Source organism: Stegostoma tigrinum, chromosome 6, assembly GCF_030684315.1.
Source record: "Stegostoma tigrinum isolate sSteTig4 chromosome 6, sSteTig4.hap1, whole genome shotgun sequence".
NCBI lineage: Eukaryota > Metazoa > Chordata > Chondrichthyes > Orectolobiformes > Stegostomatidae > Stegostoma > Stegostoma tigrinum.
The window spans coordinates 87,241,570-87,367,459 of record NC_081359.1 but is presented as its reverse complement, the minus strand read 5'-3'; the positions used below and the strand labels follow the sequence as shown (position 1 = coordinate 87,367,459).

Here is a 125,890-nt window from a genome sequence, read left to right as displayed (position 1 = left end):
TATCAAGGGAATTGTGAAATAATAAGGTTAGCAATATCGAAAGGTGAAGTGGGTGGGATGCTTGGCTTATAATCTTTTTCATAATAATTTATTTCAGACCAGCAGCTACAAGCATATTTTTGAACACACAAGATAAAACAAAAGGTCACGATGATAATATTAGAGTTTGATGAATGTGGTCAGAGAACAGTGAAGACGTGTTTGAAATTCAGAAATGGTAATTTAAAGTGCTCCAGAATTCATTTGAAAGCATTTCCACTTTTTAACAGTGATAAAATAAATAGAACGTCTCATTAGTTGTATCATTGAGTTCCAGATTTCCCTTCACTCAAGCACCCTGAAGCACTCATATGTTAAGAGACAGCATACTTTTTCAAATAGCTGCTGTAAATCATTGTTGTCATTGCTGTGATATTCAATATGAATTCTAAAGAAAGATATGAATAAATCCAATGGTTTTTGAATGAAGTTTCAAAGCCAAAATTTAACATGTCAAATGATTCAGTTTGAGGGAAGGGATTTTTGGGTGAATGATGAAGTTAAATACTTATAACATTGTGAATGCAATCCAGTTTCCAAATTCCCATTTTGCACAATATTGGAGGTAGTTTAGATCATGCATTGCAAGTAAATCACTTGTCACAGATGGGACCTTAATTATACCAGATGGGTTGATACTTATCACTACAATTAACATTATCATGAGCTGTTAATGAGGTTGCACAGTGTGGAGCTGGAGGACCACAGCAGGCCAAGCAGCATCAGAGGAGCAGGAAAGTTGACATTTTGGGTCAGGGCCCTTCTTCAGAAAAAAACAGGCTCTTACTATCTCTGTTAATGAGTTTGTTTTGCATTGAATTTAATTCACATTTAAATTCACTATCTCCAACAAAGGTTTCGAGGTACACAGGATATCCAGCAGCGGAAATTACAGATGGGTTCAAGTCCTGTTTTACCAACATTCCTTATGGAACTGGGGGAGCTCAATTGCTCCCCCTCTCCCACACCTCAAGGAAACAATCATCCCTTCCTGCTACCAGCCTTCAGCTTCCTTGCAATCAGATTGTTCCCTGGATTTGTTTGTTGAAGATTTCTCTCATCACATCCTTCATTTATAACATTACCAAAAACACTATTCACAATTTTGCCCAATTTTCCATCCACATTCTCTTCAAACCTCTACCCACAATCCCTATGTTCCATCATTCCACAAAACCCCAAACTTCAGTCCATGAATTCAACCCTCTATCCAAGTTCTCCTTAATCTCCCATCCATAATCTCTTTGACCTTTCATCATCAATCTCCTCTCTTCTTTCTATTGCTTCTTTGACCTTCCATGCAAAATCTTGATGACTATTTGTCCATAATCTCCTCCTACATTGTAATCTCCACCTCACTTATTCCTCTTTCTCCACCCTCCAGCTCTGCTCTACAAATCTCAAGTCTTCTACCTGTAAGGACAGTTGGCCTCTTGAACTGCCTGGCCGTGATTTGGAAAATGGGAGAAAATAGAATGAATGAGACTGCACCATTAATTTGGCCAGAACTTCTGTGGTCACAGGCATCTTGCCCCGAGGATACACCACAATTCTTTCTCGCTCCCCCCATAAAAAGTAGAACATAACCTTTCCCTAGAGACAACATACAGAAGATTGAGAATGGCTTTTGCAATGACTTTTTCCCCAAGGTATTGCAATTGTCTGTGAAATTCCAATATGCAATGACTTAAAAAAGAAAATCTCCTAAACATGTTCTCCCTTCCTTTTATGCTGATGATTCTAATGGCAAGCAATGGGCCCCTCTTCCCCTCACTAAAGCATGGAAATCTCAAACAGAAACTCAAATGAGCCAACCATGTAAATTGTGTATCTACAACAAATAGCATGGCCATGTCCCTCTGATTGATTTCAGAGTGATGTTAGTGGAGGTTTGTCTCAGCATTGCCTCAGGGGAAATAAAACCCCAGAACGGGCATGCTCCTGGCCCAGTTATAGGATACAGTCAGAAAATGTCATATTTCAAACCCTTGGAGTCTCAATTATAAATGGCAACAATGGATCACAAACAAAAACATTCTGTTCTCATTGGAATGCAATTATTAAACACAACATTTATTAAACAAAAGCCTTCAGGCCATGAGTCTTTAATATTTAGCAGGACACTAAATAGCAAACTGAATCTCATTTAAAATCCTAATGATCAGAATGTCATTCCCTATGGAATGAAATAAATGTGTTCTACATAAAGTATCTGGCCAGAAGCAAATTGTGCTCCAAATTGCACAAGTTTTAAAAGTTTTGTTACTGCAAAAGTTTTGGCTCAAACTCATTTGCATATGACTAAACATAAAATCTCCTAAGAGTCACTGCCAAAATGATATTTGAGAACATAATTTTAAAGTTGTACCTTTTTCATTAAAAAAGCCTTGATATATTTGATATAATAAACTTTTACATATAAAGGTAAAAAATGGGTTCATCTCAAAAACCGAAACTTACAATCACAGAATCACAGAATTATTACAGTACAGAAGGATACTATTCAGCCCATCAGTCTACACTGCCAAATCATCATGTTGTCTCCGACTCATACTCAACAAATCATAGCTGACAGTCAGTATCACAGAATCCATCATCCCTATCCCTGGGTATGTCCTTTCTCACCATCAGGACAGACTGAACACAGCACAGTAGTATATAGTCGGGAAACGGGGGATCAGATTGCCCTCAAAGCTGACTAATGAACTCATGAAGTTTCATGGCATTACTGCTCCAAGCATAGACGTAGAAATCTGCTGGTTTACCATCTGCCATCTCCGTCCCTCTCACCACTTTGAATCCATTTCCTTTTCTTCTTGTCTACCCCTTGCTACTATTGCCTTTTCCCTTTTCTTTCCTCGTCACCAACTTCACATCTTGCCCAGCAGACTTTCGCCCCACAAAGGTCTTGGACTGTACACTTACTCCCCACCCAATCCTCCATATACAGAGCTGTTCACTCATTCTTCCAATAGTCACATCCCTAGCTAAGCTGTTTCTGTACAGCTACAATACTGGCACAGAGGCATGACTGAACAGGTTGATTAAAAATATCTATCCTCTCAAAAATGAGGATATTGCCCAAGTAAGCTCAGTCCACAAAAGGCAAAAAAAATCCAATCTAACCACTTACTGCCTCATCTGTCTACTCTTGATCATCAGTAAAGTGGTGGAAGGGGTCATCAGTGGTGCGATCTATTGGCACTGACACAGCAATAACTTGCCCATTGACACTCAGTTTGTGTTTTTTGTAATTCAGTCATGGGCCGTGGGCGGGACTGGCTGCACCAGCATTTATTGCCATTCCACAGATTCCCTTGAGAAGACAGTAGTGAGCTGCCTTCTTGAACCTGGCAGACCAAATACTGGAAGTTAACACATAATGCCTTCAAGGAGGGACATCTAATATTTCGACCCAGAAACAGTGATATATCTTGAAGTCAGGATGGTGAGCAGCTTGGAGGGGAAATTGCAGGTAATGGCATTCTCATGTATTCGCAGCCCTTGTCCTTCAAGATGAAAGTGGTTATGAGTTTGGAAGGTTTTGTCTAAGGATCTTTAGTGAATTCTTGTAGTGCATCTGTTAGGTGACACACTTTCCTGCTGCAACTGAGCATTGTGGTGGAGAGAGACAATGTTAGTGGATGTGGTGACAACCAAGCAGACCACTTTGTCTTGGATGGTGTTAAACTTCTTGACTGTTTAGAAGCTGTAACAATCCAGGCAAGTGGGGAGTATTCTATCACAGTCCTGACTTGTGCCTTGTTGATAATGGACAGACTCTGGGAGTCGGGAGGTGGAGTTACTAGACAGGGCTCAGCTCCTGGCCTCATTACAGCCTTAGTCCAGACATGGACAAAAGAGCTGAATTCCAGATGTGAGATGCAAGTGATAGCCTTTGACATCAAGGCTGCATTTGAACAAGTGTGGCATCAAGGAGCAGTAGCAGAACTGGAGTCGATGAGAATCAGGAGGTAAAAATCTCTGGCTGGTGGAGCCATACTTGGAAGATGATTGTGATTGATAGTGGTCAATGATATCAGCCACAGGGCTATATTTGCCCAGAGTTTATTGCTTCATCCAACCTGCTATGGAGCAGGTGGGACTTGAACCCAAGCCTTCTGTCTCAGTGGTAGGGACATTACAACTGTACCATTCAATTTCTATTGCCAACCACTTACAGCTGCTTCAGTGACCTTCCTTCTGCATAAGGTCAGAAGTGGGAATGGTTGCTGATGATTGCACAGTGTTCATTACCATTCGCAACATGTAAGGAACAGAAACAGTCTGTGTAGCAGTTACAGAAGAAGTCTCACCAACTCCTTTTCATGGGCAAAAGTGTTAGATAATAAATTATGGCCTTGATAGCAATGCTCTCAATGAGTAAAAAATAGCTCAGTATACCCATTTTAAATGAGTGAAAATGACTCTTAAAGAACTTGTCAGAGCTGTTTATTAGTTTTGTTGATGAACCATAATTAGTTTCCTTGTATGTCAAAGCAAAAAGTTTTTAAAAGCTTTTAAACCATGTCTATTATTGCACTTGTGCCTAAAAAAAGTACTTAATTTTAAGGGCCTTCTTATACCCCTGAAAGCCACTACAGTGAATGGAAACTTGCAATGGTGTTTGGTTCAGTCAGGGATGAGGAACATAGGACATAAAAGCAGGGCGTGGCCACTTGGCCCTTTGATACTGCTCTACTATTCAACAAGATCGTGGCCAATTTAGTTGTGGTTGTAACTCCAAGTTCCTGTCTGCTTCCCAAAACCCTTGACTCACATGTTGATCACAAATATTCCTAACACTGCCTCGAATAAAAGCAGTAACCCAGACTCTTCTGTTTTCCGGGCTAGAGCGATCCAGAGTCTTATGACTTTCCAAGAGAGAAAAAAATCCTAAATTTCAACCTTAAAATACTGATGTCTTACTCTTAAGTTGTACCCCCTAGTTTTTGTCTCCTTCATCCGTAATCAACCCTACCAATTCTCATAGAATCTTATATACCAGTAAGATCTCATTCTTCTAAACTCCAATGAGTGCATGCTCAACGTTTAAACTTTTTTTTAAAGTTCATTTATACGATGTATGTGTTGCTGGCTGGGCCAACACTTATTGCCTAGCTGCTCTTGAGAAAGTAGTACTGAGTTGCCATCTTGAATTGCTGCCATCCATGTGCTATAGGTAGATTCACATTGCCATTAGGGAGGGAGTTCCAGGATTATGACCAAATGACACTGAAGGAATGACAACATATTTGCAAGTCAGGATGGTGAATGGCTTGCTAAGAAATGTGCAGCTGGAGGTGTTCTGATGTATCTGCTGTCTTTGTCCTTGTAGTGGTAGTGATTGCAGGTTTAGAAGGTACTGTCTAAGGATATTTGGCAAATTTCTGCAGTCCATCTTGTTGATAATACACACTGCTGCTACTGAGCATTGGAGATGGAGGGATTCAATCTTTGTGGACGTAGTGCCAATCAAGCAGGCTTTGTAGCATTCAGTCAAAAACTGCCTTAATGTCCAGCTTTGCCCTGGATAGTGTCAATCTTCTTGAGTGCACCCATCCAGGCAACAGGGGACTATTCCATCATACTCCTGACTTGTGCCTTGTAGATGGTGGGCAGGCTCTGATGATACAACAGGTGAATTACTCACTGCATTATTCCTAGACACTGAACTGCTTCTGTAGCCACTGTATGAATATGGATATTCCAATTCATTTTCTGATCAATGGTAATTCCCAGGATGTTAATAGTGAGGGATTAAGTGATGGCAGTTGTTACATTGTCTCTTATTGGAGATAGCCATTGTCTGGCATTTGTCTGGTACAAACCTTAATTGCTATTTTTCTGTTCAAACCTGAAGATTGTCCAGGTCTTGTTTGAACATGGACTTCTTCAGGATCTGAGGAGACATGAATGGTGCTGAACATTGGGCAATCATTGGCGATCATCCCCAATTCTGATCTTATGGTGTAGGGAAGGCAGTTGATGAAGCAGTTGAAGATGATTGAGCCAAGGACACTACCCAAGGAAGCCTGGCAGAGATGTCCTGGATCCAAGGCGACTGACCTCCAACAACCTGTGTACCAGGTATGACATCAACCAGTAGAACGCTCTTCCCTGACTGCCATTGACTGCAGTTTTGCGGAGGCTCTTTGAAGCCACACTCAGTCAAATGCAGCCTTGATGTCAAGTCACTTCCGCTGTGGACTTCAGCTGCTTTGTCCATTTTTCAACCAAGGCTGTAATGAGGTTGTAATGAGATGAGGAACTGAGTGGCACTGGTGGAAATTGAACTGGGCATTCATGAGTTGGTTATCGCTTAAAAATATATTGCTACAAGAGTTTGGCAGCCTTGAAGTCCGTGCGAAGTGAGTGGTAAGAAAGTAAACTAAGAGGTATAAAAGGCATCCAATATAGATCCCTGAGATGCATGTGTCCATGCATGCAATGTGACCTGGCAAAAGCATGCCGGGCATAATTGTCCCTGAGCTTCAAAGTGAAGTTCTGAAGGCTGAAGTGATTTGTGAGGTAACCATGACGATGTGGTGAGACTGATGGTTTGGGTACACCCACTTGCATGGAGCAAGGCTGTATGCTAATGGAAATGATGAAGCCCCAAGGAAGCAAGTGGTGTGTTGTTGACTCTGATTTACATGTTGGGCGTTGGAGCAATCTAGTGTGGTGTTGCCTGGAAGAAGGGGAGAATGGGGGAGCTACAAAGAAATGATTAGCTATTAATGAGATTAGCTATCAATGAGATGTGACGATGAGAAAACAAAGTAGCTACTATTCATGAGTGAGATTCAGAACTTACCACTTACGCTGAGCTACATAAAAACACAGTGGGGTTATCTACAGTTTGATGAAAGGAGTAGGCTTTAAGGACAGTCTTAAAAGAGGGGTGGAAGGTAGACAAGTGGAGAGCTGCCTTTAATTTTTCATGCTACTGCATGGACATTTGAGATCTGTGCACTGTAACAACTTCCAGAACATGAAGTCAATGCATCTGCAAGTCAATTGGTGCGCGCCTGTGCAGCCACTGTGGGAACATTGGTAGTGAGGTCGTATTCTCATTTCTTTATTGTTTCATCATTCAACATACTTGTCTTGTGTTATAAATAGTGAGAATCCCCCCAAAAAATTTACATTGAAAGGAATCATCTCTGACAGCAAACATTGACTTCAGAGTGAATTTAGGATAACAAAGTGTGAAGCTGGATGAACACAGCAGGCCAAGCAGCATTTCAGGAGCACAAAAGCTGACGTTTCGGGCCCAGACCCTTCATGAAGGGTCTGGGCCCAAAATGTCAACTTTTGTGCTCCTGAGATGCTGCTTGGCCTGCTGTGTTCATCCAGCTTCACATTTTGTATTCTTGGATTCTCCAGCATCTGCAGTTCCCATTATCACTGAATTTAGGACAAACTGCTTTAACTCTCAAATGTTACCAGAGTATATGCAGCGCAAAGGAGTTGATTTATGGAACAACCAGAGAGCTACAGGATGATCTGCTGAATTTCTACCTGGCACTTACAGATATATCCTAACAGGTTAGCTACATTTGGATGCCAGGCTGAGAGTGACAGTTGGTTGATTAATCTGTCGCAATATTTCTTCTAACAGTGAAGTTTGCCACTGAAAGGTAAGTCACAATTTTGTATCTTTGTTCTCCACATGGCAAGGGGCTCAACTAGATAGAGGAGCTGCCAGATAGGTTTGACAAGTTTACATAGAGGAAGAATGTGACTGCTAATCACCCTGGGCCTCTCAATGGCTCCCCAGCAGTGAGCAAGCCTAACATTAGCTGAGGCCTGAAAGGAGGTCATAACTGCATCAAAGGAAAGGGAATAGTGCCAGATATTTGGAAGGAGAAATACTGAAATAAAAAGTACAGGAAGAGAAAAGTCAATTCTGAGCTTTGGCCAGATCCAACCGCACAGGTGGAGAGCAAACAAAAAAAAAATGCATTGACGCCAATCCTGAAGCATCTGACATTTCCTGTAGCCTGAAGCCATGTGGAGGCAGCAGCTGCTCACACAGCTATTTCACTATATTTGTGTATTCCACTGCCACACAAACACACGAGAGGTTTAGATTGCAGGCAAAAGCCAATATTGAAGGAGGGTGGGAAACAATGGAGCTTAAACACCCTCAGATATTTCAACCCAAATCTATCAGGGCTAGCTCCAGTTTGTGTGAATCACCAAATGGAACTGTCAAGAAATGTTTTTAAAATGGAAAATATTTGCTACCAAAACAGGCCTTGTAAAGCTTTAGTTCTGAGCTAGTTATTTTCTTCATTGTTTTGTAACTGAGAATGTTACACAGGTGGGAATGAGCTGAAGGTAATTATCTTTACTTCAGGAAGAAATGTCATGATACCCACATTGTCATATCTGTCTTCACTTAAACATTTCAATTCGAGGGAAATGAGGATTGCTCATGAGTTGAAGAAAGCATGAAGAGATAGGAAATTAGCTAAAGTTTGAGAACAAAAGTGTAAAATGCAAGCATTCATCCCAGATCTGCGCCACTTCTACAGTTACAGTAAATGAGCCAAAGTAATCTACTTGCTACTTTCTACATCAGAAACACTGCAATTCCCTTGCATTAAAAACATTTGGAAAATGCTTTGAAGATATAACAAAAGATTACATTATCTCCAGGGCCAAGGAATGGTTATAAATGCCACATGATTTGGTATCTGAGCATATTTACATTGTTGTTAAAGACAAGTCAACACAAAATCCATTTTCACGGGCTCCAATATCCAACTAACCATCTGGTATTTTAATGAGAGCTCCAAAGTGCACTGATTATCATAACTGCAGCACTGAACTCCAATAATTGCTCCATTAGTGTAATTATAAAGACTAACCCTTATGAATAAACTAGCTTCAGGAAAAAGTATATATTCATGTTCCTTAGTTGGGCCATCTGGTGATATGAAATCTTGCTAAATAAAAAAAAATCAGTCGATTCACTGTTCAGTAAGCTGCATTAAATTTAGATTTTTAAGTTCTCTGGTATTTTTTTCTCTGTCCAAGGGAATTAATGGCAAGGGTGGGGAAGATTTAGAGTTGTCTCAGATTTCATCTAAATAATAGTTGCAGATAAACCCCACCAGTGACTTAGGAACCACAAAATATACCATATTTTCTCTCTGGGCTATTGAGCTGGTATTGAACTGGTATTATATTGTCAGCTTACAGGAATATTTTGGACAAATATTGCATTAATCGAGATCCGTAAGAGACAATATGCTTTGACAGTGAAATGGAAACTTCCATAATGTTAGGTGATAGTGACCTATACAGAACAGGAAATACCTAGTGCCAGCTGGTGGAACCGTCCACTCCTGCTGGTGGCAAGTTTGGCACTGGCACTTAATTAGACAGGGTAGTGTTGTCCTTGATCCCCACTGCTTACTTGCCCCCAAGTAATTAAATTCTGGATGGAAAGGCCTATATTTGGCTCTCTTTCCCTGACTCCCCTGCCTTCTTAAAGACGATGAATGCTGGCACATCCCATGAATGACAAATTAAGACCACAAGTGACTAACTACTGGTCACTTAAAGTCTTCATTCCATCAAAATTAGGACAAGCCTAGCTGTAGTTGGCCAGTCACCATGTCGCATGCTTAACAGGTCAGACTGTGCTGACCATTTGTCACCTCAGGCTGACAGGGGGAAGGTGGAGGCAGTACATAGTGGTAATATGACTGGGTTAGTAATCAAACTCATGTTTTACTGACATGGGTTTGAATCCTACCGTGGCAGATGGTGAAATTTGAATTCAATAAATATCTGGAATTAAAAGCTGGTTCAATCATACTACATTCAGTTCATTACATTCCAGCTATTCCCTTGTAGTGCAGGATAGTTAGAGAAGTTCAAAGCACATCTCCCTTTTCACAGCAGTAAATGTTATATTCTGATAAATTTAAATATCCCAAGGTTGCATGTCCGTGATGATTCATTGTCCCACTGTTGTCATTCCTTCAGTCAGTGTGAACATCCTTCCAACAGTCATTCCTACAGTGTGGAAGCATGCCATTTGGCCCATTGAGTCCACACTGACCCTCTGAAGACCATCCCGCCCAGACCCACACCCCTTCCTGATATTTCCCATGACTAATCCATCTAGAATGCTCACCCTGGACATTATAGACGGAAATTTAGCATGACAAATCCACCTAACTTGTACATCTTTGGACTGTAGGAAGAAACCAGATCACCCAAAGGAAACACATACAGACAAAAGGAGAATATGCAAACTCCACACAGACAGTCAACCAAGGCTGGAATTGAACCCAGGTCCCTGGTGCTGTGAGGCAGCTCTGAACTAAAATGCCACTCAATGGCAAATATGAAACTATTGTTAATTGTTGTAAAAGCCCATCAGGTTCACTAATGTCCTTTAGGGAAGGAAATCTGCCATCATTACCTACATACAGTACCAGCCCACAGCAATATGGTTCACTATTAGTTGCCCTCTGAAAGACTTTAGTAAGCAGCTGAAATCAAGGGGCAACTCGGGATGGGAAATGACCAACCAGTGACGCCCATGCCCCATAAATGAGTTTTAAAGAAGAATATTGATGCAAGACAAGTCACAGACTGGGTGACCCCTTCACGTGGTACCACCATGCTGTCTGAAGAAAGGACCCCAACCTTGTAGCTTCTTTCAATTTCTATAAAGCACCTTGTTTCCCACACTCACATTTCTAACTTGGGCTTGCCACAGTGCTCCAAGGTAGTTCAGTGCAGACTAGAGGAACAATACCTCCTTTTCCAGTGAGGCACTTTATAGCCTCTAGGACTCAATATTGATTTCCACAGTTTCCGACTATGACCTCTGTCCTCCATGTTTCTTGTAGCCACCACCTTCCTCTCACTATATCTTGTGTGTGTGTTGTTGACTTTGTTCGCAGAAAGGCAGCCTTATCTTCATCTTTTCATACATTAATTTACACTCAATTTGGATTTCTATCTCCAATTAATCACCCTTATCATCTCTTTCCCTTTTGGTCTGAGGACCTTCACACGCCTTCCCCTCTGTCAACAACATGAAATACACAATACTCCAGTTCCTTTCACTTCTGAAAAAGAGTCATTATTAGTTCAAAATGTTATCTCTGTTTCTCTCCTTGACTACAGGTGCTGCCAGATAACAAAGTGTGAAGCTGGTTGAACACAGCAGGCCTAGCAGCATCTCAGGAGCACAAAAGCTGATGTTTCGGGACTAGACCCTTCATCAGAGAGGGGGATGGGGAGAGGGTTCTGAAAGAAAAAGGGAAAGAGGGGGAGGTGGACTGAAGATGGATAGAGGAGAAGATAGGTGGAGAGGTGATTATAGGTGGGGAGATAGGGAGGGGATAGGTCAGTACGGGGAGGACGGACAGGTTAAGGGGGTGGGATGATGTTAGTAGGTGGGAAATGGAGGTGCTGCTTGAGGTGGGTGGAGGGGATAGGTGGGAGGAAGAACAGTTTAGGGAGGCGGGGACGAGCTGGGCTGGTTTTGGGATGCAGTGGGGGAAGAACAGATTTTGAAGCTTGTGAAGTCCACATTGATACCATTGGGCTGCAGGGTTCCCAAGTGGAATATGAGTTGCTGTTCCTGCAACCTTCGGGTGGCATCATTGTGGCACTGCAGGAGGCCCAGGATGGACATGTCATCTAAGGAATGGGAGGTGAAGTTAAAATGGTTCGCGACTGGGAGGTGTAGTTGTTAATTGTGAACCAAGCGGAGGTGTTCTGCAAAGAGGTCCCCAAGCCTCAGCTTAGTTTCCCCAATGTAGAAGAAGCCAGAATGGATACAGTGGATACAGTATACCACATTGGCAGATGTGCAGGTGAACATCTGCTTGATATGGAAAGTCACCTTGGAGCCTGGGATGGGGATGAGGGAGGAGGTGTGGGGGCAAGTGTAGCACTTCTTGCGGTTGCAGGGGAAGGTGCCGGGTGTGGTGGGGTTGGAGGGGAGTGTGGAGCGGACAAGGGAGTCACGTAGGGAGTGGTCTCTCCAGAAGGCAGACAAGGGTGGAGATGGAAAAAATGTCTTGGGTGGTGGGGTCAGATTGTAGATGGTGGAAGTGTCGGAGGATGATGCGTTGTATCCGGAGTTTGGTAGGGTGGTATGTGAGGATTAGGGGAATTCTCTTTGGATGGTTATTGCGGGGGCTGGGTGTGAGGGATGTGTTGCGGGAAACGCAGGAGACACAGTCGAGAAATGTACGCGAGTGGAATGCCTCATCCTGGGAGCAGATGCGGTAGAGGCGAAGGAATTGGGAATAGGGGATGGAATTACAGACAAAGGGGGTGGCCATGGGTACCCGCATGGGTCCAAGCTATGCCTGCCTCTTTGTAGGTTATGTGGAACAGTCCCTCTTCCGTACCTACTCTGGCCCCAAACCCCACCTCTTCCTCCGTTACATTGATGACTGTATCGGCACTGCCTTGTGCTCCCGAGATGATCTCAAACAGTTCATCCATTTCAGCAACACCTTCCACCCCAACCTCAAGTTCACCTGGGCCATCTCCAACACATCCCTCACCTTCCTGGACCTCTGTCTCCATCTCAGGCAACCAGCTAGAAATTGATGTTCATTTCAAGTCCACCGACTCCCACAGCTACCTAGAATACACCTCCTCCCACCCACCCTTCTTCAAAAATTCCATCCCCTTTTCCCAATTCCTTCGCCTCCACCACATCTGCACCCAGGATGAGGCATTCCACTCCGGCACATCCCAGATGTGCGCTTCCTTCAAGGACCGCAACATCCCGCCTGCAGTGGTCGAGAACGCCCTCGACCGGTGTCTCCCACATTTCCCACAACACATCCCTCACACCCCGTCCCCGCAATAACCACGCAAAGAGAATCCTAGTCCTCACATACCACCCCACCAACCTCCGGATACAATGCATCATCCTCCGACACTTCCGCCATCTACAATCCGACCCCACCACCCAAGACATTTTTCCATCCCCACCTTTGTTTGCCTTCCGGAGAGACCACTCTCTCCGTGACTCCCTTGTCCGCTCAACACTCCCCTCCAACCCCACCACACCCAGCACCTTCCCCTGCAACCGCAGGAAGTGCTACACTTGCCTTCACACCTCCTCCCTCATCCCCATCCCAGGCTCCAAGGCGACTTTCCATATCAAGTAGATGTTCACATGCACATCTGCCAACGTGGTATACTGCATCCATTGTACCCCTTCTGGCTTCCACTACATTGGGGAAACCAAGCTGAGGCTTGCAGACCGCTTTGTAGAACACCTACGCTTGGTTTACAATAAACAACTACACCTCCCAGTCGTGAACCATTTTAACTCCCCCTCCCATTCCTCAGACGACATGTCCATCCTGGGTCTCCTGCAGTGCCACAATGATGCCACCCGAAGGTTGCAGGAACAGCAACTCATATTCCACTTGGGAACCCTGCAGCCCAATGGTATCAATGTGGACTTCACAAGCTTCAAAATCTGTCCTTCCCCCACTGCATCCCAAAACCATCCCAGCTCGTCCCTGCCTCCCTAAACTGTTCGTCCTCTCACCTATCCCCTCCTCCCAACTCAAGCCGCACCTCCATTTCCCACCTACTAACCTCAACCCGCCTCCTTGACCTGTCCGTCCTCCCCAGACTGACCTATCCCCACCTATACTCTCCTTTCCACCTATCTTCTTTTCTCTCCATCTTCGGTCTGCCTCCCCCTCTCTCCCTATTTATTTCAGAACCCTCTCCCCATCCCCTTCTCTGATGAAGGGTCTAGTCCCGAAACGTCAGCTTTTGTGCTCCTATGATGCTGCTTGGCCTGCTGTGTTCATCCAGCTTCACACTTTGTTATCTTGGATTCTCCAGCATCTGCAGTTCCCATTATCACAGATGCTGCCAGCTCTGCTGAGTTCCCAAAGCACTTTCTATTTTCATTTCAGATTTCCAGGATCCATGACATTTTCCTTTTATTAGGGAGTTATACTAGATCAGGTATTGTGCAACAGGATTAATGAATGACCTTATAGTTCAGACACCCCTAGGTAACAGCAACCGTAACATCGATAACACAGAAATTTCTGAAGAAGGGTCCCAACTCGAAACATCAACTTGCCTGCTCCTCTCATGCTGTCTGGCTTGCTGTGCTCTTTCAGCTCCACACTGGGTTAACTCCAACTCCAGCATCTGCAGCTCTTACTATCTCTGAGCAACCATTACATGATTGAATTTTATATTTATTTTGAGATGGAGAGGTGACGTTCTAAGATTAATACTTTAAACTTGAATATATATGGACAAGGATAGATTGCATCAAACCAAAACTGGCCAAAGTAAACTGGCAAATAATATTAAGAACAAAAACAAAGTGCTTGGTCCTTGACAGTTTTAGATGAAAGGACCGGTAAATGGAACAGGTTACTAAATTTGCTGACGACACCAAGCTACGTCAGAAAGTAAATTATTAAGAGGACATAAGGAAACTACAAAGTGTACAACTGGGTTAAGACAAAGATCTGAAAAATTCAGTATAATCTGGGAAAAAATGAAATTGCCCATTTTGGGAGGAAGATTGAAGTAGTAGCATATTATCAAAATATTGCAGAACTCTGAGATGCAGAAGGATCTGGGTGCCGACTGCATGAATCGCAAAAGATTTAGTATGCAGATACAGCAAGAAATTAGGAAAACTAATGGAATGGTATCATTTATTGTGTGGTGAATTGAATATACAGGTAGGGCCAAAGACTTGAGATATAAAGCACATTGATGAGACAATATTGGTTATATTATGTACAGTATTAATCCCCTTTAGGAAGAAATTAAATGACATGGAATCAGCTCACAAAATCCTGAATAGACTGATTCTTTTATGGTGGGTTGTCCTGTGAGAAAAAGTTAGACAGGCAAGGCTTATATCGGCTAATATTTATGGTATTCACTTTGTCTAACATAGTCAGATTGCCACTCTGTCCTACTGTTTTATGTTAGGAATGAGCTCTGCATTTATTGCCAGCAATTCTGATCCCAGTTTATTTAGGATAGCGTCATACAGAGTTTACAGCATGGAAAGAGGCCTTCTGTATATCACGTCCACACCTGTAATTAAACATTCTCTATTCTCTATTCTCAGAGATAATAGGAACTGCAGATGCTGGAGAATCTGAGATAACAAGGTGTCAAGCTGGATGAACACAGCGGGCCATGCAGCATCAGATGGGCAATACGGCTGATGTTTCAGGCCCGGACCCTTCTTCTCTAGGCCCAAAACGTCAGCTTTCCTGCTCCTGAGATGCTGCTTGGCCTGCTGTGTTCATCCAGCTCCATACTTTGTTGTCTCGGATTCTCCAGCGTCTGCAGTTCCTATTATCTCTGAAACAATAATCAATGATCATAGTTTTAAAGTAAAGAGCGAGAAGTTTAGAAGGTATTAAAGGAAAACGTTTTCTCTCAGAGGGTTATAGGTATCTGAAGCTCACTGCCTAAAAGGTAGAGCTGAAAATCCTCAAGACATTTAAGAGCTGCTTAGACAAACTCTTTAAATGCTATAACGTACAAGGCTACAGATTAAGTGCTAGAAAATGGGATGAGAATAGGAGGGTAACTTCTTCAGTGTAGGCATCCTTAGAAGAAGCTTCACAGTGGAGTTAAAATCTAAAGAAAGAAAATTGTGAAGGATTGAGAAAATACAATAGAAGAGTTGACAGCAGTCATATAAAGCTAATATTTCAAGAAATACTACATTGTCTACAACATTTAAACATTTCCGTAAGGCACAAATCCATAAAGGGAAAGGTGAATCAATTGTGATCAGTGAAAGAAGTATGCTAAATTAGAGGAAAGGGCCTAGGCCGAAACGCCAGCTTTCCTGCTCTTAAGATGCTGCTTGACATGCTGTATTCATCCAGCTCTGCATCTTGTTACCCTTGGTTATTGAACCTTTTACTAAGGGGAAATGTTTTTTCCTATCTATGCCCCTCAATTAGATTGCCCCTCAGTCTTTGATCTAAGGAAAACAATCTAAGCCTATCTAGTCTCTTTCATAGATGAATCTCTCCAGTCGAGGCAACATCCTGTGTGAATCTCCTCTACTTCGACTTTCTCAACTGCAATCAAATCCTTCCTATAGCTTAGTGACCAGAAGTGCTCACTGTACTCCAGCTGAGGCCTAACTAAACTTATATACAGCTCCATCATAATCTCCTTGCTCTTGTATTCAATACCTTGACCAATAAAGGCAACTATCCTGTATGTCTTCTTAACCACTTCATCTGACTGTCCTACTACATTCAAGGGTCTATGGACATGCACATCAAAGTCCCTCTGATCCAGCGTAACTCCTGGGGTCCTACCATTTAATGTGTACTCCCTTGTCTCTTTAGTCCTCCCACATACATTACCTTGCACATCTTATGGTTAAAATCCATTTTACCACCTGACCAGCCCCTCTATATCATCCTGTAGTCTAAGGCTTTCCTCCTTCCCATTTACCACATCAGTCATTTATGTCCATCATCTTTGAATTTACAGATCATACCTATTACATTTCAACTATTCCCTTGTGGTGCAGGATTGTTAGAGAAAGTCAAAGCACACCTTTGTTTTTACAGCAGTAATGCTATATTCTGATAAATTTAAATATCCCAAGGTTGCACATGTATGATGATTCATTGTCCCACTGTTAACATTTCTTTGGACAGTATGGACATCCTTCCAACAGTGATCACTCAATCACTCCCAAACTCCTTGAGCAATGGTCTCCTCCCTCCCTCATGCCATTGAAAATGTTTACCTTGCACATCTCCGTCTCACACATCACCTCACTCTTGACAATGGCTGACCTCTTGAACATCAGCTGAACAAGTCAGGATTTCCAGAAGGTGAGGTGATGGGTTAGGTGTGGGATTGGATGGGGGCACTGGGCAGTCAGGCCGGACACCAGGTCTGGGGTTTCTGAGAGTTTCAGTTCTCGGATGGTCTGGGGTGGGGCATAGGACGGTCATAAGATGAGGCAGTGTTGGAAATCAACCAATGGAAGGGGTATGTGTCAGCTCCAGGGAGGAGTCAGACTCTCAGCTGGGGAGTGGGCAGCGTTGGTGTGTCAGGTCCATTAGGATTGGGTTGGATGTGGTGGGGGGTGCAGGGGTGTGGAATCTGGTCAGATCACGGGTGAGTGGATTTGGGCAGAGGGTGGTTGTCAAGGGTTTTGGGTGTGTCAAGGCCAGTTAGGAGTCTGGGGTGAAGTTCAATATTATTCAGGAGTTAGATATAGTTTTTACATTTTTAAAATTTGCCTGGGTAATTACTAAATTAAGTGAAGTGGAACCCTCCTAGTTCTCTAACAACAATGAACTCTGAAGGGTTCCAGGTCTAGGGGAATTGCCAATCAGAAAATTTAATTTCATATACAAAGTCCACGCAATCAGGTGTGTCAGAAATACCTAGTGGACTTAACGTACAATTCCACTGTATGACCTTGAATGACTCCTTGGTCATTGGAATATCTGAGCTGTGAGATCTACCACAGGTAAATTAGAACTAACTGAATGAGCACCATGGTCAGCATGGACTAGTTTGGACTGAAGGGCCTGTTTACATCCTGTCTTACTCTATGACTCTATGGCTCTATAATAGGCTTTAGCAAAGTGGAAAGGCAGTTCCCTCCAATGCAAGAATTGGAACCAAGCGTCATTGTTCAAAAAAATAAGGGACTGTCCATTTAAGACAGAGATAAGTCATAATTATTTTTGTCATTAAGAGTCATGAGTCTGTGAAGTTACCTTCCTCAAAGTATTGTGGAAGCAGTGTCTTTAGATATGTTTAAGGCTGAGATAGATTCTTGAGAAACAAGGAGATGAAATGTTGCCAGAAATGGACAGGAATGGGGTGTAATCTCTTCATCTATGATGTTATTGAAAGGTACAGCAGGACCAAGGGGTCTCATTGCCATATATCTGCTCTTCGTTCATATGTGCGCTGGCTGCAAACAATATTATTTCAAGCCCAGAATGGGCCACCAGTTAAAACAATGTGGTGAGTATTTTGTAAAATTATCCAGTTGAAATGGATTGGGCTTTGAGTGAAATGGACAGATTTTGCAATGGCCTGTGGCAGTTGCACAGACACAGATTGGGAGCAGTGAGTTGGAAAATTGGATGAAGAAGCCTTAGATAAGTTATTCACCCAATTCCGAATAGCAGCGAGCTATTCTGAGCACATTTCATATAGTGGTCTTATTTGGGATCCAGAATTTAAATACACCTATTTAGTTATAACCTTCAATCTTTTTTGAATTCTAAATAGGTTGAAATGAGCTCTTTCTACTGTAGCCACAGAACATGTAAGAATTGTGGAATTTGTACTGAATGTTTTGGAAATATCTAATCCACGTGAATTGTCTATATGCAGGCCTATTCCAATATTCCTAAAAAGCTTCTGATTCATATTAGGTATGAACTTACCAATGAGAGGAAAATTGAGAAACTTCAGAGTAGCCTTCAAATTATTGCTACAAAGACTTAAGTCATGCAGCATTAAGTTATAACTGACAGCCCTTAAGAAGACCCTCATTGGGTTGAAATTACATTTTCAGCTTTACAAGGCAAATGAGGAAGTGCAAAACCATAGAGACAGCCAAAATGAATGCAGATTCAGGAGAACAGTTTGCAACCCTTTTGTTAAGAATGGTTCTGTAGCTGAATACCCTGCCAGATGACGGGCAAAATAAAGGTGTTGCTGCACAGCAAGAATACAAATAGAGTTCTCTTTGTTTGCCTTCTCCCATTGCAGAATGTCTCGCATGTGCTAGTGTAACAGATTCCAAGACAAGTATAGAAAATGACGGTATATTTCAAGTAAGCTGCAATGCAGATCTTTAAAATATCAGGTTAGGAATGTTCTGGCAATGATGTAGCATCTTTCATAACTTCAGAATATCCTGAAGTACTTCAATGAAATCGAGGTACTTCAGAAATGTTGTAGCATTGATAGTTGTATAGCCGCTCCATCACTGACTTCGCATTCCTTAACTAAGCACATGCAAGTTGCAACTTAGAGTTGTAAGCTTTGGCATAATTATGCCTTCAAAGGGCTTCCCACATGAAAGCACTGGAGTATAACTTGGCTAAATAATAGATAGTTAGTCACCGAAGTACAGGAGGTGTTGAAGGTTGAGAACATCCGCTATCAGGTGACTTTGCTTTCAACTTGCAACATCTGAAGATTTATTCTCTGATTGCCTGGCAGCTTGGCAAATAATACAGAAGAACAGAAGTGAATTGGGAATGGGCTTAAATGATAAACTTTGCTTCGATTGCAAAAATGGCAGGCAAGCATAGAAATCTTGAGTCCAGCCACCAAACAAGGGACTTCACAACCTCGCAGGGTTAGAGGTTGGGTTAGTTTTGCGTATGCACAGTTCATAGACGCAACTTGTCATTTAAGTCATCAGATGTCTCCCCTGAAGGGGGCATTAGGTAGCCTTAGGATATGGAACCTGAAAAGTAAAACCTGAAGCAGCAGATCCAAACTTTGTACATTCTTTGGACAGTCAGGATACCCATTTGAAAAGGTAAGGGATCTCTTGAGATCTCCCTGGAACACTTTTAGGGAAGGGAATATGCCCTTTGGGAGGGCTCAGGTGCCCTTTAATGGAAGGAAGATGCCCTTTGGAATTGATTAAAGTAGACATAAATATACATAATAAAGTGTGAAGCAGGATGAACACAGCAGGCCAAGCAGCATCTCAGGAGCACAAAAGCTGATGTTTCGGGCCTAGATCCTTCTAGACCCGAAACGTCAGCTTTTGTGCTCCTGAGATGCTGCTGGGCCTGCTGTGTTCATCCAGCTTCATACTTTATTATCTTGGATTCTCCAGCATCTGCAGTTCCCATTATCACTCATAAATATACATAACTGTGCAAGAAAAACACATTAATGCCTACTTCATTGGATCTATCAATGCATCTAACAAATTCAAAAATCAAAACTGCCTGAAGCACTTGTCAAAGGCATCTGTTAAAGAAATCTGACAAAGAGGCCTGTCACTAGGCAGTTCTTAAGAAGGCCTGTGAAGAGAGCTGTTAAGTTGTCAAGGTATTTAAAAACCTTGCCCTGTAAATAAATCTTTGGGAAAAAAATATATTTACTGAATGTTAATAAAATATTGCTTGCCACTTCTCTTTGTCAGTTGACATAAGTCTGAAAGTTTCTTTCACAACATGACCAACAACTATTGATTATCACAGTAGGGTACCTGCCATTTCAAAATTTTATTAACAATTACAAAAGGTTATAGGCATTTTTTTGTGGGACTTGTTATTAAAGGGGATTTTGCACAAATTTAATGCTTTTCGTTATAAGGTCTTATTTAGTTGAAGGAATGTTATATACAAAAATATCAACAATGAGAAGGAATAGACTAATTAATAACTATGATTTTATGAATGAGGTTTTGTTAATATAGTGAGGTCAGCAATAAACACTTAGGAATTTATTTATAAAATTAAACTTCCTCTTATCTTTGCATTAATCTATAACCCGATTGAGCTCTGCTCATGGCAGATACTAGTTAATTTGTGATGTTATGTCTCGGGCAAGAGATGGTGTATGCGAGGATGTGTGGGCGTTAGTTTGATATACAGTCCATAGAGGCCTATGGACATTGGTCAAGGGGATCACCCACACTGACTGCAAGTCCTGTTTGCCCCATTCCCCCGATTGAGCAGTGCTGTTGCAATGTGGGGATTTCTCCCATCTCACCTCACCGAAGTGCGAAAGTCCAGGACTTACGAGGAATTAGTTCCTGATGTCCTTACAGATGAATAAATGGAGATGAGGGAACATAAATGACTGGCCTTCCCAAACTCATTTCAATTTGTTTTCCTCTTTCTTCATTTGTACATAAGAACAAAATACAAAAATCACAATGTTTAAGTCGTGAATGTGGCCATCACCAGTTGAGTCAGCATTTATTGCCCATCCATAATTGCCACTTGAATTGGCAAGTTGCCAGGGCTATTGTTGTGGGCTAGACCAGGTAAGGATGGCAGATCTCCTTCCCCGAAGGACATTAGTGAACCAGGTGGGTTTTTACAACAATTAACAGTGGTTTCATAGTCACCATTAGGATAGTTATTTTTAAATTACAAATTTCATTAATTCAGATTTCACTATCTGACATGGATCTGTCATTTTGCTGGAGAATTAGCCTGGGTAGCTAGATTACTCCCCACTACCTCATCATCAGCATAAATACTACCCTTTTCCCAGCTACTTATGAAATGTATCTTCCTCTTCTGGAGCACTAAGTGCAGTTCTGGTTGCTCTGTTATAGGACAGATATTATTAAACTGGAGGGTTCAGAAAAGATTTATAAGAATGTTGGCTGGAATGGAGAGTGTGAGATATAAAAAGGAAAGGCTGGGATGTCTTTCACTGGAGTGTGGGAGGTTAAGGGGTGACCTTCTGGAAGTCTATAAAATTATGAGTGGTATAGAAAAGGTGAATGAAAAGGGTCTTTTCTCTAGGGTGAGAAGTTCAAACCAGGGTGCATATTTTTAAGGTGAGAGGAGAAGGATTTGAAAAGGACATGAGAGGCAATGTTTTTAAACAGAGAGTGATTCATGTGTAGAATGTACCGCCAGAGGAAGTGATGGATACAGGTGCAGTTACATTTCAAAGTCATTTGGATAAGCTCATGAATAGGAAAGGTTTGGAGGGATGTGTACCAAGCACAGGCAGGTTGGACTAGTTTAGTTTGGGAACATGGTCGGTGTGGGCTGGTTGGACTGAAGGGTATCTTACTATGCTGCAATACTCTATAACTCTAATTCTACCCAATCAGTTCTGAAGAAGGATCAGTGGAGCTGCTTTCTCTCCACAGATGCTGCCAGACCTCCTGAGTTTTTCCGGTAATTTCTGTTTTTGTTGCTGGATTACTCATCCTGTGATGATATCACTAGTCTCCTGCCTCCACTTAAATTGTTCTGAAATCTGAGCATGGTTAGAAGATGTGACTTGGAGCCAATATTTTAACGAAATACTTGTTACAGGAGAATGCTAATCATACCTGGAAAACAACATTGCAATTCGTAGCTCGCTGTTTCTCTTTTGCCAAAAAATCAGCAAAAGTTACTCATTTGTCAGAGGAAGTGATTAGTGACAGTGCAGAGGCAACACTGGATGACTGACAGGAAAAAGGCCCAGGAAACCTGTGGTAAAGACAGACTGGGCAAAAGAAATGTGGTTATGTCAGATGTGGAGATTGTTGCTTTCAGAGACCCTGGGAAATAATGCAATATAGACACATTTCCCACTCTTGTTTTATTCATTGGAAAGGGTGATGAAGGTTCTGGTCATAATATTTGATATAGTGTGGCTATATTTATTACACTGACAAGGAATTTAGGATTTACTCGGCTCACAGTGCAATGTGTTTGCATGTATTGGAAGCTACACATCATAAAACACAAGGCCCTGTCCTTTGTCAAAGGAAAGAAAATGTACATGCCCAATGCCTATTCCAACTCATCAAAGTAGGAGACAGCTATTGACTGGTTCATTTCTTGGAGCAATGTCTTGGCCAAATGTCAATTGGCCAATTTAGTTTTCGGAAAAAGCTTGGCCTTTAACTGTCAGTCATCATTTACTTGTGCATTTCCATTTTAGTGCCTCTACCAATCAATTGCGAACAAATTAGTACTTTCCTCTCCAATAGTATAAATGTTATTTCCACTTCAATTGGGTATTATAGCAAGTTTTTCTGTTGAGCGCTAGTCAAAAAGTGGCTTTTTGCAGAAAGATTTATAAAGATTTTCTAATTAAATTATTCTGAGATTTTATTACACACCTTTGGAGCAGGTGGGATTGGAACCTGGCCAGGCCACTAGATGTCCTGTTCACTTTGGTTTTATAGAGGTCCAAACATTGCTATTCTTTCTAATCAGCTTCCATGGCAGAAGACGCTGAAGATACAGTGTCTCTTCTGACAAGATTCTATTTGATGTTTTAGATTTAGAATTTATTGTCACATGCATTCAGGTACAAAAGTACAGGGGTAGGGTGAGAGGTTTTCAATGTCACCACATCTCGTGTCATTTGTGGTAGAAGAACCTATTAACAATAACTTAAGAACAAGATAGAAAGGAATAAAGAACAAAGTTAAAACATTACAGTCACTCTTAGTATGGCATTAAAAAAAAGAAATAAAGTTAAAAGTTCAACTACTGCAGTCTTTCGTAGCCATGCTGGGACCGCACTTCCTACAAGGGCTCTATGGCAGTGTATCCTCTATCACTAATCATTAGATAGACCCTGGACAATAGTTTCAACAAAGAAGAATTTGTCTCAGTGGATTACCTCAAATAAGTCTTACACTTAACCATGCACTCACAGAGATGGCAAGTCCCATTAGGTGTCAGTAGTGGCATTCAGGTAGCATCACGACATTGACCCATGCCTTCTTTGCTCATCCGCACGGCCTCAAAAGTCCCCATGAGACATCACTAAAAAAAGACATGCGTATATAGCAAGAACTGCAGATGCTGGAGTCAGAAACAACACAGTATGGAGGTGGAGGGACTGAGCAGGCCAGGCAGCATTCAAGGAGCAGAAACTTTCCTGTGTTGTCTCTGTATGTGTATGTATACTCCTTTCTGTCAATTTGGTCGATCCTGCTGTCAACCCTAGAGTGCATTAAATTTAATTTTGTAAAGTCTCTTCAAATACAGGAGTTGAAATTGAATCATGTGAGTTATCACCATACCCTGCTCAAGAGAAATGGTTGGGGATCCTGGATATGATATGGTAATATAATAGCTACTTTGTGCTTCCTGTATGCTGCTACAACCACATGACCCCACAAGATCTTTCCCACAATATACCAGCTCTGAGCAGATCATCAGATTCCTTGCATTGCACAGGCATCAGTTATCATAATAACTGCTTTGGCACTGCAGTTTCCCTACCTCCTGTCCATTCCATCCTGTATCCCTGCACTGCCATGTCCCTCATTGGAGGCTGTTATCTTGGCAGAGACCTAAAATCCCCTGCCATTTTCAAACCACTGAGTCTCCTCATTTGTCTCACTCATGTACTACCTCTGATTGGCTGGCAGCTCTGTGAAGTGCGATTCCTGTTGTTAAAGGATGGAAATCCAACCTCAAGTCAATAGTGGCTAATTGAGCATTTAATTCCTGCAAAGAAGCTGTCCACAGAGAGGAATTGTCGCTCTGACTCCATCTTTTTGTTTTTGGGAGATGGAAACTACAACGTCCCATTAAATCTGCCCCAATATTTTCTTAAATTCAAAACATTGTAACATTTCCTGGAAGGTTTATTTCAGTGCAAGTTCCAAAATACTTCTTTTCTAATCTTTAGTTGTACTTGTATTTTTTTAATTTCACTACATGTTACTTAAACATATCCTTTCTCCTTAAAATCATGTTTCTTTGACCAGGCTTTTGGTCATCTGCTGTAATGTATGGGGGTCAGCGTTGAATTTTAAGTGATACATGCCTGAACAATCTGTGTTGTTATGGTTTGTATGAAGTAACAATGGCTGGGATTGTCTGGGCACACTCAGAGCTTTCAAACGGAATGGGAACTTAATTGGGTGGGAGGCAAAAATGTAGTTTCCGGATGGTGGGTTGAACTCTTGCTATTTAGTCCTCGGATCCTTGCAGGCAGGTCAGCTTTCCTGATCTTTCATCGTCAGGAACGTATCCTGCATTCACTTACATGTCATGAGTAGTAATATATATGCCAGCCTGTTGGAATTACTGTTATGGACACAATTTTGTTCACAAAAAGAGGGAAATATATTAATATGTACCTTTTCCTCAAAGCTTCAGCGAGTACAAACATCTTCGGGTTATCATCACATTCATAACCAAACCGTATCTTTGCCCAAATGCTTGCAGTGTTTCCTTTCCACTTTGATCAGCTCATGAGAAGCCTCAATCATATACAGTCTGGGCTACTTTTTGCTCAACACTTGAGGTGTTAGGGGCAGCACGGTGGCTCATTGGTTAGCACTGCGGCCTTGCAGTAAGGAACCCGGGTTCGATTCCACCCTCAGGTGACTGTCTGTGTGGAGTCTGCACATTCTCCCTGTGTCTGTGTGGGTGTCCTCCGGGTGCTCCAGTTTCCTCCCACAGTCCAAAGATGTGCAGGCTAGGTGGATTGGCCATGCTAAGTTGCCCATAGTGTTCAGGGGTGTGTGGGTTATAGGGGGATGGGTCTGGGTGGGATGCTTCAAGGGGCGGTGTAACTTGTTGGGCCAAAGGGCCTGTTTCCACACTGTAGGGAATCCAATCTAAAAGGGCAAAGTATGGACACCTCAGTACACCTGCCCAAGCAAGAGAGCCACAGGCATCACAGGGGCAAGCAATTAGAAAAGGGCTCAACCCAGAAGACCATCTTTTGTGGTTGTGTCCTTCTCACCACACATTTGGTGAAAAGCTGTCGATGTGTTCAAATAAAAACAAGAAAGTTCTGATGAAGAGTCATACAGACTTGAAATATGAACTCTGATTCTCTCCCCTGGGAGTTAATGCTACTGGAGTTTCTTCAGTATTTTCTGCGTTTGCTTCAGATGTTCTCCCGGTTGTAAAGAAAAGTTAGTGACCTGATGTTGCATGATATGCTGGTTATTGGAGCTCTTTTTATGTTTTACGGACGAATCCTGGAAATTGTGTGGGAGACAGTCCCACTGTGTTGCCAGCACTGCCACATCTTACGGAGTTGCCTGGCACCTAACCACCCGCATGACTGTTCTCTCCAATAGCAACATTACAGTGCTAACTCACACTCATAGGGGCATGAAGCATTGAGTAGAGAGTACCACATATCCTGGCAGAGCACAGCAGCTCATTCATCTACTTGTAGCACTAGAGCCAGGTACTTGTGAGCCATCCATAGAAATTGACCTCTGTAGTCACCTCTGTCCAAGTTGCCTTTGTTGCCATTGACATGAAAAGAATTTCTCTTTCTGAACAAACCTCAGGAGAACACCCCAGGAAAACATAACTAAAGCAGTCTCTTATACCTCTAGGCTGGAACTGATGAACTGAGACTGAGTAATGTTTCTGGGGTGTTCTTTCAGTCATGGGACATGGTTGTTGCTGGCTGGGCCAGCATTTATAGCTCATCCCGAGGTGCCCTTGAGAAGGTGATAGTGAGCTGCCTTCCTAAACCTCTGTAGTCGAAGTGCTGTAGGTAGATCCACAACTCCCAAGGAAGGATTTGACCCAATGACAGTGAAGAAATGGTGATATATTTCCAAATCATGATGGCGAATGGCTTAGAGGGGAATTTGCAGATAGTGGTGTTTCCATTTATTTGCTGCCTCCATCCTTCTGGATGGGAGTGGTCATGGGTTTGGAAGGGGCTGTCAAAAGATCTTTGGTGAATTTCTACAGTTCTTCTTGTAGAGGATAAAGTGTACAGGTGCCTTTTAAATATGGTGCCCAGATGCTAGAACTTGGAAGGGCCTGGTGGCGACAGAACATCTTGTCCATAAAATTTGACCTTTAGCTAATACATATGTGATGACTTGAGTAGAACTTACTTCACAAGAAAACCCAAAATGCCACCATGTGGAGTCTCTCCTGTTTTTACACCTATCTCCACACCTAGTCTCTAAAGAGGAAAATTAGATGTGTTGATTTTAAAATCCTGAAGAGGACTTCTAAATCTTTTTTGAAATATCTGTTACTCTGCAGTGTTGCTGCTAAATACAACAATGTAAAAATGAATGTTTTAGGAAAAAATTTCCTCTGCTTTCAGATTTCCACATGCAGCATTTAAACCAAGGTTGGTTAAACTCTATTCCTTAGTTTTATACCAGTGATTTATTTTTAAATAGAGCAAATGAATTTCTGTAGATGCAAAATGGAGTTTTTGTTAGGTTTGGGGAAGGGATACCACATATGGTTTCAAGTTTCTGGATGAAACAAAGAATAGCTTTGTGCCTTATGTTTCCTCTTTATAAAGGAATTGCCTGTAATTTTTAATCACTGCTCAGCATTTAACTCCAGAAAAATGGTGGCTATAGTTAAAGACAGTTGGGTGGAGTTAAATATAAACTTTAGTCATAAAATTTTACCAGGTTTGGGATTGGCAGTTTTAATGCACTCAAGTGTCTCTGGTTTTCCAACCTTTCTGTGATCTCCAAAAATCTTCTACAAAGTTAGTATCGGAAGCATTTCTTTTACTCGACAGATTGTTTAATTTTTCTGAAGCCCCAAATGGTAGATTTGAGTGAGCTTTTTGCATTGTGATCACTATAGTAGATTTCACATGAAAGCCAATTGCTTGACCTTGTCACGATCTATTTGTGCAAGGCCATTTGTTTTAGAGATTGCAAATTACGTGTGCCTTTATCAAAAGACATAGCTTACATGGAGTCCGCTTCTGGTGTGAAAGGAAATATTTTGTAGCATCTTATATCCTCCTTTTGTAGGAAATCAGGAGACAAGACAAGCCCATGCAGTCTCTCTATCATCCAATTAGATTGTGACTGATCATTCACCTGAATTGAAATTTCCCACAATTTTCTCCATATCCCTTGATGTCATTTGGCTCCAAAAATCTAAGTTCTGTCTTGAATCTGCTCAATAATTGAGCTTCTGTAGCTCTTAGGGATGGAAAATTCTGATGATTCACCACCCTCTGAGTGTAGAAATTTCTCCTCATCTCAGCTTTCAATACCTCATATCTTATCCAAAGAATATGTATCCTGGTTTGAGATTCATCTATCAAGGGAGGCATCTTATCTACATCTACTGTTTCATGTGCTATAAGAATTTTTAATATATTGATTAGGTCACTCTACATTCTTTAAAGTCTAGGGAATACAGACTTCATTCTCTGCTGCTCTGCTCAATAGACAATCCTCCCATCCCAGGCATTAATGTGGGGAGAATGCTAAATAAAAACCAAAAGAACTGCAGATGCTGTAAATCAGGAACAGAAACAGAAGTTGCTGGAAAAGCTCAGTAGGTCTGGCAGCATCTATGAGGAATGATCAAAGTTAATTTTCTGAGGAAGTATCACTGGACCTGAAACGTTAACTCTGATTTTTTTTCACAGATGCTGCCAGATCTGCTGAACTTTTCCATTAATCTGGGGAGGATGGGCAAGCAATGGCTCAGTGGCATTATCTCTAGGCTATTAATCCAGAAACTCAGCTAAATGTTCTGGGAGTCCAGGTTCACATCTGCCATGGCAGCTGGTGGAATTTGAATTCAACAAAAGTAATCTGGAATTAAAAGTCTAATGATAACCCTGAAACCATTGTCAATTGTCAAAAAAACTCATCTGGGTCAGGAACGCCTTTTCGGGAAGGAAATCTGTCATCCTTACCTGGTCTGACCTACATGTGACTCCAGACCCAAAGCAATGTAGTTGGTTCTTAAGTGCCCTCTGGGCAAATAGGGAAGGGCAATAAATGCTGCCTCACCAGAGACGCCCACATCCCGTGAGTGAATGAAAAACAAAGATTGGTGAATCTCTGTTGCACTCCCTCTATTATCTATCCTTACATAAGGAGACCAAAAGTGTACATAACTCTCCTGGCGAGGTGTCAAAAAATCTCTATACAACTGCAATAAGACATCTTTACTGATGCACTCCAGTTGCCTTGTGATGAAGGTGACCAGACTACTGGCCTTGCTAATTGCTTGCTGCTCCTGCATGCAAACATAAGCAAGGATGTATAGATCTCTGTGGACATCTACATTTCTCAATCTCTCATAATTTATGCAATATTTTGCCTTACTAGTTTTTCTATCAAAGTGAATGGTATCACACTTATTCACATTAGATTTCATTGATCATGTTTTACCACACTGGGCAGCACATTGGCTCAGTGGTTAGCACTACCACCTCAAGTACGAGGGACCCAGGTTCAATTTCAGCTTCGGTGACTGTCTGTGTGGAGTCTGCACATGTAGAGCTCTCCCCCCGTCTGTGTGGCTTTTCTCCCAGCGCTCCAGTTTCCTCCCACAGTTGTAACATGTGGAGGTCAGGTGGATTGGCCATACTAAATTGTCCACAGTGTCCATGGACATGCAGGCCAGGTGGATTAACCATGGGAAATGCAGGTTTACAGGGATAGGATAGTGGTGAGGCTCTAGGTGGGACACTCTTCGGAGGGTCAGTGTGGACTCATTGAGGTGAATGGCCTGCTCCCACACTATGAGGATTCCATAATTCTTTGATCATTGATTTAGCATGTGTAAGAGCTATTAAAGCCTCCTTGCAACTCCTGACAATTTACATTTCCATTCAATTGGGCATCATCTCCAAATTTAGAAACATTATAATTGATTCCCAAGTCTAAATTTGGATATACACATTTCCCCTCTCACAAGTAACCTATAAATAAGAACTCACTGAAATTCCCATGTAATGAATTGAAATTTGATTGCAGCAATGATAATACTTATGATCTAGACATGTAACAAAACCTTCACAAAATCCGAAATTTATGGTTCACTTAATGAAAGGGACAAACAAGCTTGTGAGCACTGTTACCTTGTCAGCTCATAACCTGTTTGGCGCCGAATTTTCCAAGTACAGTTGGTCACATAGAGCAGAAAATCAGAATGTCTTTGCAGTGGCTTTACATCTCATTGGAAGTCACTGCAATATTTAAATTAAAATCTCTGAGTTTTAGATTGGCTGAAGACAATGCGAGGTGTACCAGTTGACAGAGATTCATGAAGAGCATCCTCTAACCTGCTTTTAGCCCCTTATCTCCTGTTCTACTGTTGTGTAACTGAGCTGGTGAACTGGTTAACTGGTCATGGTGCTACCATATCTTTTGGTCAGGCATAACCCTTAGTAGATAAATAATTTAAGGCAACCAGTTGAATTCATAAAGTGGCACATTTATTTTTAGTAGAGCCAACATAAATTCACAAAGGAATCATTCTCTGTAAACAAAAACCATGAGTCCAAGCCTTTCAGCTCTTTTGACTTAACTGGAAGCTTGGGGAGTGATGAAAGGGCACTAATTTACTTTACCTGCAAGGTTATATTTCTTCAATACAGGTAAATAGCCACAAATTCCCCTGAAGAAGTTAGAAACATCCAACCTCTATTTGCCTTCAAAGAACCAACAGAGGAACCCACAGGCCTCCAATCTTCAATGTGGTTAAGACTGGTTTGACAAGTGACTCCTGTGAAGCTGGAGGAACACAGCAGGTCATGCAGCATAAGAGGAGCAGGAAAATTGACATTTCAGGGCAGAATCCTTCATCAGGACCGGTAGATGAAAGGTCCAACACGAAACATCGACTTTCCTGCTGCTCTGATGCTGCCAATGTCCTACACAGCTGCAACATGTCATCCCAACTCCTGTACTGAATGCACTGATCAATGAAGGTAGGCATTCCAAATGCCCTCTTCACCACCCTGTCTACCTGCGATCCCATTTCTGTGCACCTGCACCCCTAAGTCTCTTTGTTCGGCAACATGCCCTTACCACTAAGTGTGTAAGTCCTGCCCTGATTTGCTTTTCCAAAATGCAGCACCTCACGCTTATCTAAATTATACTCCATGTGCCACTCCTTGAGATAACCTTCTTCACTGTCCATTACACGACCAATTTTGGTGTCGCCCATAAACTTATTAACCTTACCTCCTATATTTACATCTAAATCTTTATATAAATGATGAAAAGCAGTGGACCCAGCACTAACACTTGCAGCACATACACTGATCACAGCCCTCCAGTTTGAAAAGCAACTGTCCGCCACCAGCCTCAGTCTCCTACCTTCACACCAATTTTGTAATGTGATCTAGCTTTGCTAATAAGCCTACCATGCTGAATCTTGTTGATCACCTAGCTGAAGTCCATATAAATAATAAAATGTGAGGCTGGATGAACACAGCAGGCCCAGCAGCATCTCAGGAGCACAAAGCTGATGTTTCGGGCCTAGACCCTTCATCAGAGAGGGGGATGGGGTGAGGGTTCTGGAATAAATCGGGAGAGAGGGGGAGGCGTCAGAAGATGGAGGGAAAAGAAGATAGGTGGAGAGGAGAGTATAGGTGGGGAGGTAGGGAGGGGATAGGTCAGTCCAGGGAAGACGGACAGGTCAAGGAGGTGGGATGAGGTTAGTAGGTAGGAGATGGAAGTGCGGCTTGGGGTGGGAGGAAGGGATGGGTGAGAGGAAGAACACGTTAGGGAGGCAGAGCCAGGTTGGACTGGTTTTGGGATGCAGTGGGTGGAGGGGAAGACCTGGGCTGGTTGTGTGGTGCAGTGGGGGGAGGGGATGAACTGGGCTGGTTTAGGGATGTAGTAGGGGAAGGGGAGATTTTGAAGCTGGTGAAGTCCACATTGATGCCATTGGGCTGCAGGGTTCCCAAGCGGAATATGAGTTGCTGTTCCTGCAACATTCGGGTGGCATCATTGTGGCTCTGCAGGAGGCTCATGATGGACATATTATCTAAAGAATGGGAGGGGGAGTGGAAATGGTTTGCGACTGGGAGGTGCAGTTGTTTATTGCGAAACGAGCGGAGGTGTTCTGCAAAGCGGTCCCCAAGCCTCCGCTTGGTTTCCCCAATGTACAGGAAGCCACACCGGGTACAATGGATGCAGTATACCACATTGGCAGGTGTGCGGGTGAACCTCTGCTTAATATGGAAAGTCATCTTGGGGCCTGGGATGGGGGTGAGGGAGGAGGTGTGGGGGCAAGTGTAGCATTTCCTGCGGTTGCAGGGGAAGGTGCCGGGTGTGGTGGGGTTGGAGGGCAGTGTGAGCGAACAAGGGAGTCTCCCGCACATCCCAGATGTCCAAGTTCTTCAAGGACCGCAACTTTCCCCCACACTGGTCGAGAACGCCCTTGACCACGTCTCCCGCAACACATCCCTCACACCCCGCCCCCACCACAACCGCCCAAATAGGATCCCCCTCGTTCTCACACACCACCCCACCAACCTCCGGATACAACGCATCATCCTCCGACACTTCCGCCATCTACAATCCGACCCCACCACCCAAGACATTTTTCCATCCCCACCCTTGTCTGCTTTCCGGAGAGACCACTCTCTCCATGAATCCCCTTGTTCGCTCCACACTGCCCTCCAACCCCACCACACCCGGCACCTTCCCCTGCAACCGCAGGAAATGCTACACTCGCCCCCACACCTCCTCTCTCACCCCTATCCCAGGCCCCAAAATGACTTTCCATATTAAGCAGAGGTTCACCTGCAAATCTGCCAATGTGGTATACTGTATCCATTGTACCTGCTGTGGCTTCCTCTACATTGGGGAAACCAAGCGGATGCTTGGGGACCGCTTTGCAGAACACCTCCGCTCGGTTCGCAATAAGCAACTGCACCTCCCAGTCGCAAACCATTTCCACTCACCCTCCCATTCGTTAGATGATATGTCCATCATGGGCCTCCTGCAGTGCCACAATGATGCCACCCAAAGGTTGCAGGAACAGCAACTCAAATTCCGCCCGGGAACCCTGCAGCCCAATGGTATCAATGTGGACTTCACCAGCTTCAAAATCTCCCCTTCTCCCACCGCATCCCAAAACCAGCCCAGTTCGTCTCCTCCCCCCACTGCACCACACAACCAGCCCAGCTCTTCCCCTCCACCCACTGCATCCCGAAACCAGTCCAACCTGTCTCTGCCTCCCTAACCTGTTCATCCTCTCACCTATCCCTTCCTCCCACCCCAAGCCGCACCTCCATCTCCTACCTACTAACCTCATCCCACCTCCTTGACCTGTCCATCTTCCCTGGACTGACCTATCCCCTCCCTACCTCCCCACCTATACTCTCCTCTCCACCTATCTTCTTTTCTCTCCATCTTTGGTCCGCCTCCCCCTCTCTCCCTATTTATTCCAGAACTTTCACCCCATCCCCCTCTCTGATGAAGGGTCTAGGCCCGAAACGTCAGCTTTTGTGCTCCTGAGATGCTGCTGGGCCTGCTGTGTTCATCCAGCCTCACATTTTATTATCTTGGATTCTCCAGCATCTGCAGTTCCTATTATCACTCATCCATATAAATAATGTCTACCACTTTGCCTTCATCAACCTTCTTTGTCACTTCTTCAAAACATTCAGTCATGTTAGCGAGACATAATTATTCATGCTGAAATCCATGTTGACTCTCCCTAATCAGTCCTTGCCTTTCCAAATGCATATAAATCCTGTCCCTCAGAATCTCCTCCAACACCACTGATGTCAGGCTCACCATAGATTCCTGGCTTCTCCTTACTGCCTTTCTTAAATAATGGCACCACGTTAGCCAAAGGGGCCCAGCAATCTCTTTCCTAGCTTCCTACAAAGTTTCCGGCACATAACTGATCAAGTCCTGGGAATTTATCCACCTTTATGCATTTTAAAACATCTAGCACCTCCTCTGCTGTAATATGGACACTTTTCAAGATAACACTATTTATTCCCCCAAGTTCTCTAGCTTACATATCTTTCTGCACAGCATATACACTCATGAAATATTTGTTTAGTATCTTGTGATTCTCCTGTGATTCTATGCATTGATGATCTTTAAGGGGCCCTATTCTCTCCCTAATTACTCTTTTTCCCATACTATGTTTGTAGAATCTCTTTGGAATCTGTTTAACCCAATTTGCCTAGAAACCTCAGGTCCCTATTCTGACCTCCTGATTCTCCACTTAGGTGTGCTCCTACTGCCTTTATACTTTTCAAGGGATTTACTCAATCCCAGCTGTCCATGTCTAACATATGCCTCCTTCCTTTTCTCGACCAGAGCCTCAATTTGCCTAGTTATCCAGCGTTCCTTACACTTACCAGCTTTGCTCTCTCCACTAACAGGAACATACAGTCTCTGAACTCTTGTCATCTCATTTTAAGGGCCTCCCACTTTTCCTTTACCTGCGAATACCCTTTCCCAGTCAAGTTTTGAAAGTTCTTGCCAAATACTGTCAAAATTGGCCTTGCTCCAATTTAGAACTTTAACTTATAGGTCAGGTCTAGCCTTTTCCATAACGAATTTAAGACAAATATAATTACGATCACTGGCCTCAAAGTGCTTTCCCACTGATGCATCAGTCGCTGGCCTTGTCTTATTTCCCAAGAGGTCACGTTTTGCTCTTTCTCTAGTAGATACATCCACATACTGAAAATGGACATTTTTTTGTACGCACTTAACAAATTCCTCTCCATCTAAGCCCTTAACATTATGGTAGACTCAGTTGATGTTTGGAACGTTAAAACCCCTTACTATGTTGAAAAAGCTAAGGCTGTAACTCAAAGAGATCCGGGAGTTTTTGATCCAAGACTGTACATGACCAGTTAACAAAGCCAACAAGATGGAAAAGTGTAAGAGCTAAAATGGGAAAATATAAGTTGGAGAAGAGAAATTTATTGTGCTCTGTCTTAATCACACTTTGAGTATAATGTCCTATACTGGTTGTCAAGAAATGAGAGATGTCCATGGGCTGGAGGCAGAGAATGGAATAGGTGATTCCTGGTGTTAGTGAGCAGCAATAGCAATAAATCAAATCAACATGTAAGTCATTACAAATGAATTTGGCTTTATCTTTCTATTTTAAAAAATGTTGTTAAATATGGTCCTTCCAAGTAATGGAAGAATGCAACAATTCCCACTTTATCCAAAGGTTTTCAAATCCCATTTGAAAGGACTGCTACTTTCTTTCACATTGCTATAGGATATAGCTTTAATTTGCTGCAGGAGTGGATCGAACAGCATTTTCCATTTGTTATGTTTGCTCTTGCATGGTCAGGTTTTTATGTCTTCGTTTGCATGCGAGTTGTGGAGGTATGAACTGGTCACTTCACAGAGAAATAAACCAGGAAACTGAACCCTGAGTGAGCAGGGTTCAGTAACTGAGTCAGAAATTGCAGGAACTGCAAATGCTGGAGAATCTGAGATAACAAGGTGCAGAGCTGGATGAACACAGCAGGCCAAGCAGCATCAGAGGAGCAGGAAAGGTGACGTTTCAGGCCTTGACCATTCTTCAGAAAAAGGGGAGGGAAGGGCATACTGAAATAAATAGGGAGAGACAGGGAGGCGGATAGAAGGTGGATAGAGGAGAAATAGGTGGAGAGGAGACAGACAAGTCAAAGATGTGGGGATGGAGCCAGTAGAGGTGAGTGTAGGTGGTGAGATACGGAGGAGATAGGTCAGTACAGGGAGGACGGACAGGTCAAGGGCCCAGGATGAGGTTAGTAGGTAGGAGATGGGGGTGGGGCTTGGGGTAGGAGGAGGGGATAGGTGAGAGGAAGAACAGGTTAGGGAGGTGGGGACGAGCTGGGCTGGTTTTGGGATGAGGTGGGGGAAGGGAAGATTTTGAAGCTTGTGAAATCCACATTGATACCATTGGGCCACAGGGTTCCCAAGCGGAATATAAGTTGCTGTTCCTGTAACCTTCGGTTGGCATCATTGTGGCACTGCAGGAGGCCCAGGATGGACATGTCGTCTGAGGAATGGGAGGGGGAGTTGAAATGGTTCACGACTGGGAGGTGCAGTTGTTTATTGGGAACCGAGCGTAAGTGCTCTGCAAAGCTGTCCCCAAGCGTCCATTTGGTTTCCTCAATGTAGAGGAAGCCACACCGTGTACAGTGGATGCAGTATACCACATTAGCAGATGTGCAGGTGAGCATCTGCTTGATGTGAAAAATCATCTTGGGGCCTGGGATGGGGATTAAGCGGGGCATGTACAGGGGGGTGTAGCACTTCCTGTGGTTGCAGGGAAATGTGCCGGGGGTTGTGGGACTGGAGGGGAGTGTGGAGCAGACAAGGGAGCCACAGAGAGAGCTGTCCCTCTGGAAAGCAGGTAAAGGTGGGGAGGGGAAAATGTCTTTGGTGGTGGGGTCGGATTGCAGATGGCGGAAGTGTCGGAGGATGATGGGTTGGATTCGGAGGTTGGTGGGGTGGTATGTGAGGACGAGGGGGATTCTATTTTGGTTGTTATTGCAAATGGGGGTGTGAGGAATGAGTTGTTGGAAATGGGAGAGACACGGTCGAGGGAATTTTCAACAACTGTTGGGGGGATGTTCCAGTCCTTGAAAAATGAGGACATCTGAGATGTCCGGGAGTGAAATGCCTCATCTCGGGAGCAGATGTGGCAGAGGCAAAGGAATTGGGAACGGGGGTGGCATTTTTGCACAAGGAGCTTGAACAGTTCATCCACTTCACCAGCACCTTTCACCCCAACCTTACGGTCACCTTGACCATCTCCAATACCACCCTGTCTTTCCTGGACCTTTCTGTCTCCATCTCCGGCAACCACCTTGAAACTGTTATCTATTTCAAGTCCATCGACTCCCACAACTGACTAGAAATTACCGCCTCCCACCCATCTTCCTGCAAGAATGCTATCCCCTATTCCCAATTCCTTTGCCTCCATCACATCTGCTCCCAGGATGAGGCATTCCACAACCGTACATGTCAGATGTTCTCATTTTTCAAGGACCGCAACTTGGCCCCTCATGGTCGAAAACATCCTAGACCATGTCTCTTGCATTTCCCGCAACTCATCCCTCACACCCCCTACCCGCAATAACAACCAAAACAGAATCCCCCTCATCCTCACATACCACCCTACCAACCTCCGAATCCAACGCATCATCCTCCGACACTTCCGCCATCTGCAATCTGACGCGACCACCAAGGCATTTACCCTCCCCATCCTCATCTGCTTTCTGGAGGGACCACTCTCTCCGTGACTTCCTTGTCCGCTCCACACTCCCCTCCAGCCCCACCACACATGGCACCTTTCCCTGCAACTGCAGGAAGTGCTACACCTGCCCCCACACCTCCTCCCTCATTCCCGTGCCAGGCCCCAAGAAGACAATTCACATCAAGCAGATGTTCACCTGCACATCTGCTAATGTGGTATACTGTATCCACTGTTCCCGTTGTGGCCTCCTCTACATGGGAGGCTTGGGTACCACTTTGCAGAACACCTATGCTCAGTTCGCAATAAACAACTGCACCTCCCAGTCGCGAACCATTTTAACTCCCCCTCCCATTCCTCAGACGACATGTCCATCCTGGGCGTCCTGCGGTGTCACAACGATGCTACCCGAAGGTCGCATATTCCACTTGGGAGCCCTGCAGCCCAATGGTATCAATGTGGACTTCACAAGCTTCAAAATCCCCCCTCCTCCTACTGCATCCCAAAACCAGCCCAGCTTGTCCCCGAGATAACAATGTGTAGAGCTGGATGAACACAGCAGGCCAAGCAGCATCAGAGGAGCAAAAATGCTGATGTTTCGGGCCTAGACCCTTCTTCAGATCCGAAAAGTCAGCTTTTCTGCTCCTCTGATGCTGCTTGGCCTGCTGTGTTCATCTAGTTCTACACCTTGTTATCTCAGATTCTCCAGCATCTGCAGTTCCTACTATCTCTCCAGCTTGTTCCCGCCTTCCTAACCTGTCCTTCCTCCCACCTGTCCCGTCCTCCCACCCCAAGCCCCAACCCCATCTCCTACCTACTACCCTCATCCCGCCCCCTTGACCTCTCCGTCCTCCCTGGATTGACCTATCTCATCCTATCTCCCCATCTGCACTCACCTCCAATGGCTCCAACCCCACCTCATTAACTTGTCTGTCTCCTCTCCACCTATCTTCTCCTCTATCCATCTTCTATCCACCTCTCCCTCTCTCCCCATTTATTTCAGAACCTCCTTCCCCTCCCCCATTTCTGAAGAAGTATCTAGGCACGAAACATTGGCTTTCCTGCTCCTCTGATGCTGCTTCATCCAGCTCTACACCTTGTAACTGAGTGTCTTCTTCTGCAGTCGAAGTGAACAGTTGTGAAATCAGCAGCACACCAAGGGCTGATAAGGAAGTCAATGAAGTCAATGAAGTATTTTTAACATTACGATTCCAAATATAGAAAACATTCAAGTGTTTAAGCATGTGTTTGTAATTTTGTGTTTCAAGCGATTAGAAAAGTGCAGTGTTATTCTTTGGGTTCATGCTAATCCTTCTTGGGACAGAAGAAAGTCATAGTCTAAACAGAACATAGTTTGGAGATTTAATAAACAATCAAGTCTTTATGTGACCCCCTCAAGCTGGGTCAATGATTGGGCTGATTTTACAGCTGTAGGTCCACAGAAAACCAGGATATAGTCTTAAGTCACAGATTTTCTAGCCACAGGAATGATGACCTACTTTCCACACAACTTCAACCCATGGCATTAGACCCAAACAATAAAAAAATGCTGATTTACCAATTGCCGGCAATCTAATTTTGGAGGAATGGGCTTTTGTACTGCTGAACAGATGAATAGTGTTCTTTACCTTCAGGCTCCATGCTTCCCAAAGATTCATCTTTCCATTACGTCTTAACTGAAACAAATGGTACATTCTCAGTGAATTGTGATCTCCATTGTGAGTTTAATTTCTAATTTATATCTATTAATGGGAAAAAGATTTGTAGCTCATTTGGACGGGTCAAGTGTCATATTTCCAGTTGTTCGATTAGTGTTGGCTCATCATCAGTTTCCAGTCATTCAACTTACTTCAGGCAAAATCATTTAAAATACTGCCTTGAGATAGGTTGATTAATGGAACAGAATTACAGGCTTTTGCACAATTCCTTTTTCACCTACAGGATTGCACATGGGACTCATTATCACTAACACTAAGGTGCTGCAGCTTCACTGTGCCTATTAATTCTGCTCGCTGATGCTGTCAGGCTCAATACTTCCTTCTGCATGACTTTTAATGAAGTCAGCAACATGCATTGTTTAAACAAAAATATTTAAATAATTGCCCATAGAACTTGAAATTATTATGATTATAATTAATTACTATCAGATGACATCTGCTCTTGATAATTGTAACCTATCAAAGATAAAATGTGCACCAATGAATTGGCAATTCTAAGGCCTTAAGGCTCTGTAGTGGTATTCCTTGTAAGCTGGTCATCAATAGACCATTATGCACTTTTTAAAAGATCAGAAACGTAATGATTTAGTTTTTATTACAATCTGTCATCTTCCATTCATCAATTCATTGTCACTATCGTAAGATGCAGTGTCAGTTATGGGTAACATTAATCATAATTGCATTGTATATTAATTACTTAACATATTGCTTTAATTGAATATACTGTCTGAATTTAAATTATGGAATTAGTAATGCAATCGTTCTACACTTTTCTTATCTGTAGCTATTTTGTGATCCATTTCAATCAAAGGATGGATTCAAGAGCAGTTCTAGGTAGGATTACCACAGTGTTGTCATGGCACATATTCATGCCTGTATTTTACGTTCAAGTGACACTCCCTGCTTTTAGACTCTGGCCCCGAGTTCAAGCCTCAAGACATATTGAAGACTGTAATCTTACTGAACACTTCACTGCAATTCTGAAGGAATGCTACATTGTCAGTAATGCCGTCTGAGATTGGGCTTAAGGGGTTCTTTTTCCGGAGGAAGGAAGCAAAGGTACGAGGGCGAAATTTGCAGACAAAACAAAAATAGATGGAAAAGCAAGTTGCGAGAAGGATATGAACAGTTTATAGAGAGATATTGATACATTAGGTTAATGGGGAAAATGTTGACAAATGGATAATTGTGGTAAAATGTAAAGATCATTTTTGTTGGGAGAATGAAAGAACAGAGTATTATTTAAATAGAGAAAACCTGCAGAAAACCGCAACACAATGGGAGCTGGGGGTACTTGTGCATGAAACACAGAAAGCCAGCAGATGCAGCAGGTAATCGGGAAAGTCAATAGAACATTTGTCTTTATTACAAGAAGGTTAGAGTATAAGTGTGGAAAAATCTTACTGTAACTGTACAACTGTACATGGATGATGATGGGATAGTGTAGGGGGATGAGCTTAGATAAGTTCACAGGTCGGCGTAACATCGAGGGCTGAAGGGCCTGTTCTACGCTGTATTGTTCTATGTTCTATATAGGTGCTGATGGAAACATATCTCCATGAGCAGTTTTGGTCTCCTTATTTAAAGAAAGATATTGTTTGGTTGGAGGCAATTCAGAGAAATTTGACAAGGATGATCTCCAATATGGAGCGATTGTCTTATGAATGAAGACTAAACAGGTTGGGACCCTACTTACTGGAGTTTAGCAGAATGAGAGGTGGTCTTTTTGAAACATGTAGGCTTCTCAAGGGGCTTGACAGGATAAATGCTGAAAGAAAATTTTCCCCTTATGGGAGAGTCCAGAACCAAGTGGCAGTGTCTCAGAAAAAAAGGAGTGCCAATTTAAGACTGAGATGAGAAGGAATTTCTTGTTGCAAGTCTTTGAAAGTACTTGCTAGAGACAGCTTTGGCATCCTTGTGTATGTTTAAGGCTGCGATTGATAAATTCTTGAAGTGGGTTATGGAGAAACACAGGAAAGTGGATGTGAGGAATGTCAGATCACTCATGATCCTGTTGAATGGTAGGACTAACTCGAGGAACTGAACATTATGGCCTCCCGCACATTCCAGATGTCCTCGTTCTTCAAGGGCTGCGACTTCCCCCCAGCAGTGGTCGAGAACGCCCTCAACAATGTCTCCCGTATTTCCCGCACCTGATCCCTCACACCCTGCCCCCACAATAACTGCCAAAAGAGAATCCCCCTCGTCCTCACATACCACCCCACCAACCTCCAGATACAACGCATCATCCTGCGAGACTTCCACCATCTACAATCTGACCCCACCACTAAAGACATTTTTCCAACCCCACCCTTGTCTGCCTTCTGGAGAGACCACTCTCTCCGCGACTCCCTTGTCCGCTCCACACTCACCTCCAACCCCACCACACCCACACATTCCCAACCGCAGGAAGTGCTACACCTGCCCCTACACCACCTCCCTCACCCACATCCCAGGCCCCAAGATGACTTTCCACATCAAGCAGATGTTCACCTGCACATCTGCCAATGTGGTATACTTATACTGTATCCACTGTACCCGTTGTGGGAAACCAAGTGGAGGCTTGGGGATTGCTTTGCAGAACACCTATGCTCAGTTTGCAGTGAACAGCTGCACCTCCCAATCGCAAACCATTTCAACGCCCCCTCCCATTCCTTAGACGACATGTCCATCCTGGGCCTCCTGCAGTGTCAAAATGATGCCACCTGTTGGTTGCAGGAACAGCAACTCATATTCCGCTTGGGAACCCTGCAGCCCGATGGTATCAATGTGGATTTCACCACCTTCAAAATCTCCCCTCCCCCCACTGCATCCCAAAGCCAGCCCAGCTCATTCCCGCCTGCCTAACCTGTTCTTCCTCTCACCTATCCCCTCCTCCCACCTCAAGCAGCATCTCCATTTCCTACCTACTAACCTCATCCCGCCCCTTGACCTGTCCGTCCTCCCCGGACTGACCTGTCCCCCCCTCCACCTCCCCACCCATACTCTCCTCTCCACCTATCTTCAGTCCGTCTCCCCCTGTCTCCCTATTTATTTCAGAATCCGCTCCCCATCCCCCTTTTCTGATGAAAGGTCTAGACCCGAAAGGTCAGCTTTTGTGCTCCTGAGATGCTGCTTGGCTTGCTGTGTTCATCCAGCCCCACACTTTGTTATCTTGGATTCAGCAGCATCCGCAGTTCCCATTATCTCTGAACATTATGGTCTGTTGCTCAGTTTACATATTAAACAGAGACTTTATCCTTCTATTCAGGCAGACATAAAAATGTTTTGAAAGAATTGTTTGAAGAACGGAAGAGAGTGCTCCACATGCTTTTATGGCAAAACTTCATTGTTCAGTCAATCCCAGCAAAACAGATAACTAGTCATTTATCTCATTGCTGCTTGTGGGTCCTTACTGTATATAACTGGGCCACCATGGTGGCTTGTACAGAAACTCAGGGCTAAATTTTCCCAGTTCCTGAATAACACATGCAATGGTGGTTGGGGGAATATGGTGATGTTGCAAAAATGAGATTTTCAACTTGGAGAGAAAGAATCAAAAACAGAAATTGCTGGAAAAACTCAGCAGATCTGGCAGCATCTGTGCAGAGAAAGCAGTTAACGTTTCAGGTCCTGCAGAATCTGGAACTTCAGAACTGCAGAGTTCTGAAGAAGGGTCACTGGATCCAAAATGTTAATTCTGATTTCTCTCCTCAAATGCTATCAGATCTGCAGTGTTTTTCCAGCAATTTCTGTTTTGTTTCTGATTTCCAGTATCTGCAGTTCTTTTGATTTTCTGTGGAGAGAAAGAAGTCCAATTCTGCAAGAGTAACCAAGTGTTGAGTGGTGTGACATCTCACTAGTGTGTGGTGATAAATCTATTTGTATGCATTTACATGTCATTAGTATCTAATCTTGCCTCATTTATATGCAATTTCCTTATCTCCCAAGTGCTGGAGAGAAAGTAAATGGTGACAATCAGCAACCTGAAACTCTGACCACATAATTGGTGTCTCTAGGTCCCTGCTTGCTCCTCTGAGCCTTCATCGTAGACAGCAATGTCCAATACCTGAGGGTGTACTGCATCACAATGAGCATCCCCATCTACAGAGAGTGGCACCAGACACACAGCAGCATCACCACATCCTTATGGCACGTTGATGACCTGATTACAATAGAGTTCTGAACTTCAATATTGAGCTTGGCAGGGTACTAGCTCCTTTCATTATAATGCTGCTGCTGGGCCACTTTGTTTGCGGGGACGAATATCTATCTCATGGATTGTGCTAGCGTGCATCCCAGTATTCCTCCTTTCTAAATTCTCACTTACTTTGTGTCTACCTGGCCACTCACAACATCTCTGTTATGCTTTTTATACTTTGTCACCTCATACAGAACTTAACGACTTCTTTGTTGTCTTGCACTTAGTGCAGACTTAACACCAAGCAGCCTGTCATGCTTGCCAGTAAGTGACCAGTCAAGGGGGTAGACATTTTTCTCCACTGCACCATTCTATGTCAGCATCACACCCATTCCATCAGGAAACCTGAACAGTCAGTTTGGAGCTGTCTGGGTCAGGAATTCAGCATCATTACAGCTCAGGGAGTGGCCGTTCAGCCCTGTGGGTTCAGTTCACCCATTGCTGGGATTCACAGTGAGTCAGTCAGGGAGTTGCACTGTGATCATAAGAGACCATAAGACAGAGGAGCAGAAATTAGGTCATTCAGCCAATCCAGTCTGCTCCACCATTCAATTATGTCTGATAAGTTTTTCAACCTCATTCTCCTGCTTTCTCCCCGTAAATCTTGATCTACTTGACAATCAAGAGCCTATCTATCTCTGTCTTAAATATACAAAATGACCTGGCCTCCACAGCCTTCTGAGGCAGTGAATTCTATATATTCATCACCCTCTGGCTGAAGAAGTTTCACTTCATCTCTGTTCTAAAAGGTCTCCCCTTTACTCTAAGGCTGTGCCCTTGGGTCCTAGTCTCTCCTACCAATGGAAACAACCTCCATTCTGTCCAGGCCATTCAGTATTCTGAAAGTTTTAAATAGATCCCCTCTCATCTTTCTAAACTTCATGGAGTATGGACCCGGAGTCCTCAAATGTTCCTCGTATGGTAAGATTTTCATTCCTTGGACCATTCTCGTGAACCTCCTCTGAACCTGCTCCAGGGCCAATACATCTTTCCTGAGATAAGGGGCCCATAACTATGCACAATACTCCAAATATGGCCTGACCAGAGCCTTATAGAGCATCAGAAGTACATCCCTGCTTTTATATTCAAGATCTCTCAAAATAAATGCCAATGTTGCATTTGCCTTCCTAATTATTGACTCAACTGGCATGTTTACCTTGTATTATCCTGGATGAAAACTCTCGAGTCTCTTTGCACTTGAGACTTATGAATTTTCTCCCCATTTAGAAAATAGTCCATACCTCTATTCTTCTCACCAAAGTGCATGACTTCACACTTTCCCATGTTGTACTCCATCTGCCACTTCTTTGCCCACTCTTTTAACCTGTCTAAATCCTTCTGCAGCCTTCTTAATACTACCTGTCCCTATACCTATCTTTGTATCATCTGCAAACTTAGCCAGAATGCTTTCCATTCGTTCATCTAGATCATTAACATATAAAGTGAAATGTTGTGGTCCCAGCACTGACCCTTGCGGAACATTACTTATCACTGGCTGCCATCCTAAGAAAGACCCTTTTACCCACACTCTCTGACTTTTGCTAGACAACCAATCTTCTATCCATGCTAGCACCTTGCCCCTAACAACATCTCTGTTATGCCTTTTATAGGCTTTCTTGAAGTCCAGGTAGAAAACATCCATTGGCTCTCCTATGTCTAACCTGCTCATTACTTCCTCAAAGAATTCTAACAAATTTGTCAGGCATGACATCCCCTTGATGAAGTCATGCTGACTTTGTCCTATTTTACCATGTACTTCCAAGTATTCAGAAATCTCATCCTTCACAATGGGCTCTAAAATCTTACCAACAATCAAGGTTAGGCTAATCAGCCTGTAATTTTCAGTCTTTTGCCTTAATCCCCTTTTAAGTGGTGGTGTCATGTTAGCGATTTTGCAGTCCTCTGGGACCCTCCCTGACTCTAGTGGTTCCTGAAAGATCACCACTATTGCTTCCACTATCTCTTCAGCTATCTCCTGAAGACTCTAGGGTGTAGTCCATCTGGTCCTGGTGATCTATCTACCTTCAAGCCATTCAGCTTTTCTAGCATCTTCTCCTTGGTGATGGCCACCATACTCAGTTCTGCGTTCCCCCCCCCCCCCAACCCGACACACTCGAATTTTTGGGATATTACTTGCATCTTCCACTGTGAAGACAAACGTGAAGTAATTATTCAGTTCCTCAACCATTTCCTTGCTCCCCACTATTTTCTCTCCAACATCATTGTCCAGTGGCCCAATGTCTACTTTTGCCTCTCTTTTACCCTCTATATAGCTGAAGAAACTCTTACAGCCTTCATTTATATTACTGGCTAGCTTACCCTCATATTTAATCTTCTTCCTTCTTATTTCTTTCTGTATTGTCCTCCTATGGTCTTTGTAAGATTCCCAAACCTCAGGATTCCCACTGTCTTTTGTCACATTATATGCTTTCTCTTTTGTTTTTATAGCATCCCTGACTTCTCTAGTCAGCCATGGTTGCCTTATCATCCCTGTTCCATGCTTCTTTTCCCTAGGGATGAATTTTTGCTGTATCTCCTGAATTACTCCTAGAAACTCCTGCCCTGACAGTTCCACTGTCTTTCTTGCCAGACTCCTTCCTCAGTCAATCCTGCTCAGCTCCTCCTTCATACCTCTGTAGTTGCCTTTATACAGTCTTCACAGTGGAAGATGCAAGTAATATCCCAAAAATTCGAGTGTGTCGGGTTGGGGGGGGGGGGGGCGCAGAACTGAGTATGGTGGCCATCACCAAGGAGAAGATGCTAGAAAAGCTGAATGGCTTGAAGGTAGATAGATCACCAGGACCAGATGGACTACACCCTAGAGTCTTCAGGAGATAGCTGAAGAGATAGTGGAAGCAATAGTGGTGATCTTTCAGGAACCACTAGAGTCAGGGAGGGTCCCAGAGGACTGCAAAATCGCTAACATGACACCACTACTTAAAAGGGGATTAAGGCAAAAGACTGAAAATTACAGGTTGATTAGCCTAACCTTGATTGTTGGTAAGATTTTAGAGCCCATTGTGAATGGCCATGCCATTATCTCTGATTCTATCTTCTCCCTCTCAACTGGCAGAGTAAATTCTATTATGTTATGGTCACTGCCTCCTGAAAGTACCTCCACCTTAAGATCCCTTAACCAAGCCTACCTCATTGCACAACACTAAATCCTGTATTGCCTGTTCCCTAGTGGTCTCCATCACAAGTTGATCCAAAAAGCCATCCTGTAGACATTCCACAAATCCCTTTCCTTGCAATCCACTACCAGCTTGATTTTCCCAGACCACTTGTACATGGAAATCCTCCATGATCACCGTGACTTTGCCTTTTTTACACACCTTTTCTATCTCCTGGTGTATCTTGTGCCCAGCTCCTGACTGCTGTTTGAAGGCCTGTACATAATTCCAACTATGGCATTTTTACCTCTGCAGTTTCTCTACTCTACTCACACAGATTCTATACCATCTAACCCTACTTCATTTCTTATTATTGATTTAATTTCATTTCTTACTAGTAAAGCAACCCACTCCCTCTGCCCAGCTGCTTATCTTTTCAAGAAAATAATAACCCTTGGATATTCAGCTCCCAATCTTGATCCCCTTGTCTCCCATGTCTCCATGATGCCTACCACATTGTACCTGCCAATTTCAATCTATGCCACAAGTTCATTTACCTTCTTTCTTATGGTGTGTGCATTCAGATATAACACCTTCAGTCCTGTATAACTGTCCCTCTTCCCATTATTACATGTTTATCCAGTGTGATTGAAGATTATTTTCTCACCCTTTTCAAACACTCTGTCCTATTTATGTCTATGCTGGAGACTTTAATAACCTCTCCTGAGTTCTGCTTTCTTGTCACTTTTTTCATATTTTCCCACACAGTGGAATCTACCCCTACAGATGTGAGCCTGTTGTTTTGTTTCTCACTGGGAAAAGTTTTATCCTTCCCCCCCCCCACTCACCCTGACTTTCTAGATTAAATTCCTGTTGACCAGCCCATTTACCTTTGTTGCTAGAACATTGGTCCCAGCTCGGTTCAGGTGGAGACCGTCCCAACGGTACAGATCTCTTCTGTTCCAACAGTGATACCAGTGCCCCATGAAAAGGAACCCCTCTTTCCCAAACCACTCTTTTAGCCACATGTTTACTTCCCTTATTTCATGTCCCTATGCCAATTTGCACATGGCTCGGGCAGTAATCCAGAGATTATAACCCTTGTGGGCCTGCTCTTTAATTTCGTTCCTAGCTCCTGATAATTCCTGAACAGGTCTTTTTTCCTAGTCTTGTCTTTGTTGTTTGTTCCAACATGGACCACAACAACTGGATCCTCTCCCTCCCTTTCCATTATCCTTTCCAGTCAATCAGAGATAACCCTTGCCCTGGCACCGGGCAGGCAACACACCATAAAGAAGTCCCGATCCTGCTTACAAAGGATACTATCTATTCCCCTGATTATGGAATCTCCTACAACTACCACTTGTCTTTTTGCTCTCTCCCTCTTGAATGGCCTCCCATGACATGGTGCAGTGGTCAGTTGGCTCATCTCCCTGCAGCCATTTTCCTCATCCACACAGGGAGCAAATACCTCATACCTGTTAAACAAGGTCAAGAGCTAAGAGTCCTCTGTTCCTGACTGCAGGATCCCTCAACCTGCCTCGCTTGCAGTTCACTCCCTGCTGTTGACGGCCATTGGCCAAATTTGAAGTACTTAATCTACTCGGTGTGACTGCCTCGTGAAACACAGTGTCCAGGTACTTCACCCCTTTCCAGATGTGTTGCAGTGTTTAAAGCTCAGATTCCAGATCATCAACTCTGAGCTGAATTTCCTTGGGCAACCAAAATTTGCTGCAGATGTGATCACCACCATTCACAATGGGATCAGCCAGCTCCCACATCATGCAACTACAAACATCACCTGTCCAGCCATTTCTACTCAGTTAATTACATTACTGAATTAATTAAATGTATTGATACTTCTTATCTGTGTTCTTTTTCAAATTTAGTGCAGATTTCCTACCAACAAATCAGGTCACAGCCTCCCTGTTATGTCACTCCAGCTTTTTTCTTGCAGCTACAATGTGCCCTGAGCTCTGGTAGGTTTATACTCACTCTCCCGCTGCTGCTGCTGCTGCTTGTGGTGTTCACAGTGGCTTTTTTTTGTTGGTTAGAGGAGGAGGGAGAGAGGATCAGTCAGGGGCCCAATTACTCCTGAGTCAGGACTGTCATTCCAAGTCAGTCAGGGAATGGGTCACAGTGAGTCTTCGCGTCTGTTCAGCGAAAGCCAAGAGGGGTCATCAGGGACCATGGTCATGATAGAGAAACTGAGCAAGTTAACAGTGGGGATAGGAAGCAGCAAGCTGGGATGGAAAGGGGACAATAACAATGAAAGGGTGCAACTCTACATGTAAGGGTGGGAGACAATTGGATGTAGGAGGACATAGGCCACTTTGGTCATTGACTGTGACAACCACTCTGCCTTCAACAGAGGGTCAATGAAGCACAATTGTTGGCATGGTTAAGCTTTAGGGTTGGGCTCAAGGAGTAATATCAGAAAATTAAGACGTAAATGAAAGATTAGGGTGGGAACATGTGGAAGCTTGGTGCTGATGGGGTCAACGGTGAGTACTAAGAACAAAGGGACTTTGAGGTTCATGGAAGGCCATTGGCTAGCAAGCTGAACATACGCCTCACCCTTCCAAGAGTTTCACTTGTGAGAGATGTGAGGCCTCCAAGGGGTAATTGCATTAAAAAGCACTATCCCTGTAAATGATGAAGACATCTGTAATCTTAGTATTCAGGATATGAAATGCATGAAGTCTCCAACTGTGTGTAATACAGATCTTATTCACAAGCAATCTTCACCCTGTTATTGGTCATTGCAGATTGATCACAGCCACCACTGTGAAGCAGAACTAAAATATAGGAAACTTTAAAGGTCTCACCTGTGTCACAAAGACTCCAAGATCTCAATGGAAGAGCTGATACCCTCTCACCTTGAACTGTTAGTATCTTTCAACATGTCCCTGGCCACAATGTTACCTTTCTGAGATGATGTGGAAGCAGGGTGGGAGGAGGACAGTAACAAGGTTTCAGTAATGCTACTGTGCTTACAATATCCTCCTGTATTTGCTCAGCATGGTTTGTACTACATACATTAGACTAAGGTCAAGCATGTCAAAGCTCCATGTGGAAGCATTCCAAGGCTGTCCTTATCAATGTCCTACGTGCCCACTTTATGGAGGACTATATTAAACAATATTTGGGATGTGAATATAGACTGATCACATTACTAAGGACCTGCTCTGTTTCTGATTTTCCGTATTCAAGTTCATTGGAAACATGACCAATGGATCTAGCTATAGCACCAATACATCATCATCACTATAGCCATGAAGCAATGATGGCACAGAGACGTGGAAGATGAGCAGAATTGCCAGCAAGGCCATTTCTAGTGGGAACCTCCAGGAGCTGCTGAACATCTTCCACATGGAGAAGTCACAACTGAAGGTCACCATAGGATGTGGAGACTCAGAATCTATTGTCCTCAACACCTTCTTCTCTACAGAATCAAGGTGCATCGTCACTGTAGTTTGAAAATGTCACTGAACAATGACATTGAAAATTGAGAAGACATTATGATCCACTAGGTGTTAGTGAAAGAGTAACTTTCCCTTGTACAGTGTTCTGACATGGTAAGGACAAGTAGCTTGTGTCACTTAGTTGATCAAATAGATGACAATGCACAGTAGCAATTCATGTACAAATATGAACTTGTACGTGTAATAAAGAGTCAGCTGTGCTGCTGGTGTTCCTTCAGAAACCTTTCTTCATTGTTCCCGTCCCACAATGTGCACTGTGAAGGGCAGCTTTGGGCTGGCAGTTTTTCATCCCCTGCTTCTGCACCTATTTCTCATCAACTGTTTCTCATTGTCTGTTTCTCATCCTCTGTTTCTACACCTCTGTTGAGACATACATATGGTACCAGCACCTAGAATCCTGGGAAGTCCCAGAGCAGTGAAGACATTGCCTGGCACTGGAGAGGGCACAATAGCATGAGGTAGCACCGTGGAGACACGGGACACATATATAATGAGGTGTGCTGCAGAAAGTTGTGTGAGATAGCTTACTATAGAGCTCCTAGATTTAAACCCTTCATGAACCTCCCTGGAATTGATTTTTAGTAAAATTCAGACCATAGAATCAGGAATAGGCCATTCACTCCAAAACGCCTCCCCAAAATCTGTCCTGCCATTCAATGAGATCTATGGTCTAAAATAATTATTGCAGTTCAAAAGTACTTTAATTAGTTGAGAGGTATTTGGGATGTCATGAGGTTATGGTAGATAGTGAATAAAAGCCAGCTTTTGTTTCAGAAGAAACATTCAAAGCCAACATTTTGTCACCTTATATGTCATCATGTGAATTGCCTATGCTTTGTTATTCCTCTTGTGAACCCTGTTTATAGTCATTCAGAGGATCAAATCTTTTTAAGTCAACATACTATTTGTGGGAAAACTGATGGTGTACTGTTAGCGTCCCTGGATTGGTAGTGTAAAAGCCCTGGGGAAATGGGTTCAGTTCCCACCAAGGCAGCTGGTGGAATTTAAATTCAATCTGAAATTGAAAGCTATTCTTAGTAATGGTTGCAATTACTACAACTACCATTAATTGTTGCAAAAACCTGTGCTGACCTGGCCTATATGTGACTCCAAACCTACAGCAATGTAGTTTCCTATCAGCTGCCCCTGAAAGGGCCTAGCGGGTTCGAGAACAATTAAGGATGGGAAATAAATGTTGCTTTAGCTTGTGGTGCCCACATCCCAAGAGAGACTAAAAAATTGGAAAGAAGGTCACTGGAGGAAAGTTCAACATTATGTTGAATGGTACTATTAAGCAATTGTGGCTAATTTTCAAGGGGCTGTTCAGTTTGTTGTGAAATTTTGAAGGTGGTATTTTTCCTCATAAATAGGTTGAAGATTTGGTGCCCACCATGAGAACAACCCCCTAGTACAATATTGATTTATTAAAAGTCATGATGCAATGAAGGCACAGAGACGTGGAAAATGCGCAGAATTGCCAACAAGGCCATTTCCAGAGGGAGCCTCCAGGACCCGCTGAACAGCTTCCACATGGAGAAGTCACAGCTGAAGGTCACCATAGTTGAAGTTATATGTAAGGCTATTTATTTCTCATGTTGTAGTTCCCAAAAAGCTACAGATTCACATGAATGCAGGACAGATCGGAGGATGATCAGAATGCATGGAATATTTGGTGGCTGTGTTAGTAATCCTCGCAGACTCTCTCTGCAGGTTCTACAGAAAACAAATGTTGTGCAATAAAAAACCTGCTGATTTGTTGCATCTTCTGTCAAAATTAATCCTGCTTCACATTATTCACTAGTATGAAGCCTCTCCAATTCCACTGCTTACAAGGAAGTGCTGTTATTATTCAACCACTAACTCACAAATCAACATTTATCATGCGAGTTCATACCAAAGTTTGCTGAATTATTAAGCTATATTGATTTGGTATAATTGAAAGATTGTGTGTTAATCTTTGTTCCCTATGACAGCCTGTGCAAAAGGACAAAACTATAAGTGTGGGCTGTGTTTTGTGGTGGCCAATATACCACAAGGCGTAGAAACGAAAGGAGGCCATTCAGTCCATCAAGACTACTCTGCCATTCAATTAAATTGTGGCTGGGAAAGGAGAGTTTGAAATATAAAATAGAATAGAATGACTGAGACTTCTTTCCCTGGAGCATGGGAAATTAAGGAATGACCTTATTAAGGTTTATAAAATCATGACTGGCATAGATAAAATGAATGACAAGAGTTCTTACCTTAGAGTGGGAGCATTCAAAACTAGGGGGCATATTTTTAAGGTGAGAGGAGAAAGATTTAAAAAGGACATGAGGGACAACATTTTTATAAAGCTTGTGGTTCATATATGCAATGAACTGCCAGAGAAAGCGGTGGATGCAGGTATAGTTACAATTATTAAAAATCATTTGGATAAGTTGATGATTAGGAAAGGTTTGGAGGGTGATGGGCCAAGTGCAGGCAGGTGTGACTAGTACAGTTTGGGAACATGGTCAGCATGTACTGGTTGGACCAAAGGTCTGTTTCCTTGCTGTATGACTCCGTGGCTCTATGGCTCACCAGATAATCCTCAACTTCACCTTCCTGCCTTTTCCCCATAACATTCGTTTCCCTAACTCATTAAAAATCTGTCTACTTCTGTTTTGAAAATGAATGGGAAATATGACAGGCAGGGTGGCTCAAGTAAACGGGATGCAAAATTTTGATTTGCCCACTGTGGGTTAGGATACAGAAATTGTGTCTTCACAGTGTGTGATGAGGGTGCAAAATATGTTATGATTTGAGATCTTTTTTCTATTCATTAACAAAGAAATCACTGGCTAGACTGTATTTATTGCCCATCCCTAATTGCCCAAAGGGCAGTTCAGGGTCAACCATGTTGTTGTGGGTCTGGAGTCACACGTAGACCAGGTATCGATGGTAGTTTCCTTCCCTAAAGGACATTAGTGAACCACATGGGTTTTTCCCCCCTAACAATTGATACTGGATTCAAAGTAATTATTGGATGCTTAATTCCAGATATTGAATTTGAATTCCACCATCTGTTGTGGTGGGATTTGAACCCAGATCCCCAGAACATTTTCTAGGTCACTAGATTAACAATCCAGTGATAATACCACTAGGCCATTGCCTCCGCAAAGCAGTATAGAATGTGTTTTTAAAATGAAAGGTAATGGATTTTGTTTTCAGTTCTGTGAAAGTAATATTTTTTAAGAAGCTAGAAAGATTTTTGGAACTGTGACTTAAATGCATCACAGAACTGAAACCAGGATGTTGTTTTGCCTTCCTACAATTAGGATCAAGGATGTCACAACCATTACCTGGTGACTCCAGCTCACAACATAATCCTGCAGGCCTCTGTCTTGAAAAGCAGTACCTAACATTTCAAGGCATAACTCATGGGCAGGTAACACATATGGCCCTGTCCATGGCATTGGTATTGTACACATCCCAGTGTCATGTCACCTCTACCATCCACTCATAAAATAGTTCTGGATTCCACTAATGCATTTTGGAGAACACCATTCATTGTAATGTTGCTGCTGGGACACTTTGCACACAAGAACAGGCACCTGACTCATAGATTTGACCAGGGCACTTCTTAGGGTTCATTCTCTGCTCAGTCTATTTGCACCTATTTGAGAGTTGATGACATTTCTGCCTTGCCTTGCCTTTTTTCACTTTGACCCTTCAGCCGGACCTTAAAGTCTCACTATTTTTCTATCGTGCCTTACAGTTTGACGCAGGCGCAAGGTCAGGCAGATTGTCATGGTTGTCAGCCGTTCAGTCAAGGGACTGCCATGTTGCTGCATGATACCATGCTGCATCAATTTTACATCTGTACCATGTGCCAGCAGTGTACATGGCAAACACACTGTATGTGCATCAACCAAATGACTGTGTCTTAAAGTCTCAGGGGAAGTTGTCTACAGTCATTCCAAGGAAGACGGCAGTCATTCAGGTTATCTCAGCACAGCTAGTCCAGGGCAGGATCCTTATCAATCCAGGGGTTTGGGGAGGCTCAGAGGATGCTTAAGTCAGGGAGTCCCCATCACTACAGTCCAGGGAGTGGCCCACAGTCAGTCCTTCATTGAAAGTACAACCACTCCAAGGAGTCATTCAGGGAAATGTACAGGGGTTTGGTCAACCAACAGTCAGGGTTGTCCATCCAGGTTGGTTAGGGGGTTGAACAATGGTCAGCCCTGAGGAACAGCTTAGTAAAAGCCAGGGGGGTTATCAGGGTCACTATTGTGGTGAGGAAGCTGGTGAAGTCAATTGTGGGGATTGGAAGCAGAATGCAAGGGGATGATAATTGTGAAGGGTGAGTAACAATATATAACGGGGGAAATGATATGGGTTACTGTGGGAAGAGGAGTCATTGATGGCCACAACCATCCTGACCTAAATATGCTGGACAGTGCAGCAGATGATGTTGGCGTGAATAAACTATAGGACAAGCACTCAAAAATGTTAAGGATGAAGTCATCATTCAAAGAGGGATATGGAAATCTGTGGAAGCTCAGTATTGATGGGGTCATTAGTGAGTGGAAGGCAGAAAGGAATGTGGAGTGTCGGGGGACTTGATTTACCAGGCTGAACCTGTGACTCACTCTGTCAAGCATGAACTGTTCTGCCTTCCATACTCTTGCAAATCACAGCAATGAAAAATGTTTACATCTACAAGTGAAGAAAGTAGGTGGTTTTCTTTCTGAACATATGGGCTCTCCCTGTGAGCAAAGTGAAGTTATTCAAGGGGCAATTAGGCATTTTCACAGTCCAGGTTGAAATCATCTATGATCATATTAAATGTGAAATGTGTGGAATGTGGGATCATAAGCAATTTTGACCAGATTGAAGAACATCATCTCTGAAGCAGAACTATTCACAGGTGATGTTAAAGATCTGACCTGTGAGCTACTATTCATAAAGACAATCCAAGATCTGATAGCTAGCACAAGGGTACAGAACTGATCTCCTACCATCTTGAATTGTAAGTATTAGTCAACATGCTGTTATATGCAATGCTGCTTTTCCTGGGTGATTTAGAGGGGTTGGTTTAAGACAGGTGAGACACCATTGAGGTGTGGTGAATAGGTAATAAAGCAAGTTGCCTAGAATAATGTGAACATCTCACTTAGGTATGCTGAGGCACCCTCCAAGAATGTCACCAAAATTGGCACTTCACTGATTTCTGTTAATTTCAGCACTATTCTCCCAATAGTCTTAGTACCAATGTCAAACTCGCTGATGTAATATAGGTACACTAATCCAAATTATTCTTCTGGGGAAAATCTCCTGTGGACTAGACGTATGATACTAAAGTGACTTATTTGCATTTTATTAGGCAAATATTTATCCATTTCTTCTTCAAAAGTTACTATGGATTCCTGTTCTCTTGTTGTTTCTGATAAAACAGCACATAACATCAAACTGCACTGCTGGCAAAATGTCGCTAAATACTATCTTTTCAGAGAGGTTAGACAAGCTTTCTGAGCTAAGGCAAAATTATTCAAGAAAATACAAAATGTCTTCTCTCAAAATTTAATGGGTTAACATTTGTGTCAACTTCTGTTGAAAAGATATTTGTAGTCTTGTGCTGGGCACCATCTGTACTGCTCAGCAGTGCAGGAAGAAGATTAATGATCTTTTATGCTTTGCAAGGGTAAATGCCACCACCTAGTTTCTAGCACCTCAAGCTCACAAAGCCAATATTCATTCTAACCCTGCCTGTGCACTTACATCTTACAAAGGTTCATGCACTACAACTCTCCACATTACATGCATTATGTCCATTATGAACTCTACCATCTAGATAGTCAAGGGCAGTAGATATATGGAAACGTGTACCATGGTTGCACAAGGGCATGGCATGTACCCCTCCAGGCCACACACCATTTTGACCAGGAAGCACATCACCGTTTCTTCAATGCTGTCTGGAACTCACTCTCTAACAGCACTGTGGGTTAATCTAGACCACATGAATTGCAATTGTAGGTGCCAACGCACTGCGTTCTCAAGGGAAATTAACGATGGGGAAGAAACGCTGGCCAAGGCAATAAGAAACACCACCTATGAAAATAAGATATAGTAAAAGTTTGAGATATATTGGCCCAGATTTGCTAGTCAGCATTAATTTTGAGTGCCTTGCTGATAACTGAAAAGTTTTCTGCAACTCAACGCTTTGAAGAATTTATAGCTGTTTCTTCCGATTTCAGCTGAAGCATTGAAAGGTTGATGCAGATGTACCCAGAGAAGATTGTTGGGCACAAGAAGTGATAAAATAGGGAAGGACATGCCCACTCCATGACAATAGCTGCCATTGTCAAGTATGTTTTTAATGGTCCAAGTTGTTCAGTAACTGGACAAGTTACTAAATGGGTAAGTGAGTAACTGAATAAATGAGTGAGCTGGGTAGATGGGTCAGGTATGTCGGTGGTAACTGGTGAGGAGGGTAAGTGGGTGTGGTGGATAGCTGTGTGTGGGCAATTGAATCAGTGGGTGGTCAGGAGGGGTGAACATGGGTGAGCATTGGTCAATTGGTTGTGGCTAGTCAGGTTGGTTGTAGGGGGGCAAAGTCTGTGGGCGAGTGAATAGTCAGGAGGTTTGGGCCTAGTCAGTTAGGAGTTCTAAATAGATGGTTGGGAGGATTGTTGGATAGCCAGAGTTTAGTCAGTGTGTTAGACCAGTGGTTGGAAGGGCTCTCAGGTCAGCTCGGGTTATGGGATGTTGTTTGTGGTGCTAGTAGCTGGGTTAAGTTGAATGAACAGAGAATTCAGCTCAATATTAAGTGGTTTCAGATTTCAAGGATTAGCCAGCAAGAGAGCCTCACATATCTGGCCCAAATTTCAATCCCGAGGTCAAGGTTTTACAGAGTTTCCTATGCAGTGACATTCAATCGATTGAAGGTTGACATTTCCTAAACAATTACAGCACACGTCTGTGCACTAGGAATTCCAGCAGGTCCTGACACACATCTCTCAATTTACATCCCATATGAGGCAATTCAGAGGCCAGAAGAATTGAATCATTGTTTAGAGACAAACAGGGGCACAAACCCTGTAGCAGTGTTAAATAAATTTTAAATAATGTATAAGTGAAATTTCAGAATATCCTTTCACCTGTCAATGACAGATCGACAGAGAAATAGTTTATGTATGAGCACAATAGATGCCTGCATTGTATGTTAAAGGCATATATCAAAGTACGTTTACTGAACCTGAGATCCTAATACCTGCATTTACTTCAGCGTGGTTTGATTCAAACATTTCTTGTCAAGAATATCAGATCAAAAAACAAAAACCTATTACTTATTCAATCTTAATGAATTCAAAAGTAAGTTATGAAGGTTGTTGAATAATGATTTTTTTTTTAAAAAAAGTGCATGTAAATTTACTTTCCTGTAGACCACTATAGATAACAAAAGTAATAACCATGATGGATTGCTATTCATTACCTTTCACATTGGTACATTGACTGACGGCTCTTCTAACTCCATGTTTATACATTGTCCCATAAATATGAGTTTCTTGATTCTTTATACTTTAGTAACACTGAAATTATTTTATGCATAACATGGGCTATCGGTTTGATCCAAGTAAGTGAACGTTGACCATCCATATTATGAAATTGAAAGTAATTAGAGTTATTGTCTATATAATTAAATTTTGTGCCTTGTGAGTATGTCCTATGACAATAGGTGCTGAACATGGTTGACTCAAATTTTTAAGCAAGTATAATGCAACAATTTAAATAATCATTAATATATTACTTGATTAAATCTCAATTTAAAAACACAGGCAAATAAATTGTGCAAAGTAAAATGTTGTATTTGACACAATTGATTTTAATTTTTATAAATGCTGTAATCCACCTTTATAGGCTTTGGCCTAGAATTTTTTTGTTCTTTTCTGCCAAATACGATGTGAAACTAGAAAGGGTTCAGCAAAGATTTAGAAGGATGCTGCCAGGGTTGGAAGGTTTAAACCATAGGGAGAGGCTAAGTAGACTGGGGCTATTTTCCCTGGGACATTGGAGGCTGAGGGGTGACCTGAAAGAGGGTTATAAAATCATGAAGGCGTGGATAAGGTAAATAGGCAACGTCTTTTCCTGGAGGAGGGGCAGACCAAAACTAGAGGGCATGGGTTTAAGGTGAGAGGGGAAAGGTATAAAACGGACCTAAGAGGGCATCTTTTCATGCAGAGAGTGTTGTGTGTATGGAATGAGCTGCCAGAGGACGTGGTGAAGGTTGGTACAATTACAACATTTAAAAGACATATGGATAGGTATGTGAATAGGAAGGGTTTAAAGGGATATGGGCCACATGCTGGCGAATGGGACTAGATTTATAATGCATGTTTAGTCGGCTTGGACGAGTTGAACTGAAGGGTCTATTTCCGTGCTGTATATCTCTATGACTTCAGCCTCCTAGTCCTCCTTTGCTTAGCGATTTGAATAGTTTTGAAATATGTTTGTTTGCCTTGCCCAAATAAAAGTAAGTATACTTCAAACATAATCCACAGCCAATAAAGATTTTTGGCCGGCGCAAAGAACAAATACAAATCTTCCTTCCCCACCTCTTCCTCCATTACATTGATGACTGTATCGGCACTGCCTTGTGCTCCCAAGAGGAGCTCGAACTGTTCATCCACTTCACCAACACCTTCCACCCCAACCTCAAGTTCACCTGGACCATCTCCAACACATCCCTCACCTTCCTGGGCCTCTGTGTCTCCATCTCAGGCAACCACCTACAAACCGATATCCATTTCAAGCCCACTGACTCCCACAGCTACCTAGAATACACCTCCTCCCATCCACCTTCCTGCAAAAATTCCATCCCTTTTTCCCAATTCCTTTGCCCGCGCCACATCTGCTCCCAGGATGAGGCATTTCACTCCCATACATCTCAGATGTCCTCGTTCTTCAAGGACCGCAACTTCCCCCCCACAGTGGTCCGGAACACCCTCAACTGCGTTTCCCGCATTTCCCACAACTCATCCCTCACACCCCATTCCCACAATAACCGCCAAAAGAGAATCCCTCTCATCCTCACATATCACCCCACCAAGCTCCGGATACAACGCATCAACCTCCGACACTTCTGCCATCTACGATCCGACCCCACCACCACAGACAGTTTTTCCATCCCCACCCTTGTCTGCTTTCTTGAGAGACCTCTCTCTCCGGGACTCCCTTGTCCGCTCCACACTGCCCTCCAACCCCACCACATCCGGCACCTTCCCCTGCAACCGCAGGAAGTGCTACACTTGCCCCCACACCACCTCCCTCACCACCATCCCAGGCTCCAAGAAGACTTTCCACATCAAGCAGATGTTCACCTGCACATCTGATAATGTAGTATACTGCATCCGCTGTATCCGTTGTGGCTTCCTCTACATCCGGGAAACCAAGCAGAGGCTTGGGGACCGCTTTGCAGAACACCTACGCTCGGTTCACAAAAAACAACTCCCCATCACATTCCTCAGACGACATGTCCATCCTGGGCCTCCTGCAGTGCCACAACGCTGCCACCTGAAGGTTGCAGGAACAACTCATATTCCACTTGGGAACCCTGCAGCCCGATGGTTTCAATGTGGATTTCACAAGCTTCAAAATCTCCCTTCCCTCCACTGCATCCCAAAACCAGCCCAGCTCGTCCTGCCTCCCTAACCTGTTCTTCCTCTCACCTATCCCCTCCTCCCACCTCAGTTTCCTACCTACTAACCTCATCCCACCCCCTTCAGCTGTCCGTCCTCCCTAGACTGACCTATCCTCTCCCTATGTATACTCACCTCTACAGGCTCCATCCCTGCCCCTTTAACTTGTCTGTCTCCTCTCCACCTATTTCGGGCCTAGACCCTTGTGAAGGGTCTAGGCCCGAAACGTCAGCTTTTGTGCTCCTGAGATGCTGCTTGGCCTGCTGTGTTCATCCAACTTCACACTTTGTTATCTTAGATTCTCCAGCATCTGCAGTTCCCGTTATCTCTGATGCAAAAAGGTAAAGATAGGTTAAGTAAGTGAGCAAAAAAAATTGGCCAGTTGGGGTATAATGTAGAAAAATGTGAACTGGTCAACTTTGGCAGGAAGTAGAAGAGCAGAACATTATTTAAATAAAATAGTTAACTCTGAGCCAGAAAGTGATCTGCTGTCCTGGAATATAAATCATAGTGCTTGTAGTGACAAATAGTTTCGAATGCAGTTAGATAGCTATTGTTTATTGCAGGGAGGTGTTTTATTTTGTTTTGTTTCTGATTTTCAACATCTACAGTTCTTTGGTATTTTGTTTAGTATTTAATTCACTGCCACATCTCTTCAGGGTATGCCTACCTTGAAGAGGTTCTGCTCCTCTCTCCGGCAGGTCTTCTAATCTAATCTTTTCTCTTGCTCGTCGTCGTTACTTCCGTTGTAGTTCTGGTGGTTGACAAGATATTTGCCAAAACTCATTTCGGCAGCCACATTGCATTCCTCATGACTGTCTCTGGCTCAGCATCGCCCCCCGTGGATTTCACCTGAAGTTTCATCTTTCACGTTTTGAATCCACCCAGGGTCACACATATCTTGTAACGTACAATGCTCCTCGAACAGCTGCTCTCACGCATTCTGAGATCGACACCCAGTGCTAAGCAGTGCCTTATATTCCACTCTCAACCTTTCTCTCCTGCTCCCAACTTATGCTTCATTCTCTAGTTCATTGGGCATTCAGAAGAAGGGGCACTCTGTTAACTCTACTTTTTCTCCACAGATGCGGCCAGACCTGATGAGATTTTCTGGAAATTTCTGTTTTTGTTATAAAGTAGGAATGATTTGCTACATTTGTACAGGCCATTAGTGAGACTAGATCTAGAGCACTATGTACAGATTTGGTTTCTTTACTTGGGAAAGAACATAATTGTATTAACACAGTTCAGAGATGGTTCACTTGGTGTTAACTTATGAGGAAATGTTGACCAGGATGCTCCTGACATATCTGACATTAGACACTAATTTTATGGCAAGTTCAACAATTATTTAGGATCAGAACTCTTGCAAAAGGATATTGTTTGCAGCAGAACATTGATTGGAAGTATTTTAGCACTCTCTTGTGGAGGAGATCTGAAACTACACTCAATTATGTGAATTTCCACAAAGACACAACTTCAGGCAGATTCAGGGGGAAAACAGTGAAGTAAACTTTTATTGCATCTGAATTTTCAAAAGCATTACTCTGATCCAAATAGTACACGATAATTAAACAGCAGTTACATTTTACAACTGATCTAAAGCTGATGTGATTTTGTTTGCCTTGAACCACAAATTTCAAATCATTAATTTGCTATGTTTGAATCCATGATGTTCACAGATCTAAGCAATTCATGAATGTAGCAATCAACCAGCAACCAGGCAGGCACTCAGAACAGGCTAATCCAAAAGAAACATACAAAATTAAATCAGAACTTAAAAGCATAAATTGAACAGAGTTCACTGGCCATTGTGGGCCACATTTTCAGGTTCAAGGTCCTTAAATAGTCATGTGCCATCGTTTGGCTACCTGTGACATGGTGGGAGTAAATATTCAACTCCCAGGCATAAAACTGTCAATACGTTATCATTAAGTCCACCAGAATGCATCAGTATTGTAATCACTGGAGGCAAAATTGGCACAATTCCCTCACAACCGATTGATCCAAATGCCAATTTTATACCCAGTGGTGAGGTGAAATCCAACAGGAAGCATAATTGCCAACAATTCCTGACTTTCTGTTCTTTAACAACTTTGATCAACTATTTTAAAATAATGCAGTGAAGAACATCCATTTATATAACACATTTCCATTTGTAGAATGCTGACAAGTGCTTCACCATCGGTGTATTACTTTTCAAGTTCAGACAACAGGGTGTTGTAGGCAGGCATGGTAACCAGGTTATGTACAATGAGAACAGACTAACAGAAGACTTGCTTCAATTATGTTGGAGCATGATTAGGCTGCGCTTGGAGGACTGTGTGCAATTTTGGTCTCCTAAACTCATGCAAGATATTACCATAGATGGAGTGCAAAAAAGGTTTGCACATTTTTTTTCCACGTTGGTGGGACTATCTTGTGAAGTCTGATTAGTAAACTGGTCCTGTATTCTCTAAGAGTTTCGAATATGTAAGGTAATCTCATTGAAACTTACAAAATACTTAAAAAGATAGGTTACATGCAGGTATGATGTTTTTCCCAAATGGGGAGTCTAGAAGCAGTAGGCACAGATTGAAAATAAGGAGGATGAGAATTTTTTTGCTACAAAAGTGGTTTTGTGAACTGTCAGTATTCTCTACAACAGAGAGCTGTTGAACTGTCTTTAAGGTCAAGATTGATAGATTTGTTACTATTTGTGGCAGTCATGTGGATGGGGTGGTAAAGGGCATTGAAGTGTTCAATCAGCGTTCTGAATAAGTGTTCTGAATGGCAGGACAGGCTAGATGGACTGAATGGCCTACCCCTGTTCCAATGTTTTTAAGATTGTGCTTTTTTTAAAAGATTGGTTAATTAGACATGGGTGTTGCTGAAAAGGCTGGTAGTCATTGCCCATTCTCAATTGCTATTTGGGGAATTGTAGTGAATCACTTTCTTGACTGCAGGAGTCAATCTGGTGCTAGTACACACAAAGTGCAGGTAGGGAGAGATTTCTGGAAATTTGACGTGGTGACATAGAAATATATTACCATTCCTTCCATGTCATATTAGTGTATGACTTTGAGGCAAACTTGCAGTTGTCTGTGCTTTGTTTGCTTGCTGCCCACGTACTCCGAGATGTTGGAGATTATTGGTTTGAAGGATTTTAGTCATTGAGTCATACAGCATGGAAACGGACCCTTCAGTTCAATTAGTCCAAGTTTCCAAACTAAACAAAGCCATCACCCTGTGATAAAGTGTGGAGCCGGAGAAACACAGTAGCATAGGCAGCATTAGAGGAGCAGGAAAGCTGACATTTCGGCTCGGGAAAAAATATGCTGGCAACATCCCATAAGTGTAACCTTTCTTATAACATCAGTAACATCCCTTTCCAAATCTTTTTGGAGATCACTTTTTTCATTAATATCACAGTAATAAAGCTTTGTAGCTTCAGTCCAATTCTCAATTATTACATATAGAATTTGAAACAGAACAAAGAAAGAGAACAATTTACCTTAGAGGAGGAATGAAACAGCAAACTTGAAAAATGCAAATTCATATTAGACAAAGGAAAGAGAATAAAATTCTATATACCCCTTACATATAAATCAATATTGTAAGGTAAGTAAAACAACTGCCTCTCTGTGTGTTACATTCTAGTTTAATCCCACATAGCTATTTTTCTTGAATTAGTGGGTAGAAAATCACAAATTAATTAAACTGAAATTAAGATGATGAATAATGAATGAAGATCTATCTTTGCCAAGAATGTTTTCATCCTTTCAGAAAAACAGCAGGAGGAAAACTCTAGCTGATATAATGATGTTATCCCAAATCGATGTAGCAGAGGCTCAGAGGGCTAGTTTTGACATATGGTAAAGATAGGCTGAGTCCACGAGATAGTCAGAACCAATAGTCCTTCAGTTTCCACTTATGAGAGACTCGAAGATCAGATTCTTTGGCGTATGAGCTTACACTTGGTCAGGGATTTTGATAGAATTCCTAGTGTGGAAGCAGGCCCAGCGAGTCCACAATGATCTTCCAAACAGCATAGAACATAGAAAAGTACAGCACAGTACAGGCCCTTTGGCCCACGATGTTGTGCCGTGGAATAATCCTAATACCATTTTACCCAGACCCACCCTATCCCTGCAACTAAAGCAGAAACCCAAAATGAAACATCATAATGAATGAATGTAACATAGATTGATGTAAAATTGTCTCCACATGATTAAAATGCAATTGTCTGCACCTGACATCTTACTTGGGAAATGGCACACGTTAGTTCTCAACACATCAATACACATTGTAGAAGGATTTTGTACAAAGATGATACCAAGAATTGCTGATACAAGGAGAGAGTACCTAATGTGAATAAAGGCAAAACTTGGAAAATGGCTGAAGGCAATACCAAGGCATAGGGAAGAGCACAGAAAATCAAATCTATGCAAGTTACTAAGTGCTGGCAAATTTGCAATAATATTTAAAATTTCAAATAGCCACCAAATCTTTTTTATTTCATGGTGTGTTCATTATATTAAAATGAATGAAATGTAAACCTCCCATTGTATTTGGAAAGGTAGAATAATTTAACGTCAATACTTTGGTAACATATCCCTCCTCTCTTTCATTAACTCCTTTCTGGGATATGATTTCATGAGGTGCACTTCATCCCTCAAGTGGTCATTATTTGTGGGTGAGCCTTCCTATTGAGTATCAGTTACTTATTTGATTTGCAAGGACTTTTCACAGCAAAACCCATTCTTATCTTCAATTAAAATCTACACATTCACTTCTAGCAAGGGGCACTGGATAGCATTTGGGAGAAGGGATCCCATTTTGGGGATTTCTGCTCCATCTGAATCTAGAATACCGAGGTAGGGCAATACAAGTGTTCTGCACTTATGTTGTCTCTATCAGCTTACCTAATTCAGAACAACCTGGAATAAAACCTGGAAAATTCCTGATTCAATTCTCGCCTGACGAATTTTTTAAACCATTTTACACTGGATTGGAATAATCCCATTGCAGTAAAAATGCAACATCATTTGAGACACTCTGTGGGAGAGTGCCTTAAACTGCTTTGCATTAATACTTTTATGGTTCAGATCAGGTCGTGGCACCTGCCTTCTATCCTCACTCTAATATTAATGCACATTTGAAGCACTTTACATCATTATGATAGTGGTAGTGTAACTTCAACGAATGTTACAAAAACTATTTTCTGTTTGTAGGTACAAATTTCTGAGCTTGACGTGCACCAATTTCAGCCACATAAATGGCTCCAGTTTTTTGACTAACATCAACTAGGTGAGGTTTCACATCATCAGCCAACTGAATTGTGTCCTCTATGCGGCATGTCCCAATGTCACCTATTGGTGGGACAGACAAAAAAACTATTCTGTTGACATTCAGCTGGGCCACAATGAAGAACTTGTTGTCAGATGTTAGCCTGTAAAGAATTTTTTTTAAAAATCATAATTTAAAAAAGAAACACTTTTTTGGAGAACATTGCTGCATGCAACATATAAAATGAAATTGCTCATTATTACAAAAGATGATCTAAAAGCTTAGCATAGTGGCAATTGTCTAGACTGGATAATAGCCCAAAGACTCTACTAACTGCAATCACAGCAGTCATGCTGGGATTGCACCCATTATTCCCTCTAACAGTGAACCCTATCAAAATTGATGTCGTCAGTGGGAGGGACCCTCTATATAGAAAGAAAGTGGATCCAAAGTGTCACTTTCAGCAATACCTTCGCACCTAACCATGTGTCTCGCTTCTGGGAAGAAAGGGTGGGGTAACATTGCCTAGATCCCTTCTTTTACCCTTGCCTTCGATCCGACTAGATCCTGTTCCAGATTTTGCTTTGACGAATACAAATTGACCCAAATCATCCAAAGAATGGCAATCACTTGGAACACCTCACTACTCCTACTAAACGGTACAGCAACAGAGCTCTACATTTCTGATCAAGAGTTCAGAACTTGTGTATTCAGAAATTTGGAACACAGTTTAAATCAGAGTCCTTCTAAGTACTGCTGGATCATCAGATTAAGGTTGTCGGAAGGTAGGGAGGGAATGTCAGAGGGTCAGGGCAGGGGTCAGGCGGTGCAATTGGTGGGGTAGTTGAAGAGTTGAAGAAAAGGAGTTAGTTGGAGATCTAGTCAGGTCAGGTCAGAGAAGGGTCACCCAAGAGTTAGACAGATCTTTAATCTGTTTGACATTTTCTAGGTAATAAGCCAGGTAAGTAAAATGGCTTAATACAGTGTAGAGCTGGAGGAACACAGCAGATCAGGCAGCAGGGGAGCAGGAGAGTCAACGTTTAGGGTTTAACCCTTTATCAGCACTGGGGTGGGGGAAGGGAGCTGGGAAACAAAAGGAGGAGATGGGGGGTGGGCGGGGGGAAAGGTAGGTGGGATGGTGATGGGTGGATACAGGTGTAAAGGAAGAACAAAGAAAATTACAGCACAGGAACAGGCTCTTCGGCCCTCCAAGCCTGTGCTGATCCACATCCTCTATCTAAACCTGTCACCTATTTTCCAAGGATCTGTATCCCTCTGTTCCCTGCCCATTCATGTATCTCTCTAGATACATGTTAACTGACGCTATGGTGCCTGTCTTTACCACCTCCACTGACAACGCCTCCCAGGCACCCACAACCCTCTGCGTGAAGAACTTTCCACGCACATCTCCCTTAAACTTTTCCCTTCTCACCTTGAAATCGTCACCCCTAGTAATTGAGTCCCTACTCTGGGGAAAAAGCTTCTTGCTATCCACCCTGTCTATACCTCTCATGATTTTGTAGACATCAATCAGGTCTCCCCTCAACCTCAGACACAGTAGGAAACGTCAGCCTTCCTGCTCGGCCTGCTGTGTTCATCCAGCTCTACATCTTGTTATCTCACCCCCTCAACCTCCGATTAGATAATGTAAATAATCCTAATCTACTCAACCTCTCTTCATAGCTAGTGTTCTCCATACCAGGCAACATCCTGGTGAACCTCCTCTGCACCCTCTCCAAAGCATCCACATCTTTTTGGTAATGTGGCGATCAGAAATGTACGCAGTATTCCAAACGTGGTCGAACCAAAGTCCTATACAACTGTAACATGACCTGGCAACTCTTGTACTCAGTGCCCCATCTGATGAAAGAAAGCATGCCTTCTTGACCATTCTATCGACCTGCATTGCCACCTTCAGGGTACAATGGGCCTAAACACCCAGGTCTCTCTGTGCATCAATTCTCCCCAGGACTTTTCCATTTACCATATAGTTCACTCTTGAATTGGATCTTCCAAAATGCATCACCTCGCATTTGTTTGGATTGAACTCCATCTGCCATTTCTCCCCCCAACTCACCAATCGATCTATATTTTGCTGCATTCTCTGACAGTCCCCTTCACTATCTACTACTCCATGAATCTTAGTCATCTGCAAACTTGCTAATCAGACCATCTATACCTTCCTCCAAATCATTTATGTATATCACAAACAACAGTGGTCCCAACACGGATCCCTTTGGAACACCACTGGGCACAGTTCTCTATTTGGAGAAACTCCTCTCCACTACAACTCTGTCTCCTGTTGCCCAGTCAGTTCTCTATCCATCCAGCTAGTACACCCTGGACCCTATGCGACTTCACTTTCTCCATCAGCTTACCACGAGGAACCTTATCAAACGCCTTACAGAAGTCTATGTATATGACATCTACAGACCTTCCCTCATCTATCAGCTTTGTCTCTTCCTCAAAGAATTCTTTCAAGTTAGTAAGACATGACCTTCCTGCACAAAACCATGCTATCACTTATAAGCCCATGTTCTTCCAAATGTAAGTAGATCCTATCCCTCAGTATCTTCTCCAGCAGCTTCCCCACCACTGATGTCAGGCTCACCTGTCTATAATTACCTGGATTATTCCTGCTGCCCTTCTTAAACAAAGGGACAACATCAGCAATTCTCCCGTCCTCCGGGACCTCACCCATGCTGAAGGATGCTGCAAAGATATACATAGAATAAAGAACAAAGAAACCTACAGCACAGGAGCAGGCCCTTCGGCCCTCCAAGCCTGCGCCGATCAAGATCCTCTGTCTAACCTGTCATCTATTTTCTAACGGTCTGTGTCCATTTGCTCCCCGCCCATCCATGTACCTGTCCAAATATATCTTAAAAGACACTAAAGTGTCTGCGTCTACCACCTCCACTGGCAACGCATTCCAGGCACCCACCACCCTCTGTGTAAAGAACTTTCCATGCATATCTCCCTTAAACTTTCCTCCTCTCATTTTGAACTCATGACCCCTAGTAATTGAGTCCCCCACCCTGGGAAAAAGCTTTTTGCTATCCACCCTGTCTATACCCCTCATGATTTTGTAGACCTCAATCAGGTCCCCCCTCAATCTGTCTTTCTAATGAAAATAATCCTAATCTACTCAACCTCTCTTCATAGCTAGCACCCTCCATACCAGGCAACATCCTGGCGAACCTCCTCTGCACCCTCTCCAAAGCATCCACATCCTTTTGGTAATGTGGCGACCAGAACCGCACACAGTGCTCCAAATGTGGCCGAACCAAAGTCCTATACAATTGCAACATGACCTGCACTGTTGAACTCGATACCCCGCCCAATGAAGGAAAGCATGTCATATGCCTTTTTGACCACCTTATTGACCTGCGTTGTCACCTTCAGGGAACAATGGACCTGAACACCCAGATCTCTCTGTTCATCAATTTTCCGTAGGACTTTTCCATTTACTGTATAGTTTGTCCTTGAATTTGATCTTCCAAAATGCATCACCTTGCATTTGCCCGGATTGAACTCCATCTGCCATTTATCTGCCCAACTCTCCAGTCTATCTACATTCTGCTGTAATCTCTGACAGTCCCCTTCACTATCAGCTACTCCACCAATCTTAGTGTCATCAGCAAACTTGATCAGACCACCTACACCTTCCTCCAGATCATTTACATATATCACAAACAACAGTGGTCCCAGCACAGATCCCTGTGGAACACCACTGGTCACAGGTCTCCAATTTGAGAAACTCCCTTCTACTACTACCCTCTGTCTCCTGTTGCCTAGCCAGTTTTTTATCTATCTAGCTAGCAGACCCTGGACCCCATGTGACTTCACTTTCTCCATCAACCTGCCATGGGGAACCTTATCAAACGCCTTACTGAAGTCCATGTATATGACATCTACAGCCTTTCCCTCAATCAACTTTGTCACGTCCTCAAAGAATTCTATTAAGTTGGTAAGACATGACTTTCCCTGCACAAAACCATGTTGCCTCTCACTGATAAGCCCATTTTCTTCCAAATGGGAATAGATCCTATCCTTCAGTATCTTCTCCAGTAGCTTTCCTACCACTGACGTCAGGCTCACCGGTTGATAATTACCTGGACTATCCTTGCTGCCCTTCTTAAACAAAGGGACAACATTAGCAAGTCTCCAGTCCTCAGGGACCTCACCCGTGTCTAAGGACGCTGCAAAGATATCTGTTAAGGCCCTGGCTATTTCCTCTCTCGCTTCCCTCAGGAACCTGGGACAGATCCCATCTGGACCTGGGGACTTGTCCACCTTAATGTCTTTTAGGATACCCCAGCACTTCCTCCTTCCTTATGTCAACTTGACCTAGAGTAAGCAAACACCTATCCCTAACCTCAACATCCGTCACGTCCCTCTCCTTGGTGAATAACAATGCAAAGTACTCGTTAAGAATGTCACCCATTTTCTCTGAATCAGTGCATAACTTTCCTTCTTTGTCCTTAAGTGGGCCAATCCTTTCTCTAGTTACCCTCTTGCTCTTTATATATGAATAAAAGGCTTTGGGATTTTCCTTAACCATGTTTGCCAGTAATATCTCATGTCCTCTCTTAGCCCTCTTAATCCCTCGTTTCAGATTCGCTCTACATTCCCGATATTCTTGCAAAGTTTCATTTGTCTTCAGTCACCTAGATATCTGTTAAGGCCCCAGCTATTTCCTCTCTTACTTCCCTCAATAACTTGGGATAGATCCCATCTGGACCTGGGGAGTTGTCCACCCTAATGCCTTTTAGAATACCCAACACTAAACCCCTCCCCCCACAACTTATGCTGACTCGAGCTAGGGTAATCAAACATCTATCCTTCACCTCAAAATCCGTCATGTCCCTCTCCTCGGTGAATACCGACGCAAAGTACTCATTAAGAATCTCACTTATTTTCTCTGACTCCTCGCATAACTTCCTTCCTTTGTCCTGGAGTGGGCCAACCCTTTCTCTGGTTACCCTCTTGCTCGTTATGAGGTAGGGGATAGTGGAGACTGGATGGGGCAGCCAGGTGGAAAAGAAGATGGACAAGTTGTGTCAGGTCAAGAAGGTAGGGATGAGAAGGAAGATAAGACTGGGCTGGGGGGGGTTGCGTGTGGAGGATTTTGAAACTGGTGAATTCTATATTGAGGTCATGGGGCTAGAAGCTCCAGAGGCAGAATATGAGATGTTTTACCTCCAGTTTGCACGTGGTGTCATTGTCACACTGGGGGAAGCCCAGGATAGACGTCACCGAGGGGGGGGGGGGGGGGGGGGGAGTTAAAATGGTAGTAACTGCAAGGTGTTGTTGATTATAGTGTACACAACGTAGAGGCTCGACAATGCCACTTCTGCCACCGACAACGCCTACATTACTTCTGCTAATACCACTGACCACATCGCTACTTCCACTTCCACCCACGTGACCATTTCCCACAGCCTCCGACCCACCCTCAACCCCTTCATTTCCAACTGTCATCATGGCGTCTGTTGCCTGAATCTCTCCATCCCTCTCACTCACTCTAACCCCTCCCTATCAGGCCATGCAGTCTTCAGCTCCAACCCCAACCTCACATTCAAACCCGCAAGTAGTGGGGTGGGCTGCAACGATGGTATGGTGCGCTGACCTCTTCATCATGGAGGCCGGGTGTCAACTCTCTGACACCTTCTCCTACTGCTGTGTTGATTTTGACCCCACCCCTGACCACCAAACCATCATCTCCCAGGCAATCAACAACCTCATCACCTCAGAAGAGCTCCCACCCACAGCCTCCAACTTCATCATCCCCCAAATCCGCACCACCTGGTTCTATCTCGTTACCAAAATCTTCTAACCTGACTGCCCCAGTCAGCATATTGTCTCTGCCTGCTGCTGCCCTACTGAACTCCTCCCCGCTCACCTTGACTTTGTATTTTCCACCCTGGTCCAGGAACTCACCACCTACGGTTGGGTCACCACCCATGTCCTCCACCTCAAAGACTTTCAATTTCCCAAGTCCCAAACACCTCATCTTCACTATGAACATCCAATCCCTGTACACTTGTATCCAAAACACTCTTGGCCTAACGGCCCTCTGTATCTTCCTCTCCCACAGGCCCAACCAGTCCCCCTCTACTGATATCATCAACAGCCGCACAACAGATCTCGTCCTTACTTTCAAATTTTCCTGTAACAACTCCTACTTCCTACAAATCGAAGGGGTGGCTGCGGGAACCCGTACGGGTCCAAGCTGTCTACCTCTTTATACGATACATGGAACAGTCCCTCTTCCGCAGTTACACTTGCACCAGCCCCCACCTCTTCCTCCGCTACATTGATGACTGTACGAGCACTGCTTCATGCTCCCATGAGGAGCTTGAATAGTTCATCAATTTTACTAACACCTTTCACCCCAACCTAAAATTCACCTGGACCATCTCTGATACCTCCCTCTCCTTTGTGGACCTCTCCATCTCCGGTAACCGTCTCAGCACCGATATCTATTTCAAACACACCGACTCCCATAGCTATCTGGATTACACCTCCTCTCACCCCCCCTCCTGCAAGAATGCGATCCCATACTCCTAATTCCTCCGCTGTTTCTGCTCCAAGATGGAACATTCCATTCCTGGACATTCCAGATTTCCTCCTACTTCAAGGACCGCAACATTCCCCCCTCCGTTGATCCACAATCCCTCGGCTGCATCTCTTGCATTTCCTGCACTTCTGCCCTCAAACTCTCTCCCCATAACAAAAATAAAGACAGAGACCCTCCGGTACTCTCACACCACCCCACCAACCTCCGCATCCAACACATCATCCTCCATCACTTCAGCCATATTCCCCACTACACCCTATTGCATCCACCTAACACCATTCCAGCTCCACTGCTCCTCCCTCTATTTATTTCCAAGCTCCCTACCTCCTTCCAAACCTGTTGGAAGGGTGTAGACCCAAAATATCAACACTGCTACTCCTCTGATGCTGCCTGACCTGCTGTGTTCCTCCAGCTCCACACTGTATTGACTCCAACTGCAGCATCTGCAGTTCTTACCATCTCTGGTAAGTAAAATGGAAAACTTACTAAGGGGAGCTTGCGGACTAGGATCTGGAGACCAGCTAATGTTGTGGGGAGTCATGGGTTCAAATCCTACCACAGCAATTGATGAAATTTTATATTTGAATAAATCTGTAATTTAAAAGCTAATCTCAGTGAGGACAACCATGAAATAATTATCAATTGTCATGGAAATCTATCTGGATCATTGACACGCTTTAGGAAAGGAAATCTGCCATCCTTACTTAAGCTAGCCTACACATGATACCTGATGCACATCACTTAAGGTGATTCCTAGCTATCTCTTAAACTGGTCTATGAAGCAACTCAATTCAGGATGAATTAATGATAGTCAATAACAAACCCTAAGTCAGGGTTAGAGATTTTCCTGAAGGGTTCCGAGAACAGAGAAATTTCGGTTAGAAGTTCAAACTTCCAAGGCAATTCTCCATGGTCAGAAATCAGAGAAAGGGGAGGATTCTTAAAGAGTATCTCTAGTCGTATGTCTAGCCTTTTAATAGGTCTGGGCTAATATTCCTCTCAGGGTAACGGTTTCATGACCAATTGTACTTCATATGCCAACTTTCATCATCATGCCCAGATACCTATACAAGGAATGATCTCCAAATCCAAGCTGCAGATTGCCTTGAGAGGGAAGTTTCACTCCACGCAAGTCAATACAGAATGATCACAGACTTGACTTAACCTGTTCACTCCATTCCTGTGACAGACTTGCTGGTCTCTCCTCTGAACAGAAGCCTTGAGGAGCTCTGGGCCCAGGTTTTGCAGTGAGCTTTTGTTTCTTTAAGAAACAGGAATATTTGCCAATATAGATGTCTTGCATGTCGAAGAATTGGGTTCACAGCCAACACTTCTGAACTTTGAAATGTAAATCTCAGCCAAAACAAGGCAGAGAACACAAATCTGATGCCTCCCAACAATTAAAGGAGGCAGAAGTCACAAACTGACTAGCCATAGAGTTTCCAAGTTTCATTCTAAAGGTTCAGATTTTCTATTATAGGTTTGTGGATTTATGAACTCACCTCACAGAGTAAGGAGCATCATATTTGAAGCAACTAGACCAGGACCCAAGCCACTCTCCTGAAGCAGCATCAAATGCTTGCAAACGTTTGTTTCCTCTGTCAGCTACCCAGATCTAAGGTAAAACAAAACTGCATTACAAGCAGAAACATTTGCATGCAGTAAGTCCTCACTTACAATTGTAGTTGATTCCTTTGGGATTTCCAGGGAGACAATGTAAAACAAGAGTTAGGTTATCTTGGACATTGCTCATCCAGTAAAATCAATGTATATACTGAAATACTGTACCATGCATGTGCACAATTGAAATAACCAATAAATTAAGATCACTAAATATAAACGAAATACTGTACAGTTAGGCACTTTAGGAACAATTTCAGCAGGAAAAAAAAATACGTTGAAATGCGTTACTTTCATTAAAACCATTCATAAATGAAATAACTGTAAAACAAATACAAAATATTATAAATGTGAATTACTGCAAAAGAAATCTTTGTTTTGGATTGATCAGGCTCCATCTAGTGGCAAAAGCTGGTCAGTAATGTAGCAGCTGAAATCCCAAGATTTAAGTGGGAGTTCAGAGTAGGAATGGGAATGAGAATGAGGAGTAACTCAAATCCCCGGAGGAGATGGCCACAACACTGGAGACTCTTAAGGACAGAGGATGGAAATGAAAGCACAGTAAAGAGCCCTTCACAACTGAAGGCAAAGTCAGGGCAGGGTTGTGAGGGTGGGAACAAGGTCAGGAGAAAAAGGGCTTCATCACAAGAACAATGTGGGAGTGACAAAAGCGAATGGGGGTGGAGAAAAGAGGAACAGCTGAAGGTTTTAGTGGTGGCAATGAACACCAGGATCTTTAAAATTAAGGCTGGAGGATGAAATGGGAGTTGCAAATAACATTGACTTCAGTGATGAGTGCATGAGGCGGGGTAAAATCATGCACAATGCAAATCATGTAACAGGAAGTCTGTGGCAAATGTGGGAAAAGTGAAACTTTTTGCAAAATGAAACATATGTTATCACTATTTTATTAGTAATGTTAAAGCCAAGCATCATGAAGCAAATCAACATTAAGCAGGGACTTCCTATTCATATTTTTCTCCTTTTTACTTTACTTTTGCACCTTCGATGGAACCACTTGCTATGAATCTGTCTGTTTTAGCCAGGAATTGCTGAAAACCATTAGGCTTCACCTAAACGATTGCTGATACCTCCTCTCGGTTTACTGATAACAGGTCTGCCTGCAATGAAGCCAATGAATATTTTCAGGTTTTTTTGATGATGTGAATTCATCATAAGTTCATCTCTGTTTCAATGTTTCATGAATTCTTTTACTTATCAAAGTGGTTAATGTAGATAACGAGAATAAATTATTGTACCAATTTTGTACCTAGTGTTTTTGTCAAGTAGTTTCGACTCAGGTGTTGAATGTACACTACACCAATAATTTGCATTGATCCAACTTAAAATGGCACTGTCGCAGCATGTACAATGTTTCTGTCAGTTATTCTTGTTATCTCAACTCAAGATACTAGTGATGTCAAATCTGAAGCAGTTCTTCATGCAAATCAAGTCTAATTTGAATGTAAGTAATGAGACTGACTTCACTTTGGAAAAGTTAGTTATTATCCCATCATCTTCTCCTGGATCTATATTCTGACCTGAGAGGGAAAAATAAAAAAAAAGTTGCTGCATTGTCAACATCTAAATTTTACTGGAGAAGTTTTACTTGAATGTCAAAATATATTTCACTTATGGATTTAATAAATTTTATACTACAGGGTTAGATTTGAAAAATTAATCTGCAGTTCATGTTGGGAATTGAGGTGCAGATAAATCCAGTGATTCTTGCACTTGGCTTTTCAACATGCACACAAGAACTGCAATGTACCGTACTGGGAGCATACATTGACAAAATTATTTTCGCAAATACTAACATTTCAGTTGAATATTTGCAAATAGGTTGCAAAAGGACAATTAAATTGTTATATTCTTGAGCACCTACTTATTATTTTTGCACTGACCCAAATGTTTTAAGCAGTTCTATTGATAAAACACCAGTGTCAATATATTTTTGATTTCATAATGCATCTTCAGACAATTCATTTATTAATGCCAGAGGCTGAGACTTACTCTTCCTACATTATCCTCAGTTACACTGTGTGGAATGTAAAATTGAGAAGGTCCAGCTCCCTTTTCTCCTCTCATCCAAGCTATTCCTAAGCCTGCAACAAATAACAGCCGTAGTTATTTAGTATCAGAGATAATGGGAACTGCAGATGCTGGAGATTCCAAGATAATAAAATGTGAGGCTGGATGAACACAGCAGGCAGACCTCTCTGATGAAGGGTCTAGGCCCGAAACGTCAGCTTTTGTGCTCCTGAGATGCTGCTTGGCCTGCTGTGTTCATCCAGCCTCACATTTTATTATCGTAGTTATTTAGTAACTTCTAATGAAAAACAATCCTACTAGGTGGAAAAACTGTATGAATGATTGCAGCAAACAGACACCAGAAAAACATTCATGTTCATTTTGTATGGTTCTCACATATCAACCAAGGTGAGGTGACAGTGGCATTATCCCTCGAGTATTAATCCAGAAACTCGGTTTGCATTCTAGGGACAATGGGAACTGTTATCTCAGATTCTCCAGCATCTGCAAAGTGTGGAGCTGGATGAACACAGCAGGCCAAGCAGCATCTTAGGAGCACAAAAGCTGATGTTTCGGGCCTAGACCCTTCATCAGAATGAGTTCACTGTACTCCTCTAGCCCTGTGCTTGAGTATATGTGAAATAAAACCAAATAAAGTCAGAATGGCGAGTGGCTTGGAGGGGAACTTGCAGGTGATGATGTCTCCACATATCTGCTGACCAGTGGCCAACAGAACCTCATGGACATCCAGGATTGATTTGCAACATTTGTTCGTAGCCTGCCCCATTTAGCATGGTGATAAAGCCACATAATATGCTGCAGGAATGGAAAAGCCTGACCTGTAATATCCAGATATGATGGCTGCCGTAAGACCAGCTCTGCACGTTAGCTTACTTCCAGTTATGAAGGTTTTGCTTTAAAGAAGTATTCTTCCACACATACAATCACTTTCAAGTGTAATGACAACAGTCTCACGAGCAGCTTTAACAATTTCAACTAAATTTAAAATGGGGCAAGTGGGGTTCCACTAAACTTAGGAGAACACACTGGCAAAATGATGTCACAAACTGGAACATTCTTCTTACATACAAGCCATAAGCTTCGAACTCTGATAATGCTACAGCCATGTTCAAGTCCCAAATGGTGATTAAGTGTTTAATAAAGAGCTGCATGACATATTTAATGGCTCAGCCATATTGGCAAAGGCAGAACAAGTGAGGTGTCCAGGGTTTGTGAGCGACAAGCATTCGGCCACAATTTGCACATGTAAAGAGCTTACACTGAAGCTGCCTTTCAAACACTGGGCTTTCCTGAACGCAACCTGTGGTAGACAAGCTATGTTCAGGAAAACATGGTCTATACAGGTACGAACCAGCAACCTGAAGAAGGACCATTGGAAGCCACTAACCAGCAACCTGAAAAGGACCATTGGAAGCCACTATCAAGTCACTATAACTATGAAAATGTACTGAAGCGAGGCAGCATGGGCAATAAGGCAAGTGCAGCATGTGTTAGATACAGCTTAAATGTCCTGCTTCAAAATGGCCCATCCATCTCTCCCAAAAAAGAACTAGGCAAAATCTTAAAAGAGCTCACTAGTTTTCAGGACAGTGTCTCAGTTTATTTAGTGCTTTAAGATAATAATGGGAGAAACTACAACAAACTCTCTTCCACAAACATAATAGCAACTTCAAACCACAAAAGTAATTGTTTAGAAAACAACATTCATTGAAGCTACCAATTTAAACAATTACAATTACCTTGATTAGCTAGTTTGATTAGTCTGTTATTTAAGCCTCCATCACCATCCACAATGTAAATTTCCTCTTTCTTAGAAACAAACACTTCTGCTGGTTGATCAAATTGTAACGGATTTAAATTAGAGCCAGGTGTTCCAGGTGTCCCCAGAATTTGAAGAAGTTTTCCCGATGGTGTGTACTGCTTTACCGTGTGTCCATACTTTCCTAGAGCAAATGAAAAATCTGCAGTTTACAACATTCCTTCTATTACCTTAGGAATGAGTTCCAAAGTATTTCAGTAAGTAACAGTTACTTTTAAAGTATGGGAGTCACTGTTACTTTGTAGGCATACATAGCAGACTATTCCCCCGAATACCTTGCAATTTTGATGAATTATACACTACGCTTTTGAGTTTATTGGCGTGGATTGGCGTTCTGTTTCCAAACTCTCTGCACAAACTCTCCAGCTCAAACTCATTTCACCAGATAGTAACTGCTAATAATTTGTAACACATATATGATACTATGTCTTGACATGTGCCTACCCCAACATTTAGAATGAACAGGGAAGTTATTACAATCAAATTAAACAGATAAAACATTATTAAAATTGATTTGATTTTAAAATCAGAAACTGTAAATTCCACTATACCATTTCCAACATCCGTCACCCACACAGATGACAAAGCCGCTGTGTTAGTTGCAAATATCCCATGTGGCATCTCAATTGTTGTGGTATTCCACTTTTGGAGGAAGTATCCCTGCTCTGTAAACATCAAAACCTTTGGTACCGATTCTCCTCTCTGGAAGATTTCAGAAAGCATTAACAGTCTTTCTAATTATGAGAGAATTTAAACAATTTGGAATACAATTTGACGTAATACATGAAATAGTTTGAGCTGCTACATATAGTTCTAAAGAAAAATCTTTAGATCACCATATACTATTTGGCAGTTGATATTAAGGTCCAATTGTACCTGCATCAGTGAAGACATGGCATAGAAAATTGTGAATGAAAATGCTTCAGAATTACAGAGGCAAAAGTACAGTTTCCATTTTCTGGTAATATGGATTCCTTGAAAAGAAGTCAGTGCATAGGAGAAAAAAAGATTAGCATGCCTATTCACATTTACCTCTCCAGTACAGATAGGTCTCATCATGGCATTTTATTGTATGGTTGATAGCCCAAAGTCCACCCTTTCATTACTATGTATAATAGATTTCTCCAAACATCCGTTTCTCTTGAGTAAAGAAGTTTTCAAGATTTGATGCCCACTGATTTCATGCTTAAAAACATGACATACTATTTTTATCAAGTTCATACGGCTTAGTGGTACAGTTACCTATATTAGCTAGCTTGATTATCCTATTACTTAAGCCTCCATTGCCAACCACAACGTAAATTTCCTCTTTGCTAGAAACACATTTGCTGGTTGATCAAATTGTAAATCAAATTTAAGTCAAAGCCAGATGTTCCAGGTATCCCCAGGATTTAAGTTATTTGGGGGACAACATGTATCCCATAAGGAGAGGCCATAGTGATCTTGACTGTTCTTTCTTATACTTAGCAATTTAATCACTGGAGGCAGAGGTTTAGGCTCCAGGACCAAGTGTTCTTTCCAGACAGAATAATCCAAATAAAATGTGACAGTATTAAACAATGGTAACATCATAGCATGTTCAAGTGCAAATATGTGTCTCACCTGAGCCACATAGACAACATCTGCCACTGGGTCAACTGCAACACCAAAGATTTGACCCGAGAAATATTCTGGAAAATTGGGCCATGCAGTATCCAGTTGGTAGAGGTTTTTCTCAGCCACCTTAGGTAATTCCAAGTAATAACCAGCTGAGGCCTGATGGAGTCAAACATAAAAAACAATTTTAAACATGGCACTCATTTAGAGAGAAGAAGGTTAAGAGGCGACTTAATAGAGACATACAAGATGATCAGAGGATTAGATAGGGTGGGCAGTGAGAGCCTTTTTCCTTGGATGGTGATGGCTAGCACGAGGGGACATAGCTTTAAATTGAGGGGTGAGAGATATAGGACAGATGTCAGAGGTAGGTTCTTTAGTCAGAGAATAGTAAGGGCGTGGAATGCCCTGCCTGCAACAGTAGTAGGCTCGCCAACTTTAAGGGCACTTAAATGGTCATTGGATAAGCATATGGATGATAATGGAACAGTGTTGGTTAGGTGGGCTTCAGATTGTTGCACCGACCTGTGAAACCATCGAGGGTCGAACAGCCTATACTGCACTGTAATGTTCTATGTTCATATGTCTGGTTCACTGTCTGTCAATGATTATGGTGTAATACCAATGCAAGAGACTAATTTACTGAATTGAAAGCAACCACTTTTTCCATTAATAATGACTGATTGAAGGAAATAAAAAAAATCTCCTGTTAATGTGCTATTTTTACATATATAACCCCGGATATTTTCAGCAACGAGGTTGTAGTAATTTGAGCTGAGCCAGTGGGTTTGGCTGCCAACATTTCGTCACCATACTAGGCAACATTGTCAGTGCACTTCTGGTGAAGTATTGGTGTTCTGTCCTGATTGTTACTTATATGCCTTATTTTTTTGGGGTGCTTGGTACCACTTCCGGTTCTGATTCTCAGTGGTTTCTACACTGGATCTAATTCAAATGTGTTGAAAATGAAGGCAGAGGGATTCAACACACCCCACTTCTGCAGACTCCCCCGGGTACACAAACAGGGGGTTCTGATCAGACCCCTGTCTCACTACCAGGCACATCAGCGTATGGACTCGCCAGAGAACTACAACAGAAATTGAAGTACTTAGTTGACAACACTACCCTCTCAATCCACTCATCCCAAGAATTCCTCAACATCATTGAGGACATCAGGATAGAAGAGGGCAAGATGATGACATCCTTCGACATAACAGCACTATTTATATCCATAAACATTGACCTGAACAAAGAGACAATTGCTACACCACTGGACGAATCAAGTAGACAAGCAGCCTAGGACACTAACATCAATTTAAGGACACCACCATGAAACTATTAGATCTGTGCCTCACAACCCACTTCACCTTCAACAACTGCATATACAAACAAATCAACAGAATACCAATAGGATCCCCAATATCAGGACTGACTGCAGAAGCATTAATGCAAAGGTTAGAACAGGCAGTGCTCCCCACTATACAACCCAAAGCTTGAGTCCGAAATGTAGGTGACACCTTTGTGATTATCAAATGTACAAAACTAGAAGAAACCCACTAACATATAAACAACATACTCATTGATAAAATTCACAAAAGAAGAAAACAACTGACTATCTTTCCTGGACATAATGGTAGAACGCAAAAACAATGGGGAACTCCAGAATAGCCTATATAGAAAGACCACACATACAGACCAAATACTCAACGACACTAGTAACCACCCTAACACCCACAAATGGAGCTGCATTAGGACACTATTTAAATGAGCCACAACACATTGCAGCAACTACATAAAGCAGAACAGTAGCACCTATATGGAGTCTTCAAAAGGAATGGATACCCAAAAAACACAATCTGCTATTGCCTCCAAGACAGACCACAACAGGAAGACACAACACAACCAGACTCAATAGTCACCCTCCCATCAAAGACATTTCAGAGATGACCACAAGACTACTCAGCTCCCTAGATATCAGGGTAGCCCACAAACCAATGACCACCCTACAACAGCTACTGACGAATGTAAAGGATCCCATACCGAAAACTAGCAAAACCAGTGTAATATACAAAATACCATGCAAGAACTGTGAGAAACACTACATAGGCCGAACCGGAAGAAAACTGGCATTTCAGAGAACAGAAACACCAACTAGCCACCAAGAGACACACCAATTCTCGCTTGTCTCACTTCACACAGATAACAAGGGACACAAATTTGACTGGAACAACACAGCCAAAACTGCACAAGCCAAACAGAGACACGCCAGGGAATTCCTGGAGGCCTGGTATTCTAAGTGGAACTCTGTCAACAAACACACTGAATTAGGCTCAGTGTACATGCCACTGAGAAACAGAACCAGAAGTGGCACCAAACAGCCCAACAAACTGAGGCATGTAAATAGCAAGAGGGGCAGAACGCCAACACTTCACTGGAGGTGCACTCACTGTATTACCTAGCAGGGTACGAAGTGTTTGCAACCAAAGCCACCGGCTTGGCACGCATGTCTACAACCTCGTTCCACAACCCAAGCTACAAATCTTCATAAAAAGTTTTCAGGGTACTGTTTTACTTCATGCAATTCAAAGTGTCGTTTTGTGAAAACACTGGTGAAGAGGAGACAGATGACAGTCTCTTCTATATGTGTGTTAGAAATAGCCCTTTTAACAACTGGAATGTTAAAGGAAAGTGATAAGGACCACTTATGTTCTAAGTTTGTGTTAATGATGAATAAATAATGAACGGCAGAATGATGACACTTGACATGTGATAGCAAGAAAACGCGAAAATGCATTGAAACCAGGAAGGAAAAATCAAACAAAATGAAAGCAGAGCTCGCAACTGTGAAATAATTGACCCTATAAGAATGTAATTGTTGAGTCTGCCAGACTGTAACGTGTTTAGTCGAAAAATATGCTGTCCCTCGAGCTCATGTTTACGTTTTGTCGACCACAGCAGGAAGTTAAGGACAGAAACACCTAATGGAAACAAGATGGGTAATTAAAATAACAAGTGGCTGGAAGATCGAGGTCAAGTTTAAGGGCCAAACAGAAGTTTTTCTTTACCGTAAAAACAATACTATTCAGCACTTTAAATCTGCTCAAATTGTTGGAACTGTCAAGCAAGTTCAGCAAAACAACCGCAAGCTTACTTCCCACTGACACCGGCCATGTATCGTTATCGCCCGTTTAAACAACCGACTCAGTCAAATTTCTCAGCAATTCCCGGGGCAGGCCGACACTCAGTCTGTTTCTCTTTCCGCGGATGCCGAGTTTCTCCAGCGTTTGTTCCAATGACCACCCCCCGCCCCCGGGCCTGACAAAACATGAACCAAACGTCGGCCCGGTTTCCCTCCACGGTTGGGCTGAATGCTCCCTCCCCACAAATAAACAAAAGAGACGCTTCCTCGGCAAGTCTGAAAACGACAGACTTTCTTTAAAAAAAACCGTACCGAGTTGGCGAAGCGTGTGGGTAAGAATATCCAGAGGGAGAGCATTGACACGATCATGATGAACACGACAAAAGGCTTGACAGTCGCAACCATCCAGTTCGCCCCGAGCGTGACGGTTAACAGAAACGGCGGTGGCTACTTTAACTGCCTCCACAGCGGTACGAAGGTTCAACGAGCGACAACCCTGCTGAAATATTTTAAATTTTTAAAATGATCATGCGAGTGTGGGTTGATAAAAAATAAACAGACGCATAAGTTAGAAAATGGGCTGTTGAGTGCCACTGTCGTCATCATTTAGCGTCAAACGGCCACGAAGGACCCCAGCCGCCCTCGGCTGTCCGTAGAGGCGACGGTGAGTGGCCCGGGTAGGGCGCGAGCGGCATCCGTTAGCTGGAGAGTCTCTCCCGTAGCTGGCCAGGCGTCGACAAGGGACAGCGTGTGGAGGTTTCTGCTTCCCTTCCCTGCTGATATATCGTCCATGGCGCAGATTGTTCGGATCGGGAAGAGGACGGGAAGGATGGCGGCCCTCGGAGCCCAGTGCGTTTGGTAGCGGCTCCTTCCGCGGTCTGTCTGTCTCTCGGTCTCCGATCGCATTCAACACCCTCCCGAGGGTGCGGAAGTACCTGTGATTACTCAACAACTGCTCCTCTCTTTCAAGACGGGGGTTGGGGTGGAAGAATTCTATCATCTCCTCTATTCCCATCTCAAAAAATGGATAGTAAATCGTTTGCAATCGTCCTGGATGAAATACGAAAGGTAAAATCCCCGCTGTTGCTCAGTTATCATTCTTCCTGTCCCCCCCCCCCCCCCCACGCTTAACCCCACCCAGTTAAAATTTCAGATTAAAGAAAATACTGCGGATGCTGGAAATCTGAAACAAATACAGAAAATGCTGGATAAACCCAACATGTTTGGCAGCATCTGTATAGTGCTGTTACCGATCCCTCTCAAGGTTACCCAATCTTCTACTGTCAGATCTGTTTTAATACTATCTCATTCAACGTGGTGGTGGAGTCACACAATACATCAAGAGCATCCTCAATGCGAAGGCTTGAGGTGTGGTGACCCTCGGGTTAAACTACCACCAATTGTCTCTGTCTCCAATGAGACAGCAGTGCTGTGGTTCAGGTAAGACTATGGTGACTCTACTTTATGTCCGAACATTTCTTCAAAGAATTTGCATTCACTAACTGAGAAAAGGGGTTAATGTTTTGAGTACAGCATGACTTCTTCAGAAACCATCTCAAAGATGTCTGTGCCCGAAACATGGTTCCACACCATGTGTTCTCTTTTAAATTGTAGTTCCTCTGTCAGTGCAGAACTCCAGCATGTGTTTGGTAGCAACATATGAGAAAAGGCACCAGGAAATCTGAATAGATTGCTTAGCTTGTGCAGAATGGCAGAGAATGTAATGCTGGATACATCATCTGTGAAGGGAGAAACAGGAGTTAATGTTTCACCTCCGTAAGACCATAAGACATAGGAGTGGAAGTAAGGCCATTCGGCCCATCGAGTCCACTCTGCCATTTAAATCATGGCTGATGGGCATTTCAACTCCACTTCGCTGCGCTCTCTCCGTAGCCCTTGATTCCTTGTGAGATCAAGAATTTATCAATCTCTGCCTTGAAGGCATCTAACGTCCTGGCCTCCGCTGCACTCCGTGGCAACGAATTCCACAAGCCCACCACTCTCTGGCTGAAGAAATGTCTCCTCATTTCCGTTTTAAATTTACCCTTTTGTCAACAGGATGTGACCCATGTAGTCAAAATAGTAGAATGTAGTTGAATGACAATGAATGTACAGCATTCTGGTAAGATTGTACCTTCTCCCTTTCTGGTTGCTGATACAGAAGGGGCATGAGGCAGTGCAGTAAACTACCAAGCTTACGGCTGAGATATAATGTAAGACTGCAGAAGATTGGGTATTTATGGCCATGAAGGGAGGTGCTTGAAAGCTGATGTTAAAGAGCTTTATACTTGTCAGGAGTACAAACAGGTCAGAACTGAAATAAAATGTTAAATTATTGGAGTAGGGATAAAGGTTGTAGAGATTGACACAGACTGGACTCTGAATAGTGGAAGTGAAAATCCTGGATTCATTTTAGAAATTACTTCAGTATATAATTATGTACTGAAATAGGGGTTAAATTATGCAGAGAAAATGAAGTGAGGTGGGCATAATGATTATGGATGTTTAATCTGGGCAGTTAGTGAATGCAAATTCTTTGATGAAATATTTGAACATAAAAGTAGAGTCACCATAGTCTTATCTTACCCACAGGGCTGCTGTCTCATTGGAGACCGAGACAATTAGTGGTGGTTTAACCTGAGGGTCACCACACCTGAAGCAAGGTGACAGGCTGAGAAGGAGACTCGCCTTCACATTGAGGATACTGTTGATGTATTGTGTGACTCAACCACCATGTTGAATGGGATAGTTTTAAAACCAATAGACAGTAGAAGATTGGGTAACCTTGAGAGGGCTTCAGTAACAGCACTGTATTCAGCTACAATATGTAACCTCTTTGCCTGTCGACTGTTTCCACCAGGCAAGGGGATCAGCTTGGCTTGACGAAGACTGCAGGAGGGCATGTCAGGAGTAGCATGCATTGAAAATGAGGTATTAACTTGGTGAAGTGAGATTGTAGGACCATTTGCCATTAAGCAGGGTGCTATAGAACAGCCCTAATCTACTACAACAAAACCTAAGCTCAAACCCTTCCACATTCAGACGTGAATGTTATACAATTAAACAACTCACTGGTGAAGGAAAGTCCACAGATGACCCCATCACTAATAATGAGATATCGAAAAGGCTGCAGGTTGTGACAACATTCCAGTAAAAGTGCTGAAAATGTGTGTCCCAGAACTAGCATTGCTGCTTGCTTAGCTGCCCCAGTGTAGATACAGTGCAGGCACCTGACTGGCAATGTGAAAAATTGCTTGGATACGTCATATGTAGCAGGCATGATGAAACTAACCTGACCAATTTTCGCTTCATCAGTCAACTCGTAGTCTTCAACAGAGTGGTGGAAGCTGATGTTAACAGTGCTATATTGCAGCACTTATTCTGCTGACTTGCCCTAGTTTTTGGTTCGGCCAGGCCTACTCAATTTCATTACATCATATCAGCCTTCGTCCAAGCGCTGACAGAACAACTGAACCGGCTGGTGACTGCCCTTGCCATCAAGGCAATATTTGACAAAGAATGGCATCGATGAATCCTGACAAAACTCGAGTCAGTACGAATCATTTGGGGGGCAGGTGGGGATTCTACACTGGTTAGGATCATTCCTAACACGTAGAAACTTGGTTGTGATTGTTGGAGGCAACTTATCTCTGCAGGAATTCTTTAGGGCCGTGTCCTAGGCCCAGTCGCCTTTAGCTGCTTCATCAATGACCTTCTGTCTGTCATAAGGTTACAAGTGAAGAGGATTGTTGTTGATTGCAAATTAATCAGTGTGAAATGTTCAGCACTATTCGCAAGTTCTCCAATATTGAAGCTGTCACTTTCCAGATGCAATTAAACCTGGGCAACATTCAGGTGTGGGGTGGTAAGTGGCAAATACCATTTCTACCACCTAAGTTCAGGCAATGACTATCTCGAACAAGTGATAATCCAGACATCACCCCTATATGTTCAGTGGCATTGTCATTTTTGAATCGCCCATTGTCAATATTTTTGAGGTTTTGTTGACCAGAAACTAAACTGTTCCAGCTATATATATTGTGGCAATAAGACCAGATCAGAAGCTCAAAATCGTGCAGTGCGTAAATCACCATCTGACTCATCAAAAATCTGTCCACTGCCCACTAAGTGCAAGACAGGATGATTAGTTTTGGATGAGTGCAGCTCTAACACACTGGAAGTTCGACTCCCACAGGACAAAGTAGCTGACTTGATTAGCACCCCATCTCGCAACTTCAATATTCATTCCCTCAACCACTGACACAATAGAAATTAAAATTTAACTATTTCTGTAATGAATGTCCAGTTTGAATTGCTAGTTTTAGAGCCAAGTGGTAAGTTGATAATCTATTGTAAAAATCAACATTGAAATTTTTGCAAAAGATTTTGGTGTCACCTTCATTTAATTTGTAGCGCTATTGAAAGAATCCTTACGGTGCAGAAGCAAGCTATTCAGCCCATCTGAACAGAATCCCACCGAGACCCACTCCATTCCTGTAACTCTGCATTTCCCACGGCCGGTCCACCTAACCTGTACATCCCTGGACACAATGGGCAATTTAGCACAGCCAGTCCACCTAACCTCCACATGTTTGTACTGTGGGACAAAACCAGAGCACTTGGAGGAAACCCATGCAGACACATGGAGAATGTGCAAACTCCACACAGACCCATTACCGAGGGGTGGAGTCGAACCCAGTTCCCTGGTGCTGTGAGGCAGCAATGCTAACAACACCACCTCTCATTCAGAAAGTTATGCATTCAAGCTTAACCAGAACATAAACTTATCAGAAGCCCTAGGTTTTAAATGGATTGTTCCACCGGCTCAGGTATCATTGAGGAGTCCATGATATTGAAGAAAAAATAAGGATTCTTTGTATTTCGATCAATAATTTTTTCCTCAAGCCAGATTAAATTTACATTCATCTGTTAATGCAATTTTGCTACTCGACTTAAGTAGCCACTGCCCTTCCAACAATTTATTGTTGGCAAAGTTCTTCAATGTTTTAGGGTTGAAGATAACACAGTAGTTCAAAAATGCACAATATGACAGCAATATATGATATCTTAGAGTATTATAATTTTTATGAGCTGCATTGCTTAAACCCAATACAAATAAATTGTATTTCTCTCAAGTTACCTCTATTGAACGTTTTTTCTTCCAATCAGCTCAAATCAAAAGGTATTAGTATTTTAAAAATTCTTTACAGAGAATTGACATCTAGGTTTTTCCCATCCTTTACACCCTGTCCCCAGTACATGTTGCTTTCTTTTGAACTGTAATTGAAAAATTACTTTGTACACACTTCATAACAGTGGGCAAGCCAATTTACTGAATTGCTGATATTAATTGTTATACTTCTGTTTTATATCAACTTGCATTGTCTCTGGAGTTACTTAGGCACGTGATGCAATCTCCAGTGTAGACCAGATTTAGAACATCACTTTCATTTCATGATCTAAAATTTCTGCACTTGTCAAAATTAATATTTGTGAATTTCCTTTACACGTCACCATGGGGGGTGTGGTGGGGCTCTCTTGTGGTATAGTGGTTGTGTCCCTAACCTTGGACCAGGATGTCTGAGTTTGAGTCCCACTTGCTTCAGAGCTTCAGAATAACATGTTTGCACAGGTTTATTAGAAAAATAGTTTAAATTTTTTAATAAATCCATGTGCAAATACTTGCTATTGATAGAGAGAAATACTTGGATACCTTGGGCATTTTTTCATAAGTTAGCTTTGATTTGAAAGTAAAGTCAGTTTTGGCTTGTTAACATATATATCAGACACTTGTGATTTTGGTGGAGACTGAAGTAATATTAGTTTTATACCACTTAGAACCTCTTGAAGCATAGTCACAAAATTTACAACATGCTAAGGTGAAAACTGCACTGCAGCATTTGCAGAAAGATGTGAGTATGTTCTGTCAGCCATGTTATTTACTCAATCTGCACATATTCATTTTCTTTTTAGGGGGTTCTGACTGATCATAAATTAAAGGCAATTGAATATGTACATGGATATTTTTCAAGTGAACAGGTTGGTAATTGACAATACCTTTCTGTTAACTGCACATGACTGCTGCTTGTGCATTTTGTGTGATTACCATTAACATTTTATGATATTCTAATGTATTCTGAAATCCCCATGGAAAATATTAATTGAAAGGTGTGTTGCTGGATAGATTTAGTTAAAGAAGTCAGTGATAATTATTGCCCATGAATTTATTTTAAGTTATCACTTTAAACTGTGTCCACAGGTGGTTGAATTACTGAAGTATTTTTCTTGGGCAGAACCTCAACTAAAAGCTCTTAAAGCTTTACAGCATGTAAGTATTGAAGCATTTGTGCTATATCGCAGACTATTAGATGTCTGTCCAATTTTTCAGTTTGTGTAATGGATGACAACTTGTCTTGAAAAACCTTGTTTTACGGCAGCACTTTGAAAAAAAAATTAAAGCCAGTGTGCTTTCACTGTTTTGTTTTCCAGAAAATGGTTGCCATCCATGTGTCTAAAGTAATAAATATTCTTCATTGCCTCACTTTCACTAAAGATAAGCTTGTCGCCTTAGATCTAATAGCCTTGTAAGTATGTTTTTGTCTTTGGTATAGTTTGACACTTGTCTTGTGTTGCATTTGCTGACAGTATATTGTTCCAGTTTCAACTTGATATTTTGGGCCTTATTGTTTCCAAGCACCCAATGAATAATTGTAGAAAAATTTAATAATTTTGGATCTTCTAGGAATGCCTTAACCATGTGAATGTGAAATTCAGATTATTTTTGATTCAGGCTGGTGCTTCCAGTGCACCTGATGTGTATATGCATGGTATTGCTTTTGGAATTTGCAAGAGAAGCACTATAATTGTGTAGTTGTTGCAGCCAGTGCCAAGGTATTGGTACTAGGGGAGCTTAGCTGTGCAGGAGATGAGGATGAAGAGGGGAAGAGCAGAAGTGACGAGGTATGTTAGTTAAGGGAGCCAGTAAACATTTTGGTGACTGTAAATGTAACACCTTGGTGATGAGTTTGCCTCTCTGGTGTCAGGGTGAAGGATATCGTGAACCAAATGCAGGACATTCTTCTGGGGAGGGTGATTAGCCAAGGTTGTGATTTGTGTTGCTACCAGTGACTTGGATAAGAAGGGGAATGTGGTCCTGAAAGCAGATTTTGGGCAGTTGGGAAGAAGATTGAAAAATAGCACCTTTTGAAGCAGTTGTCTCAGGGTATTTCCAATCTGTCATGCTAGTGAGCATGGAAATTGGAGAATTGAATATGTGGTTGAACAACTGGTGTGGGAATGAGGGCATTGGATTCCTGGTGCTAGTGGTATTTTTTTGACATGACATCTTTAAAGAATTGTTACTAACATCCTCCACAGAGAGATTTATTGCTGTTGGGGAGAATCACTAGATTGCTAGTGGGATGGGAGCCTGAGAGGGAGCTTGGTTTTAAGTGAAATAATGCTGGTAAAAGGGGAAAAGTAAAGAAGAAAGCAAAAACAGAAGTCAGGCAAAGGATAGGCGAACATCAAATATGGTCAGAATAGAGAATAATGATTTTAAATAAAGCAGAATTAAAGGCACTCTCTCTGAAAGCATATAGTATTCATTATAAAGCTTGAAGATCTGAATACACAAATTGGGGTAAATGGATATGATACAGTTACTATTGTGAGGATTGGTTTGAGGGTGACCAAGATTGGGAACTGAATATTCAAGGATTTTTCCCATTTGGGAGGGAGCGGGGAAAGGGGAGCTTGATAAGATTTGTAATAAGGGATGAAAGTCATAAATTATTGAGAGAGAATCAGTTTGTGTCGCATAAAAAATAGCATGGGGGCAGCAGACATTGGAAGTTATTTATCTTACTCCAAAATATAGGAGTAAAGTTGGGCATGCTATAAAGCAAAATTAGATACATATGTGAAGTGGGTAACAGTAATGGGTAAATTCAGTTTACACAGACGGGATTAACTAAATACTTGGACTGTGGATGAGATGTTTTTCTAGAATAACCTATTGAGGAGCAAATTAGAGGTTACTTTAGATTTAGGACTGTGAACTGAGAAAGAGGTAATTAATAATTTGCTGCAAGTGAACTTTGGGAAATAGTAACCACATTATAATAGAATTTTGCATTGCATTTGACCGTGATATCATTCATTCTGAAACTATGGTCATAAAATCTAAAGAAAGAAAATTGTGAAGGATTGAGAAAATACAAAAGAAGAGTTGACAGCAGTCATATAATAGCTAGTATTTCAAGAAATACTACATTGTCTACAATGTTTATATATTCCTGTAAGGCACAAATCCATAAAGGGAAAGGTGAATCAACTGTGATCAGTGAAAGAAGTATGTTAGTATTAGAGGAGATATAATAGGAACTGCAGATGCTGGAGAATCCGAGATAACAAGATGTGGAGCTGGATGAACACAGCAGGCCAAGCAGCATCTTAGGAGCAGGAAAGCTGACGTTTCGGGCCTAGATCTTCGAGCCTAAAATGTCAGCTTTCTTGCTCCTAAGATGCTCTTGGCCTGCTGTGTTATTAGATTAGAGGAAGTGGTAACTCTTGGAATTGGGAATAATTTAAATTCTAGCAAGGAGGACCAAGAAACTGATTAAGAATATGAATGCAAACTGCAAGAGGCATAATGGCAGACAGTAATAGCTTTAGGAAGACAAATAGTATATTGAACTTCATTGTAAGGGAGTGTGAGTACAGGAATAAAGCTGTCTTGCTGCAGTTGAACAGAGCCTTGATGTGCTCTCTTTGGGAGTGTTATGCAGTTTTGGTCTACTTGCCTAAGGAGGGATTTATTTACCGTAGAGGATGTGCAACCAGAATAATCCATAGGATTGCCAGATTATATTTTTGTGGGAGAGATTAAAGAGAAATAGTCTATATCTTCTAGAGTTTAGAAGAATGAGTTGTGAGAAAATTGAATTTACAAATTTCTCACAGGGTGAATGTACATTAACATGTCTCCCCTAGCTGGTAAATCCAAAACCAGGGGACATAATCTCATGACACAAGATACCCAGGATAGGCTATTTAAAACTGATAGGAGGAGGGATTTCTTCATTGAGAGTAGTGAATCTTTGAAATTCTCGAACCCGGAGTGCTTCAGAGTTGAATATGGAAATCGTTAAGTTTCAAGAAGCTAATGACATCAAGGAAAATGGAGAAAAATAGCATTGAAGAAGCTGATCAGCCATGATCCAATTGAATGGCAGGGCAAGCTTGATGGTTGGAAGGACTACTCTTGTTCCTATGTTGAGCTGTTTAAAAAATGAAGAGTTTTTAAATATCAGGTGTTTGGTGGACATTGGAAATGTGAACTTTTTTTTCTGATAGAAATATCATTGATCCTCACAATTATCGTCTAATTGAAGATATTTTCCGGGTGCACCTTCCAGAAAAGAAACGCTGCAAAAGAATTCTTGATCAGGTGATGTATCTTAAATAGACTACTTTCCTGACATATGGTTCTACGTGACTCAGTGTTGTGTGAGATACTTGATTTTATTCTGTATTCTATTTCAATAATTCAGAAATTGTTTTATGACCAGAGCAAAACTTGCAGGTAAGAGGTAAAATCTGAAAGTTTGAATTCATTATTGTGTAGAAAGACTGGAAACTTTAACTTAAGAAGGCAGTAGTGTTCTCAGAAGTGCTGAGGAAAATCACACTATAATTGGGTGGTAAGTGGGAGCACATTTGAATGTTTATGGTTTTGTGATAGTCAGCAGCTAGGATCAGGAGGGGGGAAAAAAAAATCTTGGCTTGGATGATCAGGGTGGATAGCAAAGTGAAGTCTCTTGATGAATTTGTCTTTGAGATTGATAGGTACTAGATGTACCATCAGAGGCTAGGAATTCAGCAGCAAGTAACTCTGCACCTGTCACCCCAGAGTTTGTCCAGCTGCTGCAGGACACAAGTCAGGAAGCTTGTTGCCATCCAGGGCAAGGCAGTCTGTTTGACACCGCATCCACCACCTCAACATTTGCTCATTTCATCACTGACATACAAGGCATCTACAAGATGCATTAAGTAAATAGCCAAGACTGCTTCAACAGCAACTTTCATGTATACAGAGAAGAGCAGCAGATGCAAGTAAATACTAGCATCTGTAAGTTTCTACCCAAACCCTAAACTATTTTGACTCGGAAATATTTTGCTCTTCCTGCTTGTCACTACGTCAAAATTCTGGAACTCATTTCCTAATACCATTTTGGGTATCCCTATCTGCCGAGTCTGCAGCAGTTCAAGACAGTACTCACCAGTTTCTCTGGAGCAGTTAGGGATGGGCAATAAATGTTGCTTATGTCCCATGTAAGAGTTGAGAATAGTATGTTAGCTGAGTAATATGACTTATTGGCTCGGCACAGGTGTGGAGCTTGGAAATCCAAGGTGTACCTGGCAGAGAAATATGCTCCAGTTGTAGAAGTTGAATCTCGAAAAGAGAGAGGAGAAAAATTGGGAACAGCAAAAGTGAAGAGAGATTGGGAACAGTAAATTTAAAATTCAATCTTTAAAAGTTTGAAGAGAGAAAGGAAGAAGAGGTGTTATATTTTAAATTGGTTTGTTATTACAGAGTATTAAGTTCAAGGTTAGGAGGGAATATTGCCAGTAAATTGGGAATTGAGCAGCACCTGGTGGCTGGAGTTTGGGACTGCGAGCAGACTCCGAGCATTTATTTGATCAGTGGATAGTTTTGATAAACAAAAGTGATACACTGAAGGCACAATTAAACATTTTAAAGCCCATAGGAAACACTTGTTGTGGATGAGTGAATATACTGATTGTATTAGCGAGTTTTGAGAAGATTTGTAGCTCAGGTTGAAGTTCTGGATGTGAGTTTGCTCACATTGATTTGGAGCCAATCTACCATCCCCTGAGAAAAAGAACAGGAAATGACATCACCAATGCAGGAAATGACATTACCAACCCAAGGAAACCTAACCAGATAAATAGAAAGCGGGACATAACACCAGCGCTTCGTCGGAGGCTCACTGTTGATGTTACCTAGAATGGTGACGAAACATCTGGGGACAAACCTTACAGCTCAGTGAACCAGCTTACATCTCGAACACAATAAAGACCCACTCTCTTGTGGACTGAGAGGACGAGAGTGCTGTCTTGGAGGTGAAAGGAGGACGTCGGGTTGGCTGTGCACCCTTGCGACCAGTGGATCTTAATGCTGGCTTCGGCCTAACGCTGGTTCAGGAGAGCAGCCAACCTGCAACGATGGCTGCGGCAAGTGCTCGTGCCCCAGGTCAGGGGGTCCGGAACACCATCCGTGTTTCTGTAAAGAAGGTGGATGAAGGTGCACCTGTGGACCGCACCTTCTTCGTGAAGAGGGTCCTGTTGGACTGTTGTGGGTTCGCTGCTGCGGACATTTACTGCCTGCAGGATTTCCCTGGAGGAGGTTTTTTACGATGTGACCTTCCGGAGTGCCAAGCTTTGCGAGCGCTTCCTGGAGGTTTTCAAGGAGAAAGGAGGTGAGGGCCCCCTCTCTGTATTGACCGCTGTCCCACTGTTTGTGATGCCAGCGCAGAGGAGCCGTATGGTGACTGTACACATGTACAACCCGCATGTGCCAGCAGTTGATGTCCTGACCTTCCTCGGAAGGTATGTGAAGGTGGAAGGGGACCTAACTGACATGGTGGACCCCTTTGGCATCTGGACGAGTAAGAGGCAGGTCAAGGTGACGCTGAGGATGGGCGCAGATGGGAATGTCGCACACCCACCGTCCAGCTTCGCAATCGGCGGGAGCAGGGGCTACCTGACCTATGCAGGGCAACCTAAAGTCTGCCATGCCTGTGGTAGATCAGGTCACATGGCGGCCGACTGCAAAGTCACCATCTGCAGGAACTGCAGGGAGGAGGGACACCTTGCAAAGGATTGCCCACGAGAGAGAAGCTGCAACCTTTGCGGGGAAGCGGGCCACTTCTATAGGGCATGCCCGCGGCGGGGTACCACCTACGCCCAGGTCGCTGGCAGGGGAAATGCGGGGCCAGCCCCCCCCGGAGGAGAGGAAGGCACCAGGGCCCAGCAAGGACCCCACTAATGTGCAGGAGGGCCAGGCCGTGCAGGAGGGCCCAGCCCTGCAGGATGGGCCCGAGGCCAGCAAAGCACCCCTGCAGGCTCCGATCTCCCCCGACAACCCGGAGCCAATGGAGGCGGCGACAGGCGACCCAGGGGAGTGGACAACAGTCCGGAAAGCGAGGAGGAAGGTGCGTCGACAGGCCCAGGAACCGCAACAATCAGGAGGGAAGAGGCAGCTACAGGGGGGCTATAAGAGCTCCTCTGACGAGGAGGATTCGGAGAGGGCCCACCCGAAGCAGAAGTTAAAGGTCTCGAGGGGGAAGGAAAGCAGCACCCCGCTTCCAGGTGATGGGAGGCGTCCTGAGGCTCACTCCGACACCCAGTCAAGTGCCGCTGGAGCACTGGAGGGCCCCCCGGAACTTCCAGGCGGGAAGGAGGAAACAGCACGTCCCCAGCCTGATCCAGAGCCGGGCCCTCCTGCCTCCGCACCCCTGATGGGGGGATGCCACCCGGAAGGCAGCACAGATGGTTTCCTGAGCCCAGAGAGCGTCCAGCAGTTAGCCCGGGCAATGGGCATGAAGGGACAGATGGAGGGGCTGGACCTTGGACTTGGGGAGGGTACTGCGGTCACTGCCCACAATGGGGGTACGAATTGCGAGCATTAATGTGTGCAGCGTCAAGTCAACCGCGAGATGTGTGTCCACGTTGGCCTACCTGACCACCATCAAGGCGGACCTCCTGTTTCTGCAGGAGTGCGGGATACCGCACCTCGGCAGGTACGGGAAATGGTCCGGCGCCTGGACCTGTGGGCCTTCGGTCTGGTCGGGGGGTAACGACTGTCGCTCCTCGGGCCTGGCTATTCTGCTGCGGGGGCACAACTTCACCATCTCTCAAGTTCAGGAGGTGGTGGGGGGGGCGCCTCCTAGTGGCTGACATCACCTACAGGAACGCTCCCCTGAGGCTGATCAACGTGTACGCCCCAGCGGTACGGAGTGAGCGGTTGGCCGTCCTGCAGCGGCTTCCACCCCTGCTGGCTACGTCCAGGCCGGTCATCCTAGGCGGAGACTTCAACTGCATCATTGATGCAGTTGGAAGATCCGGCGTGGGGACAGCGGGTGGGGGGATTCAACTGGACGTCACGTCCAGATTCCTGATGGGCACGGTGAAGGACGCCAAGCTGCTCGACGTCTTCAGCACCCCTGCAGACGGAGCGCAGCAGAGGTACACCTGGTCGCGGCCAGACGGGTCTATCCGCTCAAGGATAGACTTCCTGTTTGTGTCACGGACGTTCTCGGTCAGATCCACTGGTGTCGAGCCGGTGTTCTTCTCTGACCACTGCCTCCTGTTGGCCGACCGTCACTTACAGGACGACCAGCCGGCCGGCAAGGGGACGTGGAAGCTCAATACGACTCTGTTGACCCCAGAGAACGTCGAGGAGCTTAAGAGGGAGTACACCGGTTGGAGAACCGTGAAACCCCTCTTTGAGTCTCCAGGCGACTGGTGGGAGACGGTGAAGGAGAACATCAAGAGGTTCTTTGTCCTCAAGGGTGTTCGGAAGGCAAGAGAGAGGCGGGGAAAGCTGTCGCGACTCCAGAAAAGGGTGCAGAACCTGCTCCTTCTGCAGTTGATGGGGGTCGATGTCACGGAGGACCTCCGCGAGGTGAGGGGCCAGCAAACCTCGCTCTTCGCCGCGGAGGCCTCCAGGATAATCTTCCGGTCCAGGGTCCGCTCCGTGGAGCAGGACGAGACGTGCTCGTGTTTCTTCTTTCAGAAGGTGCACAAAGAGAGCTCTGTGCTTAGCCGGCTGAAGGAGGACGACGGCTCGGTGACGTCGTCTCGGCCCGACGTTTTGAGGATCAGCAGATCCTTCTATGCCGGACTGTACGACACGAAGCCCACGGACAGCACGGCCTCCGAGTCGTTCCTGTCGTCTATCACAGAGGTCTTAGACGACGGCACGAGGGAGTGGCTGGACCGGCCGATATCCCTGGACGAGCTGGCCAGAGCCCTCAAGTCCTTGCAGAGGAATAGGACTCCCGGAAGTGATGGCTTACCGGTCGAGCTGTATTCTGCTCTGTGGGGCCTGGTCGGCCAGGACCTGCTGGAGGTGTACGATAGTGCGCTTCGGGCAGGGGAAATGTGCAAGTCCATGAAAAGGGCATCATCACCCTCATTTACAAGAGGAAGGGGGAGAGGGAAGAAATTAAGAATTGGCGTCCCATTTCACTTTTGAACGTGGATTACAAAATCCTGGCCAAGGTCATTGCCAACCGGGTCAGGTCTGTCCTGGAGTCGGTGATTCACCCTGACCAAACCTGTGCTGTGCCGGGCAGGAAGATCGCTGAGAGCCTCGCGCTCATCAGGGATACGATCGCCTACGTACAGGACAGGCGGGTGGACACCTGCCTCGTCAGCCTGGACCAGGAGAAGGCCTTCGACAGGGTCTCTCATGCTTACATGAGGGACGTCCTCTCCAAATTGGGGTTCGGGGAGGGCATCCGCAATTGGATCCGGCTGCTCTACGCCAACATCGTTAGCGCAGTCTCGATCAACGGGTGGGAATCAGACAGTTTTCCTGTTAGATCTGGAGTCAGGCAGGGCTGCCCGCTCTCTCCTGCCTTGTTCGTGTGCTGTGTGGAGCCCTTCACCGCCTCCATCAGGAAGGACGTGAGCCTGAAGGGCGTGACTATCCCAGGCAGCGGAGGCCTTCAGGTCAAGACCTCCCTGTACATGGATGATGTCGCCGTCTTCTGCACCGATCGTCGGTCGGTGAGTAGGCTGTTGGACATCTGCGGCCAGTTTGAACTGGCCTCGGGTGCCAAAGTCAATAGGGGTAAGAGCGAGGTCATGTTCTTCGGGAACTGGGACGACCGCTCCTTCATCCCCTTCACCGTCAGGACAGACTACCTGAAGGTGCTGGGTGTTTGGTTTGGTGGAGCTGGGGCATGCACTAAGACTTGGGAGGAGCGTATCTCCAAATTTAAGCAGAAGCTGGGCAGGTGGACGCTCCGGTCCCTCTCCATCGCGGGTAAGAACCTGGTTGTCAGGTGCGAGGGGCTTTCGGTGCTGTTGTATGTGGCGCAGGCCTGGCCTATTACCTGGACCTGCGCCGCTGCGGTCACCCGGGCCATCTTCCACTTCATTTGGGGGTCGAGGATGGACCGGGTCCGCAGAGATACCATGTACAAAGACCTGGGAAATGGGGGAAAGGGCGTACCGAACGCCACCCTCGCCCTGACGGCTACCTTTGTGTGTGGCTGCATCAAGCTGTGCATAGATCCTCAGTACGCAAACACCAAGTGTCACTACTTACTGAGGTTCTACCTGTCCCCGGTGTTGCGAAGGATGGGCCTGGCCTCGTTGCCGCGGAACGCTCCGAGTAGTTGGACCGTTCCGTACCACCTGTCCTTCGTGGAGAAATTTTTGAAAGGAAACACCTTTGACCACAAGGCCGTCAGGCAGTGGTCAGCACGTAGTATCCTCGAGACCCTTCGGGAAAAGGAGAGGGTGGATCCCGTCGTGTGGTTCCCCATGCAGACTGCCAAAGTCGTTTGGCAGAATGCCTCATCGCCAGAACTTTCAAACAAGCACAAGGACGTTGCTTGGCTGGCGGTGAGAGGGGCTCTGCCAGTGAGATCCTTTATGCATGCCCGGAATCTCTGCACCACCGCACGCTGCCCTCGAGGTGGCTGCGGGGGGGACGAGACTGTTGATCACCTCCTTCTGGAGTGTGCCTATGCGCAGGAGGTCTGGAGGGGGATGCAGTGGTATTTGTCGAGGTTCGTCCCGAGCAGCTCCGTGACGCGGGACTCCGTGCTCTACGGGCTGTTTCCGGGGACGCACACCGAGACCAACATCAACTGCGCCTGGAGGACCATCAATGCGGTGAAGGACGCTCTTTGGTCTGCCCGCAACTTGCTGGTCTGCCAGCTGAAAGAACTGACCCCGACCGAGTGTTGCAGACTGGCGCACTCCAAGGTCCAGGGCTACGTGCTGAGGGACGCGCTAAAGCTTGGGGCAGCCGCCGCCAAGGCGCGGTGGGGAAAGACCACCGTATGAGCCCCCTCGTCCAGAAAAGGGAAAAGAATCCTATCTGGTAACTGGGCCCAGCTGGCGCCTTCCCCAACTGGTCAGGGGACCAACTGGGACTGTGCGGGGTGACAACTGCCGGGGCGGTTTCTTTGCTTTGTTTTTTTTTCTGTTTTTTTTTCCTTTAGTTGGTGTACGTACCCCCGGGTAACCCGGAGTGGCTTGCATGACTGGGTAGATGTATAAATGTTTTATTTTTTGTACATTCTATGAATAAAGTATATTTTTTCAAATAAAAAAAAAGTGACGAAACGTCTGAAAACTAACCTTCCAGCTCAGCGAGCAAACTCACATCCAGAACTGATTGTATTAGTATGTAAATAGTTATCAAATCCATTATATTAATAGTGAAATTCTCACATCCTGTTAGAGTGAACTTTCTGTAAGCTTTGCACTTACTTTGAGTCTTTAACACTTCAGCCATCACATTTTATTGTATCCTCTGGACAAAGCATATGTAATGCAATATTTTTATTATTTATAATAGGATTAAGCTATACAAGAACAACCTTGCTTTAAAGCTACAATTGGGTTTCCAAAGCTTAGCTGTGAAATTGAGTGTAGTACAATTTGAAAACTTATTATGATGATGATAAGGCTCTACCAAAATGGAATTAGAGATGTGGTTCTTTGTGTTGATATTTTTATTTTTATGTCATATATATAAAAGGCTTCTAAAGCTGGCTGTAAGGCTCCTCTTGCAATAAGATCTTCATGTGGAATGATTCCAGGAAATCCCTATCCTAAAGGGAAACCCAGTGCGTTGAATGGATTGTTAGCAGTAAGTATGGAAGCTTTCCTTTGAACACATTTGATCAAAGGTTTATCTTAGTCATAAGAGGTAGCATTATCATTTTCAGTTAGGTCTTTTCAGGGCAGTTTGAATTTACCACGTGAGCACAGTGGAAAGGAAAGGCTGGTGAATGTGGGTGTGAGTGACAGATCTGGCAACTTATGCATTTATCCAAAAACACCCACACATAGGCTTATCTTATTTCTGTCCCATTTAATGTTAAGGCTTACAAGATAGTTAGAGACAGAATGTTTACAGCTGCACGATGCAACATAAATTTGTGCCCTGTAATTCTTTTCAGTTGATGTTTTCCCAGTTGGGGAGATGGGCATGCTAGAAGGTTTACTGAGTAATAATTTGATTTGAGGACCAATTTAAGAACAGCATTGACAAAGGTCTGTGACAGATTTCCATCTGTCAATATTTATTAAGTTTATTAATTAAAAGAGAAAAAAAAATGACAAAACTTCAAAAGTTACAAAGCTAATTTGGTTGACCATTTGTAAGATACAGGTAAAGCAACATCCTAATGATGGGAACCTTAGTCCAGGAAGGACATCAGCGTGTTGGAAAAGATACCAAGACGTCAGTAAAGGACAGGAATCCTGTGCCTTTCGGTCATCTTTTCATTCATGAAATTGTACCCTTTGGTAGAATGGAAAACATGGAAGTAAAATGATTTGGACATTTGTGCTATAAGATTCTGTGTTTGTGAAACGGAGTGACTAATATAGTTAAGCAGGTTACTTGCATTATCATTGTAGCAAAATATTCAAACATCTTTGGAAGTATCTTATAATATCTAGAATAATACCTATAGGAATAATAAGACATGTGAAATAGAACTGTATATTAACCAAATATAAATTTGCTACGCAAAGAACTGAATATGACTTTCTTTGGTCAGGCACTTTCCGTAAAGAAAGAAAATGAAGATGTTTATAATAGTGGCCGAGGGATAGCGACCTGTATTCTAGGACCTTCTAAGCCAGTAAGTATGGAGGCCTAAGTACTGATAGCATTGATTTATAAAGTCAAGAATTATATTTATAATGACATTGTCCACTGTTTACATTGATGGGCAAAAAAAATCAGATAAGAGGATCAAAAGCTATGAATCTTTATTAGTGAGCTTCAACCAAATATTGGTGCCTAATTATATCACATTCTCCATTTCCTATCAATTAACAGTTCAAACTTTCCCTTCAAATGAAGTGTAAAGAAATAATTTTACATGTGGAAAGGCTGCAGGAGTAGAATGCTTGCAACCCTTCAGTCTGTTTTTGAAAACATAGAGCCAATATTTTTGCCATTTTAGTAACATTTGTCTTCTTCAATGCTTACTTAACAATATTTGCGCTTTGTGACTTCTGCAGTGAAGAAGCTGGAAATGTTGTATATTATATTACACAATGCTGCTGACTTGTATAACAAATTTTTACCCAGACTTACTTTGAAAGATAAGTTTGGCCAGTTTTGTGAAAGTACTTGTGCAGCAATCCAAAGAAGTTGGGACAGGCAAGATCAGAATTCAGAGGGATTGCTAATAGGGTTTTGCATAGATAGTGTAAAGTCATAAGATCTGGTAAAAGGACTCAAGTTAAATGGAAATATTTAAGTGACCAGAGCCAGGGAGGGATCTGTGGGCTATATTGGTAAAATTGTTAGTGTGTCTGATCACAAGGTTAGCATCAATAGCTAAGGGTATGACTCCAGGGTTAAGGAGAATTTTAAATTGTACCTGACCTTTCGAGAGCGTCTGTGAAATCGGGTTGGGATCCTTATTAAAACAAGAGTGGCGTTGGCCCGCATACACTCTTAACTACATTTATTTGTATGGCAGTTAGTTCTTTGCGTCAGTTTGTAAGATGATTGTGAAAAAAAATGCTATCTACTCTGTGTGCAGGGTAAGGTGAGTTGGTACTCTAATGTTTTAGACTTCTGAGTTACTTCTGTTCCTAATGTCTAAGTTGTTTTGCACTTAAGTTCCCACGTGTCACAAATTTTTTTTGGCCAGTACTAGAGTTGTCTGTTACGTGGTCATAACTGAACCTTTTCTTTACAGTTGGAGTTTTGATTAACAGATACTTTTTTATTTGAATGAATCATTTGAGTGGTTTCCATACCTTTAGAACATAACAAATTGCTTAACAGAATGAACAGCTTCTGAAGTGCTGACATTGTTAATATTGCCACATTTCAATGTCAGCTTGAAGCAAGCAAAATTACATGAAGCATCAAACTTTTTTTTAGTAGTATTGATGAGGACTGGACATACTGGAAAATAGAACCTAAAGTAGATAGGTGTTTGATGACCAGCATGGACATAGTGGATCGAAGGGCCTCATTCAATGATGTTGAACTTACTCGAACACTAAGAGAGCTTTTTGTCTCTTCAGCTGAAGCAGTAGACTGAATCTTGCAATAAAATCTTTTCTATAAGGTGCTAATTCCAATAATTGTCAATGGGGATTGTGTTAATTGGGCGGAAACCTACAATTTATGATTCAGAGGTGATAGTGCTGCCATCTAATTGGAACTGCTAACAATCCTTTCTTGTTTTCCTCCTTTAGTCTTTCTCACCCCCCTGCCTCTTTTGTGGTGATTTTTCATGTTTATCCGTCGAAAAGAAGTACAAATGCTAGAAAAACATCGTGAACATAATCTGTACTTCTAAAATTGAATTTATGATTGAAAGAGTGTTGATTTATACTTAACAAATCATTGAAAATGGAGTTTGAAATTATGAATTCATTTTGTGTTTTACACTTTATTTGGATATCAAATTCTACAAAGTATACTTGTGAATACATTAGCAGAACCTTTTAGCTTTTATTCAAAAATTGGCAGTTCTACATATTTATATTTAACTTCTCTTTTTGTTTAGGCTCCAGCAACATACAATCCTCATAAGCCTGTTCCTTACCCTATACCTCCTTGCCAACCACATGCAACTATTGCACCAAGTAAGATTTTAGTCAGATTTTTCTTCAGCTGTTTTCACTGGCAACATTATTTATACTGTACGCAGTCATGATGACTCAAATAATTTGTGTATCAATTTACTGACAAAGCTTTAAGCATCTTACGGTAGTAATGCTGTTGTGTCTATTTTGACATCAGAAAATGACTTCTGTCCAAAGAATCAAGATTGCGTTTTGGTCAGTAAATATTTTGTCTGCTGAGAAATGATTATAGGAATTCTTCTTTTAAAAATAGAGAGAAATTTCACTTCATCAGTTGAGCTATATTTAGGGAAAGATCCAACAAGTAATAAGACCTGTAGCTCATTGTACCATTTTGCATTGTAGCATCTCTAAACTGTTGTAGCAGTCTATATACTTGTTTTAATCTATAATGGTTGCAGGTTGCACTTCACTGGTTCAACTAGATAGCCTCCAATCCTCACTCATTACATACAGGGAAATTTCCTATGAGGACATTATTTGAATATAAACATCCACAAGTATGCCATCTAGGAAGCTATGTTTGTGTCTCGGACTGTGTAGAGTTTGCCGTACATCTCTTCATTAATTTTGAAAACTAAGTTTCAAGCCACTTAACTACCATGAATGCCTATTTGGCATGAGCTAGGAAGAGCACACAAGCATGAAGGCTCCTTCATACTGAAACTGTAAAAATGCATTCAAAGAAACAAAAAACATCGTGCATGAAAATGCATGTATACGGTTGTGCGTTTTGGGACAGAGTTATTATAATGAATACTTAGATGCAGCAATCAATAGACTGATGTAAAATATTAATAAAGTTTGTTACAATGTAATTGCGTGCATAGTACACTCATCCCCAAGGCTACTCAGTCTTTTACAGCAGAGATTTGCTTAACGCCCCAATTGCACTTGCCTCTCTGCAAATATGCACCCATTGCTTGTTATCGCACAGCTGGATGACGCATCACTTCACATCTGCAAAACTGGTGTTGTATTTTCCTGTTTTTTGTTTCTTTGAATGCATTTTTACAGCTTCAGTATAGACTGCATGAAGAAGCTTTCATGCTTGCATGGTGTTAATATGCCATGCCCAATCGGCATACATGGAAGTAAATGGCTTGAAACTTAATTTTCATAATTAATGAAGTAACGTATGGCAAGTTCAGTATTGTCTGAGACCTAAAAGTAGCTTGCCAGATGGCATAATTGTGGATGTTTATTTCCAAATAATTGCATACGGGCATGATGTAGGAAATGAGACTCTTCAGATGAGTCCCAATTTATATACTTGTTTGTTTTTTCTGTAGGTGCATACAATACAGCTGGCCTTGTCCCAATGGGCAGTTTCATAGCTCCAGTTGTAGCACCCGCCGCCTATGCTCCTCAACAAGGTCTGACCAGAATTAATTTACTTTCAATTTTTAAATTTTACTTTTCATATAATTGTGTTTTTTAAATTGTATTTTGGTTACTCAGGTGGATGGGCACTTGGAGCATTCTGTAGCGTTAACTAAAGAAATTTATTTCTGAACCACTGCTCCTGAATATTTGAATCTTCTGTTTCTTATATCACCACTCAATGTAGGGTTAATTCACCACTGAGGGTTAGTTGAATTTGATGAATTTTGTTTTATAATAAGCAGAAAAAAAGCTGTTTGACCCATGCAATGCCTTAAAATACTGACAGTAGCTCTACTAAGATCATAACTAGAAATGAAACAGAAAAATAGATAAAGAATAAGAAAATGTAGAAACAGTATTGTAAACTGTTGTATTGTAAACGGTACTGAACTTATTTAATTGCTTGGGGAAGGACTCTGCAAAGCACTTTGATTGTGGGGGTGAATTTTTTAAATACATAGAACATAGAAAAGTACAGCACAGTACAGGCCCTTCAGCCCACGATGTTGTGCCGTGGAATAATCCTAATCCAAAAATAAAATAACCTAACCTACATTTCCCTCAATTCACATAGAAAGGCCACTGGACACTATAAGATATAGGAGCTCAATTAAGTTGTTTGGCCCATTGAGTCTGTTCCATCGTTCAATCTAAGTACATATTTGGATTACTTTTGCCTTATCTGTTTTATGCTCTTGACTGGAAGTGTCCCTGTTAGCTTCTGCTGGGTTAGTATTTGTTTAGAACATTCTAGCCTATTCTGTGACGTGGTCTGTTCCGTCTATAAAGTCGCATCAGAGGCAGTTCATTATCTTTCCCTTAAATTTCGCAATAAGAGGTTATGTTTGCAGTACATGACCTTGTGCCTCACATGTATCTAATATCTTAACCCTTAAAATCATGGTACCTTTCATGGATTGATGTAAAAACTCTAATTTACAGCAACTATCTGGCTCAGAGTACTGATACGTATGTCTGGTCGCAGAATTCTTGAAGTTTTAAGAATGACCGATAGTGCCCTGAAGATGTTCCAAAGCTCTTAACTACAGATTACGTTTGAAGTCTAGCTTCTGTTATTGAAAGGGCATCTCTAGTTAAGTTATACCCAGCATTTCAACAAATTAAGTGAATAACTGTATAATTTATTTGAATGGTGTTTGATTGAGGAGACTGGAAAAATAACTTCTTCCTGGTATTTGTGTTCCAGTCTGAACAGTCAGCTAGGAGTTTGATTTCACACCTCAAATAAAGGAGATGACATTGTGGGAAGGTACTACTGAATTTCTGGTATGCTATCAGTTACATGCTGAACATTGGGGAATCCAGAGCTTCTCTTATGCTACTGTGTCTTCTGCTGGTAGAGTCAAGTAAAATTGAGAGGCATAATTGAAATTTGAGGTGCCTAGGTAAACAAAATACCAATAACCTGTAACAATGAATTGCAGATTAGGAGCTAGGATAGATCTTCTCTGTTCCCTAAAAATGTATAGAGATGAAAAAATCTTGAACAACTTGATAGCCCTTTTTAAAGAATTGTCATTGAACCACTTTGAGCAAAGTTTATGTTCAGACATACTCATGAGTGTACTAGAATTTAAAATTTAAAATAATGAGCCGAGGAGCATTTAATAAGTGAATATTTTTCAGTAATTATTTATTATTGTAATACAAGTTTTAAGGGAAAAATATTTTTCTTTCAGCTTTTTCCAGACCAGCCAATCAACTAAACTATAAGTCCTCTGCTGCCAACTTGCATGCAACTGTGTTCTCACCACTTGGTTCCTACCCATCTGCTCCTGCAACACCTGTTGCAACACCTACATTTGTCCAGTCACCTGCAAATCAGTTAGTTTTTGCTTCAGCACCAGTAACACCAGCCTTTTCAAGGCTTGGTACATCCACCTCGATACCTTCAGTTTTTGCAGGTGTTCCTCAATCCAGTGGCTCTTCTGCCCCACCTCCATATCCTGAATGCCAGGATGCTACAACTGTAATATCAGCAGTACCACCAATGTCTCAGGCTCATGGTGAAGTAAGATCAGGGAGTGCTGGCACACCACCTCATAGTTCAACTACCACAGAGTTAACCTCCAGCTACACCAGCACAAACTGTAGTCCTGGTGTGATACCGCAAACTGGGTGAGTATACTGTCTTTGTAACTGGTGCAGTATGAAATGTGTACTACAAATGTGCAGTTGTCCTTCTTTCAATTAACCTGCTAAGTCTGATGTGAGATTTAATAACAACATCAGAACTAGAAGCAGGAGTAGGCCATCTGGCCCCTTGAGCCTGCCCCGCCATTCAATAAAATCATGGCTGATCTTTTTGCGACTCAGCTCCACTTACTCGCCCACTCACCACAACCCTTAATTCCTTCACTGTTCAAAACTTTACCTAGCCTTGCCTTAAAAACATTCAACGAGGTAGCTTTAACTGCTTTACTGGGCAAGGAATTTCACAGATTCACAACCTTTTGGGTGAAGGAGTTCCTCCTGACCTCAGTCCTACATCTGTTTCCCCCTATTTTGAGGCAATGCCCCCAAGTCCTAGTTTTCCCTCTAGTGGAAACAACCTTCCTGCCTCCACCTTGTCTATTCCCTTCGTAATCTTGTATGTTTCTATAAGATCTCCCCTCATTCTTCTGAATTCCAACAAGTATAATCCCAGCCTACACAGTGTCTCCTCATAATCCAACCCTGTCAACTCTGGAATCAACCGAATGAATCTCCTCTGCACCCCCTCCAGTGATAGTATATCCCTTCTCAAGTAAGGAGACCAAAACTGCACACAGTACTCCAGTGTGGCCTCACCAGGACCCTATACAGCTGTAGCATAGCCTCCCTGTTTTTAAAGTCCACCTGTCTAGCAATGGCAGACAAAATTCCATTTGCCTTTTTAATTACCTGCTGCACCTGCAATCCTACTTTTAGCGATGCACAAGGACATCCAAGTTCCCTTGCACAGCTGCAATTTTTTACCATTTAAAACACAGTCCATTTTGCTGTTATTCCTACCAAAATGGATGACCTCACACTTACAAACATTGTACTCCATCTGCCAGACCTTTGCCCACTCACTTAGACTATCTGTATCCCTCTGCAGACTTTGTGTCCTCTGCACACTTTGCTCTACCACTCACCTTAGTGTCATCTGCAAATTTTTTACGCACTACACTCAGTCCCCAACTCCAAATCATCTATGTAAATTGTAAACAATTGCAGTTCCAACACTGATCCCTGAGGCACACCACTAGCCACTGACCGCCAACCAGAAAAACATCCATTTACCCCTACTGTTTGCTTTTTACTGGTCAACCAATCCTCTAGCCATGCCAATACATTACCTGTAAAACCATGCAACTTTATCTTATGTAGCAGCCTTTGGTGTGGCACCTTGTGAAATGCGTTCTGGAAATCCAGATACACCACATCCACAGGTTCCCCATTGTCTACCATGCAAGTAAGGTCCTCAAAGAATTCCACTAAGTTAGTTAAACATGACCTCCCCTTCATGAACCCGTGCTGAGTGTTCCCGATGTGACAATTTATATCCAGCTGTCTTGCTACTTCTTCCTTAATGATAGATTCAAGCATTTTCCCCACTACCAAAGTTAACCTAACTAGCCTATAGTTGCCTGCTTTTTGTCTAATTTCTCTTTTAAACAGCTGCTTTGCCTTACATTAATTATTATTCTCCCTCTACACTCACTTCTCCCTTTCCCCCTGCTTCCTAGTTTAAAGCCCTATTAACCAACCTATTTACCTTTTTTGCCAGAACACTGGACCTGGCCCTGTTCAGGTGGAGTCCATCCCAGCAGCATAGATCCTTCCCACCCCAGAACTGATGGCAATGCCCCATAAAAAGGAAACCCTCTTTCCCACACCACTCTTTTAGCCACATGTTTACTTCCCTGATCCTCGCTTCTCTATGCCAATTTGCATGTGGCTCGAGCAGCAATCCGGAGATTATGACTCTTGAAGGCCTGTTTTTTAATTTTGTCCCTAGCTTTTCATAAACCCAAAATAGATCATTTTTTCCTAGTCCTGCCTATGTTGTTGGCACTTTCGTGGACCACAACTGGATCCTCCCCCTCCCTATCTGGTATCCTCTCAAGCTGGTCAGAGATGCTTCGCACCCTGGTACAAGGCAGGCAACACACCAGGCGGGATTCTCGATCCTGCTGGCAAAGGATACTGTCTCTCCCCCTGATGGATGGAAACCCCTACAACTACAATCTGTCTTTTTGCTCCTCCCTCTTGAATGGCCTCCTGGACCGTGGTGCCATGATCAGTTGACTCGTCCTTCCTGCAGCCCTGTTCCTCATCCACGCAGGGAGCAAGTGATACCTGTGGGACATTGTCAAGGGCTGCGGCTCCTGTGTTCCTGTCTGCAGGGTCCCTCTACCTGCCTTACTCGCAGTCAGACGCTGCTGTCCCTGCCAACCGATCGAATTAATATTAGTTATTCTACCAGTTGTGACTGCCTCCTGGAACACAGCATCCAGGTATTTCTCCCCCTCCCGGATGTGCCGCAGTGTTTGGAGTTTGGATTTCAGCTTATCAATTTTGAGCCAGAGCTCCTCAAGCAGCCACCACTTGCTGTAGATGTCATTGCCATTCTCAATGGGATCAGCGAGCTCCCACATCATACAGTTACAACACATCACCTGGCCTGCCATCCCTACTTAGTTAATTATTTAAAGTTAATTAGTTTTTTTTAAGTTTTGCAGTGTCTGCTGCACCAGTAAGTTTACTCAGTTATACACTCAAACAGACTCTGCCTTTACCTTCTGACTCGCTCCCAGAGGATTTGGCGTCTAGGTGACCACCCCGAAAGATAGCAAAGAGATGAGAAAAAGAAATGAAAATAGTTTACTTGCTTACCATGTTTGGTTGTTGTTGTTATTAGGTTCGAGGAGGTGCAAGGGTGGGAGGCACTACGTGTGTAGTGTCTCGGGTATGAGTTAACTCGCAAATTTATTGAGTGGGAGCTTACCTTCCCAGGCTGCCCTCGCGCTTTCTCCCAGACTCCTGCCGTTGAACCAACTGAAAGGCTGCAGCCACGCGAGGCAAGACTTCCTACAATCAAAAAGCTCACCTTCCCAGGCCGCCCCCGTGTCCCCTCCCGGACCCCCGCTGCCGAAACAATTGAAAGGCCACAGTCGCGCGAGGCAAGACCTTTCATAATTGAAAAGCTTACCTTTCCAGGCTGCCCTCGTGCCTTCTGCTGGACTCCCGCTGCTGAAATAACTGTAAGGCCACAGTCACATGTGGCAAGACCTCCTACAATCGTAGCCTTATAGACAAGTTGAATGAAAAGTAATAATTTTCCTCTAGATGAAATTTTACATGTTCATGTTCTTATCTTTTTCAAAGTTACCAATGAACCAGTTTCTGTAATCCTTGCTGTAGTGCATTCTGGTTTATAGTTTTCTGAAAATTTCTTTTCCTCATGCCTTCCCCCGTCCTTCTGCCAATTGGCTTAGATCTGTATTTACTGGTTACTGACCTCCCTGCCAGACAAAAATACTTTATCCCAGTCTACCAAAACCCTTTGTGATATCACGATGGTAAGAAGCAAAGAAGGTTGTAAAGTTCTTTTCCTCACAATAGAAAGCTCATTTTTTTTCAGCCTGCAGAGCTCCATGCTTGAAAATCGTTATCGTTCTGGGTAAATGAATTTTAAAATGTTCCATTGAACTGGCACAGTTTTTATATTCTTTATGTTTGCAGATTTCTATATTGTTAATGCAATAGTGTTTATATTTTTAATGACATGAAATAAATCAATCTGTAGTCAAAATAGTGAATACTCTTGACACACTCAAGGACAAAACCAATATCGTAGTAATTCTCAATAACTTTTAAAAACCTGTTGCTGTTGCAGTTCTAATTGTCAGTGCTTTAATCTTGCATTACAATTTTTCAGGTCATCCTCAGGTTTTCAGACAACTGAAAATTCCAATACATCTCCACCGATGAGCAACTCATTCCCAAATCTTCTATCCTTCCCAGGAATGTCTATATTTTTCCAGAATCAGACTTTATCTCCTGCATCCCTGTCTGCACTCCAAGCTGGAATGACTGTTGCAAATTTATCTGGTCTTCATTCAATTGCAACTGCGGCAACATTGTCGGGAATGCATTCCTCTGGGAATACTACATCCCTGTCTCCAGTCCAGAATGGTGTGATGGCAGCTACAATGCCTGGACTTCAGTCTGCCGTTTCTGTTGCTGGACTCCAGTCTAGTTCGGATGTTACCTCTCTTCATGGGTTCCAAACCACTGTATCGCTAGGTGGACACCAATCTAATGGAAATACAGCGTCTCTTGCTGGACTGCAGCCTACAGTATCTCTTGCAGGGTTGCAGTCTGCTGCAGCATCTCCAATTGGAATGCGATCTGCTGCAGCATCTCCAGCTGCACTGCGATCTACTGCTGCATCGCCAGCTGCACTGCAAGCTGCTGCCTCTCTCGCTGGCCTGCATGCTGTTGCCACCTCTCTTGCTGGACTGCAATCTGCTGCCTCCCATACTGGACTCCATCCTGCTCCTACATCTGATTCTGAGCTTCAGTCAGTTCCTGCCTCCCCCTCTGAACTCCAGCATTCAGTTTCCTCTCTCCCTGGGCTTCAGCCTGCTGCTGTCACTCTCCCCAGGTTGCAGTCATCTTCATCTTTCTCTGGACTTGATTCTATTGTGGTTGCTGCCTCATTACCTGGATTGCAACCTACTACAACTGCTATCACCCTTCCCAGTCTCCAAGCTGCTGTGGCTGCCTCATCTCTGCCTGGCCTTGAGTCGGCAATGGCTGCTGCTTCTCTTCCTGTTTTGCAGTCTGCTTTGGGTGCTGCTTCTTTACCTGGACTTCAGCCTCTCGGTGCTGGATCTTTACCAGGAATTCAGTCTGTAGTAGGTTCCCCTGCGCTTTCTGTTATCCAGTCCACCATGGGTGCTACTTCATTTTCTGATCTCCAGTCCACTGTAGGCACCACTTCTATCCCTAATGTACAGTCTGGTATGAGCATGGTGTCACCTACAGGCCTACAGTCTAGTGTGGATACTGTGCCTCTGCCAGGATTCCAGACAACTATGGGTGCTGCAACTCTTCCTGGATTGCAATCTGCTGCACCCTCTGCTTTACTGCAGGTAAGATGCATACATATGAGTGGACAGTGAGCAGAAATTGAATTTTTTTTCAGCTTCTCAGCCAGTCATACATGTTTTAATAATATGGATGAGGAAACGATATGTCATATCTCCAAGTTTGCAGATGAGACAATGTATTTTTTCATGACACATAATAAAATACTATAGATTATCATATTGATTAATTAGGATGCACACTAGATCAGAAAATGGGAAGTGTTCAGTTAGTTCTGTTCCTTGGAATTGTCTGTCACAAGGGATGAAGATGTGCTATAATTGCTATAATTGAGTATATTTGAGGCAGTGCAGGGAGTAGAGAGATGTTGGGAGCATGTAAGAGAGTGGACTTGAGGCAGATAATCAACTATCATGTTGAATGGAAGAACATGTGCAAAGGGCTGTATAGTCTACTCATTGAGTCAACAGCATGGAAACAGACCCTGCAGTCCAACTCGTCTGCACTGACCAGAAATCCTTATCTGACTTGATCCCATTTGCCAATATTTAGCCCATTTCCCTCTAAACTCTTTCTATTCATTTAACCATCCAGAGACAGTAAGAAGTGCAGAACGTGGAGTCAGAGATAAGTGTGGAGCTGGAGGAGCACAGCAGGCCAGGCAGCTTTAGAGGAACCGGGAAGTCGATGTTTCGGGTCAGCACTCTTCTAGAGATGCCCACCTTGAAGAAGTTATCTCCCTCCCTCCAGAAAGACCTCAGTGGCTATTTATTTTGGAGCTCCCTTCTGCCTCCCCCAATTCTGAAGAAGGGTCCCAACCTGAAACGTCAGCTTTCCTGCTCCTCTGATGCTGTCTGGCCTGCTGAGCTCCTCCAGCTCCGCACTGTCTTATCATATAACCATGCAGATGCCTTGTAAATGCTATAATTGTACTTGCCTCCTCCACTTCCTCTAGCAGCTAATTCCATACACGCACCAACCTCTACCTGAAAATGTTTCCCCTCTGGTCCTTTTTTTAAATCTTACCCCTCTCTCCTTTAACTAATGCCATCTAGTTTTGGACTCCCTCCACCCTGTTATACTCCCTATTCCTACCTCTCATGATCATATAAACCTCGCACCCCGAATTCTTGTGTTCTCATGTTTTTGCGTTGTAAATATCATCAGAATGCCTGATCTGAGATACATACAGAACAACTGCACCTCCCAGTCGCAAACCATTTCCACTCCCCCTCCCATTCTCTAGATGACATGTCCATCATGGGCCTCCTGCACTGCCACAGTGATGCCACCCGAAGGTTGCAGGAACAGCAACTCATATTCCGCCTGGGAACCCTGCAGCCATATGGTATCAATGTGGACTTCACCAGTTTCAAAATCTCCCCTTCCCCTACTGCATCCCTAAACCAGCCCAGTTCGTCCCCTCCCCCCACTGCACCACACAACCAGCCCAGCTCTTCCCCCCCCACCCACTGCATCCCAAAACCAGTCCAACCTGTCTCTGCCTCCCTAACCGGTTCTTCCTCTCACCCATCCCTTCCTCCAACCCCAAGCCGCACCCCCAGCTACCTACTAACCTCATCCCACCTCCTTGACCTGTCCGTCTTCCCTGGACCGACCTATCCCCTCCCTACCTCCCCACCTACACTCTCTCCACCTATCTTCTTTACTCTCCATCTTCGGTCCGCCTCCCCCTCTCTCCCTATTTATTCCAGTTCCCTCTCCCCATCCCCCTCTCTGATGAAGGGTCTAGGCCCGAAACGTCAGCTTTTGTGCTCCTGAGAAGCTGCTTGGCCTGCTGTGTTCATCCAGCCTCACATTTTATTATCTACCATTCTTGTGAAATTTCTCTGCGCTCTGTTAACACCTTCACATTCTTCCTAAAGTGTGGTACCAAGAAGTGGATACATTATTCCAGTTGGAAACTAAACCAACATTTAGTACAGGTTTACCGTAAGTTTCCTTGCTCATGTACTCAGTGCTCCCATTAATAAAGCCCAGGATGCTGTATGCTCAAGAATCTTGACAGCAGCCAAAATAAAGCCGCCTACTTTGTTGGCATCTGATGTAGCACTTTAAGCATTAATTTTAATTCAACACCGACACATGGGCAGCAGCACATGCCATCAACAGGATATATCGCAGCAGTTCACTAAGGCTCCGTACATAGAACATAGAACATTACAGCACAGTACAGGCCCTTCGGCCCTCGATGTTGTGCCGACCTGTCATACAGATCTGAAGCCCATCTAACCTACACTATTCCATGTACGTCCATGTGCTTATCCAATGACGACTTAAATGTACCTAAAGTTGGCGAAGCAGCATCCAAACCCACAACCTGTATCATCTAGAAAGATGAGGGCAGCAGATACATGGGGATGGCATCACCTGTTGGTTTCCCTTCAAAAGACCTTCAGAAATAGAAACAGGAGTCAGCCGTTCGGCCACCTGAGCTGCTGTGCCATCCATCTCAGCTCATCCAACATGCCTCATGTCGACTTTACTGCCCTTTCTCCATTAGCTTTGATTCCTGAACTGATCAAGAATCTATGTTAAATATAAACAAGGATTTTACCCTCATAGCTCTTTGAGGCAAAGAGTTCAAAGACACTCAACTCTCTGAAAGAGGAAATTCCTCCTCATCTCAGTCTTCAAATGCTATCCCTTATTTCTGAGACTGTGCCCTGTTGTCCTAGACTCTCCCATGTGGGGAAACATCCTGTCAGCATTTACCCTGTGAAGCCCCTTAAGGGAGATGGCATGGTGCCTCAGTGGTTAGCACTGCTGCCTCACAGCACCAGGAACCCAGGGTCAGCTCTAGCCTTGGACAACTGTCTGTGTGGAGTTTGCACATTCTCTCCATGTCAGCATGGATTTCCTCCAGGTGCTTCAGTTTCCTTCCACAGTCCAAACAATGTTGCGGGTTAGGTTGATTTGCAATGCTAAATTTCCCATAGTGTGCAGGGACCTTCAGACTAGGTGGATTAGCTGTAGCAATGCAGGATTGCAGGGATGGGATAGAAGGAGTGGGTCTGTTTGAGAAGCTCTTCAGAGGGTTGATGTGGACTCAGGCCAAATGGCCTGCTTCCACATTGTAGGGGTTCTCTTATTTTGTATGTTTCAAAGAAATTCCGCCTCATTCTTCTAAATTCTGATGAGTAATATTGCAGTCTCTTTAATCTTTGCTCATAAGACAATCCCTCAATATAGGATCATCCTAATGCAGCTTCTCTGAACTGCCGCCAGTGAAATAATATGCAATAAACCTTTTATTAACCGGCACCTTTGAGATCAGGAGTGTGCTAATCAAATATTCCAGATAATCAAGAGGTTTGCACAAATACTGTAAAAACACACACTAAGTAATAGAAACATAATGCAGGGTATACGCATTACTGTTAAACTTTATTTACATTATAAATCACTAAATAATGTACCTGCCTTAAATAAATCTAACTTACACCCTCAACTGACTACTTGGACGTTGCTGCATATTGCTGTTTTTGAAGAAAAATAGACTCAAGATTCAATCAACTGTTGATATTTCTTGTGGCCATTTGAACATCAAGGGTAGTTACATTGAGGTAAAGAAATTTAAAATATAATAATTGGACAGAAGAATACAGTAAACATCATGGTATTTGAGGTATAAAACTTTTGCCGGTTTATCAAAAGTGGCTGTTCATTTAGTGCCGGTTAAAACAAAGTTTGCTGTATGTCCTTAAATAAGAAGGCCAAAACTCCTCTCAGTGCACCAGCACCTTGTATAAGGGGTTGCAGCAAGACTTCCCCACTCTTATACTCCAACTCCTTTGAAATAAGGCCAACATTCCATTGTCTTTCCTGAATGCCTGCTACACTTGTCGCTAGCTTTCCATATTTGTGCACAATTTCCCCAATTCCCTTCGTGTTGCATCTCTGCAGGTTTTCTCCATTTAAATAATATTCTGTTGCTTTGTTCTCCCTTCCAAAATTTACATTCTGGCTATTGTAAATTTGCTTCCTTTCTCCAAGTCATTAATGTATGACATTAGCAGTTGCAATTCTAGCACTGATCCCTGTGGAACCCTGATGGTTATAGGTTGCCAACCTGTAAAAGCCACCCACCATTCTGACTTGGAAGAGTATCACTGTATCTTCACTGTTACGGGGTCACAAGCCTGGAATCTCTCCGAACAGCACTGAGGGTCCCCACATTCCATATATTGCAGTATTTCAAGATTTCTGAGTAGTTAGGGACAGACAGAAAATACTGATTTTTATCAGTGATGCCCACATTCTGCAAATGAATGTATGTTAATAAATAGATTAAGATGAAGGAGATGCTAATGAGGCTAGAATTTGGAGGCTAGATACTTGAGGTAACTTGCCGTATGACATGTACAAGGTTTTCCTTTTGCTCAAATCTAGGTAAAGGTGTAAAATTAAATGCAATTAAGTTAGTAGTCTGATTAACATGTCCTGCATAGGTAATCAGTCACAACAGAGTGCAACCAGTACTAATGTAGAAATGGAACAGCTAATCAGCATACTTTTCATAGAAAAAATGTTGTTAGCACTCTCTGTTACAATTACAGTTACAATGTATTATTTTTTTCCAGTCACACTCAGCTGCAACTCTGGAGAACTTTCCAACTCAGGGCAACAGTGATTTTGGATGCTACCCATCAGGACCAGGAACTCAATTTTCCCTCCCACCTGGTTTATCTTCTCAATTAGGGTGGCAGTAGATAATGGACCTGCTTTCAAATACCCGCTAATGTTCAAATGTAAAGCTGATGTTTGCTGAATTTATCCATCTCTTTGATTAGGCATACAGTATATTTAGCAGTTTATGTCGGTGAATCTTGATGGGTTTTTTTTTCTAGTAGAATATAACTGAACATAATTTTTTAAAAAGGGGCAAGGAATGAAATAGAAACAATGTCTTAAGTTTGAGTTGCTTCTTATTAGTTGCAGTATCTGTAAGCTGTTGAGACTTGCTAATATTTTTCATTCAAGTACATGGAACATGGGAGAAACATTACAAAGGAACAGTTGTGTAGTGATAAAGTTACTGAACTAGCAATCCAGAGACTGGACTAATGAATTGGAGACACGAGTTGAAATCCCAGAAGATGGGGAATTTAAATTTTGGTAGCTGAGTCAATGTGGGATTTACAAAAAAACGTGCCTGTAGTAGTGACCATATTACCACTGGATTATTGGTAAATTTCCATCTAATTGTCCTTTTAGGGAAGGAAATCAGCTGCCTTACTTGGTCAGGATTGTGTGTGACTTTAGACGCTCAGAAATATGAATGATTCTTAACTCTCCTCTGAAATGGCAAAGCAAGCTACTCAGTTGTCAAGGAGGTCAGTTTTCTGCAAACAGTTCATTATTTGTTTGAACATTTTATGATTAAAGCTAGCTGTCTTATGCTGCTATTTTGTGGCAAACACAAGCAGTATTTTTCACTAAACCCCCCCCCCACAATGTTACCGTCAAGCCAAAAAGATGCTCTGTGGACTACACACATGAACATTGTGGTTTTTGAGTCATTACCATTGTCATGACAAATATGTAGGCAGGTAGTCTGGCCCAACAACTGCCAGACCACACAAAAGAACCTGTCCCTTTGACCATCAGCAGGCAGAATCTGATCACGCTCGTAAATCTCTGTTACATGGTATTCAACATTAGATTTGATTTGATAAATTATTCTGACCACTAAGAATTACATTGGAAACCAATTTAAAGTTATCCGTCTGGCTCACAGTAATTCAATTTCACGTGCTAGAAGCTACATTTATTCATGCACAGGGTTCTGTTCTTTGAAGGAAAAATATGTTCCGGGAATTTTTTTTTTAAACTGAGTAAAGGCTTATAGAAACAGCTAATTCCCTTTGCATTCCCATGGCAGTGCTCTGACCGAACAGTTGATGTATCTGGTTTAAATCTGATCACTCTAAAGCAGCAGTACATCAAAAATGGGAATGCTTTGAAGCTTGAAAAATAAGAATGTGTCAGTGTATATCTTTTTGGAAATTGGTCATTGTTCCAGTGATTAAATAGTTTAGTTTTGAGTATTGTGGAGGCAGTTACCAATCCAGTACACTGTGGTTTCTGGAATTATAAAACACTTTTAGGGTTTTAATCTAATTCTTGCATTAAGATGGTGAAGACCTTTTCACAACTGGGGAAGCCCAAAACAAATGGTCACAAGTATAAGGTAGTAGCTAATAAATCCAGTTTCGGGAAATGTTCTTTACCCACAAAATATTTAGAATTTGAAACTTGAAAACCTGCTGAATAATTGAGATGAATAATATTAATGCTTTTAAGTTGAAGCTAACTAAGTACACGAGGAAGGGAGAAATTGAAGAATGTGTTGAGCATAAACAGCACAGCTCAATTGCACCAATTGGTAAGAAAGAATTTAAATAAAATGAAAATAAAACTACTGTAAAAAGAAAGAGGACAAGTGACTTATCCGGCACAAATTTACATCTTTGTAACGTTTGATGTAGACTTGTGCTTTCTGCCTTATTTTAACTGTTCCACATGTTTAAGTGTTCTGTACCATCATGCTGGAAACAAATAAAAACAGTTTGGGGGAAGCACAAGTACTTTCAGAAGGAAATAACCCTGGATTTGTTGCTACTACAAATAACGTAATATTTTATTCCACTTGGTACTTGATTTCAAAGGAAATTATATATTTTGGTTGAATACTGAAGCCTAAGGCTATTGGAGGACTGTATTGTTAAGCATAATGTGAATTTGCTGAAATGCTAACCAAAGAGTTGGTGCAATGCACACATCTTGCTAATGAAGTTTCAGTTACTGTGAGTCTTGATTCTGTTACAAATTCTCTATTTCCTGTATGTGTTTAGAATTGTATACGTTGAACTTTTTATTTGTTATTTAGATGCAACTACTCAGAGGCTTCAGTGGCAACATGTTTGAAATTATACATATTTCTAGCAGTAGAGTTTTATGTAAACAATTTAAAATCTAATCAAGCTGTATTGAATTATAATTTGACAATATTGTCTTTTGGTGCTTGTTGGTATGATGCAGTATCAACTTTAAAAGGTATTTTTTAAAGTACAAGCTGTAAAGCTTATAGGAAGTAAAATGCATTCATGACATTCTTTCTAAAATATCAGAGGTCACTAAAACCTATGATCAAACTGGCACTTTCAGAAAACATTAGTTTGGTATCATTAATACATTTTATAATGTGAGTCAACAAGATGAACTTTATTAGTATAAAGACTTGTAGAATAAAATTAATCTTATTCTGAGTACAGTACATACAAGTTATTTGAACTTCATTTTTGTTTTTATTTGTCTAATACAGTCGGCACAACATCGTGGGCTGAAGGGCCTGTTCTGTGCTGTACTGTTCTATGTTCTATTATTTCAACACACTTGTCAGAGCATGCTTTTTAAAGTAATTTTATACCTTCCATCCCTGAGCATTCTTTGTACTTTTGATGCTATTTACATGTTCTTTATTATAAATATATTTCTACAGTAACCTAAGCCTGATATGTCACTGTCCATTTCTTAGAAACAGAAATAAGTACATAACGAACATCAGGAATAAGAAATGTTCATGTCAAATTGAAGGTACAGTTATAGCAGCTAGAAGCATTTTGAATGTGTCTGAAGTGTTTTGTCTGCTGTCTTATCTGGCAATTTATTCTAAGTGTTTACCTTTTCAATAAGATCTTCATAATAGTTTTGAGCTTCCAACAAATTTTAAATGTATTTCGACTGGTGCAATTTTCCTGACATTATATGAAATATTCTGGATTATATGTATGTAACTCATTCAGATGTTTTATATAGGTTCCCCCATCCCAACAAACTTTTATTTAGTTCAATCTAGAAAGTTGTACTTCTAATTCCTAAACATAACTCATTTTTCTTGCAGTTGGAGGAGTTTTGCTGTAACCTGCACCTTCGCTAATGCATGAAGCAATTTTAGTGATGCCCCAAATTGAAGATGGTGTATATTGTATATTGTTTGTACAGCATTGTTCAGCCTTGAGCCAGGGTCATGGTCTAAGGATATGGGGTAGGCCATTTAGGAGTGAGAAGAGGAGAGATTTTTTTCATTGAGTGATGCATTCTCTGCCACAGAAAACAGTTGAAATCAAACCACTGAATTGTTTGCAAGAAAGAGGTTGATATTCTTAATGCTATCAAAGGGCGTGGGCTGAAAGTGGGAACGAGGTACTGAGTAGGATGGTCAGCCATGATTATAGGGAATGGCGGACCAGAATCAAAAGGGCGTATGGCCTATTCCCGTTCCTGTTTCTATGTTTCTGTCTTGTTTCTTAACGTAACCCCCAGAAGGATTATTTCATTGTTCTTAATATTAGTTCAAATACTGTAGTGGGGAGACCAAGGGAAAGAAGTAATTAGCATTGGAGGATGCTCACGTGAGGTGTGGATCAGCTAGGATGAATTCAGAGATAGTAGGAACTGCAGGTGCTAGAGAATCTGAGATAACCAGGTGTAGAGCTGGATGAACACAACAGGCCGAGCAGGAATGTTGACGTTTCAGGCCTAGACCCTTCTTCAGAAAGCTAGGATGAATCGTCTGTTTCTGTGTTGTAGATTGTATATATTCAGTTTGTTATTTTTTAAAAAGTGGTTTCTTAATATTTTGTATGTAATTACTGATCGAAAGCAGCAAATGCTAAAGGGGACGGGGAACTGTGTAGTTAAGTTGTGTTTGTTTGCAGAGAAATCAGAGAAACATTAACACTGATTTCTGCCCGCAGATGCTGCCAGACCTGCTGAGCTTTTCCTGGAATTCCTGTTTTTGTTTAATTTCCAGCATCCACAATTCTTTCGAATTTTTTCGTGTGTGTGTTTATGTAGAAACCATCAACAAGGAGCCATGTGTTGAATAGTAATTAACTGAAACCTTCTGTTATGTTTGTATGGTCCTTTTTTTAAAAGTAGAACTGTTTTTAGTGAAGTAAGAACAATGCCTTAAAATAACAATTTGATTATGTATTGTTAAGATACCATTTTGAATTAAAATTATAATAGAATTACAATCAAGTTGTTCATGTTGTAAGTAGATAACCATTTAGCAGCCTGTCTGCTTGATCTCATCCATTGAATGGACTTGGTTTGGCAAATCGAACAGTGGAGAGGGAGAAAAGAAATTAAAATCAGAAATGAAGAAGAGATGTGCGTTCCTTTTAAAAAAGAAAAGGTTACTTAAAAACCTTAATTGAAATTTCAGTGTAGCATTTAAAGTCCTTTTTGGAAAAGGCAGTACGTGTGAATTTAACTACGCATGCTTTTATGTAGCATTCAAGAAGTAGATATACCAGCTTCATTTTTCAGGCTCTAATGAACCATGGTGCAAGAAACCACTCGCACAACTTTCATTTTAGTACTTCATTTTATCTAAGAAGATTTTCAAAATGACATCTATTATGACATAGTTCAAGCCTCTGTGCTTGAAATAATGATAATTAAGACAAATTGGATGCAGTGAAATTTTTGTTTTCAACATGAAAATGATTTTGACTTAGTATTTGTAACATGTGGCTTTCCTGATTTTAAAATCTGAGTTTGACTTCTCTTGTTGTAGTTTTTTTTAAAAATTTGTTTTGTAGCAATCTTATTTTTGTGTATAACAGATTAAATTTAGGTTGTTGAACTACATACAATGTCTGTAAGTAGACTGGGAGAAGATTGTTTTTGTAGTGATATGATCTACAGGATAATTAGTTTAAAAAAGCTTCATGCTATGCAATTTGTATGGCCTATTGCATTAAAAGAACTTATGTGATTATCCTTTGGTCACTTCTGCAGATATGCGCTCTGGGAGGATTTTCAAGTTTCCTTTGCCATTTGGTAACAGTGCAGAATTTTATATTATGCATTAGCCTTTTAAAGAAATCCACATCATATTTGGAGTTCTTTAAATGACAGGATGAAAACAGGTACTGAATGGCTACTGAGCTAATGTTGGAATTAATTGATTGCCATGACATGCTTGGTGACACTTAATCCTGCCCAGTGTCTGTTTGAGACTTGAGCTCTGGTTGGAAGTGGTTTTGTATAATTAGTATCTATGTAGCTTCTGAGCACCCACTTCACTGAAGATGTGGAATTCACTGGTTGGCACACACTGGAACTTATTAGAATGATTCAAGGAGAGTGAGTACAAGTACTCCTGTTTTGGCACTAGAGCTCTAGGTGCTGGGGTTCCAGAGAATATGAAGTGTCCTTTTTGTTCTGGAGTAGGCTGTCACCTCATTCTGCCCTCAATAGCTGGTGCTGCTCTTGCTGCTATCATCTCTATTTCCTCTTTTAAGTTGAAACAGGTGTCTGGTAAGAATCTCCAACAAAGCATTTGGTTTCTTTTAGGACTTCTGAGATATTCTCAAGGTGAAATAACAGTTTTTGCTCTCGTCAGGGTGAAATATAAAAATTGTACAAATTAGAATTGGGGCAGGCTCTTTTGCCCTTCTAAATTTCTTTGTCGTTTGCTAAGATCATGGCTGATCTGATACACCCTTATGCCCTTTGATTGCCTTCACAGTCCAGAACCTAACTCACTTCAAAAACTATTCAATGACCCAGGCTGTGCTGCTGTCTGAGGAAGAGAATTCCACGGAGTAAAAAATCTTTGAGATAATAAATTACCATCTCTATAAATGGAATTATGGGGTTAAATATTATAACTGCCCCTCAACAACTAAGGATGATTTTAATACCATTAGTAGCATTGCTTTGCTAAATACATTTTGTAGCAAAACTAAAATTGAATTATTTATTACCACTGAATAATACCTTCCAGAGGTTATCTCTTTGGCCCCACAGCTCTCTATGGTAAGGAATTCTAGAGTCCTTGTGTATATTTTAAGGCTGAAATGGGTTCTTGATCAGGAGGAGAATCAAGGGTTATGGGGAAAAGGCAGGAAAATGGACATTTGGAAAGTCAGATCAGCTTTATTCTTATTGAATGGTGGAGCAGGCTTGAGGGGCCAAATGGCCTACTCCTGTTTCTATTTCTTATGGTCTAATTGTTTAAGAAGCAGACTGCAGTGTTAATGTGATATTCTTTAGCTTGCATCACCATATTTTGATGCTCAAAAGAGTTCTTTTTACATGTAAAAATGCAACTGATTTGATTATGGACCTTGACTGCTTCTTAACATCTCCAGTATCACATGCCAGGCTTCGGCCAATTCAGTTCAATACACTTGACATGATAGAAAGAAATACCTGAATGTTGCAAAGGTATGGCCACTGACAACATTCCAGCAATAGTACTGAAGACTTATGCTCCAGAGCTGGCCATATCCCTACTTGAGCTTTTCCATACAACCAAAATGAAATTTCCCAGCTATGCCCAGACAAAAAGCAGGAAAAATCCAAACCAGTCAGTTACTATTCTACTAGTTTACTCTCAACAAAATGATAGAAGATGTAGAATGTCCTATCAAGCAAAAAAAAATCTGGTAACTGGCACTCAGTCGTTGAGTTTGCCAGGCTCACTGCCCTGACCTCTTTACAGCCTTGGTCTAAACATGGACAAAATAGCTGAACTCCAGAGGCGAGATGAGAGTAACCACCATTAACATCAAACATTTGACCAAGTATGGCATTAATGAGCCCTTCTAAATCTGGTGTCTAGGGAATCTAGCAAGTGGGGTGTGAAATGGTTGTTTACACAATGTTCAGCACCATTCGTGATTCCATAGGCACTAAAGCAGCTTGTGTCCATATGCAACAAAATCTGGACAACGTTCAGTCTTGGGCTGATATGTGGCAAAAATGTTATTGCCACTTAAGGCAATGTCCATCTCCAACTAAAGACAATCTAATCCCTGTTCTTTTGGTATTCAGGATGTTACTATTGCTGAATCCCTTCTTATCAACATTCTAGAGATTGTCATTAATCATAATCTAAGCTGGGCCATCCAGATAAAGGCTATGACTACAGGATCATGCCAGAGGCTAGGAAGTCTGTAGCGATCAATTCACCTCTTGACTCATTGAAATCTGTCCGCTATTTGCAAATATTAGTCAGAAGTGGCTTGACCCATCCAAAAAAAAAGCAACCCACTTGATTAACACCCCAGTCAACATTCTGTTTCTTCGGCATCAATACAGCAGCAGCAGTGCGTACCATCTACAAAATGTACTGCAACAACGCACTAAGGCTACTTGTAGACCACGTTCCAAACTTGGGATTATATCATGTAGAAGGACAGGGGCAGTAAATGAACGGGAAACACCACTGCTTTTATGTTCCCCTGCAAACCACAAACAAACCATCTGACTGGGAATTCTTACCATTCTTTCACTGTCATTCGGTCAAAATACTGAAACTCCCTGGCAGCTCTGGGGGTGTACTTATACACATGGACTTCAGCAGTTTGAAAAGGCTGTTGACATAAACACTCCAATGTCAGTTAGGGATGGGAAATAAATGTTGGCCTCACCAATAACATTTCAGGTTGAGTCATGAAGAGTCAGTAATAACCTGCTGAGTTTCTCCAGAAATTTCAGTTTTCGTTTCTGATTTCCATCAGCCATAGATCTTTGTTTCATTTTAGTACAATGAAGCAACTGGTGTTGTTCAAGAAACTAGAAGGCTGTGTTGCCAGCGTTTAAGACATCTACTCTGGGCTACAAAGTTGCAGTGAGAGAGTGAGGATTCATTTGTAATAATCAATGTAGGTGCCAACAATCTAGGGCAGGATTAGGAGAGTTTCTTGCAAGGGTAGTATAAGGACTTGGGCACCAATTTGGCAGAGGACAGATAAGATTTGAGGGGAAAAAAGCCTGAATCTAAGATTGGCGTTGGAGAAATGGGTTCCAGTTCATGGAGAACTGATAGTAATGTTGGAGAATGTAGATTCTGTATCACTGAGATAGTCTGCACCCGAATTGTGCTGGATATTATACTATAGCCAGGCATGCAATTAGGGAAGCAGAGAGAACTGCAAATTAAAACATGGGGTGAGGGACAAACTTGGGAAGATGTGAGAAATCACAGAGTAGAGACAAGGCAAGAGATGTGGGAAATGTCAAATTGATCATGACAGGAAGGGATTTGAGACCACATGTCTAAAACGAAAATAAAGACGAAAAAACTAACAATTTTACCAGAATGCATATAGCATTCGTTACAAAAAAAAGCCCAGATAAATTGACACAAATTGAAGTAAATAAGTACAATCTCCTCGCCGTAAAGTATAGACAGGATTGTAAGATGACACAGATTGGGGCCTGATTACTAAATGATACCAGACATTTAGAAAGAAAAGTAGCTGGGAAAAGGTGAGGGATGGCGCTGTTAATTAATAATTAGTGCATTAGAAAGGTATGATTCAATTTCAGTAAACCTGAGTTTAGATAACAAAGTGTGGAGTTGGATGAACACAGCAGGCCAAGCAGCATCTCAGGAGCACAAAAGCTGACATTTCAGGCCTAGACCCTTCATCAGAGACCCGAAACATCAGCTTTTGTGCTCCTGAGATGCTGCTTGACCTGCTGTGTTCATCCAGCTCCACACTTTGTTATCTTGGATTCTCCAGCATCTGCAGTTCCCATTATTAACCTGAATTTAGAAGCAGTTTGAGTCATGGTAAGTAATAATAAATGAAAGTAATGATAATAGAAGTCATTCTTAGGAGCAGTATAGACCTCCTAATAGTAACCACACTGTAGGATGGATTAAGAAACAAAAGACCATGTATCGGATGACCAGAGGTTTCCTCTGATTAAATATTAGGAACACTGAAGCCATTGCATTCAGTCTCTGCTCCAAGAGTTATTCCCTGTCCTCTGGCTCCAGCCACCTCTCTGGAAACAGTCTTAGGCTGAAGCAATACAATCACAACTTTGGTTTAATATTTAACTCTAGGATGGGGTTTTTTTTTCCATATATTCACATTCATTTAACCTCTGTAATATCACTGCTGTCTAAGTTCATCTGCTGTAGAAACCCCCATTCGCATCTTTGTTATCTGTAGACCTGCACTCCTGGTTGGTTTCCATATTCTGTCTTCTATTGATCTAAGGCCATGCAATCCTCTTCAACTTGTATCTTAATTTGTTGCAAGTCCTTTTCCTATTACCAACACTCACTAATCTATATCGGCTTTGGATTAAGTAATATTTTAAAATTTGCATCCTTATCTTCAAATCCCTGCAAGGCGTCTCCCCTCCATATCTGTAATTCCCTCCAGGCACACAATCCTCCAAGATTCTGGCCGCTTACATATCCCCAATTTGAAGTTCTCCTACGGGTGGCTGTGCACTCGGTTACCTATTGGTCTAAGTTTTGGAATTCCCTGTGTACATTTCTCTATCTCTCCCTCCTTTAAGATTTTCCTCAAACCTTTCTGATCAAGCCTTTGGCCAGATTTAGTGTCATATTTTGTTTCATGAAATAAATGTTATATAAATATAGGTTGTTGTTGGTATTTCCAGCCTATAAAAGTCAACCATCTGTTTGCTTCCCCAACATTGGCTGCAATTTCTGCAACCACTGTGTACCTCTCTCTTGATTTCCTTTGCTTCGGATCTCCAGCTCCTACACTACCTAATCAATTCAAGGTGCTGTTTCTAAATTAAACTTTTGCATCCTCCCTGATCCCTTTCTCCAATGCACACTCTGATCACTACCTAGTAATGTGCTCTGAGTCAAATGTGATGTTGCACCAGAAAGGAAAAGCCCCTCTTGTCAATGACCATCTTAAATTTTACTCCACCCCATATTTTCCTATTTGTATCCAAAAGACCTTTCCTGATGCACTCATAATTACGCTCACCCCTAAAATCAATTTTGTCACATGATTTTTCTATATTTGCTAAGTATAAGAACATTTTTAAGCACAGCATTGTATTATGCTGGTAATCCAATAGAGGATAATTTGAACAGTACTTTAACTGTAAAGCACAACCAACTTCCTAATCTTGCAATAAGCAGTAAATAAGACTATCATTATCAATAAAAGTAATGTAAATGAATCAGTCTGACTACTTGGTGGTGACTATCACATGTTAAACGTAATTGACCTTGTTTTCCCTCACACGATGGCTAATAAATGCAGGCTCAACCAGCAATATCCACATCCCATGAGTAAATTAAAAATAAATTGGAAACCATCCTGCAGAAAACTTAAGTTTAAATAATGTAATGTTTGCACATTCTAGAAAGATAGTTCTTCACACTTTATTACTTTTCAAAATAACTGTAAGATTATAGTAGGATTTCAAAATCTGTAGAGATTTCTGTAAATTATTCTGTTACTAATGCTTACATCTTTGAGAGAATGAAAGACAGTTCATCATTAAAATCTTAACGCCTTTCTATAAAGTCATTATCCATTATCTTAGATATGTTGACTGTTACAATGAATATCTTCTAAACCAACAGTTTTCTTCTGAAGTTTCTCTCCAACTTTATAAAAATTCCACAGACTGCCTGGAACACAATTGAGAAATTACCATCTAAGTTTGCCCAATCATTTAAATCTTCTTTCACACTAAATGTGTATTAACTTTTTTTTACTTTATAACTCAAAGCCATATCACTTCGTGAATGGGTCAGGAGTCTAATGAATTCTATTTTCTTTTTCTAATTGAATAACATTCACCAAAGAAGTGTAAATTATAATTTGAACACGGTACTTATGAAAAAGTTATTTTTATGTCTGCTTGTAACTTCAAAATATGAATAATGGCTGCATGAAATTCTGAGACATTAGAGAGATGAATGAGAAGACAGCACTTCTAATATTCTCTTTTTCTAAAATTAAAAAGTATTTGCAAAGTTTTAGGGATAATGGGAACTGCAGATGCTGGAGATTCCAAGATAATAAAATGTGAGGCTGGATGAACACAGCAGGCCAAGCAGCATCTCAGGAGCACAAAAGCTGACGTTTCGGGCCTAGACCCTTCATCAGAGAGGGGGATGGGGGGAGGGAACTGGAATAAATAGGGAGAGAGGGGGAGGCGGACCGAAGATGGAGAGTAAAGAAGATAGGTGGAGGGGGTGTAGGTGGGGAGGTAGGGAGGGGATAGGTCAGTCCAGGGAAGACGGACAGGTCAAGGAGGTGGGATGAGGTTAGTAGGTAGCTGGGGGTGCGGCTTGGGGTGGGAGGAAGGGATGGGTGAGAGGAAGAACCGGTTAGGGAGGCAGAGACAGGTTGGACTGGTTTTGGGATGCAGTGGGTGGGGGGGAAGAGCTGGGCTGGTTGTGTGGTGCAGTGGGGGGAGGGGATGAACTGGGCTGGTTTGGGGATGCAGTGGGGGAAGGGGAGATTTTGAAACTGGTGAAGTCCACATTGATACCATATAGCTGCAGGGTTCCCAGGCGGAATATGAGTTGCTGTTCCTGCAACCTTCGGGTGGCATCATTGTGGCAGTGCAGGAGGCCCATGATGGACATGTCATCAAGAGAATGGGAGGGGGAGTGGAAATGGTTAGCGACTGGGAGGTGCAGTTGTTTGTTGCGAACTGAGCGGAGGTGTTCTGCAAAGCGGTCCCCAAGCCTCTGCTTGGTTTCCCCAATGTAGAGGAAGCCGCACCGGGTACAGTGGATG

The 125,890-nt window shown here is 42.6% G+C and overlaps 2 protein-coding genes across 3 annotated transcripts; one reads left to right on the top strand and one right to left on the bottom strand.

Moving 5' to 3' along the window:
* Positions 1-60,323: 60,323 nt before the first annotated feature.
* On the bottom strand, positions 60,324-81,493 carry LOC125453336 (NHL repeat-containing protein 3-like). The gene is made up of 7 exons (XM_048532762.2): positions 81,225-81,493; positions 77,780-77,932; positions 76,729-76,879; positions 76,098-76,301; positions 74,320-74,411; positions 72,189-72,301; positions 60,324-64,266 (listed from the first exon to the last, which is right to left on the bottom strand). Exons 1-7 carry the CDS (start codon positions 81,315-81,317, stop codon positions 64,032-64,034), a joined length of 1,041 nt encoding a protein of 346 aa, XP_048388719.1. The 5' UTR covers positions 81,318-81,493; the 3' UTR covers positions 60,324-64,031.
* A 28-nt stretch (positions 81,494-81,521) lies between these two features.
* Positions 81,522-118,889, top strand: proser1 (proline and serine rich 1). Of its 2 annotated transcripts, XM_048532760.2 has the most exons (12): positions 81,522-81,980; positions 86,886-86,951; positions 87,172-87,240; positions 87,402-87,496; positions 90,270-90,363; positions 97,723-97,833; positions 98,753-98,836; positions 100,733-100,811; positions 102,104-102,187; positions 103,898-104,336; positions 108,127-109,345; positions 113,906-118,888. In XM_048532760.2, the coding sequence occupies exons 1-12, from the start codon at positions 81,936-81,938 to the stop codon at positions 114,032-114,034; spliced, it is 2,514 nt and encodes an 837-aa protein (XP_048388717.1). In that variant the 5' UTR covers positions 81,522-81,935; the 3' UTR covers positions 114,035-118,888. The 2 variants fall into 2 exon arrangements, with proteins under 2 accessions (XP_048388717.1, XP_048388718.1); XM_048532761.2 differs by lacking the exon at positions 86,886-86,951 and having other exon boundaries at positions 113,906-118,889.
* The last annotated feature ends 7,001 nt before the right edge of the window (positions 118,890-125,890 follow it).

What these genes read in the sequence shown, in the direction of transcription:
- LOC125453336 (XM_048532762.2), bottom strand. Translation starts at nt 81,317, where the DNA reads ATGGTTGCGACTGTCAAGCCTTTTGTCGTGTTCATCATGATCGTGTCA. An exon ending in GGTGACGGATGTTGGAAATG is followed by an intron (nt 76,302 to 76,728) that starts GTATAGTGGAAT and finishes CATTTGCTCTAG; the next exon opens with GAAAGTATGGACACACGGTA. An exon ending in CTGAGGATAATGTAGGAAGA is followed by an intron (nt 72,302 to 74,319) that starts GTAAGTCTCAGC and finishes GTTTTACCTTAG; the next exon opens with ATCTGGGTAGCTGACAGAGG.
- proser1 (XM_048532760.2), top strand. Translation starts at nt 81,936, where the DNA reads ATGGATAGTAAATCGTTTGCAATCGTCCTGGATGAAATACGAAAG. An exon ending in TCCTGGATGAAATACGAAAG is followed by an intron (nt 81,981 to 86,885) that starts GTAAAATCCCCG and finishes TTTTCTTTTTAG; the next exon opens with GGGGTTCTGACTGATCATAA. An exon ending in GCCTTAGATCTAATAGCCTT is followed by an intron (nt 87,497 to 90,269) that starts GTAAGTATGTTT and finishes TTTTTCTGATAG; the next exon opens with AAATATCATTGATCCTCACA.